Source organism: Helianthus annuus, chromosome 4 (genome assembly GCF_002127325.2).
Source record: "Helianthus annuus cultivar XRQ/B chromosome 4, HanXRQr2.0-SUNRISE, whole genome shotgun sequence".
Lineage (NCBI taxonomy): Eukaryota > Viridiplantae > Streptophyta > Magnoliopsida > Asterales > Asteraceae > Helianthus > Helianthus annuus.
Window position 1 is genome coordinate 13,717,502 of NC_035436.2, and position 144,179 is coordinate 13,861,680.

Genomic DNA, 144,179 nt, shown 5'->3' on the forward strand with positions numbered 1-144,179 from the left:
TCAAACTTCTTTCTCATCACCAATGCATGTTCCTCATCATGATCCGGACCTTTAACTTGCTTGAAGCAACTTTCTCATACCCGATTCGCTGTGGGATTGTGCACCAGCAACTTCCTTATGCTATACCAGATTGCTCCCCCTCATTTGATGCAGTAGAGTTGTTGATCACCGGTGGATCTACAGTGCAGTCTGAGAGAATTGCTCCCAGAAACAGAGAAGTTCCTTGAATGTTTGAGAGTCCTGAGGAGACTTTAGTGTTACGTACTGCACCATCAGGGATAGCTATAGCAGGTTCAGAAATCGGCTTCTGAATAGTCGAAGAATGAAGTTGTGAGCCACTCTTGGTGAAGAGAACCTCCATTCTTTTGTCTCACATCAGAGATACGCTCAAAAGGTTGTGCTACAGATCAGGGACATAATTGACGTCTGAGAAGGTGAGAACCCCGTTTCTGACAGTGCCCTTCATGGTAATTCTTCCAGTTTCCTCTCCCGCGAAGTTGACAAATCCACCATCAAATACCCTTTTTTGTTATTCAACTGGGATAAGTCTTCTTTCACGTGTCTGGAACAACTACTATCGATAAACCAAGGTCTAACGATTGCCCTCCATAGCCGTTCCTGCACACTTAGAAAGATTAATTAGAAACTGGAACCCAGGCCATTGTTGACCTGATTTGACCATCGTTATCTGTGTATGAAACCAAACGAAAAATCATATAACTCTTAACATCGCCGGTGGTTTTTGGCGATGGAGTGGATGTTGATGGTTGCGAACACGGAGACTGGGATCCAACAGGAGTTTTAGGTTTCCAATTCCTAGTGTCTGAAACACTTTCATTTAATGGAAAAACTTTTGTTTTTCTTTGAAACCTGTTTATGTTTAAATTTTTTTGATTTGCCTGTTTGGCAAGATTCCAGTCTCTCTCAGAAGGCCTTTCTTTGGGAGGACCGTTTTTGGTAAAGTGAGAGTGCATAGCCTTCCGATGATACATGTTCCCATGGTGGTAAGGACGATGAACACAATTTCTTGCAATGTGTCCCGGAACTCCACAATTAAAACATGTTTGCCTTTTCGAGAAAAAGACATTTAGTTCTGCTTGTGTTATTCTCGAGAACTGAGCAAGTCTCTTCTTCTCTTTTGGTGCTGATTGCTTTTGTTCATGTTTGATCTTGGATGGACCCTTCTCACGGTTGTCAGCAAGAGAGTAAGCATCCGCAACTTTATCCTTCAGTTTTGATTCAGTTTGCTTGAGATTTGTGTTTTCCCTTTTAACATTTTTTCTCTTCGGCCTTCTGTTTCTACGTGACCGCTTCCTTTTGGAGGGAACAGATTCAATTGGTTCTGTTTTGTTAAGGTCACCTTTGGGATCATCAGTTGAACTGTCTGTGGAAGTGACTTTCACAGATCCCGCTTCCTCAGAGACCATGTTTTCAGGAGCATCCATAGAGAAAGTTTCCATAATAATTTCTTCTATAGTTTCATCATCAGATTCAACTATGGAATTAATTTCTATGGATTCCTTCTCCATGGGTTTCATGTTTCCATGGGTTTCTGCAGAATCGTACTCTATGGATGTCTCTTCTTCAGTCTGATCAACCTTTGAGATCTCGACATTAGACGATTTCGGTAATTCAGATGATGAGTAGTCTGTGTCGAGGACAACTTGACTTTCTCCTCTAGCAATGCTGCACGAATCTGATTGACTGTCACAATCGGAAACATTCGAAGATTTAAGTTCATTTTCTGAAATTCCTGAATCCTCTGATTGATTGCCAAGATCATTAGATGATCCCTGTTCAACAGTTCATCTTTCATTATCACAATTAGTTACTTCAAAATCATCATCATTGTTGTAGGGAGCGTCTGATGTTTCGTTTAATGTCCCCGACTTACAGGAGTGGTATTCTGAATTATCAGAATGGTTTTCTGAGTTATTTGAAAACGATGTTTCGAATTCCTCAGACGACACATCAGACTCTCCTACCACATCATTCTTAACATTCACAACATTATCAGCATTTTCAACAAAGTCATTCTTATCACATGCTTAATCTAAAATAATAGCACCAAATTCATCAGTCTTAGTGGGAACACCCCAAGTCTCAGCAAACCAAGAAAAAACAGTGTTCCAAGCATAAATGCCATTTTTATCAGAAACAACATTATTAGCAGCACTTTGATGTGACTCATCATCCTCCTTAGACTCTTCTTCAGTTCTTACTGACTCTGCACACAAACTAGAAAAGTTAGTATTTTTAACAAAATCAGAATTCGATGAACTTTCCTTCATCTCCTCTGCGAGTTTGTTAATCGGTTCCGTTTTTATTTCAGTTTTGGTTTTCTGCATTTATCACGGTATCATTTTTCTGATCGGACTCAACATCTGCTGGTTTGTTTTGAACAGTTTCATTTTTCACAAAACTCATTGGCTTCTTGAAATCAGTATATTGACTCTTTGTAGACTTGGATGGATCATAGTCAACATAATCACTAGGTTTGCCATACATCATAGTATCATAATTTTCCATTTCTTGCTCAGTGACTGGCAGTCTGGAGTAATTATGATTGTATGGTGGCGGAACCCTTTGATACCCAGACCCTTTCCCTTGTTTTCTTGATACGCAAGTTGCACATTACACAGATTCTGGACTGTGGCACTGGAAGTATCAAACTTCTTATGTTTAACTCGTTATGTTTGTACTTTCCAGTGAGGAGCTCTAGCTCACCCTTCACAGAGTCACATTCAAGAGTTTTGACTGTGAGCCTTTGTTTATAGTCATGAACCCAACATTGTTGTTGGTTCACGTCTCTGTGAAGTTGAGCTGTGTCCTTTTTAAGTGCATCAATCTTCTCATAGAGAATTTTGTTATTATCTCGAAGACTGATGTACTTTCCCATCACAGTATTATAATCGGTAATTAATGCTGAATTTTGAGATCTCAGCAAAGCAACTTTCTTCCTACAGTGTTCAGTACATAAAAGGGAGTTTACCGTCTCAGCAAGTGACTTCGGTTCCTCGGTCATGGCCATCAAGCATTGATGGACCTTTTCCACAGCGACAGATTCAGACAGCTTCATAGACTCCACTTGAGCAACAGCATCAGCCCAGTTGAAACCATTTTGCTCTTGAGCGATCAAAGCCTTTCCAGCCCCAGAGTTACTCTGTCCACTTGAGGTAACAGTTTCTGCAGGAGTAACGGGAACCATAGACCTCTCTTTGTTCCTTGCTGCAGCAGCCTGAGTAGCTTCATACCCTGTCATAACTTTCTTGCAATCACTAGCAAAATTCCCTGGTTCATAACATCTGTAGCACCTCAGCTTGTTCTTCAGAAAATTTGGACTGGCATGCATAGGACGGCGCCCGTATCTTTTCGCAAACTTATCAGCTTTAAAGGCTGACATAGCCATGTTCCAAGCTACATCCAGCTCATCTAAATCCTCTTCCACGACTTGATTTACTTCTGGCGTAAGCTCTGTTGAAGGTATGAGTTCTCCTGCCAAGAAGGCGTTGAAACTATTGATCATGGAAGCTGCAAAAGCAAGTTTTTCTTCATTCTGTTTGGTCAAGAAAGCCATGTGATTTACTGATGGGGTGTTCTGAGGAACAGACTGAGTGTTTGAACTGAAAGCAGCGTTTGCATGCTGTGGCTGAGGCTGGGATTGAGACTGTGGGGCAGCGATGTTTGTGGCATTGACAGCAGGTGCCTGAGAGGAAGGAGCAGCCATTCCATACACATAATTCGGCTTTGGGGCAGCAATGGGACTGAAAACAATGTTTGGGTTGTGATTCACCATTCCATGAACAGGACTGAAAACCAGATTTGGATGAGCCTGAGTCATCAGTGCGGCATTGTTTGGACTAGTTACTCCTTCAGCCATCAGAGAGTTCTTGTGATTGATTTCTCTTTGTTGATTATCGATCTCGCAAGACTTAATAGTGGCAATCAACTCAGTTAGTGTCATTTCATTCAGATCTTTGGTATGCTTTATCATTGAAACTTCAGCATCCCATCCCTTAGGCACAGAGTTAAGCAATTGACGATTCATTGCACTGTTTGAGACATCGATTCCAGCACTCACCATCTGAGATACAAGCTTAACGAATCTTCTGATTTGATTTTCAACCATTTCTCCGTATATATGATTGAAGGATCTGAATTACTGGTTCATCATGTTAACACGACTGGCTTTCATGTCGGCATTTCCTTCAAACAGATGTACCAGTGTGTCGCAGATTTCTTTGGCGCTTTTGCAGTTTCTGACTCTAATCGAGATGTCTGGTCTGAGAGCCATTGATAGAGTGCCATAAGCAGCTTCATCCTCTGCAACAATCTTTCTGTCATCATCAGTGAAAACATTTTCGGGCTTCGGAATTTGAGTTTGAGGATCATCCTCAGTAGCATACATTATCATACGTGGCCCATTTTTTATGCTTCTCCAAACGTGAGGCTCTTTTGCCTTGCAGTATTGTTCAAAACGAAATTTCCATTCGTAGTAGTCATCCCCGTACAAGAAACGTGGAACTTTTATGGATGTGCCGATAACTTGGTCAAGTTCTTGATGAAAAGCCAAAGATTGAGTCTGGATTGCAGCCAGTGTGGCGTTAGCGAGATCGGCTGCAGTAACAACACCGTTCATGACACCGGATTGGTTCAGCATGATTTGAGATTGTATTCGAAATAGGTCCGAAATCTGGGGTCCGAAATGAAGTTTCTGGTCCGTAATGAAGCTGTGAATTCGAAATGGTCCGAATTGACCTTGAATCCGGAATGATGAGACGTACAGGGGTCCGAAATGACCTTGAGTCCGAAATGACAATCAAATTTCAAAATCTGATTAAGTTAATCCGGAATCTGATAATATAGATTCGAAATCTGATGATGAGAGTCCGTAATCTGATAATCTTATCCGAAATCTGATGAATGCGATCCGGAATCTGATGAATGCTATCCGAAATCTAATGATGAGAGTCCGTAATCTGATAATCTTTTCCGAAATCTGTTGATTACGATCCGAAATCTGATGAATGCTATCCGTAATGAAGCAAACTTCAAATTCGTGATGATAAACAGCAGTCCGAAATCGTCCGAAATCCTATGAAGATTGTCCGGAATCAGCAGAAAATCTCCAAAACACAGCAGAAACCAAGAACACGGAACAGTGCTCAACCGGAACAGTAACAGTGATCAATAACCCAACGCGATATCAGATCTGAGCTTGGAAATCAGGTTCAACAGGCTCTGATACCAATTGTAAGTCCCAAAAATACGGATCAAACAACGATATCAAACGATCAACAAGGATGGGCGGAATCCAAGCTTGATGATCTTCAAGAAATCAAAAGCAAGATGATGAAAGATTGTTGAATTGAATGCTTAATCTTGCATACAAAATGATTTGTCTAATACAAGATTCAAAAACTAATCAACCAACCCATGCTCCTCATTTCTTACTACTATTTACAGTAAGGGGTTTCCCCGAAAACCCTAGGCCCATTTCCCTAAAGCCCACTCTAATACCCCACATTCTAGAAGCCTTAGTCCATTAGCAACAATCCTACTAATCCATAAACCTATTGGGCCTAACAATCACCAATTACCTTGTAGAACTAATAAGTACAACATCAATTTTAATCCAATTGAAACGTGTATTCATAAAACAATTAATTCCAATCGTATTCCTTTGAGTAGGCTATGAACGAATTCCTAAAAAATGCGTTTCAACTTCCAACACAGCAAACTCAATTAATATTCTTAAATGAAATAGTAAATGATACTCCTAATTTCAAACAGGTTCATCGTCCACCATGAATTTAAAATTCAATTCCTTTATGCCAGATGTGGAGGATGAAATTAGGAAGACTATCGACGTAGGCTCTAAGATCGGGATCGATGTTTCCGGTCATCAGGAGCTTATCAGGAAATCCATTTCTTCAGGTATTAATGCGGTTCAAATATGAATTTTATGTCTTTAAATATTAGGGGAATCTGTGGCTCGTCCAAATCAGGCTGGGTGAGGGGTTTGATAGCTGAGCATGAGATATCGTTTGTATCTCTTCAAGAATCTAAAGTTGCTAGTGTTTCTCGATCTGATGTTGCTTCTTTTTGGGGTAAAGGAAACTTTGGGATGGATTTTGTCGAGTCTGTCGGATTTTCGATGGGTTTGATTTGTGTCTGGAATGAAATATGTTTAAACAGACAGGAGGTTCTAAAAATAGGCATTATTTTCATGTCAAAGGAACTTTGGTTGGCTGTCCATCGACTGTTAATGTCCTTAATGTTTATGCGCCTCAGGGGATTTCGGCTAAAAAGATCTTATGGGATGACTTGAATAACCTTATTGTTTCTAATGAAGGTTTTTGGGTTATTTCGGGCGATTTTAATGCGGTCAGATTTAGAGAGGGGAAGAGGAATTGCGCTTTTAAACAGAGGTGTGCTGGCAATTTTAACGACTTTATTTTCAATTCGAGCTTGATTGAATATAATATGAGTGGCAGAAGATTCACTTATTGTTCCGATAATGGTAATAAGCTCAGTAAGCTCGATCGCTTCTTAGTCAATGTTGGGTTCTTTAACTCGTGGCCTGTTACATGCTGTCGGGTCCTTTCCAGACGTTGGTCCGACCATAACCCCATTATCTTGACTTGTCTTCCCAAAAACTTTGGTCCTCGGCCCTTTCGCTTCTTTAATTCTTGGTTTAGTCAACCAGGTTTCGATGAGGTTGTGTATAATGCTTCTGGTGATTTCGCTTCAGAGGAGAGCTCTCCTGATGCTTTTTTCATTAAAAAGTTGGGATTTATTAGGGATCGTCTTAGAGACTGGAAAGACGATATGATTCGTAGAGCGGGTGAGGAGGTGGAGGCTGCCAGAATTGAGTATGAAGCTCTTGAAGCCAGCCTCGAGGTTAGAGATCTATCTGAGGAAGAGGAGTGGATTTTTTACGAAAATAAAAAAGTGATCCGTATCGCTGAGGAATCCAAAGTTATGGATCTCAGGCAAAGATCACGTGTCAGGTGGGCGAAAGAAGGTGACGAATATTCGAAATTTTTCCATGCCATGATTAATAGTAGAAAAGCGAGTAATTCGATTCACGGCCTTGTGGTGAATAGGGTTTGGATTTCCAAACCGTCCCTTGTTAAAAAGGAGGCGTTTCGCTTCTTCAGAGATAAATTTGTGGAGGAATGTGTGGCTAGGCCGAGCCTCATTTGTCCCCAGATTAACCAGATTTCTCCACATGATGCCGCTAGATTAGAAGTGCGTTTTTCTAAGGAGGAGTTAAAATCGGCAATATTCGAGTGTGGTAGAGATAGGGCTCCGGGTCCGGACGGATTTAACTTCAGATTTTTCACTCACTTTTGGGAGCTTTTTGAGGCAGATTTTGTTAATATTATGGACTCCTTTCATCAGTCGAGCAAGTTGAGCTTTGGGTGTGGATCGGCTTTTATTACTTTAATCCCTTAGGTCAGAGATCCGATGGGATTGAGCGATTATCTTCCCATTAGTCTGGTGGGAGTTATTAATAAAGTTGTTTCCAAAGTCCTTGCGAATAGGTTGAAACCGGTTCTAAACGAGGTGGTTTCTAACTCTCAATCGGCCTTTCTTGGGGGGAGGTTCATTTTGGATGGCCCGTTGATCATTAATGAATTGTTCTCGTGGGCTAAAAAAATCCAAGAAACAGGTGTTTTTTCTTAAAGTTGATTTCGAGAAAGCTTATGACAACGTGAATTGGGGTTTTGTGTCGGATATCCTTCATCAGATGGGTTTTGGAGAGAAGTGGTGTGACTAGATTTCAGGCATTCTGGCGTCGGCTCGGGCTTCTGTTTTAGTGAATGGATCGCCCACATTCGAGTTTGGTTATAGCAAAGGTATAAGACAAGGAGACCCGATATCTCTGTTTTTATTTGTAGTAGTTATGGAGGCGTTGTCGTGTTTACTCAAGAAGGCTTGTGAGACAAACGTTTTCAAGGGTATCGATATTCCTAATTTGAATTTCCGTGTGTCTCATTTATTTTTCGCTGATGATGCTATGATCATGGGGGAGTGGAGCAAAGAGAATATTATTAATGTTATCAGGGTCCTCCGGTGTTTTCATGTATGCTCGGGCCTTAAAATCAATCTTAATAAGTCTAGTATTTTTGGCATTGAGGTTTCGAATGAGGAGATCGAGGAGATGGCCAACTGGATCGGGTGCAAGGTTGATTCCATCCCGTTTAAATATTTAGGATTAACTGTCGGTGCCAATATGAATCGTATTAACAACTGGAGACCGGTTTATGATATCTTTGAGAAACGCCTTTCTCTTTGGAAAGCGACGTTACTTTCTATTGGAGGTAGGGTAACTCTTATTCGATCGGTCCTTGAAAGTTTACCCACATATTTCATGTCTCTTTACAAGGCTCCCGTTAAAGTTATTAAAGATTTGGAAAGTATCATAAAGAAATTCTTATGGGGTGGGTCTAATAATGTTCGGAAAACCCATTGGGTGGCATGGGATAGGGTTTCCTTACCTAAGATAGCGGGTGGTTTGGGTCTTTGTAAGTTAACGGACGTCAATGTGGCGTTGCTAAGCAAATAGGGGTGGAGGTATAAGAAGGATCCGGAGAGTCTTTGGGTCAAAATCATTAGTGCTATTCATTCGGGTGGCTCGACGTGGTCTTTTTTGCCGTGCAACGAATCGGTAAGGGGTGTTTGGGTTAATATTTGTAACGTTCTAAATAAACCGTTGGTGGACAATAAGCCTATCCGCTGTTTTTTCAAAGGAGAGGTTGGGTCGGGAACCGGCATCCAATTTTGGTTTGATCCTTGGCTTGCCAATGTGCCCCTTAAAGAATTATTCCCGTGTCTATTTCGGCTGGAAATTGTTAAGGACTGTTCGGTAAAGGATCGCTTGGATGACGGTGGCTCGTGGCTTTGGAGGTTCGATCCAGACTCGGATTCTGAGGTGTAGGAGATGTCTTCTCTTACTGGTATGTTATCTTCTTTTTCCTTAAGCAGTGGCAGTGATAAGTGGAAGTGGCTGGGCGACTCCTCGGGTTTATTTTCGGTTAAATCTGCCAAGGAGCTTTTGGTCTGCGGTAGGTGTGATCCGAATGTTCGGGTGATCGATTGGTGTAAATGGGTTCCTATCAAGTGTAATATCTTCGTTTGGAGTCTTGAGATGAGTCGAATCCCTACGTTCGACGCCTTAGTTTCTCGAGGCATTAATATTTGGTCCAGATCCTGCCCCCTTTGTGGCTGTGAGGACGAATCGGTCATTCACTTGTTTGTTTCGTGCCGGTTTGCTGTAACACCCCAAATATGCTTAATAGGTTTTTTGTGTCTAAAAGTTTAATTAAATTGGTTAAGTTATCTAAGTAAGGTGTAAGTAATTAAAAGAATGAACAATAAGCAAAATTTGACAACAAAGAAAATTGTAAGGGGCTGAATGTGTAAAAATTAATATTAAACACTTTAGAAATTAAAAACCTAGTGTTTGTGTTGTGGGTGTGGGTCGCGAGAAAGGCAGGGGAAGGAGAAACCCTTCTTCAACCTAGCACAAGGAATTCAAAATTGAAGGTGTTGTTGATCAAAAATCGAATGCATGAAACTAGTTCTTCGCTAATCTAAGCATATTGAACATAAGGTGAGTTGAATTATGTGTTTTAATGCTAGTCGATGAAGTGGGTTTTTACCAATCTATGAAATAGTATGAAATTGAGCTTATATATGAGTTAGAATCACCAAATAGAAGGTGTATCATGCTTGAATTTGATTTTATTAAAGGTTTGGGGGAAAACCCACTTGTTCTAGTAGGATGATGATTTTGTAAGTTGAATAAGTGGAATAATTTCTATGAATAAATGTATGTGTGCTAGAATATTGATAGATTATTATGTGTAGGATGAATGATTTGTGCAAGAATGGTTGATTATATGGATTATGATGATATCTAGTGAAATTATGCATAGGATACATGTACATAATGCTTCATATGTCGTACGCACACTAGGTGTTTGATGAAATGCCTCAATGACAATCTAAGTAGCTTTGAATGGGATATGAACAAATGGTTTTGTGTGAGAAATTGATATATTGTCCATTGTGATATAAAATAGGAATGGTACTTGAATGTATGTGTTATGGGTGCAAGTGATATAATCTAAATAAGAATGAATTATGTGTAGGATTGAAAGAAGAAGAAGATAGTTCCGGTTCGCAACAAAAGGTTCAAGAGAGAGGTACGTTAGTGTACACCCTATTTCTATTATGATGTTATATGCATAATAATCTCAATCGAATTGTGTTGTATGTTAAAATTGTGAGATTGGATTCTAGGATTTTTCGAAAGTAAAAGTAAGATCCGTCATAACGGATTGTAAGTAATGAAGAAGTGATAAAAGATAATGCATCATATCCGGTTCTTTTAGTTGAACCGGGTAAGGAAAGTTATGTATGTAATTGACGAAAGTCTACTCGATCCGTTTTTCTCGAATGGAGGTATGAAGTAAGAATGCAATGACTATGATCGTTCATTATGAACAAATCGAATGAAAGTGATGTAATGATGCTAGTATCCGTTCCTAACGGGTATGTTAAGTAAAGTATGCTTAGCCTCTATTTGAGGTAAGCATGTAATGAACCGTTTAACGGTTAGTAAAGTAATTGAATGATGATAATCCGAGAATGAAGAGAATGGGTTTATTATCTAGGATTGTTAGTGGCGAAATACTAACCTAATTATTATGTTGAATGTAGGTAAATCCTCAATTTCGGCGACTTGGCAATTTGGAGCGAGCAAATGCACACTTTATGGTTATCAAGCGCTTCTGCTATTACGTATTAATGTTTTGGGTCAAATGCTCGTTTTTGTATAACATTGTTAGTGGTTACACTTTCTAACACTTGATGTATGGTTTTTAGGCGTGTCTAGTTGAACGGGTTGTAGACTTGTTTGTTTGTTAATGGTTAAAACAGGGATATGCTCGTCTTATGGATGGGTCATGCCCAAATTTTGTTGAACTCAAGCATTAATGATATAACGTTTTTACCATTTAAAGAAAGAAAGATTTGTACATTCTAAAAGTTTATGTTTCTAGCGTCTTTTGGATGGCAATTCTATTTAATGCAAATTCGGGTCTTACAAGTTGGTATCAGAGCCAAGGTTTGAGGGATTCGAGCATTTGAGGTGATGCTTGAACTCAAACCGACGGCTCGTTCAAAAGTGTGCTCGCTCCAAGATCGCCAATGAGGTAACACGTTAAGTTTTTGGTAAAATACTTGTAGGTGTAATATGTTTGGGATGTAATATATAAGTTAAGCACGTGGATGAGTATTTATGGGGGCCAAACGGGAGTTCCAAGGACCGTATGGCTGAAGACAAACTCGGAAAATGGTTGAATTAGCCAAATAATGTCACAGCAGCGTTTTAGCAAATCAAGAAGCCGTCGCCGACGGGCTTCCATGCCGTCGCCGACGCCCCCATTGATCTGACGCACTAACTCGCTGTCTACGGATGAAATGGGCGACGACCACTTTTTAGAACCCGTCGCCGACGGAAGTTAAGGCCGTTGCCGACGGCTGTTAGAAATGTGATCTGCTGAAAATTGTTGTTTTGCTTGTTTTTCATGATTAGGATTTTCGTATGATCTAAAAGACATTTAGATAATGATATAAGATCCTTATAAACATAAGGATAAGATACTTATGATCACAATCCGTGATCACAACGAAAAAGAATTCGTAAAGAATTAAAAGTAACGATGTGAATAACATAAGGTGAATAAGGAGACTTAGATGATCAAGATTTCGAATTGCACGATTACAAGTGTAGTAAAAAAGGTCGAAGTATGTGTTATATGAAAAGCTTATGATTTGTATTAAACAAAAAACATGATGTTGTGCAAGCTGGTCCGCCAGATTTTCATGTTTTAGCCAATAGTACTTTCCGAAAGCCACTTCAACGTTTATTTAGGGTCCATGTAAGGCCTAACATGATATATGTAACCATAATTAGTGGTTACAAAGGAAAGAAATTTGTAAAGGTCAAAAGTAAAGTGTCGAATGACACGAATGAATGCTGAAAGTTTAAAAAGTGAGTAAAGTTTAAAATGTAATAATGCGAATGAAGTGAATACGGACTAATGAACTATGATGTATGGAAAGTTTGTGAATTATAATTTAAGTTCCCATACTTCTCGGAAATGCTCGTTTTATGTTCATGTCAAGTTATTAGAAGATATAAGGAGATATGTAAAGTTATGTAGATCGTTGGCGATAAAGCAAAATTTATAAAGGTCGAATGTAACGTATGGAATGGCATGAAATGAATGACGAATGTATAAAGTGGAGTTAGAAACGTATGATAATGAATAATGAAGGAAGTAAATATAGACTAAAGTACTTGGATATGTGAAGGAGCCGGAATTGTTAATAAATGAATATAAGAATGATAAGATTAGTGGTGAAAATAATTTGAAGAATGTGAGTTAGATGGAATTCGTATGAAAATTTTGATGAATGTGTGCTTTAATCAGAATTATGCATTAGAGGCTTGTACCTTGTACCTTGTACTTGAATGGTGTGATGCTTATGTGTATTTAATGATTTGCATTGTTATGATTAGAAGGCAAATATGTGCTAAATGCGAATCATACGAACCTATTAGTAAAGGATGTGTTAGAATTATGTTATATAGTTAACTTGAATGATATTTACTATTCGTAGGATCATGAAGCATTAGCATGTGATAGTATGTGAAGGTGAATGTATATATGTGTATTGTCTGGAGGATTACGTAAATTGTATGTATGAAATACGTAGAGTATCAATATTACGGTCTATCGTATTTAGATGATTACATGTTCAAAAGTTTGAAGTGTGTAAGCAAAACAGTTGACTATCTAAAAGTCAACAATATAGGGATATCATGGAATGGCCCATAGACACAAATGTTAAAGTAAAGAGTTAATGTGTTATGTATTAAGTGATTTACGTGTTATGCTTGACGACAGTTTTGTTGTATGGATTGGAAATGAGATAACTAATAATAAATGTCTCATTTATATGAAAATTCTACTAACAAAAGTCGATTAACGCATGAATAGAAAGAATGTGAATTCGCAATCACTTCGAATTTATTTACATGAAGATGTATACGTGTTTGAATAATTGAAATTAAGTGGAACGTATAAATAAATGAGAACTTGGTAATGTTAATGAAAGGTATGGAAAGGATATTAGTCCAGATGTTAGCTAAGGACGTTCTGTAAGTAAGTTCGAATTGAAGGTATGTACAACACGTACTACAATACTTATATGCAAAAAGTACTGGGTGGTGGTTGACCTTAAAAGGCTATATTGTAGAAGTCAGTAAATAATAATTACTTACAAATATTGGAAGTATTACGTAAGGAATACAACGTGTAATGTAGGATACTCATTAGTAAGAGACATGTTAGAGAACGTAGGTGAATTAACACCAAATACGGTGAATGAACAAATGGAAATGGCATATTAAGAAATGGTCATGTATTGACCGAAGCTCGAGAAAAACACGAGAATCATCTCACTTATGTCAGGTTAAGCTAGCAAAAAGGGGGTCTAATGATTCTTAAAGGAACGGATCAATATAAGAAAGAAAGATAAGAATGAAAAGTATAAGCCTGTGATTGAATGTAAAACAAACTTAAGAAAGAAGGGTGAGAACACCACTAGAAATGGGATGTAGAGTGTCGCGTCGAAACGCGCTACATGAATTAGGACATGGAATTAAGTGTTAGGACCCAACACTTGAAGTTGAATGTAGAAGATTAATACGGAAACATTTCATAAGAAATTACATGGGAAATGATATGCCAGAAGAAAGAAAGGTTCGGAGGGAGATGTTTGAATCTGAGAAATTGATTCAACCATGTAAGAAATGAAAGAACAATATGTAAGAAATTGAATGTATGATATGTTTTAGCATACACGTAAGAAAATTGTGAAAGAAACAATAGGCAAACAAACACCCTGTAGGACACAATTATGAAAGGTTATGTACTAACTATTTATTTATAGATAAATATGATGGAATTCCTAGTGAGGTGATAGTAATAAAGCTAGTGGAAGGATGCCCGTGAGTGGGAGCATATTTCATGAATGAATGAGACTAATTCTGGTACGGAAGGTACATACAAAGAAGCGGATCGATCCGGCACACGGATAACTGACTTATGCACTGAAGGTGAGGTTAGTAAAATGTTTAGTTCTTGATTAATGATTAAGAATCCGTAGATTTAATTGTAAGAGTGAACAAAATGAATGGTAGGATAATTATGGTATGGTATACAATAATCGACTGGTAATGGTCAGCGTGAGAAGGTATGAATGTCATTAAGAAGGAGATCTAAAGGCCTTAAATGAAAGTTTGAGCTGATTTGGTTAAACGTTCGTATGGTGCTCGTACACAACATACCTAGTTGTTATCATAAGTAGTTCATGCAAGGAGCTAATAATAAAGTGTGCGGAGGATTAAATTTGAGACTAAACTCAAACTTATAATTAGTTTAAGTTACGGTAGTAATCGTAGAATGATGCTTTATACTCGTTTAAGTATAAAAAAAGTGATTAGGAAACGGGTAGCTTTGTATTAGTACCGCTAAGTCATTAAATGTCTATAGTATACGTATAATGTTATGCTAAGCCCTCATATGAATAAGAAAGTAATTAGAAGAACGTTAGTAATGGAATAATGGGGTTTGCTGGTCATGACTACAATAATGAATTATATCGTGCATGATTCGTGTGCGAAATGAATAAATCGATTTATTTATATTAGTAAATGTATGAATATGTTACGCTTATTTAGAAAGATAGAAACAAGCTGTAAGTATAAGCTTGTACGACTAATAGTATCCATTTGGAATAAATTTCAATGAACGAACCGCTAGTGATGATGTATGATAGGAACTAGCGTTATAAAGTGAAAATGACACTAATAAGAACTCTGAATCAGATTCTGACTTCTATGTGATTATGAAGGTAATTTGCTTGATTTAAGAACGGGGGGACAATGCGTACAAATACGTTTAAGCATGAATGAAACTCTTGCCAAGATCCTGAATACATCTATGTTGTATTAAGCATTATGAATGAGTAGATGAAAAAGTAAGAGTAGAAGTGGTTTAGTTGGAATGGGAAAGGTTTCGGGGACGAAACCTCTTTTAAGGGGGGTAGACTTGTAACACCCCAAATATGCTTAATAGGTTATTTGTGTCTAAAAGTTTAATTAAATTGGTTAAGTTATCTAAGTAAGGTGTAAGTAATTAAAAGAATGAACAATAAGCAAAATTTGACAACAAAGAAAATTGTAAGGGGCTGAATGTGTAAAAATTTAATATTAAACACTTTAGAAATTAAAAACCTAGTGTTTGTGTTGTGGGTGTGGGTCGCGAGAAAGGCAGGGGAAGGAGAAACCCTTCTCCTTCAACCTAGCACAAGGAATTCAAAATTGAAGGTGTTGTTGATCAAAAATCGAATGCATGAAACTAGTTCTTCGCTAATCTAAGCATATTGAACATAAGGTGAGTCGAATTATGTGTTTTAATGCTAGTCGATGAAGTGGGTTTTTACCAATCTATGAAATAGTATGAAATTGAGCTTATATATGAGTTAGAATCACCAAATAGAAGGTGTATCATGCTTGAATTTGATTTTATTAAAGGTTTGGGGGAAAACCCACTTGTTCTAGTAGGATGATGATTTTGTAAGTTGAATAAGTGGAATAATTTCTATGAATAAATGTATGTGTGCTAGAATATTGATAGATTATTATGTGTAGGATGAATGATTTGTGCAAGAATGGTTGATTATATGGATTATGATGATATCTAGTGAAATTATGCATAGGGTACATGTACATAATGTTTCATATGTCGTACGCACACTAGGTGTTTGATGAAATGCCTCAATGACAATCTAAGTAGCTTTGAATGGGATATGAACAAATGGTTTTGTGTGAGAAATTGATATATTGTCCATTGTGATATAAAATAGGAATGGTACTTGAATGTATGTGTTACGGGTGCAAGTGATATAATCTAAATAAGAATGAATTATGTGTAGGATTGAAAGAAGAAGAAGCTAGTTCCGGTTCGCAACAAAAGGTTCAAGAGAGAGGTATGTTAGTGTACACCCTATTTCTATTATGATGTTATATGCATAATAATCTCAATCGAATTGTGTTGTATGTTAAAATTGTGAGATTGGATTCTAGGATTTTTCAAAAGTAAAAGTAAGATCCGTCATAACGGACTGTAAGTAATGAAGAAGTGATAAAAGATAATGCATCATATCCGGTTCTTTTAGTTAACCCGGGTAAGGAAAGTTATGTATGTAATTGACCAAAGTCTACTCGATCCGTTTTTCTCGGATCGAGGTATGAAGTAAGAATGTAATGACTATGATCGTTCATTATGAACAAATCGAATGAAATCGATGTAATGATGCTAGTATCCGTTCCTAACGGGTATGTTAAGTAAAGTATGCTTAGCCTCTATTTGAGGTAAGCATGTAATGAACCGTTTAACGGTTAGTAAAGTAATTGAATGATGATAATCCGAGAATGAAGCGAATGGGTTTATTATCTAGGATTGTTAGTGGCGAAATACTAACCTAATTATTATGTTGAATGTAGGTAAATCCTCAATTTAGGCGACTTGGCAATTTGGAGCGAGCAAATGCACACTTTATGGTTATCAAGCGCTTCCGCTATTACGTATTAATGTTTTGGGTCAAATGCTCGTTTTTGTATAACATTGTTAGTGGTTACACTTTCTAACACTTGATGTATGGTTTTTAGTCGTGTCTAGTTGAACGGGTTGTAGACTTGTTTGTTTGTTAATGGTTAAAACAGGGATATGCTCGTCTTATGGACGGGTCATGCCCAAATTTTGTTGAACTCAAGCATTAATGATATAACGTTTTTACCATTTAAAGAAAGAAAGATTTGTACATTTTAAAAGTTTATGTTTCTAGCGTCTTTTGGATGGCATTTTCTATTTAATGCAAATTCGGGTCTTACATTTGCGGAGATGCTTTGGCATAAAATCAGTAGATAGTGTCATATACCGCCGATATTTGCATTCTCGATCTTTGATCTCCTGGAGTTGCATACGTTCAGCAGGATGGGGCCGTTAGAGAGATTGGTTATACAAGGTATCGTGATTACTACTTGTTGGTGTATTTGGTTGGCTTGGAATAAAGCGGTTTTTTCGGATGTCAAGCCGAGTGTGGAAGGTGTTTTTAGCGAGGTGAGATCTTTGGGTTTCCTGTGGTTTAGAAATAGATCGCGATTTCAATCGGTAGAATGGTTAGATTGGTGTAAATTTGTAATTATGTATCGTTTTTGTTTCGTCGTTTTTTCGGCTGGCCCGGTTTTCGGGTTTGGCTGGTTGTGAATGAAAGTTTCCTGTCAAAAAAAAAATACCTTTTGATTTAAACAAACAATTATAACCAAGTCACAATATATTTTCGACAGTTAATTCTAAGAACCCACAATTTCAAAATTCGGGTTACGAACCCGAAACAAAACCCACGTAACAGTAAGTTCAACAACCAAATTGAACCCTAAAATAGGTTTATCTTTGTTGTATAATTGGTCTAGAACAGTGAATTCAAAGAAATAACTAACCTGGAACCCGAATTGAAATTGCAAAAATTATGATGAAACCTGGATTAATCTCTGAATCGTATGAGAACTATCAGATAAACATATTTGCGGGTTACACGCAATGATTTATCGGATTATACAGAACCACTCTTATTTGATTTGGATTTGATGAAACTGTGATATCAAGAGAACAAAACTGTAACCGTGTCTGTTTCTTTTTGTGCGTATCCCACTATATGTACGATCGAATGAAGAATTGAAGTCTTAGAAAATACTTCGGCAGCCTCCTTTTCACAGCCATATTGGCCCAAAAGACAACATTTAGTGGGCTGACCATTATTAGTTAATGTCCATGACTTTTGATAAATTCAATATAATGACTTTAATTTTGAAATAATTAAGCCCAACACAATTATTAATTAACAAATTAATAATTAAAATAACAAGGCCCAAATAACATTCGTGTTAAACGAGCCCGCACTCCCGCGTCACCTAACTCGAATAATCACCGATGTTATTATCTCGATCGACAAGTTAATCCAATACCCTAAAATCCGTTGATAACACTAAAATTACCAACATTCCTCCCCCATTTTAGTGGTATCCATGATTAACAAACGCATGCATAATGAAAATGTCCTGAGGATTGAATTTTCACTTACAGGATTTAAGTGGCATTATCCATATGTGTATTTAAGTGTCATGATTGACTTGACTCATAAAGTCAATAACGGGATTCCAACTTTAGTTTTCATATAACTAAGTGAGATTAATGCAGCATTTCAAGAAACAAACATAAGTGAGATTAGCGCAACAAGCTGCTTACGGAATTTTATATTCCTAATATGTTGATGATATTACTTACAAAACATCAACTTCTAGCAAACCTTAATGCCCAAAAGGGGTACATTAGACAAGTGACCATGATAGTCTGTCTACTTCACAGGTCCAAAAACAAGTTCAGAAGGTAAAGGAGAATGTACTACTTCATGATTGCCAACGTGTATAACCGGCAGCTCAGTTATCTGTATAAAATTGTAGAGATCACATAATCAACCCACTTATAAGAATACGAGTTAAGCAAGGCGAAAGTAACATGTACTGTAGATTCAGATTGTATTTATTAGATAATTAACATGTACTGTAGAACGAGTTAAGCAAGGCGAAAGTTGTCATACACTTATAAGTTATAACGTACTATATAGATTTATTTTTTAAAGCTATTCTGATGAAATGATAATGCGTGATCTGTATTAAAGGTGGCAAAATGGATGGGGACGGTGTTCGGTAAAAGGTTAAAATGTATATCTTTTTATACTAGCAAAGCTAGTTTGTGTTGACCCACAAACACAAGGGTTTTGCAATTTTTATAGTATTTTAGTTTATAATTAAACATGTTAATGATGATTTGGAAAAAAAATAAAAAGATCACAACAGTAAGCTAAATCTTTGAATAACAAATGTAGGTGGTTGTATCCCTTAACACTATAGACTCGTTTGACCCATTACCCATTTTGTTAAGCTTTTCCAGTTAAACCCAAATCAACCCACGCATTCATAAGTAAATAGATCGAACTTGCTTCCTCTAATTGGCATGGTAAAAAAACACAAAACCTTGGAAATTTGTCGGACATTAAAAAGCAATACCTTAATAAACGCTAAGCACGAGTTTGATTTATGACTTCCATTTCCTTCATCTTTGCTTCCAGCTCATCATTCATATTTTTTATCTGGCCTTGAAGTGCGGTATCATCTTCATCTCCCGAAAGTTTCACGACCTGCAGTTTCTCTTTTAACCCATCAATTTCCATCTCTAGTTTCAGTTTGGCATCTAGCTTTCTCTGTGATTCAAGAACCAGTCAACATTATTAGCAAATCATTATTGTAAATCAAAAAGTATCAAGACTAGAGATAGCAAAGCGGTGCGGGTTGAATGATGAATGTAAACCGATTCTCATCAAACGGGTTAACTTAATGTGCTTGTTGAAACAAGGTTAGGTTGAATCAAAACCCTTATAACCATTTGACGGATCAAGAGAGAGACATATAAACCCTTGTTACCTTTTGCTCTACAGCTATCCATAAGAGGCGTGCACGAGCTTTTCTCTGCTCCATACGTAGAACCTTGTTATGCATGTCACTCGTATTGATTGTGTCATCAAGAATCATATCAGTCGACACCTGAAACTGAAGAAAATATCACACAGATTATTTATCATGAATCCAAACTGGTATTTGCATCAAATTATTAATACGAGTGAAAAGGTGCTCACGACCTCTAATCAACTCTAAACGGGCTTCTTCCAACTCATGGTTAATGTGCGATTCCTTAACCGCAAGAGTTCGATTCATAACCTCCAGATCCTTCATCTTTTCTTCTAGCTCATCATTCATCTTTTTTAATCTGCCTTTGAAGCGCAGTATCATCTTCATTGTCCCAATGTTTCATCACCACCAGTTTCCCTTTTAGTTCCTCAATTTCAGTCTCTAGTTGCTGTTTGGCATCTTGCTGTCTCTCTAAGTCATGCATTTTCTTCAAAGCCTGTTCCTTGTCAAATCATTTCCAAAACCGGTTGCAAATCATCCTTTGGTTAAGAACCAATACCATAGATTCTTTATGTGATGATCACTTGGTAGAACAGAGGATATCAAAACGAACACAAACATCAAATCAGACCCATCTTGCCTTTTCCTTATTTGAATCAACCCCGACATCACCATCAAGTATCAATTCAAACAACCAAATAAATCAACTATAATGATTCTCAACCAAACAATTTGTTTCAAATCATCACAGATAATTCCTAAACACTACAAATATCAACAGTAGAATGATTGTTATATGTTTTGAACATGGATTTAAGACTAGTTTCAATATGCCCCTCCAGCTTCCACTTGTTCCCCACTCCAGCCTTTCACAAAGTCTCATTAATGATCCTCCATCTTTAACCTTGTCACCTACAAAACCATAAATATATTTCAAATACCTCTGTCACTAGAATATATGCTATTCAGTGAGTTTATAACATTATGTATTTCAACAAAAACCTTCATCCTTGTTGTTGCTTCAGTATTTCTTTCTTCTCCATTTGGGAGCAATCATTTCTCCGTATCCGATAATATCAAGATTTTTCAACAAAGATATGCTATCGGGAAGATGACTTATAGGAGTATCCGGTAGATATAATGTTTCCAAACATTCTAATTCTCCTAGGTTCTGCGGTAGTTTCTCAAGTCCAGAACATTCAGAAAGGTCAAGCTCTTTGAGATGCTTTAGCTTACAGATGCTGGATGGAACATCTCTTATCTTGCAAGATCTTAGATATAGACTATTCAATGATTCTATTTGGCCAAAATTCTCAGGTAACTTAGAAACTTTACAACCATCTAGAATGAGAGTTTTAAGATGTTTCAACTTACAAATGCTATCCGGGAGATGTTTAATTTTTGAATGTGTTAAATCTAGCTCTTCTAAACACTCCAACTGGCCAATGTCCCCAGGCAATTCCTCTATGCCACAACCATCAAGGGTAAGAACTCTTAAGTGTTGTAAGCTACAAATGCTTCCCGGAAGACTTTTGAGTTTTGTACACCAACTGAATGATAGATTAACAAGCTTATGAAGATTTCCAATTGATGAAGGTAGGTTTTCTATATTATTGCCAGTGAAATAAAGCTGTTGCAAATTACTATTGGAGTGGCTCGGAATTATATCCGGGAACTCCTTTAGATTTAAGTAACTTACATTAAGAACCTCAAGTGATTCTAAATCCTTGATAAACAAAACATATTTCAACCTGTTGGTGCACTTGTGTCTGTACTTTGTCTGTATTCGGTCTGTATGTAAACGATGTCCTAAGTTAGTCTGTAAGTTGACCAAGTCATCTATCCTCCTAGTTTGACTTGGCCAATAAGCTGTAATATGTTAGTCTGTCTCGAAGGATAGGCTCGAAGGATAGACTCGAAGGATACTGTTGATCCTTCGAGATGGTCAATAGATATGGTTCGACTGTTAGACCTCGAAGGATCATCCTTCGAGGTCCCTGCTCATCCTTCGAATGACTTGTCCACGATAGATGATCCTTCGGACCATCTATCGGATCCTTCGGGATAGACAACCTGTGCTGGGTATATATATACCCATGCAGTGTAGTGTGAGACAGATAGATGCACACAGACAGAAACTTTGAGAGTTGAGAGCATTCTGTCCGAAACTCACACACACACTTTGAGAGTTTGCAAACTGTTTGTAAACATTGTGCTTGTAACCGGAACCTTCATACGTATTAATACAGTGGTGTTAATCGGTGAAATCTTGTGTGTTTGTTTCTATACTTGCTTCATCTCGGTTTGCCTACTAGCTTGGATTCCGCACTCGCTAGTGGGTTAGTATAACAAGGTTTAGGTTGGTTCGTAATCCTCCGCGAAAAGGGACCTACAAGTGGTATCAGAGCTTGGCTCTTTACCTTGTTTAAAACCGGGTTGTTCAAGTTCTTTGGTGTGTTTGAACACTTGGTTTAGCACCCGTTTTTGGTGGTTTTCTTACTTGTTTAAACTGAAAAACGGTTTCTAAACCTTCGGGAGTGTTCAAGGTTGGTTTGGGTAACTTGAAAACTTGTTTTTAAGAGACTTTGATTTTTCCGGCCATTTTCCGATCATATATTCCGGTGACTGGTTTGGATAAGATTGTGTCTATTTTGGGTAAACTTTTTGAAAGTCCAAAAAGTTGGTGAAAAGTCAGGTCTGCACATACCTTCTGCCGAAAGTTGTGCACCAACCCATCACCTTTCCCACCTACCCGTCAACCTTGTGTCAGTTGTGTCAGAATCTTCCGAAAGATATCCTTCGACTTCGAAAGATCATCTTTCGATCAGAGACAGCTCGAAAGATTAGCATCCTTCGAGTAGTCTTTCGAAGTCTAAGAATTATCCTTCGTGTTTGGAATCTTTTCGAAAGATAGTAGTCCGAAAGATAAGGATTCATCTCGAAAGATAAGGATCTTTCATTGTGAATCTTTCGAGATCAGTATTCGAAAGATAAAGATCTTTCGAACTGTGAATCTTTCGTGATAATTGGTCGAAAGATAAGGATCTTTCATTGTGAATCTTTCGAAGACTTTGCTCGAAACTCAACAGTAATCTTTCGATCACTATTGATCATTCGAACTAGTCTTGATCTTTCGAACAGGTTTTTATCTTTCAATTCTTGTCTGTTTAAACTTAACAGTTTGTGTTTGTGAAGGATCTCAATTAATATCTGATCAAAATGAGCTGTACAAGTCCATGGGATTGGAGTTTGGACTCACGAACCAATCAAGAGTTAGTGACTGCTGCAGATTGGGCAAAGAGTATGATTCCACAGCCATCAATTAGTCCAAGTCAATGGGCTTTGGTATCCAATCAAAGTCAAAGTCTTCAGAACCTTCTGATTAGTGAGAGTGAAACTGGCAGCAACAATCGTCCACCTAAGTTGAACCATATGAACGATTTTCCATCTTGGAAAAACCGGTTTCACACATATGTTCAAGGGCAAAGCACTGATCTTTGGACGTGTTTCATCAATGCGTTCAATACTAATCTTGAAACTGCTGCGTCAACTTCAGAGGGTTATGCCAACATGCTTGAAAATGACAAGAAGGCTTATGAATTGGAGAAAAAGGCCTTTGCCACACTTACTCAAGCACTCAACAAAGACATCTACCATCAGTTCTCATATTGCAAGACCACGAAAGCATTGTGGGATGCCTTAGTTGCTAGAGGAGAAGGCAATGCAGCTGCTCGAAAATCTCGGCATGATTTGTTGAAGAAAGAGTTTGAATCCTTTCAGTTTTTGGAAAACGAGACTCTGAATGATATGATCACACGTTTCTATCATTTGATTAGTGAGATGTGTGCTTACGGAGTTGTCGCTACTCAACAAGAAATGGTGAGTAGATTTGCTGACGCCTTACCTCCAAAGTGGAGTTCTTTCATTGAACTGTTGAAACATACTGGAACTCTAGATCAAGTCAACATCTATGAGTTCATTCAAAAGCTGGAACATAAAAATGATGAAGAAATTAGGAAAGCGAGGCGTGCTCCAGCTCCTCAGAATACCGAAATGTATCTTCCAGGATTCGATGTTTTGGCAAGATCCGCTGCAGCTCAGCAACAGCAACCTAAGCTGCAGACTGCATTTGTGTCCAATACAAGTTCAAGTTCCTTTCCGTTTCCTCAGTCAACAGCTGCTCCACCACAACCTCAATTCGATCCGAGGTCATATATTCCTGTTCCAACTCAGCCACAGCCACAACCTCAACAACAACAACAGCAAGCTCACTATACAAGCAATCCTCAACCTCAACCCCAAAGTCATCACACAATCCGAGTCGACAACTCAAATCTTTCACACCTTAGCATTGAAGTCGCTAAGGAACATATGGAGATTATCAACACCATGGTCAGTGCATACTGTGGTTTGGTAGCAGGTCAGCTTGGAAACATCAACATGACCAATGAAGATTATGATCAGATCGACAAGGAAGAAATGGAGTTGATGGATATTAAATGGGCTTTTGCTAGTGCGGTTAGAAGGGCAAAAGATTTCATGGCACGAACTGGAAGAACTTCGTTGGAAGGAAAGAAAAACACGAAGTATGGGTTTGATATAAATGCCGTCACGTGCTTTAATTGTGGCGAGAAAGGGCACTTTAAACGTGAGTGCACTCGACCAACAAAACACGGCAATCACAACCCTTTCAGAAACCAGACAAATGTGAATGCCCAACAAGAAAACCGTGAACGGAGGATGGTGGCAGTGAATAACAATCAGGGACAGCCTGGAACTACCAATCACAATCGGGCTTTGGCTGTTCAAGCTGATGAAGGATGTGACTGGTCAGTGCAGTTTGGTGAAGGTAATCAGGGAAGTGGAACTGCTTTGTATGCTAAGGTCATCGAGCATGTTCATAAAGAAGAATCTTCTGGAAGCGATGACAGTTCTGGTTATTCGGGAAGTTCGGATGAAGAAGGCTCTGTTTCTGGGGATAATCACTCAGAGCCTGATGAGGAAGAAGGTGAAGATATTCAGGATCTTCTGAATGAAGCTGATGAGCTTAAATGTCAGAAATCAATTCTGATTAGGAAGGCTGCTGCTACATCAACGGAAACGGAAAAGCTATTTTCTGAAGATGGAGCTTTTTCTTTTCAAACTGCCTTTATGGCAAACGGCTCAGCCTCTACTAGTCAGGTAACTTCTGAACCACCTGCTCCTAGTATTTGTAAATCATGTGCAGATATGAAGCTTGAATCAGAAAAGCTTCATAGTCATAACCAGAATTTGGTTGTTGAACTGTCGAAATGCAAAGAGGCAAACATGGCTTTAACCCGGAATGAAAAAGAATTTAAATCTGTAATAGAAACTTTAAAGAAAAATGTGTCCGAGGTTAACAAAGTAGTTTACCACAAGCAAGTGAGTATAAATGAATATATTAACATTGTGGAAGAAACTAAAAAGCAATTAGCCATTGCCCAATGCGAACATGATGCGATCAAACAGAAATTGGATAGTTATTCTAACTCCAAATTTGTGCTTGATCACATCATCGACGTTCAACAACTAAAGGGAAATCAGAAAGGCATAGGGTATAACAAATGTCCGCCCCCCTTGATGAACAACTATACCAAGATGCCTGATGAGGAAGAAATGCCTCAGTATGAACCCAGTGTGCCTCTTGATGTTGAGGAGTTTACTACTGGCCTTGGGTTCAAACCGGACAATTCTTCAAACACAGCCTCTAAGGAACAAGAAACTTCACCATCCATGAAGCAAAGTCCTCCAATTATTGAGGACTATGAGACATCGGATGATGAATCAGATGTGGCTGTAAGTGATCAGGATAAATCACTTAGCAAGATGAAAGGAGTAGATATTCCACGAGAGAATCACATCCTTTGTGATCCTGATACTCCTGAGATTCCATCTGTTAAGAAGCAAGTGATTGATCCTGTCAAGGTTGATAAGGCAGATGTGTCTACTGTTAAAAGCAGTAATGTGTTGTACACTTTGGTTGGAGATAATAAAATCTACTCAGATCATGTTTTTCCAATTAAAAATGTAAATAAATCTTTGATTGATAAAGTCTTTGAAGACAATACAAACAAATTTTTGGGAAAAACACTTCCGGGAGTTGTGGTAACACAATGTGATCCAATTCCTAAGGCTGAGATTAGAAAACAGTTTGGTAATCAAAAATCTCCAACCACTCAACAACCGACTGCTTCTAAGGGTAAACAACAACAACGAGCTCCAAAGCCAAAGGCTAAGTTTGAATCAAAAGGAGCTCGTTACATGAAGAAAGGAAAAGATGTTAAGTTTGTAGCATCAAAAGGTACAGATAAAATTGAGACTTTTGAAAACAAATCAAACACTGATTTTGTACAACGAGTCAAGATTTTGAAACGTAACAGTGATAACAATTACACCCAACACACAAACGGGTGTGATGAAAGAGCAAGTACCTCAGGTTCTACAGGCTCAACATCTGGTAGTCGATCAAGTTCTCCTAAGTCTGTTGAAAGGAGAACTTGTTTCAAATGTGGAGAAATTGGGCACATTATCAGAAATTGCCCAAATGCTCCAAAGAAGAAATTGGTTGAAAAAGCTCCACCTGAAACAGTTCACCCTCAACGTCGATCAGTTTCGCCTAAACATGATAAACGAACTGTAAAAGAACAAGAAACTAAACAACGACGTAAGAACATGAAAACTGTTGAAAAAGCTTTAAAATCTGAAGTTAAAACAGTGCAAAAGGAACCAAGTGTGTCACAACCTGTAAAACCAGAATCTTCAAAAACTGGTAGGCACAGAAAAACATGGTTACCTAAGTCGGGTGACAATTCAGGAGGAGCAGTTGTTCTTGAAAACCATCAAGAGATAGAGCTTACGTATCGTGATGCCAAGGGACGACCCAAGACCACTAAGGCTTGGGTCCCCATTCTCAACTGATGTGTTTAATTGACATGTGCAGGATGTTCTAGGAGGAACTATTAATAGTCATTGGATTGTTGATAGTGGAGCATCCAGGCACATGACTGGCGACTTACGGCTCCTATATGACGTGAGAAATATTCGAGGAGGGTATGTTGCTTTTGCGGGTGATAAAGGTGGGTACATCACTGGAGAAGGAGGTATCTCCAATGGTATCGTGTGCTTTGATAAGATCAATTATGTGAAGCAAATTGATCACAATCTTCTAAGTGTGTCACAAATCTGCGATAAAAGGTTCTCAGTGATTTTTGATGACGCTGGCTGCTATGTGCTGAAACCTGGATTCAAAATTCCACAAGAATGGGTTCTCTTATCGGCTCCGAGAGTTAATGATCTTTATATTCTCGACATGAGCCAGGCGATTACAACATCTGCACAAGTTACTTGTTTTGTCTCAAAAGCCACAGAAAAGGAGTCTATATCTTGGCACAGAAGAATGGGACACATTCACTTGAGAAAGATGAACCATTTGGTGAAAAATAATCTTGTGAATGGTGTGCCTGTAAGAAGTTTTCATTTGCAAGATATCTGTGTCTCGTGCCAAAAGGGGAAGCAAACAAAGAAGTCTCACCCTTTGAAGAAAATCAACACTGTCAGCATGCCTCTCGAACGTCTTCATATGGACCTTTTTGGACCTATGAAGCACAAGACGACGTTTGGTGATGCTTATTGTTTAGTAGTTACTGATGACTACTCTAGATTTTCTTGGGTATCTTTTATGGCACACAAAAGTGAAACTCCTGGCATCCTCAAGGATCTTCTTACAATGTTGGAAAATCTCTATACGTTGAAAGTAAAAAGGATCCGAAGCGACAATGGAACTGAATTCAAGAATCAAGTTATGGATGAGTTTTGTACTTCTAAAGGCATTCTTCATGAGTACAGTTCTCGTTATACTCCACAACAAAATGGTGTCGCTGAGAGGAAGAATCGAACTATTATTGAAACTGCAAGAACAATGTTAGTAGAGTCGGAACTTCCTATTCAATTCTGGGGAGAGGCTGTATCGGCTGCATGCTACACGTTGAACAGAGTTCTTACAGTAAAGAGACATGGCAAGACTTGCTTCGAACTCCTTCAGAAAAGGAAACCGGATCTTTCTTACCTTGAACCGTTTGGTGCTCCGTGTACTATGATTGAGCCAGATGGAAAGTTTGGTGCAAGAGCTATCGAAGGTTTCTTCCTTGGATATGCTACTCCGAATTTTCGTGTTTGGAATCTAGCTACCAAAAAGATTGAGCTTTGGAGCGAAGTTAGGGTTCAAAGGTACACGAGTCCTGTTAGGGCTCCGGGTGATCCGTGGATGTTCGATTACGATGGGCTATTTGACTCCTTCAAACTGCCAACCTTTGACGAAGAATCAGCAGCGGCTCGGATGTTGTTGGAAAGTGACAACGCTGCTGTCTCGCCATTGGTTAGACCTATTGTTGTTGACCCTCAAGCTTCTACGTCTGTCAACAATATGGTTCAAAATGAGGTTTATGAAGATGCTGCTGATTATAATGACTCTTCTGAAGATGATGAATATCATGATGCAGCCGAAGGATCTTCAGCTTCAGCTGCTCCTGTTCAAGGTGCCTCTGGTGATACACCTCATACGCAGAATGTAGACACTGCTGAAGGGAATGCATCCACCTCTAACCACATTCCTGGTGTGGAGTTGGTTGTTGATCTTAATCTTACCAATTTGGGTATCAATGCTCGTGTGCCAGATAATCCTGAAATGAGGATTCACGATACCCATCCCCAGCAGAACATAATAGGAGATGTCCATCGAGGTGTGCAGACGCGTAACCAGCTGAGAAACAACCGGAATGCTGGTTTGTATTCAGCTATAAGAGAATCTGGTCAACAAAATGACTGGTCCTTCGCGTGTTACGTGTCACAAGAAGAACCAAAGTCGTGGAAAGAGGCATTGAAAGATAGTGCTTGGGTTGAAGCCATGCAGGAAGAATTACAGCAATTTCACAAGCTTGGTGTTTGGAAGCTTGTTGAAAAGCCTGAGAATTACAAGAAGATTGGCACTCGATGGGTCTTCAAATGCAAGAAAGACGACCGTGGAGTGGTTATTCGGAACAAAGCTCGTTTAGTCGTTCAAGGTTTTCGTCAGATTGAGGGGATCGACTACAACGAAGTCTATGCACCTGTTGCACGTCTGGAAGCTATTCGGATCTTTCTGGCTTATGCCTCATTCAAAGGATTCAAGGTTTACCAGATGGACGTCAAAAGTGCATTTCTACATGGTGTGGTTGAAGAAGAGGTGTATGTCGAACAGCCTCCAGGCTTTGAAGATCCTGTCCATCCCGATCGGGTTTGGTTGCTGAACAAAGCTCTCTATGGTCTTCATCAAGCGCCACGAGCTTGGTATGCAACCTTATCTACATATCTGCTGGAGAACGGTTTTCGAAGAGGTCTTATCGATTGTACCCTCTTCATCAAAGAACAAGATGGAGATCTTCTTCTGGTACAGGTATATGTTGATGATATTATTTTTGGTTCTACTAATGATGTTTTGTGTAGGAATTTCGAGCGCATCATGCAGGATAAGTTCGAGATGAGTGCTATGGGGGAAATGAATTTCTTTTTGGGCCTACAAGTGCAACAAACGGAGTCTGGGATATTCATCCATCAGACTAAATATGTTGGAGACATCTTGAGCCGGTTCCAGATGTCCGATGCAACGCCCATTGGTACCCCATTGCCAACTAATCACGGAATAACTCCTGACTTGAAGGGTGAACCTGTTAGCCCTTCATACTATCGCGCGATGATCGGATCCCTTATGTACCTCACAGCATCAAGGCCAGATATAATGTACCCAACGTGCCTACTTGCCAGATATCAAGTTAATCCGAAGGCCTCACATCTTGCAGCTGTCAAAAGGATTTTTCGTTATTTGAAGGCGTACCCCGACACCGGTCTGTGGTATCCTAGGGATAATAACTTTGACTTGGTCGCATTCAGTGATTCTGATTTTGGCGGATGTAAAATCGATGGCAAATCCACAACGGCTGGATGTCAGTTTTTAGGAAATCGCCTAGTCACATGGCAGTGCAAGAAGCAGACGTGTGTCGCTACATCAACATGCGAAGCTGAATACATTGCTGCCTCAAGTTGTTGTTCACAAGTTCTTTGGATCCAACAACAATTGCGGGACTACGGTTTTGAATTCCTAACTACTCCTATTTACGTTGATAATTCTGCTGCTTTAGATAACATTAAAAATCCTGTGCAGCATTCAAAGACCAAACACATCGAAATCAAATATCACTTCATACGTGATTGCTTTGAGAAAAGGCTAATCGATGTTGTTAAGGTCCACACCGATGACCAACGTGCCGACTTATTTACCAAAGCTTTTGACAAATCTAGATTTGACTTCTTATTATTGGTAAATGGCATTAAGGTCAAGCAAGAGTAAACCAACATCGGAAAATCATTTTTGTAAATATCTTTGTGTGTTTTTAAATTTATCTTAGTTTATTGATTTTAGGGGGAGTAAATTCAAAAATCTGAAAATCCAAAAACATCGAAAAATTTCAAAAACACAAAAACAATAGAAAAACAAAAATGAGTTTCCTGGCGAGCAAAAGAGAAAATGATAGTACATCAGTGGTCTATCCAAACCTCTTTAAACCTTAAATGCAAAACGATAAGCAGCTCTATATAAGATGTATCGGTAGGCTCACAATCATTTTAAAGTGTGCAGGGTGATATAAATCTTAATCGACTGAAGACCAGGTGGGAACCATTCATTGGCATATGGTCTTAGTACCGAAATTTCGTTTGATAGATTGCCGAGGTTCTGAGATATTCGGTCTTTATGCTGCTTATCATCTGGGTATCATGGTTGCATCTTTTACCGAAAAATAACGGGGACGCAAGTCTAGATCTTCCATGATACTATACATACGTGTACATATTACATACTGCATTCGACCTCAATAAGTGATAAACAATCACATGTCCAAATCAAATAAGTGATAAAATATCACATTTATCCGGGTGTCAAGTTCGTCTCTCTGCTGTACGGAAGTACTGACCTGTTCACGGACTTGCACCTGTGCCCTCATGCATACGAAAATCAAGTTCCTCATCAATAAGTGATTACATCACATAGGGCTTGTTTTCAAATCAAAATAAGTGAGTATCTCACAATTTATACGGTCAAACAGATGATAATCGGTATACTCACCGGTAAGATGAACTCTCGTGCATACCTTGATACGGGAATGTGTCGTGATGTGGATGAACACCGGTCGGTAAGTATAAATCATACCTTAACGTATCCCCTCGCCATGATTACATCTGATAAGTTGAGCTTAAGTGGACAACAATACCGATAATTGTTATAGGATGCTTATCTTAATGTTAACTAACTGAACAACAAGAGTGTTTTGGCATGACCGTACACTGATATGATTCTCTTACCCTCGAAACTCGCAAAAAGAATGTTTGTATATATATTTATTTACTGCTTAACTTTTATTGTTTTTCTTTTTAAACAGTTTCGTCGTTTGGTGCATATCAGCACGACATTAGCGGTGATGTCGTTTGATAACACTCAAAGGATTTTAAATTGTTGTCTTTTATTTTCAAAAATACCAAAAAGATTTTAGGTGTGTTTTAATATAAACTTTATAAAAGCCAAAAAGATTTTCTTTCTACTTTATTTTCGATCGTACGATGTTGGAGCTCGAGTCTTCGTTGCCTGAAACCTGAACGAAAACCGAATTGACTAAATCTTCATAAACGGTCAAAAATTTGCAAGTTTTGAAAGTTAAACTAAAATTGAAAAATTTATTAAACTTTCAAACTGTCGGACGGTGTTTGATTGTGACATGGTCATTCGTGTGTCGTTTGTTTATATTATATTCCAAGCAGTTGTTCTCATTACGCGTTTAGATTTCTTGAATGTGCAGATTCTAAAGGCAAGGAGAACATGGTCGATGACAAGCTTCGGAATGAAGACACGACGAGAAGGCGCTCAAAAGATGAAGATGATCGAGTTGCCGCTGGCCATCATCAACACCACAAGGATCTCACTTCATAAAGTTAAAGTATTTCACGAGCATAACTCAAGGGGGAGCTTATGTTAAGGGGGAGTTTGTCAACACACTTCCTACATGATACGGGTAGTTTGTTGATACACTCTCTGCTTTCAAGACGTGAAGACTTTGAAGATCCTCCGACATTGAAGACTTGAAAGGACATCAGAGTTTTGGTAACTCGAAGACCAAAGACCGTCGAAGTTCGAGACGAGTCTACAACTATAGAAGATAAAGACAAAGCTACAGCCAAGGGGGAGTTTGTTGGTGCACTTGTGTCTGTACTTTGTCTGTATTCGGTCTGTATGTAAACGATGTCCTAAGTTAGTCTGTAAGTTGACCAAGTCATCTATCCTCCTAGTTTGACTTGGCCAATAAGCTGTAATATGTTAGTCTGTCTCGAAGGATAGGCTCGAAGGATAGACTCGAAGGATACTGTTGATCCTTCGAGATGGTCAATAGATATGGTTCGACTGTTAGACCTCGAAGGATCATCCTTCGAGGTCCCTGCTCATCCTTCGAATGACTTGTCCACGATAGATGATCCTTCGGACCATCTATCGGATCCTTCGGGATAGACAACCTGTGCTGGGTATATATATATACCCATGCAGTGTAGTGTGAGACAGATAGATGCACACAGACAGAAACTTTGAGAGTTGAGAGCATTCTGTCCGAAACTCACACACACACTTTGAGAGTTTGCAAACTGTTTGTAAACATTGTGCTTGTAACCGGAACCTTCATACGTATTAATACAGTGGTGTTAATCGGTGAAATCTTGTGTGTTTGTTTCTATACTTGCTTCATCTCGGTTTGCCTACTAGCTTGGATTCCGCACTCGCTAGTGGGTTAGTATAACAAGGTTTAGGTTGGTTCGTAATCCTCCGCGAAAAGGGACCTACACAACCTCGTACAATACTCAAGGCTTAGGTACGTAAGCCTTTTTAAACATCCAACTGGCACATGAAGTTCCACCAAATCATTACAAAATGAAAGATCTAGCGTCACAAGATTTGGAGTCAACTCAAGGTCAAGGGTCCTCAACTTTGAGGAGCTGAGTATAATGGATTTGAGCTTCGTAAGAACCTGATGTCACACCAAAAAGAATGTAATATACCAATAACTGATCAATAAATAAATTAAAATTCTTAATCAATCATCCTACCTTTCTCCCAACCCAAAGTTGTTCGATTCTGATGTAAGACATGTCAAGCTCAACAAGATTATTTGCTTGAAAGGTTTTGGGTAAACACCAATGAGGGTAATGGTGCCAACTCAAGTATCGTAATGCATTTGGTAAGTACTGACTAACTTCATCAATCTTCACAAGGTCACCCTTACACACGAAATTCCACTCTCCTCTGTCTCGCTCAAGTGAATTGGTTTCGAGAGCATTCCGCCATTTTTTACGAGTAAAGCACCAGTAAATACCGGTACCGAATCGGTATATTCGGTACCGGTACCCACTTTTCCCGTATTTCAGTACCGAACGGGTACCGTGCTCATCCCTAATTATGCTACCAACTTACACCCAAATTCGAAACCACACCACTCCTCACCATCCACCGGCTACCACCAACCAAAAACCCTAACCATCGCCACCTAAGAAAACTACCACTACCACCGTCATTCCCATCAGCAACCACCGTTAACAACCACCCAAGCCCTAAATGCATTGTCATCACACCTACCTTCTCGTGAATCGACTAAACCATCTTCAACCTCAAATGTGTGACTAGGGCTGTAAATAAACCGAACAAGGCCTAGTTCGTGTTCGTTCATTAGGGAATGAACGGTTCATGAACGCTTAACGAATGAGATTTCTTGTTCATGTTCGTTCATTAAGGAAATAAACATGTTAATGAACACTTACAATGTAAATGAACGCAAACAAATGTTTATGAGCATAAATGAATACAAACGAATGTTATATATTTATTTTAAAATAAAAATATGTATTTTTTTTATCAGAAAAAATCCACCAAAAATAAATAGGTACTTAACAAAATTATCCGAACATAGTCTCCATAATCATTATAAACATAATTAACACAAAACTTATGAAGTTTGTCAAGTTTTAACACAAACTGAAATTAAAATGGTCAAATGAAGGATGTTAGTGGTTGCGTAAGATATAATTGTGGTTTCGTGTTTTTAAGAACTAAAACCAATAAAATTCAATATAACCATATAAAACCTTTAAACGAATGGACACAAATAAACACATTATCGAACGTTCATGAACATAAACAAACGAACGCAACCTCTATCCATGTTCGGTTTTTAACTTATTGAAAGGAATTTCTTGTTCATGTTTGTTCATTTATTTAACAAACAAACATAAACGAACGGTTCACAAACCGTTCGTTGAACTTTCGGTTTGTTTACAACCGTTCGGCTAATTCTTTACTTCCTGTTTCAAAATCGACCGTCTACCGCCTCAATTGAAGCCGCGGTCTTCTTTGATTTTTTTGTGTAGTAATAATAAAAAGTCAGCTGAGTGGTGGAAGTTTCAATTCATCATTAAGATTTGGGGTTTTGTAGATGTTTTAACACACAAATTTGATTACTAAGAAGAATGATTTGAACAACAATGGTGTAAAAAAAAGTAACCAAAAACTAAACTACGAGTGAAGGCTGTAAAACTGGTTGCAAATCACTACAAATGTCAACAGTAGAATGATTATTATATGTTTTGAACACGGATTTAAGACTAGTTTCAATATGCCCCTCCAGCTTCCACTTGTTCCCCACTCTAGTCTTTCAAAGTCTCATTAATGATCCTCCATCTTTAACCATGTCACCTACAAAACCATAAATATATTTCAAATATCTCTCTCACTAGAATATATGCTATTCAGTGAGTTTATAACATTATATATTTTAACAAAAAACCTGCATCGCTTGTTGTTGCTTCAGTATTGGCCCTTCTCCTTTTGGGAGCAAATGTAATATGTTGTTCTTCTTGAAATAGAATTGCATCTGGATCAATCCTTCTTTTGTATCCGATAATACGAAGACCTTTCAACAATGAAATGCTATCGGGAAGATGACTTATAGGAGTACTCATTAGATCTAGTGCATACAAACTTTCTAAATCTCCTAGGTTCTCTGGTAGTTTCTCAAGTCCAGAACAATTAGAAAGGTAAAGCTCCTTGAGATGCTTTAGCTTACAAATGCTGGGTGGAACATCTCTTATCTTGGTTGATGTTAGATACAGTACATTCAAACTTTCTAAATCTCCTAGGTTCTCTGGTAGTTTCTCAAGTCCAGAACAATTAGAAAGGCCAAGATATTTGAGATGCTTTAGCTTACAGATGCTGGATGGAACATCTCTTATCTTTTTTGATGTTAGATCTAGTGTATACAAACTTTCTAAATCTCCTAGGTTCTCTGGTAGTTTCTCAAGACTAGAACAATAAGAAAGGTAAAGCTCCTTGAGATGCTTTAGCTTACAAATGCTGGGTGGAACATCTCTTATCTTGGTTGATGATAGATCTAGTCTATTCAAACTTTCTAAATCTCCTAGGTTCTGCGGTAGTTTCTCAAGTCCAGAACAATTAGAAAGGTAAAGATATTTGAGATGCTTTAGCTTACAGATGCTGGATGGAACATCTCTTATCTTGGTTGATGTTAGATACAGTACATTCAAACTTTCTAAATCTCCTAGGTTCTCTGGTAGTTTCTCAAGTCCAGAACAATTAGAAAGGTAAAGCTCCTTGAGATGCTTTAGCTTACAAATGCTGGGTGGAACATCTCTTATCTTGGTTGATGTTAGATACAGTACATTCAAACTTTCTAAATCTCCTAGGTTCTCTGGTAGTTTCTCAAGTCCAGAACAATTAGAAAGGCCAAGATATTTGAGATGCTTTAGCTTACAGATGCTGGATGGAACATCGCTTATCTTGGTTGATGTTAGATCTAGTCTATCCAAACTTTCTAAATCTCCTAGGTTCTCTGGTAGTTTCTCAAGACTAAAACAATAAGAAAGGTTAAGAAATTTGAGATGCTTTAGCTTACAGATGCTGGGTGGAATATCTCTTATCTTGGTTGATGTTAGAACTAGTGTATCCAAACTTTCTAAATCTCCTAGGTTCTCTGGTAGTTTCTCAAGACTAGAACAATAAGAAAGGTTAAGAAATTTGAGATGCTTTAGCTTACAGATGCTGGGTGGAATATCTCTTATCTTGGTTGATGTTAGATCTAGTTTGCTCAATGAATCTATTTGACCAACATCCTCTGGTAACTTACAAACTTTACAACTACCTAGAAAGAGAGTTTTAAGATGTTTCAACTTACAAATGCTATCCGGGAGATGTTTAATTTTTGAATGTGATAAATCTAGCTCTTCTAAACACTCCAACTGGCCAATGTCCTCAGGCAATTCCTCTATGCCACAACATACAAGCTTAAGAAATCTTAAATGTTGTAAACTACAGATGCTTCCTGGAAGACTTTTGAGTTTGTGGCAACTTTTGAAGGATAGCATCACAAGTTTATGTAGATTTCCAATTGATGAAGGCAGGTTTTCTATATCACTGTCATCAAAACTAAGCTCTTGCAGATTACTGTTGGAGTGACACAGGATTATATCCTTAAATTCCTTTATATGTAAGCCACTTACATGAAGAAACTCAAGTGATTCCAAATCCTTGATAAACAAAACAGATTTCAACCTCTTACAATCCTCAAGGTTTAGGTACGTAAGCCTTTTTAAACATCGAACTGGCACATGAAGTTCTACCAAATCACCACAAAATGAAAGATCTAACCTCACAAGATTCGGAGTCAACCCAAGGTCAAGGGTCCTCACCTTTGAGGAGCTGAGTATAATGGATTTGAGCTTCGTAAGAACCTGATGTCACACCAAAAAAAAAAATGTAATATACTAATAACTGATCAATAAATAAATTAAAATTATTAATCAACCATCCTACCTTTCCCCCAATCCAAAGTTGTTTGATTCTGCTGTCACACATGTGAAGCTCAACAAGATTATTTGCTTGAAAGGTTTTGGGTAAACACCAATGAGGGTAATAGTTCCACTTCAAGTATCGTAATGAATTTGGGAAGTATTGACTAACTTCATCAATATTCACAGGGACATTACGATCTTCATATCTATGATCTACAAAAAGGCATTTGAGTTTCTTCAGATTTCCAATACCTTCCAAAACAATATCAGGGGTGACCTTTAGACGTATACACCTTGTCGCTTCAGAACCCTATAATTCAAGATTGTTCATGTCAAAAGTAAAGCAAATTGTGTTTATCTCATCTCTATGTTACAAGTAAACCTCATTCTTACCAAGTCATTATCCAATACATCTTCAATTTCTTCCTGGATCCATAATCTGCTATGTTTGTAGGGCTCATCTAGGTGCAAACGACGTACGATATTTTTGCCCATTTCTTCAATATGGTCATGCATGCTCAAGCAAGAGCCAAACCCATAATCATGAAAAGTTATTAGAGATCTCTGCTCAAGAACTCTTAAACCAATTCTAGCCTGAAATCCACAACTTTCAAGCATACTTATTGCTTCGTTTTTCTCCCACCCCTTCAATATGCATGCAGCATCTAGGAATATTTCCTTGTAATCATCCTCCAAACTTTCATAGCTTAATTCCAATTTGTTAAGAGTCTCTTTCCACGGAATTCTTTTGAGTCTTTCTAATGCGTCTTTCCATTCATCCTTGTCTTTACCACACAAAAATGAACCCAAAACTTTGTTTGTTAAGGGAAGGCCAGCAGCATATCGTACAACTTGTAGTGATTCCTTTTCATACTCTTGAATTGGAAGATCTTTCCCAAATGCGTGCTTACAAAAGAGGCCAATCGCTTCCTCATCCGATAATAGAGTGTTGATGCAGATTTTGTGTCCGATGCTTGTCGAATAGATTAGTTATTATTTTACGCTGAAATTGTAATAGTTAGTGAAACGGTCTATCGAACATGTATAGACCCGCTCGTTTGAAGTGGTCAAACGAGAGGGTTATTCGGTTGACCGTGTGTTGTTGCAAGATAAGTTATGGTTGTTAATGTTGGTATCGAAGGATAAGGCATCGAAGGATTGTTGATATCCTTCGATGAGCTCGAAAGATATCCATCGAAGGATGGACCTCGAAGGATATGTGATCCTTCGAGGCATGTGTGTATCTTTCGAAGACTGTCTGATCGAAGGATGATGTTTCGACCAGTCAGTCTGATCCTTCGACCTGCAGCCTGTGTTTGGGTATAAGTACCAACACCTTGTCTTGTAAAACACAAGAGTGAGAGCACAAGTGTGTGCTAGAGAGTGAATGGAGGTTTGAGTCCTCACCGGGAGAAATCACCACTTGATTTCTCCCTGGATGTATACTTCTTTGGTATTAGTTCGGTTTCCATGTAATCGGGCCGACTTGTAATGTTTACTACCGGATTAATACAAAAGTTGTTTGTTTATCATCTCTTTATCTCTTCCATCTATGAACATTATCATAAAAATCACGGATTGGATCCCGAAACACGGACCTACAATTGGTATCAGAGCCATGGTGCCCGATTTAGTAAAACTAACCGTTTACTAAGTCACATGTGCTCTAGATCTGTGATTTTTATGGGTTTTTGTTCAAGATGTAAAAATGGTGAAAATGAGAAAAACTCAGATCTGAACCCGAATATTCAGATCTGTGATAAAACGAGTGTTGGGTTTTATGTTTTTCTCCTAAATCTTCAAGTTTTCTTCATCAAAATTCGTGTACAAACGTTTTCATTGAATCTGCAAGTTTACCCAGATGTCTGTGTTCATGATGTTCTTCACATCTTCATAGTTTGAAGGATGTGAAGAACTTCGAAAGATCAGGTTGCTTTTTCGAGAGATCAGTCCTTTAGTCGAAGGGTTATCCTTCATTGATTCGAAGGATCATTCTTTGTTTCGAAGGGTCAAGTTCTTTTTGAAAAATCAGTTCTGATATGACAGCAGCTGATGTGTGTCAGATCCAGATCTGACATGTGCCAGAAAAGTCAATTTCACAACTTTCGAAAGATTCTTTTCTCGAAGGATTATCTCACAACCTCGAAAGATCATATCTGTTCGAAAGACAGAAACTGATCTGTGGATCATCTTTCGAGACCGAAAGATCTGTGCTCGAAACCCCCAACAATTTCGAAGGATAATCATTCCAACAACCTCGAAGGATATCCTTCGGTTGTGGAAACATCTGTCACAGGAGGTTGTTTTTGTTAATTGAAGCATATGGCGGTGCACACCAACAAAAATCAATCAAATGTTATTGGCCCTTTTGGGCGGTGCCTTGGGCAGTAAACCCAAACAATAAACAACAAACTTTATTGGTCACATGGGCGGTGATGATCTTAATTTGATGGTTGTTGACTTTCGAAGTGAGAGAGAACGGCTGCTGCTACAGTTATCAATTAAAAAAAAAAAGATATTTGTTAGTGTTCTCGGCCCAGATCACGTGTTGATTAACAACTTCCTTTTAGTCAATGTTATGACATCATCATGACATCATCATGATGATGTCATGATGATGTGTAAACGGGAATGGGTTTGTGGCGCTCCGTGCTTCGCGTGTCGAACTCTGGGACGCACGACGGAGGAATGTCGTGACGTCGGACTTGAGCCAGACATAACCGTGTCGAAACCGAGTCGAACCGAGCCGAGTCGCGTCGACACAAAGTGTATCTATGTGAAAATCTAGCGCCTAAAGTTATATTTTGTTATAAAAAAAAAAAAAAAAAAAAAAAAAAAAAAATCCATTGGAACAAAGGTTTTTGATGCAGAGTGGGGTCGGGTATTTGCGGAGTTGACTTGAACCGCGCTTCTAAATGTCAACGTCAAAACTCGTATGAATTTGGGAGCGCGCGGGGTGATGCAGCATGATGAAAACAAGAGATGATGAAAACTTGATGTTTGAAAATTGTGGGGTAGTCACGGTTACCGATGCAATGACAAAAATGGTAACGCGACTATTATGGGCCAAAAACAACACGGTATGTTCGCTTCCGCACATCAGTATTTATGATTGTTACCGGTTATTCGGAAATGTTCGAAAGGATTTTGTTTATTGTCATATTCTCGCATTTGAAGACGAACGTATGAACCTGGAACGTCTATACCGATCCTAACGAGTTCACAAAGTCTTTGGAGGGATACAAGTCGGATCCTACGGGGTACTAGGCGAAATTTCTTTATCAACTAGAATATGCAACGAAGAAATCTTTTTGTTTATTGTCATATTCTCGCATTTGGTAACGAATGAATGAACCTAGAATGTCAATACCGGTCCTAACGAGTTCACAAATTCTTTGGAGGGATACAATTCAGATCCTACGGGGTACCAGGGGACGTTCTTATTCAACTAGATTATGCAAAGAAGAAAGTCATGTTCGTGAATTTTCGGAACCGAGAACATTCAATGAAGATTGATGACAGTTCCGCTCAGTGGAGGGAATTGGTGAACATTTGACGACAGTTTCTTTGAAGTGGAAAGAATCTGTTAAGGTTTAGAGATTTTACCAAAGAAATGGGGGGATAAAAATTTTCATTTGTTGAATTTCTTCGGTAAATTTCTAAACGCAATCACAGGTGGTAGAGTTTGTGGTTTTTCTGGTGATACAAGCGGTTCGGAGTGGAATGTTTTGCACAGACACATATTTGAGGATTTTAATTAATTCTCCAGCCAGCGTGAAGGGTTTTGCACGGAAACATACAGGTATCTAAAGTCGACAGTTGTTTCAAAGCGCTGTTTACTGAAGACCTGGGGGAATCTTTATGGAAGTTGATAGTTCAAGGCTGAAGACCTGCAGGATTCGGTTTTGGGTTTGATGTTTCTTTGGGATTTTACAGGGATCTGGGGGTAACTCAATTCGTTGAGTTTGCAAACGATGTACTTGGTCAAGCTGACTTCCTGAGTACTGATGCTGAAGATTCGTAGTGCATTACGTGGTCGACTTCACAAAGGCGAGACAATGAGATCTGGATGTAGTTCAACTAAGCGTGCCGTTTGGTTGAGCTTGCAAGGGATACACTTGGTCTAGCTGACTTTCCTGAGTGTTGATGCTGAAGATTAAAGTGCATTACTTGGTCGATTCCACAAAGACGGTTTACAGAAGACAGTTCACCAGAAATCTCTATCAAGGTAGTATGCTTGAAGATCAAGACTTGATGCAGTTGTTAAAGAATGGAACCCTTATCAAATGCCGGTTGGAGTATTGGAAGATCAGCGGAAGATCGGTCAATTGAGTCCTTTGAGGAAATTGCACAACACTCAACACGGAAGCGCGCACTCTGAGGGGGAAATATTTTACAATGAGCATCAAGATACTACTTACCTGGATCATCGGTCAAGGGGGAATTTGTTAACACAGAGAAGCTGAATACTTGACTGAAGATCGATTGCAGTTGCATTTTCAGCATTCGACAGCAACGGACAAGGGGGAATTTGTTGATGCAGATTTTGTGTCCGATGCTTGTCGAATAGATTAGTTATTATTTTACGCTGAAATTGTAATAGTTAGTGAAACGGTCTATCGAACATGTATAGACCCGCTCGTTTGAAGTGGTCAAACGAGAGGGTTATTCGGTTGACCGTGTGTTGTTGCAAGATAAGTTATGGTTGTTAATGTTGGTATCGAAGGATAAGGCATCGAAGGATTGTTGATATCCTTCGATGAGCTCGAAAGATATCCATCGAAGGATGGACCTCGAAGGATATGTGATCCTTCGAGGCATGTGTGTATCTTTCGAAGACTGTCTGATCGAAGGATGATGTTTCGACCAGTCAGTCTGATCCTTCGACCTGCAGCCTGTGTTTGGGTATAAGTACCAACACCTTGTCTTGTAAAACACAAGAGTGAGAGCACAAGTGTGTGCTAGAGAGTGAATGGAGGTTTGAGTCCTCACCGGGAGAAATCACCACTTGATTTCTCCCTGGATGTATACTTCTTTGGTATTAGTTCGGTTTCCATGTAATCGGGCCGACTTGTAATGTTTACTACCGGATTAATACAAAAGTTGTTTGTTTATCATCTCTTTATCTCTTCCATCTATGAACATTATCATAAAAATCACGGATTGGATCCCGAAACACGGACCTACATAGAGTGACATCACGAATCCATTTCACTCTATGTGCTGTCAACACGTGCTCATCTCTTGTTGTAATGATAATTCTACTTCCAGGCTTGAACCAACTAAGGTCACCAGCTAATGACTCAAGTTGCTCTTGAAGATCCACATCATCTAAAACCAAAAGAACCTTTTTACTACACAGCTTTGTTTTCAACATCTTTGTCCCTTCATGGACACTACCTACGTTGTTTCCTTGACCATTTAGCAGTTCTGAAAGGATCTTTTGTTGCAACAAACCGGACAATGACGCCTTTGAAACTTCTCTGACATTCTCAACAAAGCTTTTAGCTTCAAAGTGAACCGATATTCTATCAAACACCGCTCTGGCTAGTGTTGTCTTACCAGCACCTCCCATCCCTTTGATCCCTATCATGCGAACCTCGTTGGACGCTATATCTAAAGACTCCTCAAGGTCCTGTAGCCGGGGTTCCATGCCTACTAATTTATCATCAAGGTTCACATTGATTGACCGCAACTCAAGTGAAATATGCTGAACAATTAACTTGATGACTTTGGCCTCGTGCCTGTAAATTATATATAAGGTTTAATTAGCTTGCTCAAGAACCCACATGAAAAGTTACTTTTCAGGTCTATAATATACAAAGTGTAAGATATAATAACATACCTACTAACGAGTTTATTATGGGGAGAGGAAGGGGAGAGAAGAGCAATGGACGGACGTGACTTATTGGAAAGATAGGAGGGGACTGCAACAAACAACCTTCTATGTTACCAATCTACCAGATGGGGTCTCAAACACGATGCTAGGTAGAGCTTTTCAGCCTTTTGGAGTGGTGAAAGACGCGTATGTGGCAAAGAAAAGAGATTCGATGGGGAACTACTTTGGCTTTATCAGATATGAAGGGGTCACGGATGTGATGGAGGTGTTGCGAGGCATGAATACGGTGAAGATACGATTAAATGTTTCACTAGCAAAGTATGACAGAAACCATCAGGGATTTACAAACCAACAAGTAGCAAGCGGGCTCGTTCAGCAGATGCAACAAAAACAGGCGATGCAATACCAGAATCAATATAAGCCACCACCCATATATGTTCCGGTTCGTCGAAAGGGGGATGGTGTACTGTACAGCGAAGCATTGGTTGGAAAGAAGGAGGCATCCTCATGGAAGGTTATCCATCTCCAGCAGCGAGACAACCTGTACCCGGATCATTGTATGATGCGGTCGGTTATGATGACAGTTAAAGGGGTAAAGGAGGCGGATGAAATAAAACCAATGTTAGAAAAAGGTGAGTATCCCCGTCAGTGATATTGGTGGTCTAAAGTTCATAGTGGTCTTCAAAGATAAAAGCACGGCTCTTGAATTCATGGCAAGGGGGGAGTTGTGTGGTGTAGTGTTTAACTCGGTGGTATTGGGGGAAGGCCAAATGCTTGACTTCGACCGACTTGCATGGGTTAAAATTATGGATGTTCTGATACAGATGCGAGATAATATGGTATATGATGAAATTGGGGGACTATTCGGCAAAGTGGTGTGTAAGTCAGGGGATGGTATATGAGAAGTCCGTTGGCCAGGGGGAATCGGGTAACGAAAGTACGAAACCGGCAGTGGCGGAGCTAGAAATTTTTTCTTATGGTGTCATTTTTTACGGATACTCCGTTTTATAGCAACCCGGAGTCGAACTTTTTGGATCGGTTCGGATCTAGTCGGGTCAAATCACATAATAAAAGCAAATATCATAGTAGAAGTACAATTTCATTGAATAAAAACACATAATAAAATTACAAAGTCATTTCAAATATATAAAAAATGCATTTTATAGTTGCTCTGTACGCATTTTCATGTTTTGGAAACGATTCATAATGTTTCAATGCCAACTTGCAAAAAAAAAAAAAAAAAAAAAAAAAAAAAAAAAAACCTCTTTTTCATTATAACAAACTAGTGCACGTATCATTCAAATGATCATCAAATATCTTATTAGGTTAAACAATTGAAACAAAACCAATTAGACATGGGATTATAATGCTTACTGGATTAGAAAAAATAAAAATTAAGCATGGACTTTCAATGATTTAAAGTATACTAATTAAATTCAAGTAACTGGGTTTAATTTTTGAAATATAAATTTGTTTATTATGTAATTCTTTTAGAAGAAACAAAACAATGGTCTCGTTTGTAAAAAAAGACAATGGTGTCGCTCGTAAAAAAACAATGGTGTCGCTCGAATTTTTCCTATTATACGTTATATTTGCTACACAAAATTCAATGTGTTGGAAATATTAAAGAGGAAGCATACAAGTTGGTATGTTTCCTCCATCCCACATTGGTGGAGTGATTGAAGCTTGAGTGGTTTATAAGGGATTACCCCTTATGGGCCTCCAAAGTGTTAAATGGGTTGAGTAGTGGATGAAGCCCACACGCGCGCCGAGCCGAGCCGAGCCGCGAGCTCGCGAATGGTCGCGTTTGAGGCGCGAATGGGCGCGTTTGAGGCGCACTTTGCACTTTGCACGTACGCATCGTCGCTAGGAGCTGAGGAGCTTTTATTTTTAGCTAAGGTTCGGTTTCAGGTGGGTCAGATCTGTAAACCGAATGAGATGAGATAAGAAAGAGATAGGGATGGATTCGAAAACAGTGGGGGTTATCCTATAGAAAATCGAATTCGTATAGGATATGTATACAGAATTACGAATTCGTATGGGATTGATATATCATTCCCTATTTTTCTCATTCTCAGGTATAACCCACACCTATAAATAAAGGCTTCCTGCTACCCATTTACACACCTCAAATTCGCAGCTCTCTCTCTCTCTATTGTGTGATTCTGTTTTCGTTCCAGCTTCTGCGTTTTCTGGTTTCCATTGCTGTTGGAATACCAGATCAGTTCTGCATTAAATCCTGGGAGTTTACGCTGCAGCTCACAGCAATACGAGCGCGTAAAATCCTTTAAGGACAGGAATCATCCGTGCAGTTCAAGTTTCTCGTTTAAAGATCTTCGATCTCAATCGCCAGGTTGGTTTTAATTTTGCGTGTTCTTTTAATTCGTCCGACAACAGGACAGTCTCCTTCTACCTTTCTTTAATCAGTTTGCTCAAGTTGGAACAAACTGGTTTGGCTGATAACTCGGTAATTAATAAATTAATTGTTTGATTAAATTATTTTCAACACAATGGTGTCGGACGACACCGTTGTTCAAAGTGTGGCTCCGCCACTGGAAACCGGGGAAGTGGAGGCACGTGTGCATGGGGATGGTGAAAAAACAGCTGGGGACTTTTCTTCTGGAAGAAACAATAAAGCACAGGGACCCCACCCAAGGTTGTGACAGATGGACTCCTAATGTGGGCCTAAGGAGTAAAGTGGACCAGTCTAGGGTGGGCTTAAATGATATGGTGGACCCATCGCCTCCAATTAGACCCAGGAAGAGGACTCGGGGACTAAGGTCTCCTGAATCTGATAACTCAAATAAAAAAACCAAACAGTGGAACTTTACCTTCCCCAGCACAAGAGCAAATCGATCTATCGACCTAAACAATCCATGTCGGAATTCCAAGGATGGACAAGATAGTACGACGTAGGACAAGGGGACGGTTTTGGTCAACGAGACGCCGACGTGTTTGGCACCCGAAACACCGGCGACTGAAATTTTAAATCGGGATCCAGAAGTGACTGACACGGTTGCGGTTGGGGCAGTAGTCGGAATTAGCCTTAGTGTTTGAAGAAGAGGTGCACAACATGGTAGATGGGGATGGTGAAACTAATGTTCAGCAATGAATTTTTTTGGCGATAAATATCATGGGCGTCAGGGATGCGAGGAAGCAGACCTGGATTCGGGGATTGGAGACCAGCAATGGGATTCATTTTCTGGCTATGCAAGACCCCAAAGTTGGGGTAAGGAGCTCTTTTAATTTCAGCACTTTCTGGGGCAGAACTATAGTTGCGTCTGAAGAAGTTGGTTCGGAAGGGCAGTCGGGGGGTTTGGTCAGTCTTTGGGACCCGACAGTTGGGGGTTATCAAAAGTAGGAGCTTTTTAGTGGTTTCAGGTTCTATTATTGGATCTGTGGAGGGAGCTTTGTCAGTTAAAAGGTTTGATACAGGGTATGTGGGTTTTTCTAGGTGACTTTAACGAAGTCCGATGTACAGAACGGTTGAATTCAGAATTTATGCCTTTGAATGCTGGGATTTTTAATGATTTCATACGTATAGCGGGTCTGCAAGAACATAATAATGGGGGGCCACCGGCCACAAATACACATATATGTCGGACAATGTTGAGAAACTAAGCAAATTGGATAGATATCTGGTTTGTAGTGATTTTATGGGGAGATGGCCAAACGCAACTGTTACAGCCTTGTCTAGATATATTTCGGCCCATTGTCCTATTATTCTTTCTACCACTGCACATGATTTTGGCCACATTCCGTTTCGCTTTTATAACACATGGTATGTAATGGGTTTATGCAACTCTTTTGTGTTCCACGGGCCACCAGATTTAGCCATTGCCACCAAATTTAAATTCCTCAAAAACCGAATTGCAGTTTGGGTGGCCAATGAGAAAGCGAGGCTGGAGGAGGTGTATAAGAATAAGAAGGTGGAGCTGGAAAGTCTAGAAGTGGTGGCTGAATCAAGACCGTTATTGCCGAATGAGTTCCAACAGAGAAATGAGGGTAAGGCGTTTATCCTAGATTTTGATAGAGTCAAACAATTGGATGCTAGACAAAAAGCGAGGGTTAGATTGGTGCTGGAGGGGGATGAAAACACAGGTTTTTTCCATGGTATTATAAATTCAAACACGTCGAATAATAAGATTAGTGGAATTGCGGTGGATGGAGAGTGGACCACTAACCCGATTATTATCAAAGATAAGGCGTTTTGGTTCTTTTCTGAGAAATTTATGGAACCAATAGTGACAAGACCTCCTATAACTTGCCCAAATTTAGCTACGTTATCAGACTCAGAGGCAAATGAATTGGTCAAATTGTTCCCTTTGCGTGAAATTAAGGATGCGGTTTGATCCTGTGATGGGGATAAGGCACCGGGACCGGATGGGTTTAACTTCAAATTTCTGAAACGATGTTGGGGTGGTGTTGAAAAGGAGTTTATGGCTTTATTTGAGGGTTTTTATAGCCGGCGACGTTGAGACACAGATGCACATCCTCATTTATTGCTTTTATACCCAAGGTAAAAGATCCCATGGAGTTCTCAGATTTCCCGATTAGCCTAACTGGTTGCATAAATAAAGTCCTTTCTAAGGTACTCGTTGCTAGATAAAAGTAGGTGATCAGGAAACTTGTGTCTTTCGAGCAGTCGGCGTTCTTGGCGGGTAGAAGCACGGTTGTAAAAGTCCCGCCTAAGCTCCGAGTACTCCCCGAGTACTCGCTACAAGGTAGGCTGTCGAGGCCCGATTACCGTTCACCTAGGCCCATTACTCCCCGAGTAATCTCCGCCTAGGCCGAGTACTTCCCGAGTACTCCAGGATCCGACTAGGGAGCGCCTAGCGACTTTTGCAACCATGGGTAGAAGTATAATGGATGGGCCATTATTGTTGAATGAGTTGATTAGCTGGATGAAGAAAATGAAGAGGAAGGTGTTGATGTTTAAGACGACATTGACAAAGCATACCATTCTGTTAGTTGGGGGGTTTTTGGAGACTATTCTTGATCAAATGCATTTTCCAGATTGGTGGAGGATGTTGATGAGGGCTATTGTAACTTTGGTTCAAGCTTCGGTATTGATAAACGGTTCACCTACGAATGAGTTTGCTTGTCATCGGGGCCTTAGACAAGGGGACCCGATATCACCATTTCTCTTTGTCATTGCTATGGAGGCTTTGTCTGGGATCATGAAAAAAGCGTGTTCAGTGGGCTTATTTCATTGGATCCAATGTGGTAACACCGACCCCACCTTGTCTCATCTTATGTACGCGGATGATGTCGTTTTTCTTGGGGAGTGGTCCGCTACAAATGCAAAGAATTTAAGGAAACTACTTAGATGCTTTTATCTCGTGTCAGGGTTAAAAGTCAATATGGCAAATGAGTTGAAATGCAAGATAGAGTCCTTCCTGTGCAAGTACTTAGGGATTGAAAGTGGGAGCCAACATGAATGTTAGTAGGAATTGGGACTCCGTTGTAGAAACATTCAAGAATAGATTATTGATTTGGAAGGCGAAACAATTGTCATTTGGCGGCTGGATGCCGCTAATCAAGTCGGTATTAAATTCCTTGCCCACTTATTTCTTTACATTATATAGAGCACCAGAGAACGTTATAGAATCGTTAGACCGGATAAGGCGTGTTTTCTTTTAGGGTGGCTCGGACGGGATGAGAAAGCTAAAATGAACTGGGTTGCGGGGCAAAAAGTAATTGTTCCGACTGAATATGGGGGGCTCGGGTTTGGATCGCTTCGGGATGCGAATTTGGCCATGTTGACAAAATGGTGGTGGCGTTACAAAAACGATGAAAATGGGTTATGGAGGAGAGTGATATGGGCTATACACAATAATTCTAGGAATTGGAACTTTATCCCCACTAAGCTTTCTTTACCCAGTCCCTCCAAACAAGTTGCCAAGTCAATCGAGCAGGTCGAAAGTAATGGTGTCGAGATACGGAAGGCGATAAAAGGTATCCTAGGTAACGGGTCAAATATATTATTTTGGCTGGATAGTTGGGTTACAGAGCAGCCCTTATTCCTTCTATTCCCATCTCTGTTTGGGTTGGAAAAACATAAACATGCAGCGGTTAGGGTGCAGGTTGATGCAGATGGAACGACTTGGGTGTGGGATTGGAAGATGGATATGAGGAATGGGGTTGAATCGGCTGAGTTTCAGCAGCTAAATGCTCTTCTGGGGCTGCCGAGACTACGAGCGGGTCAGACAAGTTGTCATGGTAGTTAGATGGTGCAGAAGTGTTCACTGTTCCGAGTGTCAAGGCTGCACTTATAAGGCAACAACACATTCCTGCTCTATACGTCCCGAAACGAAATAAATGGGTTCCGAAAAAGGTAGAAATATTAGTTTGGAGGGCTGAATTGGATAAGCTTCCGACTAAATATGCTTTGAGGAGACGAAATACAAACGTGGGCTCGCCGATGTGTGGGGAAGTGAATGAATCGTCGGAGCATTTGTTTGTGTCTTGCGGCCTCGCTCAGGCCGATAAGGCGATATCGTCATGGTGCAAGGTACCTCCTATCTATGCTTTGGGGTTAAAAGATATTTTGGAGTTGCATATTGTTGGCTCGTCTCCTAAGTTTAAGAAGGCGGTGCATGCGGTGTGTTTATCGGCAATCTGGTGTATATGGGAAGCGCGAAACGAATGTGTATTTAAGCAGAATAGATTGTCATTGGAGAAGATAATGGGCAATGTCAAGACACTAAGCCTCTTATGGGTCAAAGGGAGGTCGAAACACGCTGGTCTTAACTGGGAAATTTGGTGTATGTTTTGGTATCATTGTGTACAGCAGGCTAGTAGCCTCTCTAGCCATTTGGCGAGTAATAATATATTTCGTTGGCCATTCAGAAAAATACATATAATTCATGTTGAATCTTTTGATACGATTCATGCTTTTCTCAAATTAGGAATTATTCTAGAAAAGAATGTGCAATCTTGAAAATAATGAAGAAAAATTACCCATCAGCAGTTTTCTCTAAATCCCACCCAGACAGATTGGCTGCTTCTGTCAGAGCTTCTCTCCATTTCCTAATGTCTTTATTTGTATGTTCGGCAAGGGCTTCTCCAACCGGCCCACGTTGTTTGCGAACTTCAGAGGGATCCACATCATAAAAAACAGGGTAAGCAATTTGGTCGTTCGACTTTTGGCATTCCATAATCTTTACAAGTTCGTTTAAGCACCAAGACGAAGATGCGTATTTCTTTGAGAAAACTATGATGAAAAACTTGGAATTTTCAATAGCTTTCAAAAGCTGGTTATTGATGCCTTCTCCTTGTTTGAGTCTCTCGTCGTCCTTGAAAGTGTGAATACCGTGTCGGTGAAGAGCCTCATAAAGGTGATCCACAAAGTTCTTACGCGTGTCTTCACCACGGAAACTCAAAAACACATCATACTGATAGCTCTTCTTAATTGATTATGTTGAAGAAGACGACGCCATTGGAGGTATGTTTTGTCGAAGATGACTGCAAAGAAACAAAAGATCTCACGTTTAAGTGTATCTTGTGATAAGGAACTAGTAATTTCCACTTAAAAGTATTCTTTAGGAATCCAACATTTATAAGGGGTTTTAATAAAAAGATTATCACACAAAGCTAACTGAGTTATAACAAAATGATAATATTTTGAGTGGTTTGATATTTATACAGTTAACTAACTTTACAAGTTGGTTTTGTTGCAACAAACACCTCAAATGTCTCTAAAAAGTTATGAAATTCGTGTAATAAGAAAGCAAAGCACAAGAGAAATGCAAAAGTTTGACTTTCTTAAAGTCAAACCAATCGCACATAGTTACAGAATGGTGATCTTGGGACCTAATGATATGTCAGTCTATATGAATTCAAATGATGTCTTTGACGGTTTAATGTTTGATGATACTCGACGTTCACTCAAGCGTTTGATGAGATTTAGAACCAAGATTTGACTTTCTTAAAAAAGTCAAAATATAGTAAGAAATAAACTTCAAACCTTTGACATACAAAGGAAAGCATGTTATGACCTGCATATATGTCTCAGAAATTGGGTTTAACAATTGACATAGTCTATACATTTATATGAGAAAGAAATTGTGGTACAACATCTTCTTATTTACCCCTTAATCAAACCCGATCTACTTTCTTTTTACCGATTCAACACTAAAAATTAAGATGCGAAATAAATAATAACAAGAAATTGGTGACGACGTTTGAAGCACCATTATCCAAAGTCTGTAGATCAATCGATGGACTTACAATACAGATAAACCAATCGCACATAGTTACAGAATGGTGATCTTGGGACCTAATGATATGTCAGTCTATATGATTTCAGATGATGTCTTTGACTTTGACCGTTTAATGTTTGATGATACTCGACATTCACTCAAGCGTTTGATGAGATTTAGAACCAAGATTTGACTTTCTTAAAAAAGTCAAAATATAGTAATAAATAAACTTCAAACCTTTGACAAACAAAGGAAAGCATGTTATGACCTGCATATATGTCTCAGAAATTGGGTTTAACAATTCACACAGTCTATAAATTTATTTATGTCGGTTGGTGATCTGTGAGGGACTTTCTAAAGTAACCAATTTCAGAAAGAAATTGTGGTATAACATCTTCTTATTTACCCCTTAATCAACCCCCCGATCTACTTTCTGATTCAACACTGAAAATTAAGATGCGAAATAAATAATAACAAGAAATTGGTGACGATGTTTGAAGCACCATTATCCAAAGTCTGTAGATCGATCGATCGATCGATGGACTTAAAATACAGATAATTAACCATCACTACTACTTCATTAATTTAAAGGAAAAAAACTAACCTTGAAATAGTTGCTCAAAAGAAACAGCGCCCAGATACTCAGACCAGAGACCTTCCCTTTCTTTGTGAGTTTCAAGTATGTTGAGTTGAGCTTAAAGTTGTTGAGGGACGGTGATAAGTTTTGATCCAATTATAGCTGCTCTTCTCTTTAGTTTATTACCAGGAAATCATGACGCAACTTCCGCGATATCTTCTTTATTCTCACACGCGGATTCAAGGAGCCACTTGTCTTCCTTCCTTTTTCACTTTTATGCACCCCACCCACCTAGATTCCAAAGCAACCCAGTAATAATGGCGGTGGGTTACTTTTAATTATTAAATTAAAGAGTAAACTGCAATTTTACCATTGGAGATATATCCCATTGGTACTCTTACCCTATACCACGAAATTTTTCATGTTTAACCCCTCAACGAATGTGAAACGCTGCAATCTTGGACCTTAACAGTCAACGGTTGTTTATAGGTAAGGGTGTTTTTGTAATCTTACCCCATATTTATTATTATTATTATTATTATTATTATTATTATTTAATTAATTAAAATCAATCTTCAAATAGATTCAGATCATCTTTCAAAACACACACACATAGTATTCTATGGCTGAGCAGTATACGGTTCAGAACCGTCAGAATCGGGGAACCGAACCAGAACCACTAGATCCAAACCGTATTTTTGGATATAGGGTTCGGTTCCGGTTCTTAAATTTGGATAAAAACGGTTCCCGGTTCGGTTCCGGTTAAAGAACCACTAGAACCAGTTGTGATTATAAATATTTAAAACCCTATTTTATTAATGGGCTTTTCAACATAATACGACCATCCTAGTTCTTATTCCCTCTTATTATATTCATTCCACGATCTCATCTTTCATCTTCTAATTCTTCTCCATCTCTCAACCCTAACCCTAATTGCTATCACACAAGTTCATCTCCATCAACACCCTGCAAATATAGGTACGCTATTCTACATGACCTTTTTCTATGATTGCATATATTTTCTTTCTAAATGTTTGCTTCTTGATACATATAGTTTTCTGTATGTGAAAATAAAAATTGAACAAAAATAATCAAATCAATGTTGATCGAATTGTAAATGTGTATATAAATAGTGTATTGCTTGTTTTAATTCTCAACACGATGGTTGTAATAGTTTTATTTAGAGATTGTTTATTGCTTGAAATTTTTTATTGTTGCTTTGCTACTTTTATTTTGGTTGGTTTGAACTTTGAATGTTACAACTCTTAGTTAATGTTTTAAATGGTTTGATTTGTTTCTATTGAATTGTTAATTTTAGGATTTATTTGTTAACCGGTTCCCGCGAGAACCGTTTACACAAGAACCGTTTAACCGATTCAGAACCGAACCGGAAGCATTATAATACGGTTCGGTTCTGGTTCTTAAATTTAGCAATTAACGGTTCCTGTTCGGTTCGGTTCGGTCCGGTTCTGAACCGTTGCACAGCCCTAAGTATTCACTCTCTCTCTCTCTCTCTCTCTATTTCTCTCTCTCACCAACTCCCATGACCATCCGCCACCACTTCTTCTTTACCATTCTATCTCTACAACACTTTTTCTCTACCTCTCTCAGATAAAATCGCCGACCACTAATTCAGATTGAACCTAAAAACCCACCACCCTTTTATACTAAGTTTGAGATGAATTTTGGTCAAAAAAAAAACGGCTAAATGCAGCCTTTAACGGTCATATGACCGTTTTTTCTCGCTGGGCCCAAAAAAAAAAACGGTTTTTATTATACCGTTACCAGTTAACCGGTTTTTTACTTCCTTCGGTTAATAACCGGTTTTAAAATCGATTTCAAAAGCAAATATTCTAACCGCTTTATAACGGGTTACCAACTGAGCAGGTTACAAAAAAACCGGTTCCGGTTTTTTTTTCGGTTTCGGTTGAATAATCAGTTTTTTTGTACACCTATATCTTCACCCTCTAGGTGATCAATGGGCTGCGATAGAAATTTCAAATCATCTCGTTTTTGTTTCAGGGCATCACTAGCTTCTTTGCTCTTTCGAATTTCGGTCCTTTGTTGTTGGAATATGTTGAATGTATCTAACTTGCATGCAATGTCATCCACGATTATGAGGATGCATTTTTGGTTTGGGGAATGAGAATAGAGATGAGTATAGAAGATGTGGACTGTATTCTGGTTGAATGTGGTAAAAAAAGGAAGAAAAATGTGAGTTTTATAGTGAAAAAATATTTTTTTTAAAACATAGCCGTTTGTAACACCTCGAAAGTGGGTTTGGTAATCAAACCACGTTAATAATTTTGAACGGATAAAATACCGTTAGCGGTGAAATTAACCCGGTAAGTATTAGGATTTAAATAAATAAACCTAATATTAAATAAAAAGGAAATAAAAGTTTTTGAGAAAACAAAGTATATAAAAGGCCTGAGTTAAAGGGACTTAAAAACAAACAAGATAAAATAACTAGGAAATAAATAACCTAGTTAATTACAAGTCTTGTAATTATGTGAAACTTTGGTTAAAACATGTTATATGCAACATGGGTAAAGTATAGGGGCCAAATGTAGCAAATTTGAAACAAGATTTATTAAGTAAAAAATACCAAACACCAAAACACACACTTTAAGTATGTGTTCTGGTCGAACTCTCCAGAGAATCCAGGAGCTCTCAACTTCAAACCCTAGCTTTGCTCAAATCGATCAAATTGGAAGGCCTACCAAATCGAAATCCAAGCTTATATTAGTGATCACTTAAGTGAAGGGATCACGAGGTATGTTAAATTTTGTCTTTTGATTACATCTTGAAATTTTGATGAACACTAGAAATCGAAATCTGAGCTTGATTTATGAATGCTTAGATGAAATTAGTAAGGAAAACAAGTCTAGGAGTAAACCCTAGTCAAAAACTTGTTGAATTAGTGTTTAAATCATGAAGTTCATGATTATCCATTATAGGTGTTTAATAGGTTTTGTAGAAATATAATGAACACTAGAATCTTGATAATAAATTGGGTGTTATTTGATTCCTATGAAGTAAGTCTAGGTGTTGTTATGCATGCTAGACATAGAGACTTGTGAATGATGTTGAAACTTGGCAAATAACTAGTTGAGAAACTTGATTTATGAAAAGTATGAAAGCCCACAAGATGTTTGTTAAAATGTCTAAACGAACACTAATATGTTGAAATTTTGAAAGAAACGTGTAATTGAATAATATGACAAATTATGCGAAGTATGAACCGATAAGGGTTCAAAGCATAAAGTTAATCTAGACTTAATTGTGTAAATCATGTGATCAAAAGTAGTTAACTTTTGATAAGTTGAATTAATAAATAATGAGGTCGAATGGTAGTTTCGACATAGAAAATACGTAAGGTGGAATAGTCGTGATTATTAATGACTAATCTAACCACCTTTGAATTTGAATGATGACGATAGTTTGACACTTAACGAGCAAAGTGGAGGCTTGGGAAGAAACGGGTCAACGAATCAAGAAGGAAAAGAAAAGCGTAGCTCGGATACGAGGTAAGTAAAGCTTACACCCTCTTGTAAGATATGCATTTAATTCTCGGTTACAATTACGACAAAGGTTGTATTCGAACTATGGTTCTGACACGAAGTGGTACGGGTCGGAATATATCAAAAGATGCGAAATGAAAATTTGGTCATACATGACATTTAAAATGAATATTTGAATGGCTACTTTGTAAGTAGGCCTAAATGAATAAAAAAAATGGAAAATGGTGATTTAGTCATGTATAAATGGATAAGGGTTGAAGTTTAAAACGACACCAAGTAGCATAAGCCATATTGGGTTAACGTGTAAGAAACGGATTTAAAAGACATAACTAAATGGTAAGGAATCCGAAATGACTTACTTAATAAAATGGTAAACAAATACCATTGGAATATAAGCGCAAAATGTTTGGTCATTTAGACTAAACGGGTCAAATGGCAATAGTGATACCATTTGACAAATCACGACTAATAAGCATTTGTCGAGTTTTATGCTTACAGGAAAAAACGGCATATGAATTAGCGTTGCTATGAAATAGAAAATTGTTGAAGCAAGGTATTAAAATGGGTCAATAGGTTGACCCGAGCCAGGTACGCAAATATAAGGATGTAGTTAGAAGCGATATTCTGGTCAACTATTAGCGAAAGTCCTTCGTCGCAAAATGAAGGACTAAAATTGACCAAAAAGCCCTTAAGGGGTAAATTGGGCAAACAACCTTTAAGAGTTATTTAGTGATAAGCGTTTTGTTAAATGGAGTCCTAAGGATACATATAAAAATGGGGATAGGATGTAAACTAAAAGAAGCGTGATTTAAAGCTTGAAAATGTTAAATACCCTTAACGAGTCAAAACAAGTATATATGCAAAATGGGTTAAGATTGCATAAGAAACTCGTAATTTGAACCTTGAAAATTAGCAAACTGATATAACATGGTGTCCATGGTATTTTTAAGGTAATAAACAAGTTTGTTTGATAAAATCACGAACGGGTCAAAAAGTGTTATAATTGAATTTCAAGCTGAGAGCTTGAAATCTAAAACTTTTTGAATTTATATGTCGGGTTTTTACTCCATGAGATGGAGAATTAAATTACAAACGCGTAGGAAAAAGAATCGCGTAAAACGGGCTTGTAGATAAAAAGTTATGAAACTTTGAAGTTTATATTTCGGTTAAAATCATAGCTGGGCAAATCTGCAGCTGCAATTAAGCAACATTCTGTCAAAAATGGGGCTAGGTGTAGCGTGACGCCCCTTAGCGTACGGCGAAGCCCCTAGGTGTAGCGCGACGCCCCTTTGCGTACGGCGACGCCCCTAGGTGTAGCGCGACGCCCCTTAGCGTACGGCGGCGCCCTAAATTACGAAAATTGTTGAATTTTGTTGTTTTGACCCATATGACTTGTTTAAACATGTATTTAACTACCAAAGCTAACTTTTATGTTGGTTTTGGTCATAGGTAAATGTTAAGGAATTCTCGGATGAAGATCAAGCTCAACGAAGGACTAAACACACGGGATTAAAGCTTTCGCACGACGTTACGTCGTAACTTTTAAACGACGAACACAATTACATTTTGTAGTACTACTTTTAAACTGTAAAAGTTTTAGCAAACCCGTATTTTTTTATGTATGTGTATTTGTAAGTACACATTTAATTGTCGTTATTAGTACAAAACCCTTCTTTCAATAGTAAGGGTGTTACACCGTTGGCCAACGGCTAGTTTGGTTTGGCCATTGAGAGCCCGCCATGTCACCTTGATCGACCCGCCCCACGCCCGGCTTAAGACTCCCGTCCCTTGGGCTACGCCCCAACCCAAGTCCACCCGGGGTGGTGGCTTGGGTGTTTTCAGTCAACCACGCCCCAACCCAAATCCCATACCCCATAGTCTTATAAAGGCTCTTCTTGCATATACTTGGCAGACTCCTCCCATATACTTGGCAGACTCCTTCCGTATACTTAACAGACTCCTCTCATATACTTGGCAGACTTCTCCCATTGGCTTGGCAGACTTCTCTCATATACTTGGCAGTCTCTTCCCATATACTTGGCAGACTCCTCCCATTGGCTCGGCTGACTCTTCCCAACGGCTTAACGGACTCCTCATATTTTGGCTGACTACTCCCATTGCTCGGCTGACTCCTCACATTTCTTTTTAATTCTATCAAGTATTTATATCTATTTAATATAACATTATAACATAAAACATGGGAAAAGATCAAATAGAAAGATTAATTTCGCTAGGAAGGATAGGAAGCAATAAGAGGATGACATGTGGCAACATTTAAAATAAAGACAAAGGGTATTTTAGTCAATCCAACCCTTTCTTCTTCCTTTTTCAAAACCCAGTAACTTCAAAACCCACCATTTTCAAACCCACCATCTTTAACCATTTCTTCACTTTCTATCTCAATAATCACTACATTATAGTGCGATTTTCATCACCAATCAATGATTCAAACCCCGATCAACGTGTTCTTCAGTTTTTTTGAAGAAAACCCAGTTTAATTTCATACAAAATCTCATTTTTTCCGGTGATTTTGAAGATAATCACTCGATTTGTTCGATTCAATCGCTGATAAGTGTTTCTGTCATTTCAAATTTCGTCAATTGATGAAGAAACCGGGTTCGATTTATGTAAGAAATTCTTTAATTTCATTTTCACGATCTGGGTTTTTATTTAGTCATTGCGTTTTACGATCTTGGCGGGGGTCCGGGGGCGGCAGCCCCCGGTGGCGGGGTCCCAGGGGCTGCCGCCCCTGGCGGGGTCTAAGGGGCAGAGCCCCTGGCTGGGGTTGAGCTGTTTTACCTCGATTAAATTGCTGTACTAAAAACGCATCAGAAAAATTAATTTTCAGAAATTGGCTCATTTCGAAGGCAGTAATTTGTAGACAATTCAGGCGGTTCACAGACAATTCACAAACAGTTCAGAAACAGTTTTATGTGTCAATTGCATTTTAGAAATAAGAGAGTTTTATGTGTTTTCTGGCTATTGCGTTTTAGAAAAAAACACATTTTTAAGTATCTTTAGTCATTGCGTTTTAGGTAAAACACATTTTTGAAGTGTTTTTAGTCATTGGGTAAAACACATTTTTAGGTGTTTTCAGTCCATTGTGTTTTATAGAGAACACTTTCTTTTGTTTTTTTAGGTCATTGCGTTTTAGAATGAGACATTTTTAAGTGTTTTCTGGCCATTGCGTTTTACAAATAAAACATTTCTTTGTGCTTTCTTGCCATTGCGTTTTACAAATAAGACATTTCTTTGTGTTTTTTATGCATTGCGTTTTAGGTAAAACACTTTTTTATGTGTTTTCAGTCTATTGCGTTTTAGAAATAAGACATTTCTTTGTGTTTTCTGGCCATTGCATTTTACAAATAAGTCATTTCTTTGTGTTTTTGGTGCATTGCGTTTTAGAAAAATGTCATTTTTTAGGTTTTTTTTTTCATTGCGTTTTACGTAACTGGTGGTTTTTCTATTGCGTTTTACACAACTGGGTTAAAATTTTTTTTTTAAATATAGCAATAGTATACTCGTTTTAAAGATAAAAAACGCTCGTTTTTTTGGTGCAATTTTTATAAAAAAATAATGTCGTATGAAAGAGTTATTAAAGTTTAAAAAATGGGGGGGAATTGGAGGAGAGAGAAACTATTGGCTTGGATTGACTAGAATACCCTTGAACAAACTCACGCGCTTCTTTTCTTCTTTTCAATTTCCCTAATTTAATCTTAGCCCTTGATTAACTAAATGGATGGTCAAGATCACTTCCTAGCCTTCCTAGCCAAATTAACTTCCTATTGTATATCCACCCCATAAAACATTACAACATAACTTAAACATCATAATATAACTTAAATATTACAACCTAAAAACGTGAAATAACATGTTATTAAAAAAACACTTAAATATAATTTTTCAAAATTTCAAACACCGAAAAGTGACATAGATTTTGAAATTACCTGGCACCTTCCAGAGTTTACTTGGACTAATTCAGCATCAATAAGTTTATTTGTTCATTCAAAGATCTCATTTATGTCCACATATATTGATTTTGAAATTACCGGGCACCTTCAAGAGTTTACTTGACTAATTCAGCGTCAATAAATGTTGGATTTGACTTGTGCGTTTACTTGACTTTGCCTTTACATGGAATATAAATACTTGGAATACAAATGTTGGAATATAAATGTAATTTATCTTGTAAATTACAATCAAGAGACAATTTTTACTCAACCAATATGACTCCTAGACTTTCGTTTTCTAGTTTCTCTTCTTGTCACTTGTGCCTTCTTGTTGTTTTGGCCTTGTTTCATTCATGCTCATCCAAACAAAACTCTGAACATGTATTATGCATTGATGCCGAGAGACAAGCACTTCTCCGGTTCAAGCATGGCTTGACTGATGAAACTCATCGACTTGCATCCTGGGTTGCCGAGAACAAAGATTGTTGCAACTGGTATGGGATTACTTGTGATAATTCTACAGGTCATGTTCATCGGGTTCATCTTCCTGGACATGGTGGTCATTGTCCTGCTTATTCAGTTAGTTACTTCACTGAAAAAGAATACACAGATGCATCAAAGCAGAGATTGAAAGGGGATATAAGTAGATCCTTGTTGGACCTAAAGCAACTCAAGCATTTGGACTTGAGTTGCAATGATTTTAGAGGGATCCAGGTTCCTAAATTCATTGGTTCTCTTCAAAACCTTAAATATCTTAACCTTTCGAATTCCAAATTTGGTGGAACTATCCCTCCACAACTAGGGAATCTTTCAAACTTGAACGTCCTTTGTCTTGGAAGTTTTCATGAATTCAACGAGGAATCAACAAGCGTGATGAATATACAGTGGTTGTCTGGTCTCGGTATGTTGCATCACCTGGATATGAGTGGTGTGGACCTTAGCAAAGCAGTTGATTGGCTTCAGGTGATCAATACCCTTCCTTCTTTGGTTGAACTACATTTATCTAGTTGTGCACTCTCAGATATTCATCCATATGTTCATCGTCTTAATCTAACGTCCCTTTCCTTACTTGATCTTTCTGGTAACTATTTTTATATATCCGCGCCGCCACAGTGGATATCTAGTATGACCAGTCTGGTTTCTTTAGATTTAAGTATGGGCTTTCTTGGCCCTCTTCCTAGCTTCCGCAATTTGACATCTCTTGAATTTCTTTATCTGAATGGTAACAATTTGATGAACTCCTCATTAGTATTAGAAGAATTGTCCAATAGTAACCTCATCTCATTAGGTATTAGTAATTGTGGTATTTCAAGTTCACTTATCGATTCACTTCACAACTTAACCTCTCTTCTTAGCCTTGACCTTTCATACAATCAACTCACCAGGATAATTCCTAAATCATTAGGTAACCTTTGTAATGTAAGAGAGATTGATTTGTCACGTAATAGTTTTGGTAATATTACTCTAACATATCTTCTTAAAAGTTTTCTTGAATGCAAATCACCTGCCTTAGAGTCATTGTCCTTGCGTGGGAACTATATAGATAGTATAATTCCTCTTACTATAGGACAATTATCTCTTCTAAGGACGTTAGATATTAGTCTAAATCAAGTTTCTGGTCCCATACCATACTCAATGGGGCGATTATCTTCATTGGAGGTGTTGGATCTTTCAGATAACCGCATAAACGGCAGCCTTCCCAATTGGATTGGACGACTATCATCATTGAAGGAGTTAATTCTTTCAAATAACCAACTAGATGGCAACCTTCCTGATAGCCTTGGTCAACTTTCAAAGTTGAATTCTTTAGGTTTTTCTAACAATTCGTTGACGGATGTTGTGACAGAATCTCACTTTGCAAAACTAGTGAGCTTGAATTATCTAGATGGAGCAGGAAACAACTTAACTTTCAGACCGCAAGTTGAAAGCTGGATTCCCGCTTTCCAGTTGCGGGAACTTTATTTGAACTCTTGGGTTTTAGGGCCTGACTTTCCATTGTGGTTGCAATCACAAAAGAAATTAACGGAACTGGACATAAGTAACACACACATTTCATCACCCATGCCGGAGTCATTTGTTGATTCATTTCCCAATCTTGCTTACTTAGATATGTCAGAAAATCGCATCCAAGGAAATATAACGTTGTTGGTTATCCCTGCAACACTTGAGGAAGTCAACTTAAGCTTCAATGAATCGCTAGGGTCACTACAACATTTATTGTGTTCCAATGGTGTCACAAAAATAAAGTTTCTTAACTTGGGAAATAATAATTTGTCTGGCGTCATTCCAGACTGCTGGGAAAAGTGGCCGAGTTTAGGAGTCTTAAACTTGGAGAATAACAATTTGTCTGGTGAGATTCCAAGAACATTGGGTTCTATACCTTCCTTAGAATTCTTAAGCATGCGCGGGAATAAGATCTCAGGACGTTTACCGTCTTCTCTTATGAAATTGATGAAATTAAAGGTCCTTCAACTTGGCAGAAATGAACTTACTGGGAGAATTCCAACATGGATTGGGACAAAACTCACTCTTTTGAGATTACTCAACTTTAGAGCTAACAATTTGGACGGAAGTATTCCTCATGAGATATGTTATCTTAAAGATGTTCAAATCTTGGATCTTGCTCATAATAATCTTGATGGAAATATTCCAAGTTGTTTTAACAACTTTAGCATCCTTTCCGGCATAGAAGCTACCCCAAGTGATCTTTTTGCTTTCAATTTTGGCCGCGGACCAGCTTATACTATTATTGGTGATTCATTGGTGACAAAGGGACGAGAAGACACATATAGCACCATTCTTGGACTAGTGATGTTGCTGGACCTTTCGAGTAACAATCTCGTTGGGCATATTCCAAGTGAACTAACATCTCTGACAGAGTTAAGATCATTGAATTTATCAAGAAATCATTTGACCGGAAGGATCCCAGAGAAGATTGGTGGCATGGAGTCACTTGAATCATTTGATTTATCATTGAACAATCTTTCTGGAGATCTTCCCAGGAGCTTGTCAATGCTGAATTTCTTGAGTAGCTTCAACGTGTCCTACAACAATTTCAGCGGAAGAATTCCAACGAGTACTCAGCTCCAAAGCATGAAAGAGTCCAGCTTCTTAGGTAACAAACTTTGTGGAGCTCCACTAACTCAAAATAAAGGTTGTGTACCTCGTACTTCAACAACTGATACAAGTCAAGAAGTAAAAGAAGACGGCGGAGGAGATTGGGGGTTAATTATTAGCATAGTGGTTGGTTTTGTTACTGGATTTTGGATAATTCTGGGTCCATTGATAGTGAAGAGATCATGGAGGATAGCATATTTTAATTTCTTAAGTAGATTGAGCTATATGGTTTATAATGTTACGCGTAAGTATTGTTGTCACATGTTTTCTAAGTGATGAAAAAGAGTGGAGATGTTGTAATAGGTTTCATGTTATAAGTCATAATAACGTTGTATACTGGTATTTAATAAAGTTTTAAGCTTGTATTCTGGACGAATATACAATGTTGTCTTGGTTGCTTTAGTAAAACCATATAACCAGTGAAGGTTTTATTATTTTTTTTTTCTAAATAACTAAAACACAAAGCCCTTTGAAAACATCTACTGTTTCCCTCTTTCATCCAAAGTAATAATATTGCTTTGTTTAAAATTCGTAAAGGTTTCTTTGCTAAACCATATGTTTGGTTATTACGCTTAAAAATGACATAATACACTAGGGCTGACAATAGGTAACCTACTAAGACACATACAATAAAACTAATTACACATTAGCCAAAGGCGTGGTTTCGCACTTTCGCTAAATACTCACAATTGTTCATAGGGTGTTAATGAAAACCTTGCAAGATATTTGATCATTTTAATCAATTCTTATAAGAGTTACCAAACATAAAATGATTCCTCAAAACTATGGTAAATATTATTATAAGTTAATGTTGAACAAATACGTTTTCAGTATAGTATACTGAGCGGGATGAAGTCGAATGCTTAGACTTGAATGAAAAACAATAAATATGTTCGTATAAGTTTTGCATCTGGCAGTTCAATTTCCGTGAGTTTAACGTGAATGACGATGTTTTTGCAAATGATTCTGTTGAGCTGTTGAAACAGAGCGGTATCGATTTTAAGAAAAATAATGAAAACAGAATTGATGCGCGTAGATTTGGCGAGTTGTTGATATCTTCAGGGATTGTGCTGAATGATAGTGTGTATTGGGTAACATTTCACAGTGGATATGATTTCGGATATTTGTTGAAAGTGTTAACATGTCAGAATCTGCCTGATACACAATCTGGATTTTTTAGTTTGATTAATATGTATTTTCCCACCATTTTCGATATTAAACATCTGATGAAGTTCTGCAACAGTCTTCATGGTGGGTTGAATAAGTTAGCTGAGTTATTGGAAGTCGAAAGGATTGGTGTTTGTCATCAAGCGGGTTCGGATAGTCTGCTTACTGCGTGTACTTTCAGGAAGTTGAAGGATAATTTCTTCAGCGGGTCGTTGGAGAAGTATGCTGGTGTCTTGTATGGTTTAGGTGTCGATAATTGACGACAATGGTAGAGGAAATAAGCAACGATTTGTTAAAAAAGATATCGATATGTTGGTTTTGTTTGTTCTTGTTTGCGATATATTCATGGTTTACATTTTTTTATGATTTATAATAAAAAGATGCAGCTGGTATTTGATGTCTATTGGTTTTGTTTGTCATTCATATCCAGGTATGGTTTCATGATGTCCAAGATGGAATTGAGTGTTTGGACAAAGAAAACTATTTTACAATGTTTATACGTATGACATTGTGTGTTGAACTTTATGTATAAGGTTATCACACCCCTCAAATCGAAAAGCCTTATTTTGCTCCACCCTGGTCAGGCTATGTAGTCTTTACTGGACTCACGCTGGCTTCAGAGTTTAGGTTTTTTTAGGTGTTCCGCTGGCAAAACTACACCAGCTCGGCTCGAAAAAAGCTCGATACATCTTGAACCGAGTAAAGTTTTAGATGTCGAGCTTAATAAACCCGTGAGGTTAAACGAGCCAAATATAATAGTTTTATATGTCGAGCTTAATAAACCCGTGAAAGAAAGCAAGCTCAATCGCTTTTCTCTCTTTAACAAAAGAGAACAACTAGTGGTGTATATGGTTCGGTTTAAAACCGAAATTTGTCCAAACCGATCTTCAATATGGTTTCATGAATCATGATCGTTCTATTTCGTATACTTTCGGCCGGCCAGTTTCAAAAAGTTCGAACGAGCCGAGCAAAACAAGCTCGAGCCCGAGCCTAAAAACAAGCTCGTTTACTAAACGAGTTCGAGCCCGAGCTTCGCTTATCGAACTCGAACCGGCTCGCGAGCCTAAACGAGCTTTCTGTTTATATATTTTTTATTAATATATATTAAACATATATTTATATAATAATAATTACCATTTATATAAATATAAAAAATAACTAAATTATATGCACAATAATAATTATAATTAATATAAATTAACAGTGTTGCAAAAATCGCGATTACTCGGCGATTAATCGCCGACTAGTCGCTAGTCGGCCTCCTACCGAGTAATTTTTCACTAATCAGTAAAAAAATCGCTAGTCGGTCAAAGCCGCCCTAGTCGGCCCATTTGAAATCCTTACAAAACAGGCCCAAGATTACAACTTTAGCCCATTCTCCTTATCCCTTACCCTAATATGACGAAAAATTTGAGTCGGAGAAAGAGGACGAAGTAGACGAGGAGATTGAATACGAGTCGGATGGTGTCGAAATCATTGAACACTCCGGGGATGACGATTACATTTGAGCTATTTGTTAATGTTTGAATTTTAAGAACTGAGACTTGTTATGTTATGACTTATATGTAAATTTAGTTTGTATTTTGAACTACTTTTACCTTTTTAAGTATTATATTGATACACATCCATGAATAATTTTCAAGCTCAGCTCGGGCTCGATAAGGCTCGGCTCGTTTCGAGCTTTTTCTCGAGCCGATCTCGAGTAGCTCGCGAGCCGCTCGGCTCGTTTGCACCCCTATGGATGTGTGAGTATATATAAACATATTTATAAAAATAATAAAATTTACATATAAAGTTCCGATCCGATTAATCCTGAGTAATCCCGAGTAGTCGCTAGTCCCCACCTCACCGGCCGACTAGCGACTAGCGAGTTCTCCAACCTTGTAAATTAATAAACAAACACTAAATGAGTCAAGCCCGAGCCGAGCTCGAGCTTGAAAAATTACCTTCGAGCCGAGCTCGAGCTTGAAAAATTACCTTCGAGCCGAGCTCGAGCTTTAGAAATAAAGCTTGAATCGAGCTGAGCTCGAGCTTTCATATGTTAAACGAGCTCGAGCCCGAGCTCGAACCTGGTCGAGCTCAGGCTCGGCTCAGCTCGTTTGCACCCCTACTCTCTCTATATATACACACAGATCACAGAACTAACTCTCCACAAATCCGGCGCCGGCACCACCGCCATAGCTCTCATCATCGGTTGCTACTTCATCTTCTTCCGATCCAGTGATGAAATCGAAAGGTAGGGATAGCGGCAGCGCCGGTTACCAGTAGTTGTTGATGGTGAAGAAAACGAAGGAGATGAGAGAGAAAGCAGGAGCGGATGAGAGAGAGAGAGAGAGAGAGAGAATAGGAACGTAGACTTCGACGGACGGAGGCTGTTTTTGGTTTGGGCAGCGGCGAGAGCTGGATTCTGGTACACGACGAACTTTGTGGCCGGATTAGACGAGTCCTTTCTTCCTCCTGCCTCCATTGGTGGAACGATTTGTGTTGATTTGTGATTTGGTGAGTTGGGGTTTAGGGTTTGTTCTATTGTTCCGCCATTGATGAAGCTTTTTGAGTTCTTAGGTTCAAATAGGACCGAAGAGTTTTTTTATAACTGAGTGGGTAATTTACTCTTCAATATATCTACAAAGATATGGGTAATTCCGTAACATATAATCTTGAGTTTTTAGGATAACTTTGATGTTTGATTACTCAACTAAAAGAGTGTTCGACTGTCTAATTGTATTGAAAACTTGTTGATTAGAAATTTGAATTGGTCAAGCAAAGGAGTGTTTGACCGTCTAATTGGTTGTTAATTAGAAATTTGTGTTGCAGTTTTTTTTTGTATTGGAAGGAAGAATCAATAGCATGTGTTTTAGACCGATCTTCTGGATTAGGACTCCATTGTCGTTGTTACCAGCGTAACTTGTGTTCCCCTGCTGTTGCATCCATCTCGATCGAGAGAGAGAGAGAGAGAGAGAGAGAGAGAGAGAGAGAGATGAAAAAGACGAAAGTGGAAGGAGAGGTTCTCAGGCAGTGGGAGAGGTGGGTGGTGGCAGCGACGACAGGTGAGTGGTGGTCGGGTGGTTGTGGTGGGGGGAATGGGTGGTTAGAGTGTGAAAGATTGTAGAGATAGAGAGATAATATATGTATTTGTTTAATATATAATCAAAATTCTTTTATTTATTATTTTTTATAATTGTTTATTTTATTAATTAAAGTAAAATGACCAAAATACCCTTATGTGAGTAAGAAAGCAACAAATCCTTACTCGAAGAGAGGGAGAGATAGTTTATGATCGAAGACCACGAACTTTAGGAATGGGGTCAGTGCAAAGCAGAAGATGAATTCATTGGTAGAATGTCAAGGTCAAATCGTGAAAGCAAAGTGAGTCTTAAGTCTACGCAACTAATGGTAGGGGGATCACTAGGTCAGATTTAACCATAAAAAATAACTGAGTTAGGGCTAAAGGACATAACTTGCAAGGGTTTGCAAACATCGAGTACGTCTTTTGTAATTTTTGAAGATAAAGGACACACTTTGCAATATAGTGTCAAACATAAATGACGATTTTTGTAATTTACTCACATATTTAATAAATCAATAATTATCTCTAATCTCCACATATAATAAAAGAAACCATGTTAGGGACACATGACGTTCTATGAAGCAGTCTTAATTATTTTTTTAAATGTTTATTATGGAAAGTCGTTTATTGATAATATTAAATTTAAATTTTGTAAAAGAGATTTTAATGATAAAGACAAAGATAACTGATAATATATATTAATTATTATAATCGTATATTAATTATTAAAATATAAAAAAATATATTAGCGTTTTAAATATTTATAAAGATAAAGATTTTATTTAATTTGTAGTTTCAATTGTTTTTATATTTTGATGATAAGAAAAAGGATAACTGATAATCACATATTAAAATAAAAATATTTATTTTAATCAACTGTTTCGTTAAAAGGATTTGTTCAATATATATAGAACATATATATTTTTTATACATTTCTAGTGGTGGTCGAAGTAGTCGGCCTTTGGATATAGCTCCAAAAGGGTGGATTTACACGTGGAAAACAGTTAGCCGTTAAAAAAAAGAATCATATTTCTAATAAAGGATCTTATTATCCCGTTTTACACTCCAATGAAATAATAATATTAAATCATAATATCCAGCTTATTTCTTGTATATTTAATATTTTTTACTAAAATATTTCTTTTCTTTTTTTCTGCTGATTATCTGACATCAAGTAATACGTAAGTTTCTAACCTGATAATAAATAAAAAAACAAAGTAAAATGTTATAAATCATGTAATACACAACTCTCTAACCTAATAAAAAATAAAGTGAGATGTTACAATAAGTAAATAATACCTCAAAGTTTCTTTTGTTAGAAAACACATCTTGATGACTAAATGTTTTAACAGATTACATTATTCGTGTAAGATATGTGTTTATTTAAATCGCGCAATACACCGGTTTTTAAAAGATGTAACTATTTCATTACTTAGTATATATAAACTTATATTTATTCAACCCGTGTAATACACGAGGTTCTAACCTAGTTAAAATATAAAAGACTACCCATGGCATTATAGCCTAGTGGTATCTTGGTGGTGGGATAAGGCTTATGACCATTAGGTCATGGGTTCGATTCTCACAAAGGGGGTTTTTCCCAGATTTATTGGGTTTCCTCCTGAATTGGTGTATAGGCATTATTGCCTAGTGGAGATGGATATGATCGGGTGGTTCTGCTGGTGGCACGATGATACTCCAGTGGTCCGTCAGTGATCCAAATTTGCCGTTCAAAAAAAAAATATAAAAGACTCAATAAATAATTCACTCTCTATAACCCATCTTTGATCCTATCTCCTTAATTCAAGATAAAATTCTTTAAGTGATTAGTGATCATTGATCGGGGCTTGCTTGAAATTTGGCCGAGTAACACTGTTTTGAGGCCTAAAACGTAATTCAATCTTGAGACTTTTTTGGTACAAATAAACAAAACTTCTAACTAATAATTCTTTTTTATCCCTAACTGTGTGGGTGGACTTCATACTAGTTTTTTAGTACCAACCCCTGAGATTTTTAATTTTTCTTTGAAAAGATCAATCTATACATGATATATTTGAAAAACAAAGCAAAAGAAAATGAGTATCATATTCGTTTAAGTCAACTTATTTATTCTTTCTAAATGGTTAAACAATGTTGTGTTCAGTGTATTACCTTTTTGTGGTCATGATTACCTCCGAAAGTTCAATGTAGCTTTTAGTTTTATAGGTTACAATGACAAGCTATTATAGTTTATGTAAGACAATCCAAACAAAATATCAGGCGTAGAGACACACAAGCATAGAAAAAACCCAACCTTGGTGTAAAATGCTTGGGTTCGCCACTACGTAATTGGACCGACAACGATAAACTAAAATGTGTATATTAAGAATATAACTCATAAGAGACACACAAGCATAGAAAAAACCCGACCTTTGTGGAAAATTCTCGGATTCGCCACTACGTAATTAGAGCGAACGATAAACTAAAATGTGTTTATTAAGAATATAACTTATAACATAATATAATAAGTTAATCAAATAAAATAAAATTTGTGGGGCCTAAAGTTGGGGCATAATTAATTGCCTCAAATTAGTCTTCAAAATCAATAATGGATTAATGGCTACTTAGGCTACTAGGTATTGCGATGAACCAAAACTCTATAGCCATCCTACACATTTTCATCCCCTCTATTACTATCCGCCATTATCACCCTATGGGATGTGGTGATAATCCTCCACGTCACCCATCATCACAATTAAATGAAGAGAGAAGGAGAAGAGAGATGTGGATAGATCGTTGTAGGCGTGAAGATCTCCCGATCATGATGAGCCTAGGACCGTGGGGATGGTATTGGGATCTTGGTGGTCGTATCCCATAATCCCATACCTACCTACCAGCCTTATAGAGGCTCTTCTTGCATTCATTATTGAAGTCTGCTTTACCCTTTGGGTAATGATGGCAACTTTGGCAAATTAGATAACAAGTCATTTTCAATATATGCCTAACATGTTCGGTTAAATGGGTTGACATGTAAATTCTTTTTGGTGTCACTTTTTAATTTTTATATGCCTAATATATTCGGTTAAATGGGTTGACATGTAAATTCTTTTTGGTGTCCACTATTTAATTTTTATAAAAAAAATCTGTAACAGTATCTCTTTTTATACATAGCTGATGATATCATGCTCCTTTACTTTAATTGAATTAATAAAACGGGAAAATTACCCAAATGTCACTTGACCAACCAAAATTACCAAAATGTCACCCTCCTACGTCTATGGACGGACTCCTGCGACATGGGATGCGCCCGTCTGTCAACTTGAAGAGTTCATGAATAAGGAGGTTACATGTGTCCGACAAAGGTGATGTGTCGACAGTGGACTCCTCCTATATACTTGGCAGACTCCTTCCATATACTTGACATACTCCTCTCATATACTTGGCAGACTCCTCCCATTGGCTCGACAGACTACTCCCATATACTTGGCAGACTCCTCCCATTGGCTCGGCTGACTCTTCCCAACGGCTTGACGGACTCCTCATATTTTGGCTGACTCCTCCCATTGCTCGGCTGACTCCTCACATTTCTTTTTAATTCTATCAAATATTTATATCTATTTAATATAACAATATAACATAAAACATTACAACATAATTTAAACATTACAATATAACTTAAATATTACAACCTAAAAACGTGATATAGCATGTCATTAAAAAAAGACATTTAAATATAATTTTTCAAAATTTCAAACACCGAAAGGTGACATAAATTTTGAAATTACCTGGCACCTTCCAGAGTTTACTTGGACTAATTCAGCGTCAATAAGTTTATTTATTCATTCAAAGATCTCATTTATGTCCACATATATTGATTTTGAAATTACCGGGCACCTTCAAGAGTTTACTTGACTAATTCAGCGTCAATAAATGTGGGATTTGACTTATGTGTTTACTTGACTTTGCCTTTACATGGAATATAAATACTTGGAATACAAATGCTTGAATATAAATGTAATTTATCTTGTAAATTACAATCAAGAGACAATTTTTACTCAACCAATATGACTCCTAGACTTTCGTTTTCTAGTTTCTCTTCTTTTCACTTGTGCCTTCTTGTTGTTTTGGCCTTGTTTCGTTCATGCTCATCCAAACAAAACTCTGAACATGTATTATGCATTGACGCCGAGAGACAAGCACTTCTCCGGTTCAAGCATGGCTTGACTGATGAAACTCATCGACTTGCATCCTGGGTTGCCGAGAACAAAGATTGTTGCAACTGGTATGGGATTACTTGTGATAATTCTACAGGTCATGTTCATCGGGTTCATCTTCCTGGACATGGTGGTCATTGTCCTGCTTATTCAGCTAGTTACTTCACTGAAAAAGAATACACAGATGCATCAAAGCAGAGATTGAAAGGGGATATAAGTAGATCCTTGTTGGACCTAAAGCAACTCAAGCATTTGGACTTGAGTTGCAATGATTTTAGAGGGATCCAAGTTCCTAAATTCATTGGTTCTCTTCAAAACCTTAAATATCTTAACCTTTCGAATTCCAAATTTGGTGGAACTATCCCTCCACAACTAGGGAATCTTTCAAACTTGAACGTCCTTTGTCTTGGAAGTTTTCATGAATTCAACGAGGAATCAACAAGCATGATGAATATGCAGTGGTTGTCTGGTCTTGGTATGTTGCATCACCTGGATATGAGTGGTGTGGACCTTAGCGAGGCAGTTGATTGGCTTCAGGTGATCAATACACTTCCTTCTTTGGTTGAACTACATTTATCTAGTTGTGCACTCTCAGATATTCATCCATATGTTCATCGTCTTAATCTAACGTCCCTTTCCTTACTTGATCTTTCTGGTAACTATTTTTATATATCCGCGCCGCCACAGTGGATATCTAGTATGACCAGTCTGGTTTCTTTAGATTTAAGTATGGGCTTTCTTGGCCCTCTTCCTAGCTTCCGCAATTTGACATCTCTTGAATTTCTTTATCTGAATGGTAACAATTTGATGAACTCCTCATTAGTATTAGAAGAATTGTCCAATAGTAACCTCATCTCATTAGGTATTAGTTCTTGTGGTATTTCAAGTACACTTATCGATTCACTTCACAACTTAACCTCTCTTCTTAGCCTTGACCTTTCATACAATCAACTCACCAGGATAATACCTAAATCATTAGGTAACCTTTGTAATGTAAGAGAGATTGATTTGTCATGGAATAGTTTTGGTAATATTACTCTTACATATCTTCTTAAAAGTTTTCTTGAATGCAAATCACCTGCCTTAGAGTCATTGTCCTTGCGTGGGAACTATATAGATAGTATAATTCCTCTTACTATAGGACAATTATCTCTTCTAAGGAGGTTAGATATTAGTCTAAATCAAGTTTCTGGTCCCATACCATACTCAATGGGGCGATTATCTTCATTGGAGGTGTTGGATCTTTCAGATAACCGCATAAACGGCAGCCTTCCCAATTGGATTGGACGACTATCATCATTGAAGGAGTTAATTCTTTCAAATAACCAACTAGATGGCAACCTTCCTGATAGCCTTGGTCAAATTTCAAAGTTGAATTCTTTAGGTTTTTCTAACAATTCGTTGACGGGTGTTGTGACAGAATCTCACTTTGCAAAACTAGTGAGCTTGAATTATCTAGATGGAGCAGGAAACAACTTAACTTTCAGACCGCAAGTTGAAAGCTGGATTCCCGCTTTCCAGTTGCGGGAACTTTATTTGAACTCTTGGGTTTTAGGGCCTGACTTTCCATTGTGGTTGCAATCACAAAAGAAATTAACGGAATTGGACATAAGTAACACACACATTTCATCACCCATGCCGGAGTCATTTTTTGATTCATTTCCCAATCTAGCTTACTTAGATATGTCAGAAAATCGCATCCAAGGAAATATAACGTTGTTGGTTATCCCTGCAACACTTGAGGAAGTCAACTTAAGCTTCAACGAATTGCTAGGATCACTACAACATTTATTGTGTTCCAATGGTGTCACAAAAATAAAGTTTCTTAACTTGGGAAATAATAATTTGTCTGGCGTCATTCGAGACTGCTGGGAGAAGTGGCCGAGTTTAGGAGTCTTAAACTTGGAGAATAACAATTTGTCTGGTGAGATTCCAAGAACATTGGGTTCTATAGATTCCTTAGAATTCTTAAGCATGCGCGGGAATAAGATCTCAGGACGTTTACCGTCTTCTCTTATGAAATTGATGAAATTAAAGGTCCTTCAACTTGGCAGAAATGAACTTACTGGGAGAATTCCAACATGGATTGGGACAAAACTCACTCTTTTGAGATTACTCAACCTTAGAGCTAACAATTTGGACGGAAGTATTTCTCATGAGATATGTTATCTTAACGATGTTCAAATCTTGGATCTTGCTCATAATAATCTTGATGGAAATATTCCAAGTTGTTTTAACAACTTTAGCATCCTTTCCGGCATAGAAGCTACCCCAAGTGATCTTTTTGCTTTCAACTTTGGCCGTGGACCAGCTTATACTATTATTGGTGATTCATTGGTGATAAAGGGACGAGAAGACACATATAACACCATTCTTGGACTAGTGATGTTGCTGGACCTTTCGAGTAACAATCTCGTTGGGCATATTCCAAGTGAACTAACATCTCTGACAGAGTTAAGATCATTGAATTTATCAAGAAATCATTTGACCGGAAGGATCCCAGAGAAGATTGGTGGCATGAAGTCACTTGAATCATTTGATTTATCATTGAACAATCTTTATGGGGAACTTCCCATTAGCTTGTCAATGCTGAATTTCTTGAGTAGCTTCAATGTGTCCAACAACAATTTCAGTGGAAGAATTCCAACGAGTACTCAGCTCCAAAGCATGAAAGAGTCCAGCTTCTTAGGTAACAAACTTTGTGGAGCTCCACTAACTCAAAATAAAGGTTGTGTACCTCGTACTTCAACAACTAATACAAGCCAAGAAGAAAAAGAAGACGGCGGGGGAGATTGGGGGTTAATTATTAGTATAGTGGTTGGTTTTGTTACTGGATTTTGGATAATTTTGGGTCCATTGATAGTGAAGAGATCATGGAGGATAGCATATTTTAATTTCTTAAGTAGATTGAGCTATATGGTTTATAATGTTACGCGTAAGTATTGTTGTCACATGTTTTCTAAGTTATGAAAAAGATTGGAGATGTTGTAATAGGTTTCATGTTATAAGTCATAATAACGTTGTATACTTGAATTTAATAAAGTTTTAAGCTTGTATTTTGGACGAATATACAATGTTGTCTTGGTTGCTTTAGTAAAACCATATAACCAGTGAAGGTTGTATTTTTTTTCTAAATAACTAAAACACAAAGCCCTTTGAAAACATCTACTGTTTCCCTCTTTCATTCAAAGTAATAATATTGCTTTGTTTAAAATTCGTAAAGGTTTCTTTGCTAAACCATATGTTTAGTTATTACGCTTAGAAATGACATAATACACACACATACAATAACTAATTACACATAAGCCAAAGCTGTGGTTTCGCACTTTCGCTCCATACTCACAATTGTTCATAGGGTGTTAATGAAAACTATATTTGATTTTGATCAATTCCTATAAGAGTTACCAAACCTAAAATGATTCCTCAAAACCGTTAGTAAATAAACTTAATTATATTTATATGTTATGTATTATTAAATTTAGGATTATATTGTTGGTGCACTTGTGTCTGTACTTTGTCTGTATTCGGTCTGTATGTAAACGATGTCCTAAATCAGTCTGTAAGTTGACCAAGTTAACTATCCTCCTAGTTTGACTTGGACAACATGATGTTTGTCTGGATCGAAGGATAGCCTCGAAGGATACAACTGATCCTTCGAGGTGCTCGAAAGATATGGTTCGACCATGGTTCGACCATTAGGCATCGAAGGATGATCCTTCGATGTCCATGCTGATCTTTCGGACACATTGTCATCGACAGATGATCCTTCGGACCATCTATCGATCCTTCGACCAAGACCTGTTATATATGGGTATAAATACCCATGCAGTGTGTTAGTGTTAGTAATAGATGCACATTTGGAGAGTTAGAGAAACTCTGCTGGAAAACACACACACACACACTTTAGAGAGTTTGCAAACAAGATTGTAAACATTGTGCTTGTAACCGTAAACCTTCATACGTATTAATACAGTGGTGTTAATCGGTGAACTTTGTGTGTTCTTGTGTTTGTTCTTGCATCATCCCGGTTTGCCCGCTAGCTTGGATTCCGCACTCGCTAGTGGGTTAGTATAACAAGGTTTAGGTTTGTTCTCGATCCTCCGAGAAAAGGGACCTACAAGTGGTATCAGAGCCTCGCTCTTTACCTTGTTTAAAACCGGTTTGTTCAAGTTCTTGGTGTGTTTGGACACTTGGTTTAGCACCCGTTTTTGGTAGTTTTCTGCATAAAAACGCGTACTAAACCTATCGGGAGTGTTCGGGGTCGGTTTGGGTAACATAAAAATCGTGTTTGTAAAACTTTGATTTTTCCGGCCATATTCCGATTTGTTTCCGGTGACCAGATCTTGAAGATAAGGTTGCTTATTTTGGCAAAAATTTTTGAAAGTCAATTGTTTGGTGAAAAGTTGTTGCAGAACCATCCTTTCTGCCGAAAGTTGGTACATCAACACATCACCTTTTTCACCAACCCGTCGTACTTTGTGTCAGTGTGTCAGAGCTGTCGAAAGATATCCTTCGACATCGAAAGATATCCTTCGACATCTTTCGATCAAAGGCAGCTCGAAAGATAAGCATCCTTCGAGTGGTCTTTCGAAGTCTAAGGGTTATCCTTCGTAGTTGGAATCTTTTCGAAAGTTGGTTGTCCGAAAGATAAGGATACGTCTCGAAAGATAAGGATCTTTCATTGTGAATCCTTCGAGATCAGTATTCGAAAGATATAAATCTTTCGAACATTGAATCTTTCGTGATAATCAGTCGAAAGATAAGGATCTTTCATTGTGAATCTTTCGAAGACTTTGCTCGAAACTCAACAGTCATCTTTCGATCACTGTTGATCCTTCGAACAAGTCTTGATCTTTCGATCAGATTGTATCTTTCAATTGTTGTCTGTTTGTTGTTAACAGTTTGTGGTGTGTAGGTTATTTGTTAATTTTTGATCACAATGAGTTGCACAAGTCCTTGGGATTGGAGTACGGATCCACAACCAGATCTGAAACAGATGTCGATGGCTGAATATATGACGAGTGCCATTCCAAAACAACAACAATCAATAAGTTCGTGTCAATGGGCTTTGGTGTCAAAGCAAAATCAAGACATGCAGAATTTTGTGGCAGAAAGAGGAGAAGGATATGCAGCTACTACTAAGATACGCCAGGATCAGTTGAAGAAGAAATTCGAATCATTTCGTTTCTTAGAGAATGAAACACTAAATGATATAACGAATCGTTATTATCATTTAATGTGTGAAATGCGTGCTTTTGGTGTTCCTACATCTCAACAGGAAATGGTGGCACGGTTTGCTGATGCTCTACCACCAAAGTGGGGTTCATTCATTGAGCAGCTGAAGCATACGGGTACTCTGAATACAATCAACATCTATGAATTCATTGAGAAGCTGGAACACAAGAATGACCAAGAAATCCGGAAAGCTCAGCGAGCTCTTGTTCCTAAAAACACAGAAATGTATTTGCCTGGTTTTGGTCCTTCAGCTAGTTCTAGTCCTGTTCAGCAACCGAAGCTTCAAACTGCTTTTGTGTCCAATACGAGTTCCTTTTCATTTCCTCAGTCAATAGCTGCTCCACAACCTCAATTCGATCCGAGGTCGTACATTCCTGTCCCAACACAGCCACAACCACAACCTCAAGTTTCCACAACAAAACCTCAATTTGAGCAAAGCGTCGATTGTGGTACGGATATACAGTTGGGAAACAGTGACCAAACAATAACTGCATTTTACGCTGAGATTGTCAAGAATGTCAATGATGGTCAATCTTCGGAAGATGATAACAGTTCAGGATATAGTGGCAGTTCAGATGAAGAATCTAATCTAAATGAAAGAATTGATTCTGAAGCTGATAATTTGTCGAATGAGGCTGACAAGAAATCTGACTTGATCGAGAAAGCTGATACTACATCGAAAGAAATGGAGAAGATTCTCACTGAAGATGGATCTTTCTCTTCTCAACCTGTCTCTATGACTAATGTCACAGCTTCTTCAAGTCAGGTAAAGGTTGAAACTCCTAGCATATGTAGTGAATGTGCTAAAATGAAGCATGAATGTGTTGAATTGAGACGTGAATCAGAAACGGTTCATAGTCACAATCAAAGTTTGGTAATTGAACTGGCCAAGTGCAAAGAGGCAAACATGGCGTTAACTCAAAACGAAAAGGAGTTTAAAACTGTGATTGAAACTCTAAAGAAAAGTGTTTCCGAATTGAACAAAGTTGTGTATCATAAACAAGTTAGTATTAATGACTATATCAACCTTGTTGAGGAAACCAAAAAGCAATTAGCCATTGCCCAATGCGAGCATGATGCGATCAAACAAAAATTGGATAGTTATTCTAACTCCCAATTTGTGCTTGATCACATCATCGAGGTTCAACAACCGAAAGGAAATCAGAAGGGGATAGGATATAAGAAATGTCCGCCCCCTTTGATGAACAACTATACCAAAATGCCCGATGAAGAGGAAATGCCCCGGTATGAACCCAGTGTGCCTCTTAACGTTGAGGAATTTGCTACTGGGCTAGGGTTCAAACCGGACAATTCATCGGAGGGCTCATCTGATAACAAAGAAAAGTCATCATGTGCTTCAAATCAAAGTCCTCCAACTATTGAGGACTGTGATTCTTCAGATGATGAATCAGATGTGAATGACCAGGATGAATCACTTGATGAGGCGAAAGGAGTAGAAATTCCAATTGAGAATCATATTCTTTGTGATCCTCCTACTCCTGTCGTGCAACCTGTTGCCAAGAAAGTGATAAATCCTGTCAAAGATGTCAAGAATGACAAAGAAAGTGTGTTTGCTGTTAAAAGCAATGATTTGTTGTACACCTTGGTCGGTGATAGTAAAATTTATTCAGACAAAGATTTTCCAATCAAAAACGTCAATCAATCCTTGATTGACAAAGTGTTTGAAGATACTACAAACCAGTTTTTGGGAAAGAAAATTCCGAGAGTTACTGTAACTCAATGTAATTCAATTCCAAAAGCTGAAATCAGAAAACAATTTGGAAAACAGAAATCACCGACAAAGCCACAACCAATTGCTTTTAAGGGTAAACAACAACAACGAGCTCCAAAGCCAAAGGCTAAGGTTGAAACAAAAGGAGCTCGTTATCAAAAGAAGAGCAAAGATGTTAAATTTGTAGCATCAAAGGGTACCGATAAAATTGAGACTTTTGAAAACAAATCAAACACAGATTTTGTACAAAAAGTCAAGATTTTGAAGCGTAACAGCGATAACAATTACACCCAACACACAAACGGGTGTGATGAACGAGCAAGTACCTCAGGTTCTACAGGTTCAACATCTGCCAGTCGAACAAATTCTCCTAAGTTTGTTGAAAGGAGAACTTGTTTCAAATGTGGGAAGTTTGGGCACATCATTAAAGACTGCACAAACTCGCCCAAACCAAATTTTGTTGAAAGAACCCCCACTGAACGAGGTCACTCACAACGTCGTCCTGTTTCTCCAAAACATGATAAACGCACTATTAAAGAACAAGAAACAAAACAACGACGTAAAAATGTAAAGGTGATCGAAAAGGCTTTAAAACCGGAAACGGTGATTAAAAGGAAACCGAGTTTGTCACAACCATTAAAACCAGAAATTGTACATAATACACAATCTGGTAAACAAAAACAAAAATCTGGTAAACAAAAACAAACTTGGAAACCTAAATCGGGTGAAAGTTCAGGGGGAGGTGTTGTGCTTGAAAATTATCAAGAGGTTGAAATTACATTTTTTGATTCTCAGGGGCAACCCAAGTCTATGAAGGCTTGGGTCCCCCTCTCCAACTAATCTCTGAGTGAGTGTGCAGGAAGTTCCAGGAGGAACTATCGATAGTCATAGGATTATTGATAGTGGAATGTCCTTGCACAAGATAGGCGACAGAAGAAATTGTTGCCTTTGATGGAGAGAAAGAAAAGAAGAAGAAAATGTGATTGAATGATGGTGCAAAATTCGACCAAATGAAGAACGTGCCGAAAATTTGGTCATTCTGGTTCTTGATCGGGTCCGCAGGAACGAATGAAGTGAAATGTGTGTCGATGCCTTGGAGTGCATTGAATATCCGCACACCATTTCTGAAAGAGAAAGTCACAGACCTTCGCTGGTGCAATATGGAAGACCAGCCGGACCCGGAGGTTTACGACCTTGTTGCTGTCAAGAGATTAGTCAGTAGCTACAAAATCGACTTTGAAGTCCACACCGGGTGGATATCAAGTTTGGAAGAACACTTAGATTCCTTGCAATGCATGAAACGGTTGCAGGATACGGTTTTTGAATTTCTAAATCTCTCCTATACTTGTTGATTTTTAAGCTACTTTATGAATTATTATCATCTCATACAGCACTCTTTGGCCTGACACGTTGATCTCAAATATCACCTCACACGTGATTGTTTCTTTGTGAAACTCGTCAATGTTGTCATGGTCCGCACCGCTTACCGACATGCCAATTCATTTTTCCAAAATTTGTTAAATCTTTTCTGATAAAACTTATTTTTGGTAAATGGCATTAAGGTCAAGCAAGAGTAAACCAACATCGGAAAATCATTTTTGTAAATATCTTTGTGTTTTTTAAATTTATCTGAGTTTGTTGATTTTAGGGGGAGTAAATCCAAAAATCGGAAAATACAAAAACATCGAAAAATTTCAAAAACACAAAAACAATAGAAAAACAAAAATGAGTTTCCTGGAGAGCAAAAGAGAAAATGATAGTACATCAGTGGTCTATCCTAACCTCTTTAAACCTTAAATTCAAAACGATAAGCAGCTCTATATAAGATGTATCGGTAGGCTCACAATCATTTTAAAGTGTGCAGGGTGATATAAATCTTAATCGACTGAAGATCAGGTGGGAACCATTCATTGGCATATGGTCTTAGTACCGAAATTTCGTTTGATAGATTGCCGAGGTTCTGAGATATTCGGTCTTTATGCTGCTTATCATCTGGGTATCATGGTTGTATCTTTTACCGAAAAATAACGGGGACGCAAGTCTAGATCTTCCATGATACTATACATACGTGTACATATTACACACTGCATTCGACCTCAATAAGTGATAAACAATCACATGTCCAAATCAAATAAGTGATAAAATATCACATTTATCCGGGTGTCAAGTTCGTCTCTCTGCTGTACGGAAGTACTGACCTGTTCACGGACTTGCACCTGTGCCCTCATGCATATGAAAATCAAGTTCCTCATCAATAAGTGATTATATCACAAAGGACTTGTTTTCAAATCAAAATAAGTGAGTATCTCACAATTTATACGGTCAAACAGATGATAATCGGTATACTCACCGGTAAGATGAACTCTCGTGCATACCTTGATACGGGAATGTGTCGTGATGTGGATGAACACCGGTTGGTAAGTATAAACCATACATTAACGTATCCTCTAAACATGATTACATCTGATAAGTTGAGCTTAAGTGGACAACAATACCGATAATTGTTATAGGATGCTTATCTTAATGTTAACTAACTGAACAACAAGAGTGTTTTGGCATGACCGTACACTGATATGATTCTCTTACCCTCGAAACTCACAAAAAGAATGTTTGTATATATTTATTTATTTACTGCTTAACTTTTATTGTTTTTCTTTTAAACAGTTTCGTCGTTTGGTGCATATCAGCACGACATTAGCGGTGATGTCGTTTGATAACACTCAAAGGATTTTAAATTGTTGTCTTTTTCTTTCAAAAATACCAAAAAGATTTTAGGCGTGTTTTAATATAAACTTTATAAAAGCCAAAAAGATTTCATTTCTACTTTATTTTCGATCGTACGATGTTGGAGCTCGAGTCTTCGTTACCTGAAACCTGAACGAAAACCGAATTGACTAAATCTTCATAAACGGTCGAAATTTGCAAGTTTTGAAAGTTAAAGACTTAATTTGTAAAATTTATTAAACTTTCAAACTGTCGGACGGTGCTTGATTGTGACATGGTCATTCGTGTGTCATTTGCTTATACTATGTTCCAAGCAGTTGTTCTCATTACGCGTTTAGATTTCTTGCATGTGCAGATTCTAAAGGCTAGGAGAACATGGTCGATGACAAGCTTTGGAATGAAGACACGACGAGAAGGCGCTCTAAAGATGAAGATGATCGAGTTGCCGCTGGCCATCATCAACACCACAAGGATCTCACTTCATAAAGTTAAAGTATTTCACGAGCATAACTCAAGGGGGAGCTTATGCTAAGGGGGAGTTTGTTAACACACTGCCTACATGATACGGGTAGTTTGTTGATACACTCTCTGCTTTCAAGACGTGAAGACTTTGAAGATCCTCCGACCATGAAGACTTGAAAGGACATCAGAGTTTTGGAAACTCGAAGACCAAAGACTGTCGAAGTTCGAGACAAGTCTACATCTATAGAAGATAAAGACAAGATAAAGACAAAGCTACAGCCAAGGGGGAGTTTGTTGGTGCACTTGTGTCTGTACTTTGTCTGTATTCGGTCTGTATGTAAACGATGTCCTAAATCAGTCTGTAAGTTGACCAAGTTAACTATCCTCCTAGTTTGACTTGGACAACATGATGTTTGTCTGGATCGAAGGATAGCCTCGAAGGATACAACTGATCCTTCGAGGTGCTCGAAAGATATGGTTCGACCATGGTTCGACCATTAGGCATCGAAGGATGATCCTTCGATGTCCATGCTGATCTTTCGGACACATTGTCATCGACAGATGATCCTTCGGACCATCTATCGATCCTTCGACCAAGACCTGTTATATATGGGTATAAATACCCATGCAGTGTGTTAGTGTTAGTAATAGATGCACATTTGGAGAGTTAGAGAAACTCTGCTGGAAAACACACACACACACACTTTAGAGAGTTTGCAAACAAGATTGTAAACATTGTGCTTGTAACCGTAAACCTTCATACGTATTAATACAGTGGTGTTAATCGGTGAACTTTGTGTGTTCTTGTGTTTGTTCTTGCATCATCCCGGTTTGCCCGCTAGCTTGGATTCCGCACTCGCTAGTGGGTTAGTATAACAAGGTTTAGGTTTGTTCTCGATCCTCCGAGAAAAGGGACCTACATATATGTATATGGGTCAATATTAACGAAGAGGTATGATGGTTGGTGTTACACCGTTTCCCGCAGAATGTAACCGCCACATAACCGTCTTTCATAATGTATATAAGAAACTTGCCGGCAATCTTTGCCGGGCACTAAGACAATTTCATTTCATACGAATTGTCCAAACTATTTCTCCTTCGTTACCATATTCCCACTCTGTTCTATTGTTCAATTGTGACTCACCATGAAAACCAATTCAAAGAATTCCGGTCACGCTTCCGCTGATGTGAAACCGGATATCCAACATAGTGGTATCAGAGCCTCGGTGGGGAACTCGAAGAAAATCGATCGATATTATACGATTCCGGGCACAACCGGATGAAGAACGAAACAGAGGATACAGAGACGGAGACGAATTCAACCCCGATCGCACACGAATGTTTGCAAGAATGAAGCGAGAAACGATGCCATGCAGACACTGTTCCGATGAAATGAATGAAAAAAGAAGGAGGATGCGATTGGAACAAGATGTTCCAACAATGAATTACGACTGCAAGAAGAACCGTTGAATAGCGAACGGAATCGATAAGGATTCCCAGAATTTAAAAAAATGGACAAGTAAGTGTCCCAAGTTCCAGCCATGTGAGGGCTGAAGACGGCTATGATGTCACACCCTGGCTTTGCGGAAGCGTGGGTTATTTGGTGTGACTTCTTAATACCATTGCAACAATCATAACATTTCTATATGATTAAAAACATAAGATGTTCACCCATAAATAAAGTTTAGAAAAATACCATATTATACTTGTCTTAAAACAACAATCGCCAAAATAAGTTACAACCCATGGCTTGATTTAATGAGTTCGTAAAAACTTAGCAAAAGACTTTAAACGATACTAGGTTTAGAGTTATGTAACCCGTCCAGGAAGAAGTTACACCTTCTAAACCCGGAATGACTTCTTTATTCAAACGCAGCTTGAAATATATATGCATACCGTGCCAGATCCGTTAGTTTCCTGAAATACATGTAGTTTGAAAAGTCAACATAAAGTTGAGCGAGTTCATGTGTATGTGAGTTGATATAAACCTTTGTAAAATGTCCGTGTGTATGAAAATTCCTGGTATGAAGCAATAAGGAAAAAGAGATCAATTAATGTGTAGCTAATACATTAATAAGTGAAATGTCCTAGGAAGCACTCAAACCTGTAACGCGTATTTCATACCGGTCCTTCCGGCGGAACGACATAGTCACCACATGCAGCCACACGCTGGCTCATGTGTGGGGCTCGCAACACCCGATAGATCTATCACTCATGCCTCTCGGTCCTTATACAAGGATTAAAGGTCTTACGATAATAGCCTACCCATTCACATGATCTAGGTAATAAATTCCTTAGCTAATCATACCATGTATAAAAGCGTTTGTAAACAATATGTAACATGTATTTCACCCCCGCAGTTTAAAAACTGAAAACAGTTAAGAGAAAAGGGGGACATGAACTCACCGAAGTGCGTCTCTAAAAAGTATCTCCCAGAAAATCTGCTGTGCGACGACCTACACGTACTAACTTCTATTAGACGGACGGCCGTGCCTTAGCTTAAAGTTTAATGTCTTTGGGAAATAGTTAGACAACTATTTCGTAATTACTCTTTGCAAATATTTGGTAAACATTTTCCTTCCCAAGGATGGGGGCTTTAATACATGTGCGTTCGTGAATTTTCGAAATGTACTATTAAGTCTCACTTAAATTATATTTTAATCCTTTCTCCAAAATATAAATATTTTTCCCAAAAATATTATATTTTATTACATATAATTTTTCCCCAAAATAATACTCTTGTCAATATACGCGTTCACTAGTATTTTTCCAAAAATGCGAAAGTTACGTTTAAAGATCGGGTGGTATTAATAATACCATTGTAGCTTAATATTTATTGTGAAGGCGTTCGTATTATTTTGGAGTCGTTAACATTCGGTAATATTATTTTTATTCTAAAAATAATATTTAGATAGTTCACAAAATAATCATAAAAATCTCACAAGTGTTGTTATGAAAATATATATTCTAAATATATATTTTAGCAAGTTTTATTTTGTGAAAATCCCACCTCCGACACTTAAAAAGTTTTGTAACAAAAATCGTGGCAAAAGTTATTCGGGAAAACAAGTTAAAAATATAGTCATAACACTTGTGATAAAAATATTTACAAGTGTTAGATTTTTGGAAAAATTTTGCCAGAGTTTCCCCTTTAACTACTGGAGGTGGCCACGCTTTCAAGCGTATTATTTTCTTTTAAAATTCAAATCAACAATTTTCTCAATCAACAATAAACAATATTCAAACCATCAAACTAGTCAAAATAGATATAAATCACAAAAATACATGAACTTGTGGTTTGCGTAAAATATGTAGTAATATCCCCATATTTTTAGTAGACCTTTTTATAAATGAACTCGGTTTCTTGTGAATCTCGTTTTTAAAGAAAATACATTTCCACAACTTCTTGTCAAAATTTACAAAAATAATTCTTTGTCAAAACTTCTTGTTTCACAAGTGTCTACACACTCGTGTGTTCCCAAAAATCACCCTTGTTTATGAAAGATCCGATTTAGAAAATATGATTTCACTTGACACTTGGTTTTTCAAAAATACCACTTGTAGATCCTTAGATCTACTAGTTTAGAACTCAATTTCATAAGAAATATTGTTTTTACACAAGTTCATGTTTAATAGTAGTAGTGTTCTTCATCTAACCTCTTTCACACTTTAACATACTCTAGGTCATGTTACATGAACATGACTTAGCCGGGTTAGATGACGATCCGAGCTACTACTAGCATAAATCAACACTAAATAATCATAATAAAACAAGTCTCACAAGTTTTACACAATTATCCATTTATTAACCATCATGTTCATTCTTTTACAAGACTTTTAGTAGGTGATTTAGTATGTTCATGATTTTTAACCGACAAAGTTCATTTTAACCACTTTAGAATAGATCAAGAAGGCGTTTAGAGTCACTTACTACTAGCTCGAGGCTAGGGAAGAATCAAAGAGAAAACAAGGTGGTTAATAGCGATGTAGAGAGGTCCTTGAGATTCCGTAAGCACCGGGTCTCCTTGTATGAACTCGTGCACCTTTGTATGTAAGTGAAATTGCAAGATTGGAATTTGAAAGTGGGTGGATGTGGGTGATGGGTTTCAGCCGTAGGTATCAAAGGAGAGGAGAAAGATGAAAATTTTTCTTTTGTGTTGTTGATATAATTGAAAGTCTAATCCCCTAAATATACTTATTGACCATTCCATACAATTATCCTTAGTGTAATGTGTAGCCAAGATACTAGACAACCAAGGAATAAAATAATAAAAATGGGTGGGGTATGTCCCCTTGGGGTAACCGATTGGTTATGGGGGGTGGGTTAGTAGTTGGATTTTGATGACAAGGTTAAGCACTAGTGAGACTAATTAGGGACTTTACTCAAATTATTAGTGTGTTGTAATTTATAACGGGTGTTAGGGTATTCCGGGACCCTAACTGGCTCAGAAGAGGAAAAATAGTGTCATGGACAATATTTTTATGTTCCGGGTAAAGTCCGGTTGTTCGATTGGATATTAATCCGTTAAAGTGCTACATAAGCATTTAAAGTGTCGTTAATATTTGTTTTAGTGACACAATGAATTCCCGACATTTTGGAAAGTGTCTAGTATTATTTTCCCATGTTTTCGCACCATACTAGTTATATTAAATGCTGAATTTTTGTTTAAACTGCAGAATTTTGTACTTAAAGTACGTTTTAGGCACATCCGGTCACTATAACTATCTCCTAGTGACGCAGTTTTACAATCCTCACCTCCCTACACTCCCTACTAGTGTAGTAATCTATTCCCGGCTCATACTGGCCTTAGAGACAGTGTCTGTCTGATGCTGGCTATGTCAGCATGTTTACTGGGTTATCCATATAGTGTGCTCACTGTGCTTTTGTGCATCAAGGTTGTCACTGATGTTTGGGTGTAAAGAATGGAGTGACAGTGTACATGTATGTATCAGAAATCAAGAAACAGTTTAACCACAATTGTAAGCAAGCACAGTAATTGAGCAGTAATTAAATACTAATTAATTCGTACGGATACCTGGTTTGGTGAGGGTTGTCACATTCTCCCCCCGTTAAAGAAATTTCGTCCCCGAAATTTGTACTGCCTTAACTTCTTATGGTCACGTCACACATGTATATATATAAATAACATCAAGGTAGATAATCATCAAACCGAATCAAACCTTACTCACACTTGGTGAGTCCAAGAATATATAACAACCCGTACCCTAGGGTAAAAAGGTGTGTGCTCATAGCGGTTGGTGTCAGAGGTACAAGACGTACTTGACGTATAGCCTAGTGTAAACCAGATAGTAGGGGGGTCCACAAGAGAGGAGTTTCAACTAATAAGATCCTCAAACGATCGATCGCAGTATCCATATATAAATTAAAAAATTATCAACTTAAATGAAATGGTATATTGATCTGTCAACTCCCGAGTAGGTGAATGGTAAAGTTTAGTGTGTTGAACATTTTGAACTGCGGGAATACACCATATGAATACAAACGAATCTGGGGTATTCTTGCTTTGGTTTGTAGTTGCATCGGAAATGTTTAAATGGCAGGTCAAACGAGAAGATATGCAGTTTGGTGTAAAACGGTTGACCATGATTAGCACAAGCTGCAAGTTTGTAATGACACCACAAGGTATCGCAACGACATGATTCCATAATAGCGGTGACTGAACAATTTCACCGAGTTTGAGACCAGATGAAGGTGTACTGAAACAAGCTGGAAGATGAAACTAAGTACTGCAAGGCGTTTGATTGATAACGAAAGAATCGTTAGGAGGTACACCATGATATGAAATGAATTTATGTACCTTTGACTCAGCACGCAAATGTGTTGAGAGTGATTTAATTGTGATAAACAAAACGGGTTTAGGGCAAGTTGTCAAATAATTAATTAAATCCGTGTACGAAGTGAGTAGTCAGAATAGCGCAAGCTTCAATTTTGTGAAAGTATCACTGTAAGGTATCGAAATCTATCAGCGATTTAGTGGAGTCATAGACCAAACAAGTCTACTACTACTCGAAACAAAAGAATCTGTGCCAAAGTATTAGAATATGATGCTCTCAATACATCATATGGCGTCTCAAATCAAACATGTGAACTAGATAAGTTCAAGCAGTTGAACCTAGTTTCAATGTAACCAAACAATAAACGTACATATCAACAAGGAAATCTTGGCATGATAGCAAACATGTAACTTGAAAGAAGGTAGTTTCAAAAGTGTGTTGACTTGATAACAAAAGAGTCAACACTGACAAAAATGTAGGTGATTCGAATCACAAACTAGTAATTTGCTTTGGCAACGTAATATCTGAACTTTAATGGAGCGTTTATTCGAAATGAAACCGCATGCGTAGCAAACGGTGCATGGGTTATACATAAGTTTTCAAGTGATGAAGCGATGCGTTCTTACCAAAACGAAGAAGTGACCAAATATACGAAGCAAACGTGTGTTCGCTCTCAGCGAAGGAAAACAACGTGATGCAACTACTTGAGGGGAGTAGAAGTGCAAATTTCTACTTGTTAGAAGTGAAAGTGAAGACTTCAACGGAAGCAAATTTAAGTACTTTCGTTTTCGTTAACTGCAATGACAAGTTGGTCAAGTTAATGATGTTTGATTGAGTTGACAGATATGGTTCCTAGATGTAAGGCTTCTAGTTTCTCCGGATTCTACATCCCTTGTGGATCTGGTTTATACACTGTGTAGGAAGCTCCATTTAGGTTATGTCTAAGCACAGTCATTGTCCCACAATTTCACCCTGGTATACTCCCTGAATTTCTCCGCTAACGATGTTCGATCGTCGATCAGTCGTGTAGTAGTAGTTGGGTCCTCATAGTCAGTTATGTAAGAGGTTCGTTAATCCTTAGCAAGAGTCACTGACTCTGGTGGGTTAGCTCGTTCGGCTCCTGGTAGTTGACGTTTACTTGAAAATCATCATCCTTCTTTTTGACGAGCAGAAATGGGGTTACCCAACAGGGAGTCTTGGTCTGTTATCTTCCTTCTTTAGCAACCACTGAGGTTACACTGGCAATCCCTGCATCTCCGAAGGTGTATGTCGCTAAAGTGCATCAACAGCAGACGCTGCGTCTGGAATTAAATCGATGCGAAATTCAACTTGTCGTTGAGGAGATAATTCTGGCTAGTCTTCGAGGAAGACTTCAGGATATTCTCCGATCTCGGGGGTATCTTCGAGTTTTCTTTCTTCGGCTCCCTTGTCCCCGACATGAGCCGGAGAACAACACATCCTTCCTACAACATCTTTCGTGCCTTCAAACAATTCGTGATCTGTGGAGGTGTGTCCTGCTTCGTGAGTCCCGATCATTTCTTCGTTCGTCATTTGGTTGCGAACATCAATCTTTGTTCGATCGCTTGGCAACTAACCCATCCCAGTTACCACGTTGCAGCTTCCCAACTCAACTGGCAATAGATCTAGTGTAAACCTACGCTCTCCAAGTTCTCTCTTGCCAATTCCACCTACTTCGTTGGCTTCCACTAGCTTCCCGTTAGCTAGTACTATCGTGTGCAGGTTATTTATCTTACTTGCTACTAAACCAAGTATACTCTTACTCTAGAGATACGAAGCTAAAATTTACAGCAGTATCAAGTAGCGCAAATGCATAGCATTGAGTAATATGGGACGTACCGATATCCATGCTTGGATTCCTGGCGTGCTTCCCTAGCCCGGTGTTAGACATCTTTCCCATAATTTTGTTTAATCTCCCTTGGGCAATCTTTCCTATAGTGCTTCATATCCCCGCAGTTGTAACATCCCTTATCTTTTCCTTTTCCTTTCTTTCCACGCTTCGTCTCACGCCAACACGTTTCCCTGTTGTTTCCCACTTTGCCACAGTTGTCACACTTCCCATTTTTACATCGCCCAGTATGATGGCATCGGCACCTGTCGCATTTAGGTAGTTTACCCATGTACTATTTTCATTTTTTGGCCTTGTTGTCGCTACTCATTTGGGTACCCTGTTTGAAATTTGCTAACTTTCTCTTGTTATCCCCAGATGACTCTACATGAGTCTCCTTCTTCTCCTCAGAGGTTGAAAATTTGTTCATCCTGATTGCCTCTTCAGTCAAGGCCACACTTAGATTGATGGCCTCAGTGATCGTTGCAGGCTTTGATGTCGTCACCATGCTCATGATTTGAGGTGCTAATCCCCAAATGAAACGCTCAATCTTCTTAAACTCTGGATCTACCATGTATGGAACAATACGCGACAGAACTTGGAACTTCTCCACGTACTCAGCTATTTTTGGACCTTCCATCTTCAAGTTCCAGAACTCAGTTTCCACCTTCTGGCTTTCTATTCTTGAGCAGTACTTTTTATGCATTAGCTCTTTCAGTTCGTCCCATGATAAGGCATATGCAGCAGCCTCGCCCATCGTCTGAACCTGAAGTTTCCACCATGACAGGGCCCCATCTCGGAACAGCCCAGAAATGTACGTGACCTGATCCTCTGGGGTGCATTTGCTCGCACGCAAATCAGAATCTGTCTTCTCAATCCAGCACATGAAGGCTACGACACCCCCAGTGCCGTCGAAATGCAGGGGCTGGCAGCCCAAGAACTGCTTGTAGGTGCAGCCGTTGGGTGGTTTGTTTCCGGAGGTACCTCCGCTGCGCTCGGAGCGAAAGGCCTCGTACTGTGCGATGAACTGTAAGAGGCGTTCTTGAAATTCCGCCTCTGTCGTCGGCAGAGGGTTGTTGGTATCGGTGTTCCCTCGAGTCGACATCTTCTTAGAAGAAAGTCGGTTAGGTCGGGTCTTAGTAAGGACACGAGCACATAAGTCTCTATTTAACGAATAAGACCTCAGAGGTATATTACATTTATGTAAATACGCAGTTGTTTAACAATTAATCACATATCATCACAGTTATAGCACAACTTGCAAATAGGAACGTAGCAAGTAAACATGTGGTATTATAGTTATAGCACAAATATGTAGATCATCAACGTGCTTAGTGAGAGCATAGCGACGATATTTTTCGTCAGTCATTAGTCATAAGTATTGTCGCGTGTTTAAAGATGATCGGGCTTTCATTATCCTCCGGCCACAATCACTGTGTCTTACCAAAATGTATCACATCAGAAGGGACACAAGGTCACCCTACCCTTGTCCAACAAGTATATCAGTGCATCACAATTACGTGGTCAGAAGTGATCCTCAAAAGTCTCCGCAATCCCCGCTTATCATTAGCGTCTTTTCCCAAGCGTAATGTAATCCGCTTAATCCAGAAATCAACTATACTGATGACTGAGGTGGAGGAGGAAAGAAACGTATACTGTTAACATGCGTGAGTCCCTCCTCGAGCTTGTATATACGTTGAAGTAATTATTTGCTCTGCTGCTCGATAGTTTAGAAATGAACATCAGAATCCTGGGAATGGTGAAAGAACAAAGGTCAAGAGCACAAAGGAGTCTTGATGTATGCGGCAGATCAAAGCATGCTGGTGATAGACAGGCTGGAGAACGTGGTATTTTGCATAAACTTTTCAGACAATATGTGGTCTTGTGATGTAGACACTCAAGTCATGTTTTCGGTTATGTAATGTTTCGCAATTGAAGTTGCCAATTGTGGCGTCAGCTCAAGCTCCAACATTCTGTGACTCATATCCTTAACTGTAGTTGATGTTACAGGAGCAACTCATCTCGCGTGTGGCCTTTATAATGTAAGGGTCTAAATTCAGCACAGTGTACAATAGGAATCATCGAGATGGCTCGTCCGACGTTGTAGAGGTGAATGTAGCAAGTGGTGCGACCTGTGCAGTTGGGAATATGCTGTTGTAGCAGATGAATCGTTATGCGGGTGCTGACCTGAAGTACCTCCCCGAGGTGCGGTTATATTCTGAATGGAAGCTATAGGCATCTTGGCGCAATGGACGTTGTTCTTCATAGGGGAAAGGAGCAATGTCAGCGGTTGCGGGTGTAAAAACGAATATCTCACAAATGAGGAGATTGGCCGATGCAGGTAGATATAAGGGGTGCAATGTATGGCAGACCAAAAAGAAACAGGATCGTGATCACATAAAGGTGTAGGTTCAGCAGGCGCAACATCAAGCTGACCCAAATGGTGTAGCAGCTGGCTCGAGTGCAGGCTCCGGGTCATGTAACGGTGTGGTGAGTATCAGTGGTGAGTGTGGGATCAAAGGTGCTTCCATAGGAACTGAAACAGGAGTCACAAGGGGGCGTCACAGGAAACTCGAAAAGTGGGTGACCATTAGCATCGTCTACCCACCCATTTCGGGTGTGCGTATCGAGGATCAACATGGGTCGCAAAAGGCGCATGATCGAACTGTACAGGCACAGGGTCAGGAAAAGGGGCAATAACAGGATCAGCAGGAATATCAGCAATGTGAGGGGCATCAACATGAGCATCAACAGCATGCTCATCCTCCAACAATGGAGCAACAATAGGATGATCATCGATAAGTACATCATCAATAAAAGATCAACAGCGGGTACATCAGCATGAATAGGGTCATGCTCGAATACGGGGTCTGGAGCAACTACTGGCTCGGGGCCACTGCAGGCTCCGGATCGTCAAACTTCATCTCAAAAAAATCTACGGGATCAGCAAACATGGGGTCAACAGGGTCCCTCATGGGCTGATCTAAGTGAATAAACTCAATGTCATGATCGGGGTCAAAGCCCGGTGGGAAAATAGGGTCCGAATCGTCATCAATGTCATGACCATACTCAAAGCTAGGGGCAGGGGCAGGTGCAGCGGATGATGCCATATCAGGGTCCGTGTCGTGCGAATGATGCTGTACTCCCTGCGCATGTGAAGGTGCAGATGTCACGGACTCAAAGGAGTCGGGGTCGGTGAGTGGATGGGTGCCTCCTTCGCAGGAGCATCAGCGAGAAGTAGGAGATCACCAGCAGCAATAAGGGCCTCACCCTCCAAGTCATCCTCGAGTGGGTCCTCATGACGTTGTCGTCAGTGATTACGTCAAGGGCATATCAACAATAGGGTAAGCGGCAAGGGGTACAGGGGCAGGGATCACCGCGAGCGGCAACTCCCTAGTGATAGGGCCATCAGCGGGCTCAGCCACGTTATTGGGCAGCGCAAATGGCTGGAAATCATCATTGTCCGTGCTGGTAGTATCTGAGGTATGCACCTCGTGCTCTGATGAGACTATGCCGTCTGATACTATGGGCATGGGGTCTGTGGTGTCCGACTCTCCAAGGCCGGATGAAGGCAGGTCGTCTGTAATACAAACACGCATATGCACAAATAATCAATCACATAGTCAAATAAACATATTAGTCACCAATATGCAATCAAATAGTTCTCCTAGTCCCACTAGCCTCCTAGCCTCCCAGGCTGCTCTTCCTAGTCCCACTAGCCTCCCAGCCTCCCAGACTGCTCTTCCTAGTCCCACTAGCCTCCCAGCCTCCCAGACTGCTCTTCCTAGTCCCACTAGCCTCCCAGCCTCCCAGACTGCTCTTCCTAGTCCCACTAGACAACTACCTCGGTTTCCCAGACCGAGCCTCGGCCTCCCAGACCGAGCCTCAGCCTCCCAGACTGAGCCTATAAATAATAAATAAAATGTGCTCAACATTTGTTTGTGAAAACGTTTTGGATTTGGACTTAAGTGGTATGCAGTGTAAAAATGTTTTCGTGAGAGCCCTAGTGATCATAGTCTAGACTCGAGAAAGAATCCTAGTTCGCTATGATCAGAGCTCTGATACCAAGCTGTCACACCCTGGATTTGCGGAAGCGTGGGTTATTTGTTGTGACTTCTTAATACCATTGCAACAATCATAACATTTCTATATGATTAAAAACATAAGATGTTCACCCATAAATAAAGTTTAGAAAAATACCATATTATACTTGTCTTAAAATAACAATCGCCAAAATAAGTTACAACCCATGGCTTGATTTAATGAGTTCGTAAAAACTTAGCAAAAGACTTTAAGCGATAAGAGTTATGGAACCCGTCCAGGAAGAAGTTACACCTTCTAAACCCGGAATGACTTCTTTATTCAAACGCAGCTTGAAATATATATGCATACCGTGCCAGATCCGTTAGTTTCCTGAAATACATGTAGTTTGAAAAGTCAACATAAAGTTGAGCGAGTTCATGTGTATGTGAGTTGATATAAACCTTTGTAAAATGTCTGTGTGTATGAAAATTCCTGGTATGAAGCAATAAGGAAAAAGAGATCAATTAATGTGTAGCTAATACATTAATAAGTGAAATGGCCTAGGAAGCACTCAAACCTGTAACGCGTATTTCATACCGGTCCTTCCGGCGGAACGACATAGTCACCACATGCAGCCACACGCTGGCTCATGTGTGGGGCTCGCAACACCCGATAGATCTTTCACTCATGCCTCTCGGTCCATATACAAGGATTAATGGTCTTACGGTAATAGCCTACCCATTCACATGATCTAGGTAATAAATTCCTTAGCTAATCATACCATGTATAAAAGCGTTTGTAAACAGTATGTAACATGTATTTCACCCCGCAGTTTAAAAACTGAAAACAGTTAAGAGAAAAGGGGGACATGAACTCACCGAAGTGCGTCTCTAAAAAGTATCTCCCAGAAAATCTGCTGTACGACGACCTACACGTACTAACTTCTATTAGACGGACGGCCATGCCTTAGCTTAAGGTTTAATGTATTTGGGAAATAGTTAGACAACTATTTCGTAATTACTCTTTGCAAATATTTGGTAAACATTTTCCTTCCCAAGGATGGGGGCTTTAATACATGTGCGTTCGTAAATTTTCGAAATGTACTATTAAGTCTCACTTAAATTATATTTTAATCCTTTCTCCAAAATATAAATATTTTTCCCAAAAATATTATATTTTATTACATATAATTTTTCCCCAAAATAATACTCTTGTCAATATACGCGTTCACTAGTATTTTTCCGAAAGTGCGAAAGTTACGTTTAAAGATCGGGTGGTATTAATAATACCATTGTAGCTTAATATTTATTGTGAAGGCGTTCGTATTATTTTGGAGTCGTTAACATTCGGTAATATTATTTTTATTCTAAAAATAATATTTAGATAGTTCACAAAATAATCATAAAAATCTCACAAGTGTTGTTATGAAAATATATATTCTAAATATATATTTTAGCAAGTTTTATTTTGTGAAAATCCCACCTCCGACACTTAAAAAGTTTTGTAACAAAAATCGTGGCGAAAGTTATTCGGGAAAACAAGTTAAAAATATAGTCATAACACTTGTGATAAAAATATTTACAAGTGTTAGATTTTTGGAAAAATTTTGCCAGAGTTTCCCCTGTAACTGGAGGTGGCCACGCTTTCAAGCGTATCATTTTCTTTTAAAATTCAAATCAACAATTTTCTCAATCAACAATAAACAATATTCAAACCATCAAACTAGTCAAAATAGATATAAATCGCAAAAATACATGAACTTGTGGTTTGCGTAAAATATGTAGTAATTTCCCCATATTTTTAGTAGACCTTTTTATAAATGAACTCGGTTTCTTGTGAATCTCGTTTTTAAAGAAAATACATTTCCACAACTTCTTGTCAAAATTTACAAAAATAATTCTTTGTCAAAACTTCTTGTTTCACAAGTGTCTACACACTCGTGTGTTCCCAAAAATCACCCTTGTTTATGAACGATCCGGTTTAGAAAATATGATTTCACTTGACACTTGGTTTTTCAAAGATACCACTTGTAGATCCTTAGATCTACTAGTTTAGAACTCAATTTCATAAGAAATATTGTTTTTACACAAGTTCATGTTTAATAGTAGTAGTGTTCTTCATCTAACCTCTTTCACACTTTAACATACTCTAGGTCATGTTACATGAACATGACTTAGCCGGGTTAGATGACGATCCGAGCTACTACTAGCATAAATCAACACTAAATAATCATAATAAAACAAGTCTCACAAGTTTTACACAATTATCCATTTATTAACCATCATGTTCATTCTTTTACAAGACTTTTAGTAGGTGATTTAGTATGTTCATGATTTTTAACCGACAAAGTTCATTTTAACCACTTTAGAATAGATCAAGAAGGCGTTTAGAGTCACTTACTACTAGCTCGAGGCTAGGGAAGAATCGAAGAGAAAACAAGGTGGTTAATAGCGATGTAGAGAGGTCCTTGAGATTCTGTAAGCACCGAGCCTCCTTGTATGAACTCGTGCACCTTTGTATGTAAGTGAAATTGCAAGATTGGAATTTGAAAGTGGGTGGATGTGGGTGATGGGTTTCAGCCGTAGGTATCAAAGGAGAGGAGAAAGATGAAAATTTTTCTTTTGTGTTGTTGATATAATTGAAAGTCTAATCCCCTAAATATACTTATTGACCATTCCATACAATTATCCTTAGTGTAATGTGTAGCCAAGATACTATACAACCAAGGAATAAAATAATAAAAATGGGTGGGGTATGTCCCCTTGGGGTAACCGATTGGTTATGGGGGGTGGGTTAGTAGTTGGATTTTGATGACAAGGTTAAGCACTAGTTAGACTAATTAGGGACTTTACTCAAATTATTAGTGTGTTGTAATTTATAACGGGTGTTAGGGTATTCCGGGACCCTAACTGGCTCAGAAGAGGAAAAATAGTGTCATGGACAATATTTTTATGTTCCGGGTAAAGTCCGGTTGTTCGGTTGGATATTAATCCGTTAAAGTGCTACATAAGCATTTAAAGTGTCGTTAATATTTGTTTTAGTGACACAATGAATTCCCGACATTTTGGAAAGTGTCTAGTATTATTTTCCCATGTTTTCGCACCATACTAGTTATATTAAATGCTGAATTTTTGTTTAAAGTGCAGAATTTTGTACTTAAAGTACGTTTTAGGCACATCCGGTCACTATAACTATCTCCTAGTGACGCAGTTTTACAATCCTCACCTCCCTACACTCCCTACTAGTGTAGTAATCTATTCCCGGCTCATATTGGCCTTAGAGACAGTGTCTGTCTGATGCTGGCTATGTCAGCATGTTTACTGGGTTATCCATATAGTGTGCTCACTGTGCTTTTGTGCATCAAGGTTGTCACTGATGTTTGGGTGTAAAGAATGGAGTGACAGTGTACATGTATGTATCAGAAATCAAGAAACAGTTTAACCACAATTGTAAGCAAGCACAGTAATTGAGCAGTAATTAAATACTAATTAATTCGTACGGATACCTGGTTTGGTGAGGGTTGTCACATTCTCCCCCCGTTAAAGAAATTTCGTCCCCGAAATTTGTACTGCCTTAACTTCTTATGGTCACGTCACACATGTATATATATAAATAACATCAAGGTAGATAATCATCAAACCGAATCAAACCTTACTCACACTTGGTGAGTCCAGGAATATATAACAACCCGTACCATAGGGTTAAAAAGGTGTGTGCTCATAGCGGTTGGTGTCAGAGGTACAAGACGTACTTGACGTATAGCCTAGTGTAAACCAGATAGCAGGGGGGGTCCACAAGAGAGGAGTTTCAACTAATAAGATCCTCAAACGATTGATCACAGTATCCAAGCGAGTTTTCACGAAACAGAGCGCCCGCTATATAAATTCAAAAATTATCAACTTAAACGAAATGGTATATTGATCTGTCAACTCCCGAGTAGGTGAATGGTAAAGTTTAGTATGTTGAACATTTTAAACTGCGGGAATACATCGTATGAATACAAACGAATCTGGGGTATTCTTGCTTTGGTTTGTAGTTGCATCGGAAATGTTTAAATGGCAGGTCAAACAAGAAGATATGCAGTTTGGTGTAAAACGGTTGACCATGATTAGCACAAGCTGCAAGTTTGTAATGACACCACAAGGTATCGCAACGACATGATTCCATAATAGCGGTGACTGAACAATTTCACCGAGTTTGAGACCAGATGAAGGTGTACTGAAACAAGCTGGAAGATGAAACTAAGTACTGCAAGGCGTTTGATTGATAACGAAAGAATCGTTAGGAGGTACACCATGATATGAAATGAATTTATGTACCTTTGACTCAGCACACAAGTGTGTTGAGAGTGATTTAATTGTGATAAACAAAACGGATTTAGGGCAAGTTGTCAAATAATTAATTAAATCCGTGTACGAAGTGAGTAGTCAGAATAGCTCAAGCTTCAATTTTGTGAAAGTATCACTGTAAGGTATCGAAATCTATCAGCGATTTAGTGGAGTCATAGACCAAACAAGTCTACTACTACTCGAAACAAAAGAATCTGTGCCAAAGTATTAGAATATGATGCTCTCAATACATCATATGGCGTCTCAAATCAAACATGTGAACTGGATAAGTTCAAGCAGTTGAACCTAGTTTCAACGTAACCAAACAATAAACGTACACATCAACAAGGAAATCTTGGCATGATAGCAAACATGTAACTTGAAAGAAGGTAGTTTCAAAAGTGTGTTGACTTGATAACAAAAGAGTCAACAGTGATAAAAATGTAGGTCATTCGAATCACAAACTAGTAATTAGCTTTGGCAACGTAATATCTGAACTTTAATGGAGCGTTTATTCGAAATGAAACCGCATGCGTAGCAAACGGTGCATGGGTTATACATAAGTTTTCAAGTGATGAAGCGATGCGTTCTTACCAAAACGAAGAAGTGACCAAATATACGAAGCAAACGTGCGTTCGCTCTCAGCGAAGGAAAACAACGTGATGCAACTACTTGAGGGGAGTAGAAATGCAAATTTCTACTTGTTAGATGTGAAAGTGAAGACTTCAACGGAAGCAAATTTAAGTACTTTCGGTTTCGTTAACTGCAATGACAAGTTGGTCAAGTTAATGATGTTTGATTGAGTTGACAGATATGGTTCCTAGATGTAAGGCTTCTAGTTTCTCCGGATTCTACATCCCTTGTGGATCTGGTTTATACACTGGTAGGAAGCTCCATTTTGGTTATGTCTAAGCACAGTCATTGTCCCACAATTTCATCCTGGTATACTCCCTGAATTTCTCCGCTAACGATGTTCTATCGTCGATCAGTCGTGTAGTAGTAGTTGGGTCCTCATAGTCAGTTATGTAAGAGGTTCGTTAATCCTTAGCAAGAGTCACTGACTCTGGTGGGTTAGCTCGTTCGGCTCCTGGTAGTTGACGTTTACTTGAAAATCATCATCCTTCTTTTTGACGAGCAGAAATAGGGTTACCCAACAGGGAGTCTTGGTCTGTTATCTTCCTTCTTTAGCAACCACTGAGGTTACACTGGCAATCCCTGCATCTCCGAAGGTGTATGTCGCTAAAGTGCATCAACAGCAGACGCTGCGTCTGGAATTAAATCGATGCGAAATGCAACTTGTCGTTGAGGAGATAATTCTGGCTAGTCTTCGAGGAAGACTTCAGGATATTCTCCGATCTCGGGGGTATCTTCGAGTTTTCTTTCTTCGGCTCCCTTGTCCCCGACATGAGCCGGAGAACAACACATCCTTCCTACAACATCTTTCGTGCCTTCAAACAATTCGTGATCTGTGGAGGTGTGTCCTTCTTCGTGAGTCCCGATCATTTCTTCGTTCGGGCGAGGAAGACTTCTAAAGAAGGGAAGAGGAAGAGGAAGAGAGAGGATGATCAGTCTTCTCAGTCAAACAAGAAAGGTAAAGGGAACTCTGGTTCCAAGAAGGGGCAATCTGGCGATAAGACCAGGTGCAAAACTTGCCACAAGAGGCATTTTGGTAAGTGCAACCAAGACCCACAGGGGTATGTCCCCTTGGGGTAACCGATTGGTTATGGGGGGTGGGTTAGTAGTTGGATTTTGATGACAAGGTTAAGCACTAGTTAGACTAATTAGGGACTTTACTCAAATTATTAGTGTGTTGTAATTTATAACGGGTGTTAGGGTATTCGGGGACCCTAACTGGCTCAGAAGAGGAAAAATAGTGTCATGGACAATATTTTTATGTTCCGGGTAAAGTCCGGTTGTTCGGTTGGATATTAATCCGTTAAAGTGCTACATAAGCATTTAAAGTGTCGTTAATATTTGTTTTAGTGACACAATGAATTCCCAACATTTTGGATAGTGTCTAGTATTATTTTCCCATGTTTTCGCACCATACTAGTTATATTAAATGCTGAATTTTTGTTTAAAGTGCAGAATTTTGTACTTAAAGTACGTTTTAGGCACATCCGGTCACTATAACTATCTCCTAGTGACGCAGTTTTACAATCCTCACCTCCCTACACTCCCTACTAGTGTAGTAATCTATTCCCGGCTCATACTGGCCTTAGAGACAGTGTCTGTCTGATGCTGGCTATGTCAGCATGTTTACTGGGTTATCCGTATAGTGTGCTCACTGTGCTTTTGTGCATCAAGGTTGTCACTGATGTTTGGGTGTAAATAATGGAGTGACAGTGTACATGTATGTATCAGAAATCAAGAAACAGTTTAACCACAATTGTAAGCAAGCACAGTAATTGAGCAGTAATTAAATACTAATTAATCCGTACGGATACCTGGTTTGGTGAGGGTTGTCACATTCTCCCCCTGAAGGGGTATGGTCCCAAAACGACCATTACCCGCATCAAACAAACCCCTACCAGTAAGCAAACCGCACCCATGCGGTCACATCCTTCGAACCCATTCGGTTCGAAGATGAATAGCTTGACCCAAGTACGAAAGAAGATGAACATATCGATGCGGCTGGCACCGCATCATATGGCCATTTTCGTCACGACAAGGGAAGCGAGCAAATAGTCTCCACATACGATGATGCGGCCAACACCGCATCTCGCGTATTTCTTGATCACAAGTAGGAGACGCGGTAACTTCAGGCGTTACCGCATGCAGCGATGCGGCTCGCACCGCACCCTGCATATCCAACAAGTGGACTGACACGCCAGGCAAGTGGCTGACACCACGAGGCAAGTGGCGCCGGCGACAGTCCCCTGTCAGAGCTATTAAAGCAATGGGCTGATGTGGCGTAACCCCCACGGCCGGCGAGACTGACACACCTGCAACGGTACAGCTCGTCGTCAGCCCATCCATCAATCTCCTCCTTCACTCCTCGGCTATAAATACCGACCCCAAACCAGGTTTGAGGTATCTCTTCACAACTCTTCAAATAATACTATTATCTTGCTTTGCTTCCCAAGCAAACTACTGATTCTCACGCCGGAGAGTGGTAACAAGGAGCACCCCCCACCCCATCCTCCTTGTTACGAGTCACGGCTTGTTTCCTTGTGCAGGAGATCATCCACCGGTGACCCAGCCAGCGATCTCCGAGAGGAAGGGATTAACCCTTCTTGACGAGACCAGTGTGTTAACCCTGCCCGGTTAACCATTGTTTCATCATTGGCGCCCACCGTGGGGCCCGAAAATGGCCATATGATGCGGTGCCAGCCGCATCGATATGTTCATCTTCTTTCGTACTTGGGTCAAGCTATTCATCTTCGAACCGAATGGGTTCGAAGGATGTGACCGCATGGGTGCGGTTTGCTTACTGGTAGGGGTTTGTTTGATGCGGGTAATGGTCGTTTTGGGACCATACCCCTTCAAGTCCCCCCAGTCTAGTGTTGCTACCTTGTGCAAGTTGCACGTGGGAGGAGTACTGGACTTATGGTGTAGGAAGGTAGTGTGGCAGTTTGGAGAAAATTCTAGGCCAGATCAAACTGGTGATCTGGTCAAAAATCCGGCTATGCCTCTTCCGTACCGGTGAAGGGGTTTCGCTTGATGCGAAATTCTCAGCCGTTGCATGTCATCAGGTGGGTTGCCACCTGTTGTTGTGTTGAAGGCCTGTTAGGGACCTTCATAGTAATGCTGCACAAACTTCGAACCAACCTCTGGGATGGTGGTTCGAAGGTTTGCACATGTTTCGAACCTCTTGGAGGTGGTTTCTTCTTCGAACCATTTGCCAGAATGGTGCACGAAGAAGAAAAGAAAAGCTTTTAAACCAACCTTTGCGGTCGGGTTTGAAGGTTTTGGATGTTGTGTTAGAACTTTGCTCAAGTTCTATGTTCAGCATCCTATGACGAGATGACCATCCCTTTTTTGTGGGGTGTTCGTGTTCATCTTGATAGCTCTCAAGTAACCGTACGTTCTTTGCGGTTACTTCGTTGCGTCATTGTTGGCCCTGTTTGGTCGAACAATGTGGATCTAGACTATGGGTAAATAAACATGGTCATAGGCAAGGGGATGCCCATCGTTGTTTATTCCATGCGATCCATTGGTAGGTAAACAAAGTCCTAAGCAGACTTGTTACCGCGGTCCGTTGGCAGGTAAACAAAGTCATAGGCAGACTTGTTACCGCTGTTCGGACACTTGCTGCTTGATAAGTGCTTGTTTAGAGCACGTATCTGCGTTCTTTCTGGAGCCACTTTCCTTCACGCTCCAATACCGAGTTTATAACGAGGTAGCCTCGTTCGGTGATGTGGAGTGAGCTTTGCTCTTCCGTAGCAACCACTCTGCGGAAGCTATGGTTATGTCTGTAGCTCTTCATGGGTGTCTGCGATTTTGCAGTCCCATATTCGCTCAAAGTGTGCTTGTTGCACGGATGTAACTCTTGAAGGTTCAGGAGTCAGGGCTGCTGATGTGCGGGCGCGTAGATTCCGTTCCTTCTTTTTTCTGAAGAAGTTGTTCATGCACCCGCTGTGGTTGTGAACCGGACAGGAGGGATTTGAAGCTTGAAGAAAATGAAGGCAATGCGCTTTGCCTGTTCCTGAGATGCGGTTCAGTCCAAAGAACAACACTGGTTCTGAGCATCTGACACATCTGAATGGGTTCATGTGTGTCACTTCCGCATATTTCACGTGTGCTCGTGAGTGATGCGGAAAAGGTAATATATCCCTTTATAGTATAGATAGATATATACTTGTGGTCGTGGGTTCGGGCCCCACGGTGGGCGCCAATGATGAAACAATGGTTAACCGGGCAGGGTTAACACACTGGTCTCGTCAAGAAGGGTTAATCCCTTCCTCTCGGAGATCGCTGGCTGGGTCACCGGTGGATGATCTCCTGCACAAGGAAACAAGCCGTGACTCGTAACAAGGAGGATGGGGTGGGGGGTGCTCCTTGTTACCACTCTCCGGCGTGAGAATCAGTAGTTTGCTTGGGAAGCAAAGCAAGATAATAGTATTAGTTGAAGAGTTGTGAAGAGATACCTCAAACCTGGTTTGGGGTCGGTATTTATAGCCGAGGAGTGAAGGAGGAGATTGATGGATGGGCTGACGACGAGCTGTACCGTTGCAGGTGTGTCAGTCTCGCCGGCCGTGGGGGTTACGCCACGTCAGCCCATTGCTTTAATAGCTCTGACAGGGGACTGTCGCCGGCGCCACTTGCCTCGTGGTGTCAGCCACTTGCCTGGCGTGTCAGTCCACTTGTTGGATATGCAGGGTGCGGTGCGAGCCGCATCGCTGCATGCGGTAACGCCTGAAGTTACCGCGTCTCCTACTTGTGATCAAGAAATACGCGAGATGCGGTGTTGGCCGCATCATCGTATGTGGAGACTATTTGCTCGCTTCCCTTGTCGTGACGAAAATGGCCATATGATGCGGTGCCAGCCGCATCGATATGTTCATCTTCTTTCGTACTTGGGTCAAGCTATTCATCTTCGAACCGAATGGGTTCGAAGGATGTGACCGCATGGGTGCGGTTTGCTTACTGGTAGGGGTTTGTTTGATGCGGGTAATGGTCGTTTTGGGACCATACCCCTTCAAGTCCCCCCAGTCTAGTGTTGCTACCTTGTGCAAGTTGCACGTGGGAGGAGTACTGGACTTATGGTGTAGGAAGGTAGTGTGGCAGTCTGGAGAAAATTCTAGGCCAGATCAAACTGGTGATCTGGTCAAAAATCCGGCTATGCCTCTTCCGTACCGGTGAAGGGGTTTCGCTTGATGCGAAATTCTCAGCCGTTGCATGTCATCAGGTGGGTTGCCACCTGTTGTTGTGTTGAAGGCCTGTTAGGGACCTTCATAGTAATGCTGCACAAACTTCGAACCAACCTCTGGGATGGTGGTTCGAAGGTTTGCACATGTTTCGAACCTCTTGGAGGTGGTTTCTTCTTCGAACCATTTGCCAGAATGGTGCACGAAGAAGAAAAGAAAAGCTTTTAAACCAACCTTTGCGGTCGGGTTTGAAGGTTTTGGATGTTGTGTTAGAACTTTGCTCAAGTTCTATGTTCAGCATCCTATGACGAGATGACCATCCCTTTTTTGTGGGGTGTTCGTGTTCATCTTGATAGCTCTCAAGTAACCGTACGTTCTTTGCGGTTACTTCGTTGCGTCATTGTTGGCCCTGTTTGGTCGAACAATGTGGATCTAGACTATGGGTAAATAAACATGGTCATAGGCAAGGGGATGCCCATCGTTGTTTATTCCATGCGATCCATTGGTAGGTAAACAAAGTCCTAAGCAGACTTGTTACCGCGGTCCGTTGGCAGGTAAACAAAGTCATAGGCAGACTTGTTACCGCTGTTCGGACACTTGCTGCTTGATAAGTGCTTGTTTAGAGCACGTATCTGCGTTCTTTCTGGAGCCACTTTCCTTCACGCTCCAATACCGAGTTTATAACGAGGTAGCCTCGTTCGGTGATGTGGAGTGAGCTTTGCTCTTCCGTAGCAACCACTCTGCGGAAGCTATGGTTATGTCTGTAGCTCTTCATGGGTGTCTGCGATTTTGCAGTCCCATATTCGCTCAAAGTGTGCTTGTTGCACGGATGTAACTCTTGAAGGTTCAGGAGTCAGGGCTGCTGATGTGCGGGCGCGTAGATTCCGTTCCTTCTTTTTTCTGAAGAAGTTGTTCATGCACCCGCTGTGGTTGTGAACCGGACAGGAGGGATTTGAAGCTTGAAGAAAATGAAGGCAATGCGCTTTGCCTGTTCCTGAGATGCGGTTCAGTCCAAAGAACAACACTGGTTCTGAGCATCTGACACATCTGAATGGGTTCATGTGTGTCACTTCCGCATATTTCACGTGTGCTCCCACGTGCAACTTGCACAAGGTAGCAACACTAGACTGGGGGGACTTGAAGGGGTATGGTCCCAAAACGACCATTACCCGCATCAAACAAACCCCTACCAGTAAGAAAACCGCACCCATGCGGTCACATCCTTCGAACCCATTCGGTTCGAAGATGAATAGCTTGACCCAAGTACGAAAGAAGATGAACATATCGATGCGGCTGGCACCGCATCATATGGCCATTTTCGTCACGACAAGGGAAGCGAGCAAATAGTCTCCACATACGATGATGCGGCCAACACCGCATCTCGCGTATTTCTTGATCACAAGTAGGAGACGCGGTAACTTCAGGCGTTACCGCATGCAGCGATGCGGCTCGCACCGCACCCTGCATATCCAACAAGTGGACTGACACGCCAGGCAAGTGGCTGACACCACGAGGCAAGTGGCGCCGGCGACAGTCCCCTGTCAGAGCTATTAAAGCAATGGGCTGACGTGGCGTAACCCCCACGGCCGGCGAGACTGACACACCTGCAACGGTACAGCTCGTCGTCAGCCCATCCATCAATCTCCTCCTTCACTCCTCGGCTATAAATACCGACCCCAAACCAGGTTTGAGGTATCTCTTCACAACTCTTCAAATAATACTATTATCTTGCTTTGCTTCCCAAGCAAACTACTGATTCTCACGCCGGAGAGTGGTAACAAGGAGCACCCCCCACCCCATCCTCCTTGTTACGAGTCACGGCTTGTTTCCTTGTGCAGGAGATCATCCACCGGTGACCCAGCCAGCGATCTCCGAGAGGAAGGGATTAACCCTTCTTGATGAGACCAGTGTGTTAACCCTGCCCGGTTAACCATTGTTTCATCACCCCCCGTTAAAGAAATTTCGTCCCCGAAATTTGTACTGCCTTAACTTCTTATGGTCACGTCACACATGTATATATATAAATAACATCAAGGTAGATAATCATCAAACCGAATCAAACCTTACTCACACTTGGTGAGTCCAAGAATATATAACAACCCGTACCCTAGGGTTAAAAAGGTGTGTGCTCATGGCGGTTGGTGTCAGTGGTACAAGACGTACTTGACGTATAGCCTAGTGTAAACCAGATAGCAGGGGGGGTCCACAAGAGAGGAGTTTCAACTAATAAGATCCTCAAACGATCGATCACAGTATCCAAGCGAGTTTTCACGAAACAGAGCGCCTGCTATATAAATTCAAAAATTATCAACTTAAACGAAATGGTATATTGATCTGTCAACTCCTGAGTAGGTGAATGGTAAAGCTTAGTGTGTTGAACATTTTGAACTGCGGAAATACAGCGTATGAATACACACGAATCTGGGGTATTCTTGCTTTGGTTTGTAGTTGCATCGGAAATGTTTAAATGGCAGGTCAAACAAGAAGATATGCAGTTTGGTGTAAAACGGTTGACCATGATTAGCACAAGCTGCAAGTTTGTAATGACACCACAAGGTATCGCAACGACATGATTCCATAATAGCGGTGACTGAACAATTTCACCGAGTTTGAGACCAGATGAAGGTGTACTGAAACAAGCTGGAAGATGAAACTAAGTACTGCAAGGCGTTTGATTGATAACGAAAGAATCGTTAGGAGGTACACCATGAAATGAAATGAATTTATGTACCTTTGACTCAGCACGCAAGTGTGTTGAGAGTGATTTAATTACGATAAACAAAACGGATTTAGGGCAAGTTGTCAAATAATTAATTAAATCCGTGTACGAAGTGAGTAGTCAGAATAGCTCAAGCTTCAATTTTGTGAAAGTATCACTGTAAGGTATCGAAATCTATCAGCGATTTAGTGGAGTCATAGACCAAACAAGTCTACTATTACTCGAAACAAAAGAATCTGTGCCAAAGTATTAGAATATGATGCTCTCAATACATCATATGGCGTCTCAAATCAAACATGTGAACTGGATAAGTTCAAGCAGTTGAACCTAGTTTCAACGTAACCAAACAATAAACGTACATATCAACAAGGAAATCTTGGCATGATAGCAAACATGTAACTTGAAAGAAGGTAGTTTCAAAAGTGTGTTGACTTGATAACAAAAGAGTCAACAGTGATAAAAATGTAGGTCATTCGAATCACAAACTAGTAATTAGCTTTGGCAACGTAATATCTGAACTTTAATGGAGCGTTTATTCGAAATGAAACCGCATGCGTAGCAAACGGTGCATGGGTTATACATAAGTTTTCAAGTGATGAAGCGATGCGTTCTTACCAAAACGAAGAAGTGACCAAATATACGAAGCAAACGTGCGTTCGCTCTTAGCGAAGGAAAACAACGTGATGCAACTACTTGAGGGGAGTAGAAATGCAAATTTCTACTTGTTAGAAGTGAAAGTGAAGACTTCAACGGAAGCAAATTTAAGTACTTTCGGTTTCGTTAACTGGAATGACAAGTTGGTCAAGTTAATGATGTTTGATTGAGTTGACAGATATGGTTCCTAGATGTAAGGCTTCTAGTTTCTCCGGATTCTACATCCCTTGTGGATCTGGTTTATACACTGGTAGGAAGCTCCATTTTGGTTATGTCTAAGCACAGTCATTGTCCCACAATTTCATCCTGGTATACTCCCTGAATTTCTCCGCTAACGATGTTCTATCGTCGATCAGTCGTGTAGTAGTAGTTGGGTCCTCATAGTCAGTTATGTAAGAGGTTCGTTAATCCTTAGCAAGAGTCACTGACTCTGGTGGGTTAGCTCGTTCGGCTCCTGGTAGTTGACGTTTACTTGAAAATCATCATCCTTCTTTTTGACGAGCAGAAATGGGGTTACCCAACAGGGAGTCTTGGTCTGTTATCTTCCTTCTTTAGCAACCACTGAGGTTACACTGGCAATCCCTGCATCTCCGAAGGTGTATGTCGCTAAAGTGCATCAACAGCAGACGCTGCGTCTGGAATTAAATCGATGCGAAATTCAACTTGTCGTTGAGGAGATAATTCTGGCTAGTCTTCGAGGAAGACTTCAGGATATTCTCCGATCTCGGGGGTATCTTCGAGTTTTCTTTCTTCGGCTCCCTTGTCCCCGACATGAGCCGGAGAACAACACATCCTTCCTACAACATCTTTCGTGCCTTCAAACAATTCGTGATCTGTGGAGGTGTGTCCTGCTTCGTGAGTCCCGATCATTTCTTCGTTCGGGCGAGGAAGACTTCTAAAGAAGGGAAGAGGAAGAGGAAGAGAGAGGATGATCAGTCTTCTCAGTCAAACAAGAAAGGTAAAGGGAACTCTAGTTCCAAGAAGGGGCAATCTGGCGATAAGACCAGGTGCAAAACTTGCCACAAGAGGCATTTTGGTAAGTGCAACCAAGACCCACAGGCCAAACCATGTGGGATCTGTAAGAAAAAGGGGCACAACTCTGTCGAGTGCCGGAATATTAAGGATGCAACCTGTTACGGTTGCAATGAAAAGGGGCACATCTGCCCCAAGAATACGAAGAAGCCTGAGGAGGCTAAGAAGAACAACGCCAGGGTGTTCCAGATGCAGGCGAGGGAAGCGGTGAATGACGAGAACGTCATAACAGGTACCTTCCTCATCAATAATATTATGCTAGAGTCTTATTTGATTCCGGTGCTGATAAGTCCTTTGTAGACCATAAGTTCTGTAAGTTGTTGAATTTGCCTATTAAGACTCTAGACATAAAGTATGAAGTAGAACTTGCGGATGGTACCTTAGAAACAGCTTCAACTCTGTTGGATGGATGTTCCATATCCATTAAGAATCATTCTATTCCGCTATCCCTTCTGCCAATGAAATTAGCTGGTTTTGATATAGTTTTAGGCATGGATTGGTTGTCGCATAACCAAGCCTAAATTGCCTGTGATAAAAAGCTTGTCATTATCAAAACCCCTTCTGGTGAATCAGTCACTATTCAAGGAGATACACAGTACGGATTACCCAGCAATGTGTCTATTCTCAAAGTATCTCAGTGCTTGAAAAATGGATGTGTCATTTACATGGCACAGGTGACGGTGAATGATCCAAAGCTGAAGATTGAAGACATTCCGATCATTTCAGAGTATACTGATGTCTTTCCTGATGAGTTACCTGGATTACCTCCTGAGAGGAAAGTAGAATTCAGGATAGACATCCTCCCTGGATCTGCGCCTATTGCACGAGCTCCGTATCGTCTAGCGCCTACTAAAATGAAAGAGCTCAGGACTCAATTGGATGATTTATTGGAAAAAGGTTTCATTCGGCCCAGCTCTTCGCCTTGGGGAGCTCCTATTTTATTCGTGAAAAAGAAGGACGGATCGATGCGCTTATGCATTGATTACCGTGAACTGAACAAGGTAACGATCAAGAATCGTTATCCTTTACCCAGGATCGATGATTTGTTTGATCAACTCCAAGGAGCGAGTTATTCTCAAAGATTGATTTGAGATCTGGATATCATCAACTCAAGGTTCGAACTGAAGATGTCCCAAAGACGGCATTCAGAACAAGGTATGGACATTTTGAGTTTTTAGTGATGCCCTTCAGACTCACAAATGCGCCTGCAGCATTTATGGACCTCATGAATAGAGTCTGCAAGCCATATTTAGATAAGTTTATCATTGTCTTTATAGACGACATACTTATTTACTCACGTAGCCAAGTGGAGCATGAAAAGCACCTTCGGTGTATTTTAGGACTGCTTCGACAGGAGAAGTTGTATGCCAAATTCTCCAAGTGTGAATTCTGGCTTCGTAAGGTCTAGTTCCTTGGACATGTTGTCAGTGAACAAGGTATTCAAGTAGATCCTGCCAAGGTAGAAGCTGTTATGAATTGGGAAGCACCTAAGACACCTACAGAAATTCACAGCTTTCTGGGTTTAGCAGGATATTATAGAAGGTTCATTGAGAACTTCTCAAGAATAGCTGCACCATTAACCTCCTTAACCCGCAAGAATGTAAAATTCGTCTGGGGTCCCAAGCAACAGGAATCTTTCGAGACTCTAAAGCAAAGATTGAGCAATGCTCCGGTTCTATCCTTACCAGAAGGAATTGAAGAGTTTGTTTTATACTGCGATGCATCACACACCGGCATGGGGTGTGTACTTATGCAGCGGGGCAATGTAATTGCCTATGTATCGCGACAGCTAAAGGTGCATGAAAAGAATTACACCACTCACGATTTAGAGTTGGGAGCCGTTTTAATCGCACTAAAGTTGTGGAGACACTATTTGTATGGAATAAAATGTGTAATCTACTCGGACCACAAAAGTCTCCAACATCTGTTCAACCAAAAAGAGCTCAATATGAGACAACGCCGTTGGATGGAAACTCTGAATGATTATGATTGCGAAATTCGCTACCATCCGGGTAAGGCAAATGTGGTTGCTGACGCTTTAAGCCGAAAGGAAAGAGTTAAACCAATTAGGATCAATGCCAAGAGTATTGAGTTGAAGAATAGTCTGAATGAAAGACTATTAGCTGCACAAAAAGATGCTGTTTTGGAAGATAATTTTCCAAATGAAAAGCTAGGTGTAACTGCTGAACAGTTAACACCTGGGAAGGATGGAATCCTTAGAATGAATGGAAGAATTTGGGTTCCTATTCAAGGAGGACTTTGAGATGTGATCCTTCAGGAAGCCCACAACTCTAAGTATTCGGTTCACCCTGGAGGTGACAAGATGTATCAAGATTTGAAGGCTAATTATTGGTGGATAGGTTTGAAGAAATCTATGCCACCCATGTAGCTAAGTGCCTGACGTGTGCTCAGATTAAAGCTGAACATCAAGAGCCATCAGGTCTTCTACAACAGCCAGAACTCCCTACATGGAAATGGGAAATGGTAAGCATGGATTTTATAACCAAGTTACCTAGAACGAGGCTCGGAAATGACACTATATGGGTTATTGTTGATAGACTGACCAAGTCAGCACATTTCTTGCCCATCAAGGAGACTCACAGTTCCGATAAGCTAGCCTAGTTGTACGTAGATAAGATTGTAGCTCTTCATGGTGTACCGGTAGCTATTATCTCGGATAGAGATACTAGATACACCTCTCATTTTTGGAAAAGTTTTCAACAATCTTTGGCCACTCGTTTGAATTTTAGTACCGCTTACCATCCTCAGACTGACGGACAGAGTGAGCGTACCATTCAAACCTTGGAAGACATGCTTCGTGCATGTGTTATTGATTTGGGTGGTAGTTGGGATGACTACCTGCCATTAATCGAGTTCTCCTATAACAATAGTTATCATACCAGCATTCAGGCTACGCCTTTTGAAGCATTATATGGTAGGAAATGCAGAACACCTGTCTGTTGGGCAGAAGTAGGAGAAGCTCAGATATCAGGACCTGATATAGTCCTTGAGACTACGGACAAGATTGTCCAGATTCGTGATCGCCTAAAAGCCGCCAGAGATAGGCAGAAAAGCTATGCTGACAAGAGGCGAAAACCTCTAAAGTTTGAAGTAGGCGATAAAGTTTTATTGAAAGTGTCACCCTGGAAGGGTGTGATGCACTTTGGTAAAAAGGGCAAGCTGAGCCCTAGATATATTGGACCATTCGAGATCATCGAATGTGTCGGCAGTGTAGCTTATAAGCTAAGATTGCCAGAGGAGCTGAGTGGAATTCATGATGTGTTCCACGTTTGTAATCTTAAGAAATGCCTAGCCGATGAATCGCTAGCTATGTCTCATAAAGACGTACAAGTTGATAAAAGTTTGAGATTCATTGAGAAACCTATATCGATCGAGGATTGGCAAGTCAAAAAGCTCCGAAGAAAGTATGTACCTATAATAAAGGTTAAATGGGACGCTCGTAGAGGTCCCGAATATACGTGGGAAGTCGAGTCCATTATGAAACAGAAGTACCCTCACTTGTTCCAGTAAATCTCGGGGTCGAGATTTCTTTTAAGGGGGTGAGGATGTAACACCACGTAAAAACGTGTCCAATTATATATAAACACGTGTCATGAACTTTAAACATGTGGAAATTTCGTGAAGGACTTAAAATGTCAACACGCCCAAACTTGAGCCTCTGATTGACACTTCGTGGATGATTTATTCTTAATCGAAAGGTTAATTGAATATAAGAAGCCATTGTGTATATATATATGAAAAGATAAGGCTACGGGAATTAAACGTGTCAACATGTTAAGTTTACCTCTGAGCGACCTTTTTGAACATTTCCCGAAGGCTTTATGAATCATATTAGACACATTGATAAATGGCTATTAGGGAAGTTAAACCTCGGCTATTAAAAATAGTTCATACTTCAATTCAAGAATATGAAGTTCATATGAAAAGCCGACAAACCTTCATGTTTTGGACAACTTCTTTAACCCCAAGGAAACCCAATTGCATGGCATTGTTATTGGGCATTCAGAACTGGTCATATGGACTATTGCACTGAATTATGGGTCAAGATTCGGACAATTGAAATGCATGGTGAAGTATATGAAAATTTGAGAATTTTTGTCCTCTGGTCATCGGTTACGGACCGTATGGCTCTAGGCTTACGGTCCATAAAGTGGTAACTGGGCGTTGTAAATTAAGTTCGGTTACGGACCGCAAGACTTTCAGCTTACGGTCCGTAAGCTTGTCGCTGGGCAGAATTTTGGACAGATGTATGTTCTTGCCATTTAACCGACTCTAGGTAACTTGTTTTGAAACCATGGATCATTGGACGGTAAAAATAAACCACTAGGACACCTGGGGTGATCCTAGGGCCTTCCATAACAGCTGGGATTGATCCAAGAGTTTGTGAACAAGTATATAAAGGACCTTGGACAAGAACTCTCATACTTCACTTGCAACTTTTGCTAATCCACATCACCTGGAGCATTGCAAGGACTTGGAGAAGACTCTCAAGTGTAGAAAAGATTGCTTGGACTTGTAGTAAGCCCCTAATTACCTGATTAGTCCTTTTAATTAGCTTAATTACCTTAAAGTCAAACTTAGAATAAATTTAGTTTGACTTTCATATTAATCACTCATGGGTTAGTATCTGATCAAATTGAAAGTGGTTATAGAACCACATTAGTATAGGTGATTAACCCTTAAAAGGGTGTCTCCTAATTATCTCGTTTGACCGGTTAATTTTCGGGTCAAAGTAGTTTGACAAGAAGTCAAACTGGACTGAAGTTGCAAACTATTAAAATTAATTAACCAGAAGTTCTAAATTATATTTTAACTTTCTAATGACTTGGTAATTAATATTTAATCATGTTTTATCTGTCCTAATCCGACAATTAATAGTCTAAGGTCAGTTTATAACCGAAAGTCGCAAAAGCTTGACTTTTGCTTTGATTTCCAGTTCTGACCCGTTCAAGCTTAATTCTTCCACATTTTAAGCTTCCATTAGGACCACATTACTTAGTAGTATAACCCTCTAGAGTTATATTGCATGGTGCCTAATAGTTTGAATTATATGCACTTGATCGTGATTATGCTTAAGAATGCCTAAAACGCCCTTTTTGTATAAAACCGAGATTTTTAGCAATGTGAATGGACTAGAACCTTGTTACTGATATTTAGACAAGTCCCGAAAATTTGACATCAATTTGAGGTCTAGAATAGGAATTATGCTCAATAGCGTAATTAAGAAACTTTTTAGTAATTAAAAGGCGTAATTAGCATAAGGCCTATCTAAACCCGATTTTTGATACCCAACATTTTACTTACTGATACTAAATAATATTTTGGGATTTTTAAAGATTTTTATTTATTTTTAGGTTGAGCATAACATAGGATTATAGCCTAATTTCGGTTATTGTCGGTTTTACCCTTTTCATACATAAAATGAGTTTTTCATAACTTTTCAATGCCAAACCTTTTGCTACTGATTCTATATGATAAATAGAATATTTTGAACCTTATAAACTTATCAAAAACTCAGATTTCCTATTTTAACCCAAATACCCCTTTAAATCGACTTTTAAGCGTTTTTAGCACCTAGTATGGGTCAAAACTATATTTGGCTTATAAAACCCATTACCTACTGATGTTTTAAACTAATATATGTAATATTACAGTAAGCTAAAGTTTTAAACTCAGAAGTCTATTTTTGACCTTAAAAGCTTATGTAAATTTACCAAAATGCCCCTACGGTGCATAGTTGATTATAAAAGGTATATATCTCATATGTTGAGCACCCTACTGATGTAACCTATTAAAATACATGTTTTTACTAATTTATTCAGACCTGGAACTCAGTTTTTTAAATAAACTCTTTTATGGGCATTAAAATTACCAAAATACCCTTATGGGACTTATTTTGGTTTAAATTGCTTTTTGGGCATATATGTTAATATATTACTGATATATTAGCATACTTTGAGCATAATAATGATCAAGACTTGTATATAATTTATTTGGTTACCCGTTACGCATTTACGCGTTCGGATCGGTCTACGTGACTAGTTTACGTAAAATAACCGAAACGGGCTTAACCTTATCATTTAACTCTCATTTTCCAGAATGTATTTAGTTTACCCATACTATACAAGTGTCCAAGCTTGTCGGGTCTAAATCACATTCTATTCCGGTCTCCGCTTAATCTAGCGTTTAGAACCGTAAGGTTTCCTTCTAGCTAGCCGGTCTAAGTCCTTGACTAATTAAAGACCCGTTAGCATCCTTATAGGCTAATTAAACCTTCTATACAGATTAATAGCTTCCGGTAAAAAGTGCCTTTCAAGAACCTTAGGAAATTGCTGCTATCACCAGGTAAATACTTTTAACTTATTTTCCCTATACGGGCTTGGGATACGGTATAATAATACCGCTTGGTCGGGTATGGGATTATTTTTTCGGATTGTGATTTAATAAATCCGCATAACCCGTTTTAATCTGTATTGTTTGATAACATAAACATTTGGGGGTTAACGACCGTGTCCCGGATATCCTCGGCTCATTTAAGTTATTAATGGCCACGACCTATGCACGGGGTGTAGGCATGCACCCGACAGATGCAAATGCTAAATATTAAATTACCCACAAGTTGGGGATAACTCCTTTGTGGGTTCTATAAGTGGTGAGTCAGTTAATCATGTCCGGCTTACAAACCGGCCCCACATGTATGACAAGCATGTAAAACTGTATACAAGATTTTATTAAAATTGTCCCAAGTTATAAATGATTTGTGCCTTGTGCACCTAAATCAATTTTCTTAAATGTTTTCAAAACGAGTCAGTTAAATTGTATTTACCAGTGTAAACTGACGTATTTTCCTAAAGATTGATTGACAGGTACTTCCCGAAATAGGCTGGAGCTATAGGGTGTTATAGAGGATCTTGCAAATCCAATAGATACCCGGAGTCTGTAGTTTTGTTTCTTTGTACATTATGATCCGCCTGTGGATCTTATTACATTCCTGTCTGTACATTCATAAACTCGAACGCTCAGACGTTATGGTTTGTAATAGTTTATTTACCCAGCCTTCCGCTGTGCTATATTATTGTGTATATTGACAATGATGATATCAACTACGTCACGATACTCCCCACCGGGCCCACCGGTACTACGTGGAATATTGGGGTGTGACACCGTGGTATTCATGCAGACGGGGAACCATTCAAGAGTACCATACGGGGAAAAGATGAAGTACCAAGCGTGAATTTCGCAACACGTGCAGATGACGAAGAAGACGTTTCGATGTTGAATCCGACAAGTACAGATGTTCACGATGGGGCATGCTTCACCCCGAATATCTATATGGTTGGTTACGATTGGGAAGATCAGGAAGAACCAATCAGTGATCAGAAGGATCACAATGATTCAATTGAAGAAACGGAATACTACGATTCCAGAGGTGACCGCAACGATGAAGAAGATGAAGACTCGTATGTCTTCGTAACTGAAGGCGATATGCAAGATGATGTTCCGGTGACCGGAACCGTTCATGAAGACAAGAATATTAAGAAAAGAAAATTTGGAAAGGGAAAGGAAGGAATCCTTTACCCGAATAAAGTATGCTCTACTGAAGAAATGATCATATTCTTGGATTCATTAAAATCTGTGAAATTGGCAATTACAAATGAAGATGAAATTCATTAAGATGGTTAAATTGTTTACTAGGGTTGTTATGAAACAAAGTAGTACATTCCCACCAAAACTTCAAGGCAAAGATGTAAATCTTTATGATCTATACATGGCTGTTCTTTTGAATGGAGGGAAGCCCGAAGTCTCTAGGAAACAATACTGGCCACGTATCGCAACAACTTTGGGTTTGGATCCTACAAAATTCATTCACTTAGTTCTACTCTACAATGAATATCTAGATTTTTTGGGCTGGTACTATACAAGGATGAAAAGGAATTCAAGTGGACAGTGTAGTAATGAACAAGAAGGAGAGCACTCTGCATTCTATGCAAGTAATGACTGGCACGGGCTGAAAAAAGCTGCAAAGGAGGAGGAAATTCGACAAACAGGCTGAAAAGGCGGTGATTGAAGCAAGCAAAAGGGTTATGATGCATTCTCGAAAGAATAATTAAGTTTAGGGGAGTGTGTTAGTAAATAAACTTAATTATATTTATATGTTATGTATTATTAAATTTAAGATTATATGTATATGGGTCAATATTAACGAAGAGGTATGATGGTGTTACACCGTTTCCCGCAGAATGTAACCGCCACATAACCGTCTTTCATAATGTATATAAGAAACTTGCCGGCAATCTTTGCCGGGCACTAAGACAATTTCATTTCATACGAATTGTCCAAACTATTTCTCCTTCGTTACCATATTCCCACTCTGTTCTATTGTTCAATTGTGACTCACCATGAAAACCAATTCAAAGAATTCCGGTCATGCTTCCGCTGCTGTGAAACCGGATATTGCTTTGTTTAAAATTCGTAAAGGTTTCTTTGCTAAACCATATGTTTAGTTATTACGCTTAGAAATGACATAATACACACATATACAATAAAACTAATTACACATAAGCCAAAGGTGTGGTTTCGCACTTTCGCTCCATACTCACAATTGTTCATAGGGTGTTAATGAAAACTATATTTGATTTTGATCAATTCTTATAAGCGTTACCAAACCTAAAATGATTCCTCAAAACTATGATAAATATTATTATAAGTTAATTTTCAACAAATATGTTTTCAGTATACTGAGCGGGATGAAGTCGAATGCTTAGACTTGAATGAAAAACAATAAATATGTTTGTATAAGTTTTGCATCTGGCAGTTCATTTTCCGTGAGTTTAACGTGAATGACGATGTTTTTGCAAATGATTCTGTTGAGCTGTTGAAACAGAGCGGTATCGATTTTAAGAAAAATAACGAAAACGGAATCGATGCGTGTAGATTTGCCGAGTTGTTGATATCTTCAGGGATTGTGCTGAATGATAGTGTGTATTGGGTAACATTTCACAGTGGATATGATTTCGGATATTTGTTGAAAGTGTTAACATGTCAGAATTTGCCTGATACACAATCTGGATTTTTTAGTTTGATTAATATATATTTTCCCACCATTTTTGATATTAAACATCTGATGAAGTTCTGCAACAGTCTTCATGGTGGGTTGAATAAGTTAGCTGAGTTATTGGAAGTCGAAAGGATTGGTGTTTGTCATCAAGCGGGTTCGGATAGTCTGCTTACTGCGTGTACTTTCAGGAAGTTGAAGGATAATTTCTTCAGCGGCTCGTTGGAGAAGTATGCTGGTGTCTTGTATGGTTTAGGTGTCGATAATTGACGACAATGGTAGATCAGGAAATAAGCAACGATTTGTTATAAAAGATATCAATATGTTGGTTTTGTTTGTTCTTGTTCGTGATATATTCATGGTTTACATTTTTTTATGATTTATAATAAAAAGATGCAGCTGGTATTTGATGTCTATTGGTTTTGTTTGTCATTCATATCCTGGTATGATTTCATGATGTAAAAAGTGTAAAACCCATTATTATTATTTGGTTGATGTAACGACTCACCTAAAAATGTCCTAAAACGCTCCGTAAGTGGAAACCCGAACCCCTGAAACCCTAATGTACATGAAAAACCAAGAAAACAAGAAATTTGGGTTTCAGGCGGGCCGTGTAAACCATAAGAAGAGTTTACGCGGGCCGCGTCAACTTAAAAATCATTCCGGATAGGTATGAAAGCTTCACACGGGCCATGTAAATGTTTCTCCAAGTTCACGCGAGCCGCGACAGGTAGAGGATCACCGGAGGTGCATGAAGGCCACGTAGCATGACACGCGTCGACCATGCATGACACGCGTCGATCAGACACTTACGCGGGCCGCGTAAGTGTTCTTTTGATTTTACGCGGCCCGCGAGGCGCCCTAGTTTCAGCCTATAAATAGCAGTCGATAGTTTCATTCCATTTCGCTCAATTCTTTTCTTTCTATTAGCTTCTATTATAGTAAAATAGTAGCTCGGGATTATATCTTCTAAATCCTGAAACTCTGCCCATTATTAGGGTAATAACTCTAATCACTGCTACGATTCAATGTCCGATCGATTGAAACTATCCGAAGGATGTTTAAGTACTGCTCAAACTCGGGTTATACTTTGTCATTCGCCGTGAATTGGATGGATGTTTAAGTATCGCACTTTGTCATTCGTTTGAGGGTTTCTATCTCGTGATTATCGTTAAAGTTGAGTTGAGTTAATACACTAATACGAGTTCCATTGTATCTAGAAATTAGAACTCGTAAGCAGGGAACTGCTAGAATACTTAAAAGCTAAGTAAACTTAATAAGTTAAATAAACTTAGCAGTTAAGTTAGCTGAGTAGATTAATTAATCTGTTAATTAAGTTAAGTATGATTAGTTAATCAGTTAATCAAAATTAATTAAGTTAATCAAGATTAATTAAGTTAATCCAGATTAATTTAGCTAAGCAAGATTAATTAAGCTTAATCAAGTAAATTAAATATAAAATAGATAATATCAAAGAAAGGTGCAAGGAAGCTATAAGAAGATATATATATATATATATATATATATATATATATATATATATATATATATATATATATATATATATATATATATATATATGTGGGTAGGAAGCTTCGTAGAAGATGTATAGGTAACTTCCTATAAAAGATATAGGTAATTTCCTAGAAACACAAAGGAAACTTCCTAGAAATTTCATACTTCTTACCTGTAAATAGGAAGCTTAGGAATTCATTTCCTTTGTTCATTTCTTCTATTCTTCTCTCTATACGTTGGCGTTCTAACCAATAATCACCAAAGCGATGTTCTAGAACCAACTAACGAATGCCAAAGTGTTGTACTTTGTGAATTTTGGTAAACGGAATCCAAAGTGCTATACTTTGTGAGTTCAATAAATGGATGCCAAAGTACTGTCTGAATAAGACTATACTTTGTGAAATTCGTTAAGGTTCGAATCTCGTGATTATCGTTAGGTTTGATATGGTTTCACACAAATACGTATTCCATTCTGTTAAACTATATGTTTAACCATCCGAATACTCCCAACTATACGCTTACAATCAAAATGGATGCTTAATCATCAGAAGATCCAAAATAATAAAGTATATGCTTAATTATCAGAAGGAGTAGAATCAAGAAGCTTGTTAAATCAATACTGCATGCTTATACTGTGAGTCATTCTCTTTTTATCAACTGTTTTACAATACCTCAAATTATTTTCAAAAGTTATAATTACAGGGATTAAGTCGTGGTTATCTTGAATCACTGGCTAGTGGGGTATTGTGCACATTACTAATTTCTCACGGGGTTAGGCAAATAAGCCCTAACACAGGTTAGGCTAATAAGCCCTAACAGTGATAATCGTCACTACTTGGGTGAAAGGACCCAATAGTGGCATGACCATAGTCACCAGGAGGTGACACGGCGCCAGATAAAAATAAGATACTGCCATAGTAATCGCTCTTATGCTGTAATTTATAACTATGGGTCATTTTATAAAACCTGAATGAACTCACTCAGTATTTCCTGCTGACAAAACCTTTTTAAAACGCGTTTCAGGTAATTACAGTAGATTGGAGTAAGAGTGGATACGGCACCAACAAGGCTTACAAAAATGGCTCATTTTATCAATTAAATTAAATTAAGAATTTTCATTTTATGTAATCAAGTTTATATTAAAAGCTACCTTTATAAAATATGGGTTTATCCCCATCTATTTAAATAAATAAAAATCCGGTGTTTTCTAAACTCTGATATTTTTCCTAACTCACGGTCCTGATGAAATTTCCGCTGCAATGTTTTCAAAAATAACCACCGATACCACTTGGCTGTTCGCGGCTCTCGATTTCATCCAGGGTGGGGTCGGGGGTCGTGACAGTTGATTCACAAAATATTTTAGTAAGTTAATCATTAAGGATGCAAACTATTTTAATAACTTTTAAGCTCGATACATCTTGAATCGAGTCAAGTTTTAGATGTCGAGCTTAATAAATGCGTGAGGTTAAATGAGCCAAATATAATAGTTTTAGGGGTGTTTGGTGTTGCATTTTCAAAATAGATTATGCGTTTTGAAAAATCATGTAGGTACATGCTTCTCCAAAACTGCGTTTTGGAGGCAGATAATCACTTTTTCATCCAAACATTTTTTTAGATTATTTATGCTTTACAAACACAATAATCAAATAATCACTTCAAAACATAATCCCAAACATCCTCTTATGTGTCGAGCTTAATAAACCTGTGAAAGAAAACAAGCTTTCTCTCTTTAACAATAGAGAACAACTAGTGGTGTATGCGGTTCGGTTTAAAACCGAAATTTATCCAAACCGGTCTTCAATTTGGTTTCATGATCGTTCTATTTTGTATACTTTCAGCCAGCCAGTTTCAAAAAGTTCAAACCATAGTGAACGGATTGATTTATTGTTTATACTAAAAACCAGCGATATGAAACCAGACCGTAGATATTTTAAATATTTTATGTTACATCTACTTAGTTATCTTCTTAATATATTATGTTTGATATAAATGAAGTTGGATCAATATAAGTTTATGTAAGATGCAGCTTCAGTTTAATTTGTTTGATATAAACTTACTGGTCTAGTTATTTTGCTTAGTATGTTTGATCTAAGCAACCTGATATGATTTCTTTACCTCAAAAGATTCAGTGTATTCAAAATTTCAAATCTATTTAAGTTTCTTTTAGCCAATCATTTAACTTTGACTTCGACTAATCATTCGCGTGCAATCCCATATGCATACTTATATCTAAAAACACTCCCCTGTCCCTAAGTTCCCGTGCAGGTTACTCCCGCAGGTGCGTAACCTTGCCAAATCATAAAAGTACTACCAGTACACGTGGCAATAGCCTGCAACCAATCAACATGCGCGAGACCCTGTTCCCAACGATCCCCACGATAATCAATCGTGCATGGAACAAATAGTACAAAGGACATTGACGTGTAGCCAATTAGCATGCGCCATTCACTACTCCATGATCCCCACTTACAGTTGAGGACAAATGAAATAACAAGTACATTTGGAAAGCGGCGAGTAACCAATCACGTAGCATAATCGTGCTCCCACTTATGCGTGCACTACTTGTCCTGTTAGAGGGGACCAACTGGATATTCCTTATAAGCGACAGATGGCCCATCGACCCATCAACCCATTCCGTTCTCTAACCCTTCGACTATAAATACCAACATTTACCAGAGGTTTAAGGATTCCAACTTCTGCTCTCTTACTCAAAGCAAACACACTGCACCTCTCTCTAAGAATAATTACTTATTTTCACGTTGGAGCCTTGTTAAGAGAAGAACCCCCTTTTCCTCTTAACGAGCAAACATTGTTGTTTTGTAGATTAATCCACGACTGTATCCATCGAAGAATATATTAAGAAGAAAATTCCCGGTCGAAATTCCAACTTTAGGTTCAGTCCCTTTAAGGATTTGAACCGGTGTTTCTTCATTGGCACCATCTCATTTGCTACAACACATTTCTCTTTGCTTTTTCTTCTTTTTCGATCATACGGCTGATCAACCTCCTCCTATTCCCCCTTTCGGTTTGGGCTCAAAATCTGTAGTCTTTAGAGCCGCTTTGCGCAACCCTGATCCCAATGATGATGAGTACGAATAGGAGGATCACACTGTTGGGACCATCACACAAAATTCCAACAGCACACCAAGGACTAACCAAAACTTGTCCTTTAGCTTCTACACATACCCGGACGCGCAACAGCAACTACAACTGCAAGAAGGGGAAATCATAGTTCCTCAGAAGTCAAGAAACACTTACTGACAAATATGAAAGCTTGTGCATACAAACACAAAAAAAGATCCAATAATGGTGCGAACTCTGACTTATGGCTCTCCACCTCGTACCCGTGAACTGTCGCAAACAAGCGGATGCGCATGAGGAGGTAAGCAGGAGCACAAGGACAGGGAAATCCACAAAAGAGCAGGCCCCACGCACAACACACATGGTGACACTGGAAGATATCGTGACACTAGCAGCGGTCACCCTCGTGATTGTCTACTCAATCAAACCCACATTGCACTGCGTAGATGCGTGCGACCTACTCCCCATAGTATGGTGCCACTTGTTTGTGCAAACCCTTGTAGATGCTGCTCCCGCATAGTTCGACAGTCTACCTGCATGCCAAATCATATCTTTGGAAGACCTACAGGATAAGTTTTTGTAACACTTCAGCCAACAGCGCCGCCACACAAAGGACATGGCGGATGTCATGCTTATTATCCGCAGGGACTATGAGGGGCTTCAAGATTTCATTACAAGGTTCAATAGAGAAGCCTTAGAGATCAGTGGGGTTAGCGAATACCACATGCGCACCAGCCTTAGGCAAGGCATGCGCTGCGATTACCTCATCTGTACCCTCGGAAACATAGAAGGAATGCCCAAATCATGGGACAATCATGTCAGCTGCCAAAGTCTACACACATATCGAGAAAACTTTAACCGGTAGAAAGGGCTCACAAAACAATACCCCGCGAGAGCATGGACGTCACACCCCAACCGATGGCGGAAACACCGGGGCGTGGCACTGAGCGAAATAGATTGTCCAAGAGAAATTCCATAACAACTACTTTACCAAATAGTTAATATTATGTCCCATATCATAACCTATTAAGCAAGTAATTTATTACAGACAACGATATCTCAAAGACAAATAACATGTTCCGATGACTCAGATTTAAATAAAATAAATTGTCTTTGTTTCTAGACTCTCAACCTACTTGATTCCAAGAAGAGCAAGCAAAGCATCCTAAGCATTCAAACACCTGTCACATACGTTAAAATAGAGGTCAATACACATAGTGTAAAGGTGAGCATACAAGTTTGATAATACTAATAGAGTTCGAAATCGTTTACGCATAACCAGCATGTAACATGTGCAAAGTGAAGGCAAGTAGGTTATCGACAGAGAACTATGCACAGACGTGACTGCGAGTTGTAGAATACACAACACATATCCCCACTGGGACACTTGAAATAAAGCCCTTAACAACCCCTGTCCACGACAGGTGCTGAGTCCAAACTATAGTACTATCGTTACTAAGGTGTCAGGCAACAATCACTGTATTAACGTAACATACAAACATTCATCGAAAAACACATAACATACAATAACGGTCAGCGTATAAATAGTGTTTACGTTATATGTAGATTGTGATTTAGAATAAGTAACGTATGTAACACCCAAAAGTGGGTAAAGCGAAAAGGGTTCGAGTATACTCACTGATTGTGTTTAACGAGTAAACACTCTCTTGGATTGAAGGGAACGCTGGGAGAGATTAACCTCCACTGGTGGTTGGCAGAGGTGCTATAAAAGGAATTGCCTCCAAGGAAGACTTATTGATGTAATCACTGTCCAACTGTAAACCAGTGGGTTCAACAGTTGTAGTGGCTGCTTCACTTGGATTACCACAAAGAGTTACTTGTAACTCAATGGGTGTAACCTCCTCAGGTTGTGTTGGTGGGTTAGCAATGAATGATACAGCAGGTTCAGTCATTTGTTGAGGCATATTCTCATTAACAGGTGATTGAGAAGGACTGGGTAATGCCTGGTTCAAATCAATTGCATTCAACAGAAGTTGTGTTTTTGGTGGAATTGTGGATGTGATGGTGGGTGTAGAAAGCGGATTTACCCCGAGCATTGAGCTGTGGATGATGGAAATGGGTGTATCTAGAGCATCATAATGTGGTGGCCCTTTGTGTACAACCTGTTCTTTTTGTGAAGAAGCAGGAGGAGGTATGGTTATGGGTTGAGATATTTGTACCAACTGCTGTGAGGAAGAAGCAGCAGTGGTTTCTTGTGACATTTGTGTTGTCACAGGCATTAACTCTGGTATCTCATCCTCCAGAGTTGTCGTTTTGATTGGTTTGGGGGGTTTTTGATTTTTCTTTTTGTATGGCCTTTTGGGATTGGTAGGTGTGTGTTTCAAAGCAGTTGGTCTGCTGCTTTGATCACCTAGAGCAGTAGGCTCAGCAGCAGATACCTGAGGAGCAGTGGTAGCTGCTAAATTCTGCTCAGGCACCCCTGCTTGTGTTTTGCAAGGTGCTAACATTCGTGAAAAAGTTTCAGATGTTAGGCTGTTTATTTCAGTAATCTCACCTTGGTTTATTAAAGCTAAATCATCCTTACTGAATTTCTTTTCAAAATAGTAACTTAAAAACCTTGGAAATAGTAAGAATGATTTGGTTTCAACATTATTAACCAAATCTTTAAAGATTTCCCGAGAATAGTTAAAATTTTCTCCTTGAAGAATTGCATATCCCAGATTTTGAATCTTTATAGGGATCTCATTAAAAGAAGTGGTTTTGTTTGAAACACATAGTAGGAGGGTATGAAATAGGAATCTGGTTGCAGGAGGAAAATAACCTTTTTCTAAGGTTAGTTTCTTCATCATTGTGGCTTCATACCCTCTTTCAATGAAGTCAGTGTGCAACTCGTATTTAGTGAAAGAAGTTTTACCTGCCTGATCATCGAGTTGAAAGACTTCGGAAATGGATTGTGGCGTGATTTTGACAGCTTTACCCTTTATAGAAGAGTGTATGGTGGTTGCAGTATCTCCTTGTTTTTCAAGGGTTACATTCTTCCAGAACTCCCTTTAGGTTGCCAAATAGATTGGTGCATTGGCGGTGAACAAAGTTTTGTACTTTGATTGTGCCATGATTGGAATGATGGAATCGAAAACATCGGTGGTTCCTGGTTTTGTGAGGAGACCCAGGAGATTGTGAGAGGATTTGTATGGAATTTCAGTGGAGATTGCCTTTTTAGAGTCTGTTTTCGATGATGATTTTGATGTGGGTTTTGCAGATGACTTCGATTTTGTCATTTTTGAAACGAATGATCGAAGGAATTTGTGAGAGATGAGAAGAAAAACTGTTTTTAGAAGAGAATTTTTAAGAATTCAATTCGACAGTAAAACCCTGTTTTGGTGGTGAGTGAGGGATTTTATAGGAAAGATAGTGAATGCTGACGTGGCAGCCGTTACAAAAGGTCTGACTGCTATGTACTGCCCACGTGACAACCCCTGGTGAAAATGAAGGACAGTACTTTTGATGAAAGCAACTGATGAAGGCAATGGTAAGGAAGCAGTGGATGATTTTTACTATCAGTGGATAGCATATCAGTGGATAAGACACTGCTTTTGAACAACAGAGGTTATCAAAAAATGAGAGAACAGAGGTTGCCTTCAGCAGTGGGCAGACTTTTTGAAGTAGAGCAGACTTTTGAACAATCAGTGGTTATGGCAGACTTTTAAGGATTTTAATGAAATTTTCATTTTTAGCTATTTTCAAGGATGGATTTTTGATTTTCTGAAAACATTTTGTTGCTTTTATTCATAGAAAAACAAGATGTTTCCTGTTATTCCATGTTTAGCATCCCAATCCTAGAGACCAAGCTTTCAAAAGTGGCTGTATCAAGTGCTTTTGTGAGCACATCTGCCAGCTGGTCTTTAGTTGGGACATGATGCAGAGAAATCAAACCTTTTTCATAGCAATCCCTCACAAAGTGATGTCTGATGTCGATGTGTTTTGTGGTAGAGTGGGAAACTGGATTTTTGATGATATTTTTTGCTGCCTGGCTATCCAACATAAGTGGTGTCTTTAAGGCAGTGATACCAAAATCCAGTAACTGATTTTGAAGCCACAGGAGTTGGGCTGTACAGCTTGCAGCAGCAATGTATTCAGCTTCAGCAGTGGATGTTGAAACTGCTGCTTGCTTTTTGCTTTGCCAAGAAACTAAGCAATCACCTAGAAACTGGCACCCTCCTGAAGTGGACTTCCTTGTGGTGTGACATCCAGCAAAGTCACTGTCTGAAAAACCTGAAAGCTTGATATTCCCATTAGCTGGATACCAGATACCAAGTGTGGGAACACCTTTTATGTATCTGAGAATCCTTTTTACAGCAATGAGATTTGATTTTCTGGGAGCTGATTGACTTCTTGCAAAAACACATGTTGCAAACATGATGTCTGGTCTAGATGCAGTTAGGTACAATAGAGACCCAATCATGCTTCTATAAAGTGTTTGGTCAATCAACTCATCCTTTTCATCAGACATGATCAGCTTATTTGTTGCCATGGGTGTGCTGCATGGTTTACAATCATTCATATCAAATTTGGTTAAAAGTTCTTTAGCATATTTGCTTTGATGAATGAAAGTTCCATTTTGCAATTGCTGTACTTGGAGACCAAGAAAGCATTGCAGCTCACCCATTGCACTCATTTCAAACTCAGCTGTCATGAGCTCTCTAAACTCTTCACACATTTTGGTACATGTGCTTCCAAAAATAATGTCATCCACATAAATTTGGACAATCATCAAATCTTTCCCTCTCCATTTAAGAAACAATGTTTTATCAATGGTACCTCTTTTGAAACCATTTGAGAGTAGAAAGTTGGAAAGAGTTTCATACCAGGCCCTTGGTGCTTGTTTCAGGCCATACAAGGCTTTGTTTAGCCTGTAGACATGATCAGGATAAAATGGATCCTCAAAACCTGGAGGTTGACATACATACACCTCTTCATGCAATGTACCATAGAGGAAAGCACTTTTGATATCCATCTGAAACACCTTCATGTTGTGGTTGACAGCAAAGGCCAGGAACAGTCTAATAGCTTCCAATCTTGCAACAGGGGCGAATGTTTCATCATAATCAATCCCCTCTTCCTGTCTGTAACCTTGAACCACAAGCCTGGCTTTGTTCTTGACAACAATGCCCCTTTCATCTGTTTTGTTCTTGAAGACCCACTTTGTGCCAATAGGACTGACCTCTTCTGGCAGTGGTACAAGCTCCCATACTTGTTGTCTTTTAAACTGTTGGAGCTCCTCTTGCATGGCTTCTACCCAGCTGTTGTCTTTTAGTGCCTCTTGGTACTTGACTGGCTGATGGAGTGATAGAAAACCAGCAAAAAGACAAATGTTTTGGGTTTGGCTTCTTGTGAGCACCCCTTCATTGATGTTGCCAATGATTTGATCAGGTGGATGAGATCTCAAGAAGATTAAATCTCCTTGGTATGGTATGATGGCATTTGTTGGTGTCACACCCTGGCTTTGCGGAAGCGTGGTTAATTTGTGTGACTTCTTAATACCATAGCTTAATCATAACAAAGCTATATGAATTTAAAAACCATGCAAGTCATCCATTAAGTTTTTGAAAACATAATACAATACCATTGTTTTTAACATGCAACCATAACCTTGTTCAGTAGCATTACAACTTATAACAAAACATAAACGTGATTTAGGGATTGTGTCTTGTCCAGGTAAGAGACACAACCCTAAACCCTGATGACTTCATGACCAGTGCAGCGGAAAACGTTCCATACCGTGCCAGATCCGTTTAATTTCCTGAAATACATGTGAGTTGAAAAATCAACAATAATGTTGAGCGAGTTCATGCGTAAGTGTGTATATAAAACCTTTGTGAGTATAAAAATAGTTGTGGTATGTAGCAGTGTAAGAGGACTTGTGATCACCAATGGTTTGCAAGGCCACTGACATATGTGAAGTGCAAATAGGGAGACTCAAACCTAGCAGATTTATGCCACGGCAAAGTATGTGGACAAAGTCACCCCACGGTCCGTTTCTAGTTTGGCCGGGGGCTGGGCTCGCTACACCCAGATAGATCTACCGCTCCTGTCCCTCGGTCCCTCCATGAGGACTAATGGCCCCATGTTGTTCCTATCCACTCACATGATCGTATAACACCTCCTTACGTTAAACATACCGTTGAAAAGTACTCGTAAATCATAGTAACATGTATTTCACCCCCGCAGTTAAGTAAACTGAAAACAGTTAGAGAAAAGGGGGACATGAACTCACAGTGAATGCGTATCTCTACCAAGTGATCCGAATATCCGAAGCTGTGCAACGACCTACAAGTGCTAATTCTATTAGACGGATGGCCGTGCCTTAGCTTTATAACTTATATTTTTAGGAGACGGTTAGACAACCGTTCCGTGTACATACTTGGTATTTTACTTTCCTTCCCAAGGATGGGGGATTTAAATACATGTGTATTTATACTATCTCATTAAGTCCCACTTAATATATTTTTTATTTCTCATTCCAAAATATAATTATTTTTCTCAAAAATAATATATTTTCTCTTTACATGATATTTTCCAAAATAATACGTTGACAACATACGTGTCGGTGAATATTTCCGCGTAATGCGTAAGTTACGTTTTAAATGATTAGGTGGTAATAGAAATTACCGTTGTAACTTTTATGCTTGTCGTATAAGCGTTGATATTATTTTGGGTTTGACAAGTTAGTAAATATTATTTTTACTCTAAAAATAATATTTATATATTTTCACAAAATAATCATAAACAGTGTTGTGACAAAATATATTTACCGAATATATATTTATCACGTTTAGTTTTGTGAAAATCCCACCTCCGATTATTTATAAATAAAGTCATGGCGAAATATATTTGAAAACATGTCAAAGTAGTCTAACACTTGTAAATAATTCTAAGTGTTATATTTTTAGAAAATTTCGCCAGAGTTTCCCCTGTAACTGGAGGTGGCCACGCTTTCAAGCGTATTATTTTCTTTTACAAAATCATTTCAACAATTCTTCAAATCAACCAAATCAATTTCCAATACTTCAAACTAGTCGATAAGTATGTAAAATCGCAATATTACATGAACTTGTAGTTTTTCTAAAACTATTATGTAGATCTCGTTGTATTTAGTGGATCTAGGTATAAAATAGTTTATTCTTGCAAAAACCCCGTTTTTGGAACAAATCACTCTTTACAACTTCCGACAATTTTTATAAAAATTGTTATTTTGTCGGATCTTTCGTTTCACAAGTGTTTATACACTTGTAGACTATAAAAATCACATTTGTTAACATGTTAAACAATTTTTATAAAACATGATTTTCTCGACACCCGGTCCTACAAATATACCACTTGTACATACGTAGATCGGCTCGTTTTAAATACTATTTTTCACGTTAAAACATTTTTACACAAGTTCATGTTTCCCGTGTGGTGGAGTTTCACCTTTTAACCCTTGTACCAAAGAAACAAGTGTATGTCAAGATACGTGATCCTAACAAAGTCGGGTTAAACGATGATGAGAGCCACCACATCATAGATCGGGCCATAAAAACCAACATATTCAAATACTACGACATTTACACGCGTTATGTTCTTTTATCCAACGATTTTCACTTTTTAGTAGACTTTAAAGATTTCATGAAGCGGGTTACCGACATTTAACCGATAAAAATCCTTTTAACCACTTTAAACATGACTAATAACGAGTTTTAAACAATATACCTCTAGCTCGAGGCTAGGGAAGAAACTAGTCGAATACGGCGTGGATAAAAGCAAACGGTAGAGGTCCTTGGCGTTCCGTTTGTTCCAAGCTTCGTTGTACGTGATCCCCGACACTTTTATGGACTTGGAATGGGTGAATCAAGAACCGAAAAAATGGTTGGGTGTGGGTGTGTGGTTCGGCCGAGAGGGAGCAAGGGGGAGGGAGAGAGAGAGTTTTGTGAAGTGTGTGTGTTTGTGTGTGTGAGATGTGAGGGTATTTATAGAGAATGTCGTCTCGGTCTTCGCGAAATCTAATTAAATATTCAAAGGTGTACTCTCCCCGGGTCCCACTAGTTGGCCGATTTCATTAGAATGTAATGGTATCCGGTTCGTTTCCAATCGTTCAGTTACGGTTCAGTTTGGTTAAGTGCGTTAAGTGAGAGGTCTAACCCCGTTAGTTGTTTAATGCATTAGAAAGCGGGTGTTAGGGTAATCAGGGACCCTAACTGGCTCAGAAAAATACCAATATTAATTTTGGCAATATTTTTATGTTCCGGGTATTGTCCGGTTGTTCGGTTGGATAGGAATCCGTTAAAGTGCTTAAGATATCCTTTAAGCGTCGTAAGTAATATTTTTAGCGACACAATTTATTCAGCAAAGTGTCAGGAATAATTCCTCATATTTTGGCACTTTATTTATTAGCTAGAAGCTAGTGTGTTGATAAAAGTGCTGTGTTTCGTGCTTAAAGTATGTTTTAGGCACATCCAAATCTCTGTATCTTATTCCTAGAGACGTAATCATACAACCCTTGTATCCTTACACACACTATGGGTGTAGTAAAATAATTCTGGCTTATTCAGGCCTTTAGAGGCAGTGTTTGCCTGATGCTGGTTATATCAGCATGTTCACTGTGTATCCGTTTAGTGCTACTGTGCTTCTTGTGCATCAAGTTTGTCACTAGAGTTCAGTAAATAAATAATGTAGTGACAGGAAAAATCAAAGTATGATGCAGACATGTACATGTATCAACAATCAAGTAGCAGTTTATCAGAAATCTCAGTTAAGCACAGTAATTAGGCAACAGTTAATAGCTAATTAAGTCGTACGGATACCTGGTTTTGTGAGGGTTGTCACATTCTCCCCCCGTTAAATAAATTTCGTCCCGAAATTTAAGTTCTACTTGTAGATGCAGAGTTTTTAGGAAATAAGTGGGGGTATTTCTCTTTCATCCGGTCCTCACGCTCCCAGGTGTATTCAGGACCATGTCTGGCATTCCAGCGAACCTTGACGAGTTTGACACTGCTCCGGCGGGTCCTGTTAACCTTCCAATCTGTGACCTCGACAGGTGCTTCTACGAAGTGGAGCGTGTCGTCAACATGAATCTCGTCGATAGGAATGGCAACTTCAACTTGAGTTGGACTCTTCTTTAAATTGGATACATGAAATGTATCGTGAACACCATTTAATTCAGCAGGTAGGTCCAACTTGTATGCTACGGTTCCAATTCTTTCTAGAATTCTGAAAGGACCAATGTAGCGTGGATTTAACTTCCCACGCTTCCCAAAGCGTGCTACCCCTTTCCAGGGTGATACCTTCAATAACACCATTTCTCCAACTTGAAAATCCACATGCTTTCGGTTTGGATCCGCATAGGCCTTGTGTCTGTGGCGAGCGGCTTCGATGCGTTTAAGAATCTGCGCAATCTTGTCTGTCGTCTCTTGGACGATTTCGGGACCGGCAAGCTGCCTATCACCTGCGTCAGCCCAACATAGTGGTGATCGACACTTGCGTCCGTAAAGGGCTTCAAAAGGCGCGACACCAATACTGGTGTGGTAGCTGTTGTTGTATGAAAATTCGACCAAAGGTAAGTGTTTATCCCAGCTACCGCCCAAATCCATAGCACATGCTCTCAGCATGTCTTCCAAAGTCTGTATCGTTCGCTCGCTCTGGCCGTCAGTTTGCGGATGGAACGCTGTGCTCAGATTCAATTGTGAGCCAAAAGCTTCTTGGAAGGATTGCCATATCCTCGACACAAACCTTCCGTCTCTATCAGAGATGATCGAGAGGGGTACTCCATGTCGTGCTACGATCTCTCTTAAGTAAATTTCCGCAAGTTTACTAGTACTATCTTTCTCCTTGATTGGCAGAAAGTGTGCGGACTTTGTTAATCGGTCAACAATTACCCAAATCATATCATGGCCTCTTGGCGTTCTTGGCAGTTTTGTAACAAAATCCATTGAGATTTGTTCCCATTTCCATTTGGGAATCTCAGGTTGTTGCAGAAGTCCCGAGGGCTTCTGGTATTCCGCCTTGACCTTAGCGCACGTTAAACATTTGCTCACGTAAATAGCAACGTCGCCTTTCATCCTAGGCCACCAATAGTAATTTTTGAGATCTTGGTACATCTTATCCGATCCCGGGTGGATAGAGTACCGTGACTTGTGCGCTTCATCGAAAATAACTTCCCTTAATTCACCAAATAGAGGAACCCAAATCCTTTTCTCAAAACATAATGTTCCTTCCTCGTTTGGCACCAATATCTTCTCCATCCCACGGAGATACTCCTTCTCAAGGTTCTCCTCCTTGAGAGCTTCTTTCTGCGCTGCACGAACGCGCGAGGAGAGATCGGTTTGGATTATCATTTCCATAGCCCTAACCCTTAGGGGCTTGATCCTTTCCTTACGACTTAGGGCATCGGCGACTACATTCGCCTTCCCTGGGTGATACTTGATCTCGCAGTCGTAATCGTTCAATAATTCAACCCATCGTCTTTGCCTCATATTCAACTCCTTCTGGTTGAATATATGCTGTAGGCTCTTGTGATCTGTGAAGATTGTGCACTTCGTACCATACAGGTAATGTCTCCAAATCTTTACTGCAAAAACCACTGCGCCTAGCTCCAAATCATGCGTGGTATAATTCTTTTCATGCACCTTCAGTTGGCGTGATGCGTAGGCGATAACCTTTTGACGTTGCATCAACACGCAACCCAATCCTTGACGCGATGCGTCGCAATATACCACAAAATCGTCGGTACCTTCCGGTAGAGCTAAGATTGGCGCGTTACAAAGCTTGTCCTTCAACACTTGAAACGCTTCATCCTGTTTGATTCCCCAATCAAACTTTTTATCTTTTTGCGTGAGGAGCGTCAACGGTTGAGCAATCTTCGAGAAGTCCTCGATGAACCTTCGATAGTAGCCAGCCAAACCCAAGAATTGCCGAATCTCGGTTGGCGTCTTTGGCGTTTCCCAATCTTTGATTGCCTCGATCTTGGTTGGATCCACGTGGATTCCATCTCCATTCACCACGTGCCCAAGAAACTGCACTTCTCTTAGCCAAAACTCACACTTAGAGAACTTGGCGTACAGCTGTTCCTTCTTTAGTAGCTCCAGGATGGCTCTAAGGTGTTGCTCGTGCTCAGCCTTCGTCTTTGAGTAAATCAGGATGTCATCGATGAATACGATCACGAACTTATCCAGGTATGGCTTACAAACTCGGTTCATCAAATCCATGAACACTGCAGGTGCGTTTGTCAAACCAAACGGCATAACCAGAAACTCGTAGTGTCCATATCGAGTTCTGAAAGCTGTCGTCGGGATACTCTCCTCCTGTATCCGAAGTTGATGGTATCCGGATCGAAGATCGATCTTTGAATAGAAGCTTGAACCTTGAAGCTGGTCGAACAGATCATCAATTCTTGGCAGGGGATACCTATTCTTGATCGTTAGCTTGTTCAACTCTCTGTAGTCGATGCACATGCGGAAACTTCCGTCCTTCTTCTTGACAAACAAAACTGGAGCTCCCCAAGGCGAGAAGCTTGGTCGGATAAAACCCTTGTCTAACAACTCTTGAAGTTGTGTCGACAATTCCTGCATCTCAGACGGAGCAAGTCTGTATGGTGCCTTAGCCACAGGCGCGGCGCCTGGTACTAAGTCGATGCGGAACTCCACTTGCCTTTGAGGTGGCAAGCCAGGCAAGTCTTCTGGAAAGACTTCTGGGTATTCCCTCACGACAGGGATGTCTTCGATCTTCGGCTCAGCAGCCTTCTTATCCACAATGTGTGCTAGAAAAGCAACACATCCTTTCCTCAAACACTTCCTTGCTTTCAGGCAACTAATCATCCTTAACGGCGTCTCACGCTTTTCTCCATGAACAACAATGGTCTCACCATCACCGGTCGGGATACGAATAACCTTTTCGTGACACACTATCTCAGCCTTGTTTCTCGTTAACCAATCCATCCCTACTACCACGTCGAAGCTTCCCAACTGGACTGGTAGTAGATCTAGAGTAAACTCGCGTTCTCCTAATTCAATCACACAGCCTCTGATCACATCATTGGCTTCTACCAACTTTCCATTAGCCAATTCGATTACGTAGGGAATGTCTAACTTATTAGCGGCTAGCCCAAGTATATTCTTAAATTCTAGTGATACGAAGCTATAGTCGGCACCAGTATCAAACAGAACAGATGCATAACGTTGATTTACAGGGAACGTACCAGTAACAACGTTGGGATCCTGGCGCGCTTCCTGTGCACCGATCTGGAACACCCTTCCACGGGCTTGGTTCAATCCTGGGCAATCCTTCTTGAAGTGCCCAACGTCACCGCAATGAAAACATCCTAATCTTTTTCCATTCCCTGCACCGCCCCCAACTGGCGGGTTGTTTTGATTGGCAGTTCCGGCTTGATTTGCAATGTAGCCTCGATTATTCCCTTGTGGGCGATTTCCCAAACCACCACGATTATCGTTTCTATTCATATTTCCTCCCTGGCCTCCTCGGCCAGTACTAGCCCAACATGATTCCTTTGAGTGGCCCGGTTTTCCACAAGTTTCACAAACTTTCACGTTACAATTGCCAGCATGGTGGCGTTGGCAGTTGTTGCATTTGGGCTGGGTGCCCTGGTACCCTTTCCCTTTCTTGGTACTACCAGCTGATTTTCCTTTCTTGACTGCCATACTGACGCCTTGTTTGAAGTTTGAAAACTTCCTTTTGTTGTCTCCTGAGGACTCAACGTGAGTCTCTGTCTTCTTTGCCTTGACTTCATCAAACTTGTTTAAACGAATTGCCTCCTCAGTGAGAGCCACGCTCAAATCAATGGCTACCGTAATAGTTGCTGGCCTGGCGGAGGTCACCATGCTAATGATTTGGGGAGCTAACCCCCAAATGAAGCGCTCAATTCGCTTGTATTCAGGCGTGACCATGTAAGGAACCACTTGAGAAAGGTCATGAAATCTCTGGACGTACTCTGCAACCTTTGGTCCATCCATCTTTAGGTGCCAAAATTCAGTCTCCAACCTTTGAATCTCTGCGCGGGAACAGTACTTCTTGCGCATAAGCTCTTTCAATTCGGCCCAAGTCAGGGCGTAGGCGGCAGCTTCGCCTAGTGTTTGCACTTGTAAGTTCCACCAAGATAGGGCTCCGTCTAGAAACAGCCCTGAGATGTAAGTGACCTGCTGGTCGAGCGCACATTTGCTCATGCGGATGGTGGAATCAGTCTTCTCTGCCCAGCGAACGAAAGCAACAGCACCACCTGTGCCGTCGAAGTTGATGGGCTTACAGTCCAAGAATTGTTTGTAGGTGCACCCATGAGGAGGATTTTGGTTGCCGTTGATGTTCGTGTTACTTCCGCTTGGTCCTTCTTGCGAGGCAGCATACTGAGCAATGGCGGCAGCAATAACTTGCTGTAGTTCTTCAGGAGTAGTGGGCATCGGCTGCGGTTGACGTCTTGGTGCCATCTTCTAAAGATGCGTACGTCGATTAGGCCATAATAACATACGTATATAGTAATAGTAATAGCATATAACATCTCATGTTATCAATATATCACACACAACATCCCATGTCCCAACATCCCATGTCACAAATATCATACATACAACATCCCATGTCACAAAACATAAATAAGCAATCAAGTGAAACAGATATGGTGAGAATACGGCGATTGTTATATATATCGAGACCATAAAGTGTAGCAAGTGTGTCAGCACGTCACTGTATCATACAATCATAAATCAAATAGGGGCTACATCACCCCTGTCAAAACAACATCACATCAGTGTCACATACAACCAGTACAACAACAAATATCAGCAAAAATCTGTATCGTCAGATGGTCTCCAAAAATCTGTGCAGTCACAATCGCGGTCGTCTCACCATCGCCTACCACTACAGTACCAATGAGCCCTATGCGGATGGGGGTGGGGGAGGGGGAAAGTGAGCAAAAAGTAAGCGACGTAAGTGGTACCAGTCCTCCTCCATCGCCTGCTGAGTACGGATCATGGACGCAACCTGCTGCTCCAAGGTCGAAAGTCGGGCAGCAATGTCAGGAGGAAATGATCGAAAAGGCTGAAATGACGAAGATGCCTGACCAAGATATGGAACAAAAGACAACTGAGCTCTCTCGAGCTCCTGGAGTCGCTGTGAATGTGACTCGTGCTGGTGTACAAACGACATCAAAAGATCCTCAATAGTATGGCCCAAATGAAATGGGTGGTATGGATCTGTGGGTGGCATGGGTGAGGAAGATGACCAAAGTAATGGCGTGCTGGTAAGATCGATAGGTGCAACAGAAGATGGGATAGATGCTATCTGAGGCATGAATGGCATGGTCACTGGTACATGACCGAAAGGGTGGGCTGAAGAGCCCTCTCCAGGCCCCGCTGGAGGAATAAACGGTGGGATCTGAAAAGAGAACTCAGTATGATGTGTGCCAGTGTGATGTGGGGGAAACGGTGGAACATCCTCGTCCGCCGGTATCCACCCGTGCTGTGCCTCCTCATCTGGAGGATCCATGTGCTCAGCAAAAAGAGCGTGCTCGGGCTCGATGGGTAAAGGATCGATAGGAGCAATAACGGGGTCAACAGGTGCAATAACAGGATCGACAGGATCAATAACAGGGTCAGCAGGTATGTCACCAACGGGTAAAGGAACAATGGGATCAGCAGCAACATGATCGCCCTCGATCACAGGAACATCTACAGGCTCAAGAGGAAAATCAGCATGAACAGGGTCATGCTCAAGTAAAGGATCAAAAGCAGCTGCCTGCTCTGGGGCTACGGCAGGCTCAGGGTCGTCGAACGCCATATCAAAGTCAAAGTCTGGATCAATGGGATCGATAGGATCATCAGGGTCCTCTATATGCTCATCCATAGGAATATACTCGATATCATGGTCAGGATCAAATCCTGAAGGGAAAACAGGGTCAGAATCCTCGATCTCATCATGCTCAAACGCGTAGCTCGGAATAGGGGCAGCTGAAGACGCCTGATCGGGGTCTGAGTCGTGAATAAACTGCTGCGCGCTCGCCCCGCGAGATGATACAGATGCCACAGACTCTAAAGAGTCCGGGACTGGTGAGTGAATGGGCGAGTCTCCAGCTGGAACGTCAGCTATCATCAAGAGATCGCCAGCAGGTAGAGGAGCTACGTCAGGATCCTCGTCCTCAAATGGCTCGTCCTCGTAAAGCTCGATGTCGCCGTCGGCATCGGCGTCTGGCATAAGCTCATAAGCAGGGTAAGCAGCAAGAGGAATCGGTGCCGGAATCGCAACAATAGGGAGGTACTCAGCAGGGTCGCCATCAATGGGCTCATAGGCATCCTCGGGTAAGGCGAAGGGTAAGGGGTCATCAGCGTGCTCATCGGCGCCGTCAGGTAACGCGAACGGCTGGAAGTCGTCGTCGTCGGTGCTAGTATAGTCTGAGGTGTGCACCTCATGCTCCGAAGACATAACATCGTCTGACACTAACGGTAGGGGTCCAGTGGTACCTGATCCACCTGTAGCTGGTGAATCCATGGGTCTGTAACATAACACAGAATAAGCACAAAATCAGTGAATCAAATAGTCACATAAGTTACCAGATAATAATCACATAATCCACCTAGTCCCACTAGCCTCCCAGCCTCTCAGACTGTCCTTCCTAGTCTCACTAGCCAACATTCCTAGTCCCACTAGCCAACACTCCTAGTCCCACTAGCCAACACTCCTAGTCCCACTAGCCAACACTCCTAGTCCCACTAGCCAACACTCCTAGTCCCACTAGCCTGAACCTCAGCCTCCCAGACTGAGCCTAAAATAATGAATAAAATGTGCTCAACATTTGTTTGTAAAAAGTTTGTGGATCTGGACTTAAGTGGTATGCAGAAAAATGTTTTCGTGAGAGCCCTAGTGATCATAGTCTAGACTCAAGAAAGAATCCTAGTTCGCTATGATCAGAGCTCTGATACCAAGCTGTCACACCCTGGCTTTGCGGAAGCGTGGTTAATTTGTGTGACTTCTTAATACCATAGCTTAATCATAACAAAGCTATATGAATTTAAAAACCATGCAAGTCATCCATTAAGTTTTTGAAAACATAATACAATACCATTGTTTTTAACATGCAACCATAACCTTGTTCAGTAGCATTACAACTTATAACAAAACATAAACGTGATTTAGGGATTATGTCTTGTCCAGGTAAGAGACACAACCCTAAACCCTGATGACTTCATGACCAGTGCAGCGGAAAACGTTCCATACCGTGCCAGATCCGTTTAATTTCCTGAAATACATGTGAGTTGAAAAATCAACAATAATGTTGAGCGAGTTCATGCGTAAGTGTGTATATAAAACCTTTGTGAGTATAAAAATAGTTGTGGTATGTAGCAGTGTAAGAGGACTTGTGATCACCAATGGTTTGCAAGGCCACTGACATATGTGAAGTGCAAATAGGGAGACTCAAACCTAGCAGATTTATGCCACGGCAAAGTATGTGGACAAAGTCACCCCACGGTCCGTTTCTAGTTTGGCCGGGGGCTGGGCTCGCTACACCCAGATAGATCTACCGTTCCTGTCCCTCGGTCCCTCCATGAGGACTAATGGCCCCATGTTGTTCCTATCCACTCACATGATCGTATAACACCTCCTTACGTTAAACATACCGTTGAAAAGTACTCGTAAATCATAGTAACATGTATTTCACCCCCGCAGTTAAGTAAACTGAAAACAGTTAGAGAAAAGGGGGACATGAACTCACAGTGAATGCGTATCTCTACCAAGTGATCCGAATATCCGAAGCTGTGCAACGACCTACAGGTGCTAATTCTATTAGACGGATGGCCGTGCCTTAGCTTTATAACTTATATTTTTAGGAGACGGTTAGACAACCGTTCCGTGTACATACTTGGTATTTTACTTTCCTTCCCAAGGATGGGGGATTTAAATACATGTGTATTTATACTATCTCATTAAGTCCCACTTAATATATTTTTTATTTCTCATTCCAAAATATAATTATTTTTCTCAAAAATAATATATTTTCTCTTTACATGATATTTTCCAAAATAATACGTTGACAACATACGTGTCGGTGAATATTTCCGCGTAATGCGTAAGTTACGTTTTAAATGATTAGGTGGTAATAGAAATTACCGTTGTAACTTTTATGCTTGTCGTATAAGCGTTGGTATTATTTTGGGTTTGACAAGTTAGTAAATATTATTTTTACTCTAAAAATAATATTTATATATTTTCACAAAATAATCATAAACAGTGTTGTGACAAAATATATTTACCGAATATATATTTATCACGTTTAGTTTTGTGAAAATCCCACCTCCGATTATTTATAAATAAAGTCATGGCGAAATATATTTGAAAACATGTCAAAGTAGTCTAACACTTGTAAATAATTCTAAGTGTTATATTTTTAGAAAATTTCGCCAGAGTTTCCCCTGTAACTGGAGGTGGCCACGCTTTCAAGCGTATTATTTTCTTTTACAAAATCATTTCAACAATTCTTCAAATCAACCAAATCAATTTCCAATACTTCAAACTAGTCGATAAGTATGTAAAATCGCAATATTACATGAACTTGTAGTTTTTCTAAAACTATTATGTAGATCTCGTTGTATTTAGTGGATCTAGGTATAAAATAGTTTATTCTTGCAAAAACCCCGTTTTTGGAACAAATCACTCTTTACAACTTCCGACAATTTTTATAAAAATTGTTATTTTGTCGGATCTTTCGTTTCACAAGTGTTTATACACTTGTAGACTATAAAAATCACATTTGTTAACATGTTAAACAATTTTTATAAAACATGATTTTCTCGACACCCGGTCCTACAAATATACCACTTGTACATACGTAGATCGGCTCGTTTTAAATACTATTTTTCACGTTAAAACATTTTTACACAAGTTCATGTTTCCCGTGTGGTGGAGTTTCACCTTTTAACCCTTGTACCAAAGAAACAAGTGTATGTCAAGATACGTGATCCTAACAAAGTCGGGTTAAACGATGATGAGAGCCACCACATCATAGATCGGGCCATAAAAACCAACATATTCAAATACTACGACATTTACACGCGTTATGTTCTTTTATCCAACGATTTTCACTTTTTAGTAGACTTTAAAGATTTCATGAAGCGGGTTACCGACATTTAACCGATAAAAATCCTTTTAACCACTTTAAACATGACTAATAACGAGTTTTAAACAATATACCTCTAGCTCGAGGCTAGGGAAGAAACTAGTCGAATACGGCGTGGATAAAAGCAAACGGTAGAGGTCCTTGGCGTTCCGTTTGTTCCAAGCTTCGTTGTACGTGATCCCCGACACTTGTATGGACTTGGAATGGGTGAATCAAGAACCGAAAAAATGGTTGGGTGTGGGTGTGTGGTTCGGCCGAGAGGGAGCAAGGGGGAGGGAGAGAGAGAGTTTTGTGAAGTGTGTGTGTTTGTGTGTGTGAGATGTGAGGGTATTTATAGAGAATGTCGTCTCGGTCTTCGCGAAATCTAATTAAATATTCAAAGGTGTACTCTCCCCGGGTCCCACTAGTTGGCCGATTTCATTAGAATGTAATGGTATCCGGTTCGTTTCCAATCGTTCAGTTACGGTTCAGTTTGGTTAAGTGCGTTAAGTGAGAGGTCTAACCCCGTTAGTTGTTTAATGCATTAGAAAGCGGGTGTTAGGGTAATCAGGGACCCTAACTGGCTCAGAAAAATACCAATATTAATTTTGGCAATATTTTTATGTTCCGGGTATTGTCCGGTTGTTCGGTTGGATAGGAATCCGTTAAAGTGCTTAAGATATCCTGTAAGCGTCGTAAGTAATATTTTTAGCGACACAATTTATTCAGCAAAGTGTCAGGAATAATTCCTCATATTTTGGCACTTTATTTATTAGCTAGAAGCTAGTGTGTTGATAAAAGTGCTGTGTTTCGTGCTTAAAGTATGTTTTAGGCACATCCAAATCTCTGTATCTTATTCCTAGAGACGTAATCATACAACCCTTGTATCCTTACACACACTATGGGTGTAGTAAAATAATTCTGGCTTATTCAGGCCTTTAGAGGCAGTGTTTGCCTGATGCTGGTTATATCAGCATGTTCACTGTGTATCCGTTTAGTGCTACTGTGCTTCTTGTGCATCAAGTTTGTCACTAGAGTTCAGTAAATAAATAATGTAGTGACAGGAAAAATCAAAGTATGATGCAGACATGTACATGTATCAACAATCAAGTAGCAGTTTATCATAAATCTCAGTTAAGCACAGTAATTAGGCAACAGTTAATAGCTAATTAAGTCGTACGGATACCTGGTTTTGTGAGGGTTGTCACAGTTGGTGAAGGCTGCAAATGTGTATCATCTGAGCTAACCACTGCTGGTGACTTTGATGACCCAGCAGTGGCTTCAAAAGGTGGTGGAATAGGAGGTAATGAAGAGGACCACTGCTGACTTTTACCCACTGTTTGAGGACTTTTGTCAGCAGTGTTTGAGGATGTGGAAGCAGTGGTAGATGGGCTACTTTGGTCAACAACTGTTGAGGTAGCAGTGGTTGAGCTTTGGCAGCTGTTTTGAACAACTGGTGCTTTTCCCTTTATGGCAGACCTTTGAGGGATGATGATTTCATACCCATAGTCTGGTGTTGTATCCTCTGATGGACCTGCACTGTTAGTCTTGACAGCAGTATTTTCAAAAGTGAATTTTTCAAGATCAAACAGATCTGCAGGATTTGCTGGGATTTTCATTGATGAAAGTTCATTGAACTTTACATCCAAAGTCTCTTCCACTACCTTGGTCCGTGCATTGAACACTTTGTAGGCCTTGGCAGTGGTTGAGTATCCCAGAAAATAACCACAATCAATTTTGGCTGCAAATTTTGAAATGGAATCTTTTAAGTTCAAAATAAAGCATGGGCAGCCAAACACCTTGAAGTATGAGATCAGTGGTTTTATTTTATACAGAATTTCATAGGCAGTCTTTTTGTGCCTGGGGTTTATTAAAACTCTGTTCTGGACATAGCAAGCAGTGTTTACTGCCTCTGCCCAGAAAGTTAATGGCAAACCTGAATCTGCAAGCATAGTTTTGGCAGCCTCAATCAAAGTTCTGTTCTTTCTTTCAACAACCCCATTTTGCTCTGGTGTTCTAGGGATGCTGTACTGCCTTACAATCCCTTTCTTCACACAGAAGGCATCCAACTCCTTATTTTTAAATTCTGTGCCATTGTCACTCCTAAAGCTTTTCACTGGAAGGTCAAATTGCTTTTCAACCTGTGTCACAAAGTCTTGCAAAATGCATGCAGTCTCATCTTTTGAGTGTAAAAAGAAAGTCCATGTAAACCTAGAAAAGTCATCAACTATAACCAAACAATATCTTTTCTTTTTGAGGCTCATGACTTTAACTGGGCCAAACAAATCCATGTGTAGCATTTGCAAACACTGGGTTGTTTTGGACTCTTCAATGGACTTGTAAGAACTTTTATGCTGTTTTCCTTTTAAACAGGAAATGCAATGTTCAGGGCATGAGAACAATTTTTGTGGTAGGCCTCTCACCAAACCATTTTTTGAAATTTCAGTTATTGTCTTAAGATTTGTGTGCCCCAGTCTTCTGTGCCAAAGTTCTGTCTCTTTGTTAGAGGCAGCTGAGAACAGACAGGCATCAGCTCTGGGACACTCTTTTGACATGTCAATAACATAAACATTGCCACTTCTTTGAGCAACAAGTTTAGTTTGACCATTTTTAATTATTGCTTCAATCTTTTTGACCATTTCTGGTCCAACAATCCTACAACAATCTTTTGTGAAGAATGACCCAAACCCTTTGTCACTCATTTGAGATACACTCAGAAGGTTGAATTTCAGATTGTCTATTAGATTGACATTTTCAAATTTTACATTACCAGATTGCACTGTTCCAGACCCCAGAACTTTCCCTTTACTATTATTCCCAAAGGATATATCACCCCCTCCATGGATTTTAAAGTCTTTGAGGAGGGCTTTACATCCTGTCATGTGCCTGGAGCCTCCACTATCTACATACCAAAGACTATCAAAGCATGCAGAAGCTCCCTGCACATGAAGTAAAAGGATTAGTTCATTAAGGACTCCAAAGCCAACAGGGCTTTGGATGGAGTCTCAACAGTGTCTGGTATGGATGCAGTGTGATAGACAGTGGTTAAGTCAGAGGTTTGGACAGTTCTAGTACTGTTTCTTGCTAACCACTGTTGGGGGTCTTGACCAATCACCTGCTGATAACCAAAAGGATGCCTATTCACTCTGGGTTTAGAGGGCTTTTTGTAGACCTCATAAACGTGTGGAATCCATTGGTAAGACTGTTTTTCCTTGCCTTTTCTGAACTGATTGGCAGGAGGTGCATCAGTAACCTGAACATCTCTTTTGACAGATGTTTGGTTCAGCTGTTTTGTGACAGCTGTTTGAACTGGCACAAACAGTGGTTGTTTCTTGGTGAATTTGACAGATGGTGATGATGCTGATGAACTCAAGGATGTTTTAGCAATGTACTCATTCTTCTTCACATCAAAGTGTTTGAGATACACACATGCTTGAGTTTTATGGTTTGTTTTACCACAAACACTGCAACTTTCAGCTGAAGTTATGACACTTGTTTTGTTTAAATCATAAGCTTTTAAGTGGAAGCAGTCTTTTGTTAGATGATTCCTTTTCTCACAGAATTCACAAAACAAGTTATCAATTTTTTCTTTCTTCTTTCTCTTTTCAGACTCCTTTGCAGCAGAGGTTTTAACCACTGCTGGGATATCCTTGAGAGGTATGACTTTAGCTTTTGGAGCTTTAACACCATCAGTTGATGTAAAGTCCATTGGCTTGAAATTTTCAAGAATATCACATTCATCAGACCATTTTGGTTTAAACTGATGATTTTCAATCTCCTCAAAAGCAGAGGGGCCCATTGGTCTGTCAAGTGTGATTTTGTTACCAAGTTTGTCAGTGATTTTCACTTCTTGGCCATTCTTGTTTGTGGGGATGAACTCAGCAGTTACATCAGTGGTTGAAACAGATTTTCCAAAAGCAATGTTTTCATCATCATGTTTTCTATAGCCAACCCCAAATTTCACATTGCTTTTTATCTGTTTTTCAAGCATAACCTCATACCCTTTGCATGATTCCACCCATCTCTCACATGTGATCTGGGTGGACTCTAACTCCTTTTTGCAAACTTGGTATTTTTCTACCATAGTTTGGAGTTGGGTTTTGGTTATGCTTTGCTCTTCTTTCATGCTGCTAATCTCCTTTTCTTTTTCAGTCAATTTGTTTTTAAGTTCTTTTAGAGATCTTTCAAATTTGACTTCATCAGTTAAGATTTTGTTCCTAAGGTTTTCATTCACCTCTTTGATGTTAGCAAAAGCAATAATGCAATTGTCAGAACACAGTTTTTCAAGAACTTGAGGTGATACCTTGGCAGCAGCCATCATTGCACAATCACATTGAGGAATCTCTTCATCTTCAGCTCTTTCTTCTTTCTCACCTGCCTTTTCTTCTTCCTTGTTCTCTTCGGACCATAGGTCTGTCAGTGGTTCAATCAGGGTACCTGAACTTTCTCCCAACAGTAGTTCACCAGCCACAGCAGTAACCACTGCTTCAGTCACCTCATCCACTGTTTCAATACTCAGTTGTTCCTCTTCAGATTCAACCCCCCCTGTATTGACTCTAATGCCATCAAACACAATTCATTATGAGAAGAGTCATTTGGAGCATAGAGTGCAAAATTTTCATCACTAAGATTTTCAGGCATACTGTTCCAGTCAACAAACTCTTGAGTAAAGAAACTTTGTTGATCTGGTTATGTTACTACTGGAGCAGTGGTTTGAGGTGCAGGTTGCACTTGTGCCTGGGGAGCAGGGGTTTGAACATATTGGATCTGTGGAGCAGCTGTTTGGACATAATGTACTGGCACAGGGGCAACAGCATAGTGAGCAGTGTTCACTTGAGCTGCTGGGGTATATTGGGCATAGTGCACAGTGTTTTGATTTTGAGGTCTAGGATTAGAACTAGGATGAGTGATTATGGGACCAGCAGTTTGACTTCTACACTCCCTAGCAAAGTGTCCTAACCTGTTACACTTATAGCACTTGATTTTCGATTTATCCAACCCAACCCTTAGATTCCCATGCAACCCTGGGAATTTCCGCCCTGTTCTCTTATAAAATTTGCTAGTTCTAACACTTAGCAAGGCCAGTTGATGCAGGATGTCCATTTCCTCTAGGTCAGTGGGGTCAAAATGTTGTAGATCATTGAGTTCAAAGCTTAGATTATCTGACTTCTGGTTTTCGTTTGCAGTGAATGCATAACCTGTAGAATGAGGATCAGGGTTGTTAAAATTTGCACCAGCAGTTATGTCAATGAAGTGATCATAACCCTGATCCTTACCACTACCACCAGATTCTTCTTGACCCAGAAGAGCAGTGTTACCGAATGAATAATCATCAACGGCTTTTCCTGACTTTGTAACTTCCTTTTCTGGGTCAACTCCCTTTCGAAGGTCAGGAGTCGACCATGGAGTTGGGTCAAGGTCAGACCCTTGAACTCAGGTAAATTTCGGGTGACAAAAGCTATGGTGTCCCATTTTTCTGGCAGTGACCAGAGGAACCTGCTATTTTGAGTTGAGTTTGCAAAAGTGACATTAACAAGCCTCAGTTCACTGATGAGACAATTGAAATGCTCAAATTGTTGCGTCAGTGATTCACCTTTAACATGACAAAATGTTTCATACCGTTGGTTCAAGATTTCCCTATTGTTTTCTATGACTTCTTCGGTACCCCCAAACTGTTCCTTAAGCGCGTCCGATAACTCTTTTGCACTGTTACAATGTAACAGTCCAACATATATTTCGTTGGGCAGCGCTGATGCTATGATACTAAACGCTTTAGCATCTAGTTCAAATTTTTGATA

General features: G+C 39.4%; 4 protein-coding genes, 1 long non-coding RNA gene and 1 pseudogene across 5 annotated transcripts; 4 read left to right on the plus strand and 2 right to left on the minus strand.

The window, feature by feature from the left end:
* The first annotated feature begins 15,466 nt into the window (after positions 1–15,466).
* On the plus strand, positions 15,467–16,918 carry LOC110935790. The gene is made up of 3 exons (XR_002589438.1): positions 15,467–15,542; positions 16,084–16,137; positions 16,655–16,918. It is a non-coding gene; the product is annotated as an uncharacterized LOC110935790 (long non-coding RNA).
* Positions 16,919–19,262: 2,344 nt separating this feature from the next.
* LOC110935789 (factor of DNA methylation 1-like) lies at positions 19,263–19,801 on the minus strand. The gene is made up of 2 exons (XM_022178143.1): positions 19,691–19,801; positions 19,263–19,470 (listed from the first exon to the last, which is right to left on the minus strand). Exons 1-2 carry the CDS (start codon positions 19,796–19,798, stop codon positions 19,288–19,290), a joined length of 291 nt encoding a protein of 96 aa, XP_022033835.1. The 5' UTR covers positions 19,799–19,801; the 3' UTR covers positions 19,263–19,287.
* A 610-nt stretch (positions 19,802–20,411) lies between these two features.
* On the minus strand, positions 20,412–49,903 carry LOC110932956 (annotated as a pseudogene).
* Positions 49,904–58,992: 9,089 nt separating this feature from the next.
* On the plus strand, positions 58,993–63,403 carry LOC110932955 (receptor-like protein EIX2). The gene is made up of 2 exons (XM_035989221.1): positions 58,993–62,077; positions 62,725–63,403. Exons 1-2 carry the CDS (start codon positions 58,993–58,995, stop codon positions 63,258–63,260), a joined length of 3,621 nt encoding a protein of 1,206 aa, XP_035845114.1. The 3' UTR covers positions 63,261–63,403.
* A 6,707-nt stretch (positions 63,404–70,110) lies between these two features.
* Positions 70,111–73,230, plus strand: LOC110932954 (receptor-like protein EIX2). Its single transcript, XM_022176204.1, has one exon. The coding sequence runs from the start codon at positions 70,111–70,113 to the stop codon at positions 73,228–73,230; it is 3,120 nt and encodes a 1,039-aa protein (XP_022031896.1).
* Positions 73,231–114,857: 41,627 nt separating this feature from the next.
* LOC118491432 (probable CCR4-associated factor 1 homolog 7) lies at positions 114,858–116,113 on the plus strand. The gene is made up of 2 exons (XM_035989222.1): positions 114,858–114,884; positions 115,443–116,113. The coding sequence occupies exons 1-2, from the start codon at positions 114,858–114,860 to the stop codon at positions 115,965–115,967; spliced, it is 552 nt and encodes a 183-aa protein (XP_035845115.1). The 3' UTR covers positions 115,968–116,113.
* The last annotated feature ends 28,066 nt before the right edge of the window (positions 116,114–144,179 follow it).

What these genes read in the sequence shown, in the direction of transcription:
- LOC110935789 (XM_022178143.1), bottom strand. Translation starts at nt 19,798, where the DNA reads ATGATTCTTGATGACACAATCAATACGAGTGACATGCATAACAAGGTT. An exon ending in GGATAGCTGTAGAGCAAAAG is followed by an intron (nt 19,471 to 19,690) that starts GTAACAAGGGTT and finishes CTTGAATCACAG; the next exon opens with AGAAAGCTAGATGCCAAACT.
- LOC110932955 (XM_035989221.1), top strand. Translation starts at nt 58,993, where the DNA reads ATGACTCCTAGACTTTCGTTTTCTAGTTTCTCTTCTTGTCACTTGTGC. An exon ending in TATGGTTTATAATGTTACGC is followed by an intron (nt 62,078 to 62,724) that starts GTAAGTATTGTT and finishes AACAATAAATAT; the next exon opens with GTTCGTATAAGTTTTGCATC.
- LOC110932954 (XM_022176204.1), top strand. Translation starts at nt 70,111, where the DNA reads ATGACTCCTAGACTTTCGTTTTCTAGTTTCTCTTCTTTTCACTTGTGC.
- LOC118491432 (XM_035989222.1), top strand. Translation starts at nt 114,858, where the DNA reads ATGGTGTTACACCGTTTCCCGCAGAAT. An exon ending in TACACCGTTTCCCGCAGAAT is followed by an intron (nt 114,885 to 115,442) that starts GTAACCGCCACA and finishes TGTTTGTATAAG; the next exon opens with TTTTGCATCTGGCAGTTCAT.